At 42.6% G+C, this 116,264-nt stretch overlaps 5 protein-coding genes across 5 annotated transcripts in view; 1 reads left to right on the top strand and 4 right to left on the bottom strand.

Moving 5' to 3' along the window:
* The first annotated feature begins 38,842 nt into the window (after window positions 1–38,842).
* Window positions 38,843–63,078, top strand: WRNIP1 (WRN helicase interacting protein 1). The gene is made up of 7 exons (XM_086608963.1): window positions 38,843–39,376; window positions 48,063–48,254; window positions 49,293–49,537; window positions 56,124–56,353; window positions 61,191–61,346; window positions 62,242–62,321; window positions 62,803–63,078. The coding sequence occupies exons 1-7, from the start codon at window positions 38,843–38,845 to the stop codon at window positions 63,076–63,078; spliced, it is 1,713 nt and encodes a 570-aa protein (XP_086465089.1).
* A 10,543-nt stretch (window positions 63,079–73,621) lies between these two features.
* On the bottom strand, window positions 73,622–80,495 carry LOC104372965 (leukocyte elastase inhibitor). The gene is made up of 7 exons (XM_009978766.2): window positions 80,483–80,495; window positions 79,827–80,002; window positions 77,447–77,584; window positions 76,494–76,611; window positions 75,735–75,877; window positions 74,771–74,938; window positions 73,622–74,023 (listed from the first exon to the last, which is right to left on the bottom strand). The coding sequence occupies exons 1-7, from the start codon at window positions 80,493–80,495 to the stop codon at window positions 73,622–73,624; spliced, it is 1,158 nt and encodes a 385-aa protein (XP_009977068.2).
* A 3,564-nt stretch (window positions 80,496–84,059) lies between these two features.
* On the bottom strand, window positions 84,060–91,601 carry LOC147528944 (serpin B6-like). The gene is made up of 6 exons (XM_009978764.2): window positions 91,434–91,601; window positions 90,164–90,301; window positions 87,785–87,902; window positions 87,411–87,553; window positions 85,630–85,797; window positions 84,060–84,464 (listed from the first exon to the last, which is right to left on the bottom strand). Exons 1-6 carry the CDS (start codon window positions 91,599–91,601, stop codon window positions 84,060–84,062), a joined length of 1,140 nt encoding a protein of 379 aa, XP_009977066.1.
* Window positions 91,602–95,562: 3,961 nt separating this feature from the next.
* Window positions 95,563–107,056, bottom strand: LOC104372963 (heterochromatin-associated protein MENT). The gene is made up of 8 exons (XM_009978762.2): window positions 107,010–107,056; window positions 104,987–105,163; window positions 103,831–103,917; window positions 102,074–102,211; window positions 100,008–100,125; window positions 99,383–99,525; window positions 96,845–97,012; window positions 95,563–96,109 (listed from the first exon to the last, which is right to left on the bottom strand). Exons 2-8 carry the CDS (start codon window positions 105,152–105,154, stop codon window positions 95,708–95,710), a joined length of 1,224 nt encoding a protein of 407 aa, XP_009977064.2. The 5' UTR covers window positions 105,155–105,163; window positions 107,010–107,056; the 3' UTR covers window positions 95,563–95,707.
* A 5,237-nt stretch (window positions 107,057–112,293) lies between these two features.
* The window catches only part of LOC104372962 (heterochromatin-associated protein MENT), a 7,550-nt gene continuing 3,579 nt past the window's right edge, over window positions 112,294–116,264 (bottom strand). Inside the window, exons 5-8 of the mRNA XM_009978761.2 lie at window positions 116,053–116,170; window positions 115,222–115,364; window positions 113,935–114,102; window positions 112,294–113,188 (exon numbers count right to left, since the gene is read on the bottom strand). Of these exons, the coding sequence (XP_009977063.1) occupies window positions 112,781–113,188; window positions 113,935–114,102; window positions 115,222–115,364; window positions 116,053–116,170 (837 nt within the window). The 3' untranslated portion in view covers window positions 112,294–112,780. The remainder of the gene's footprint in view (window positions 113,189–113,934; window positions 114,103–115,221; window positions 115,365–116,052; window positions 116,171–116,264) is intronic.

Genomic DNA, 116,264 nt, shown 5'->3' with positions numbered 1-116,264 from the left:
GGGACCTTAAATGTGGCTGCTTGAAATTACTACATCTTCAGGTGAGCTTTTCAGACAAAAACCTCTATTGCTCGAAAAGCCTGTTATGCCAGGCAGGAAGTTGATAGAGTTGAAAAAAAAAAACAAACACTAAAGAAAATAAAAGAAAGAGACAATGGAAAGCAGATATTTGAAAAAAATCAGAGTCCCTTTTTCTACCCTATATTTCAGCTACCACACATCTAACTCCTTATACACAAGCAGTTCTCTTCATAGCCAATATTTTCATTTAGTTCTGTATTTATTGAGACTGTACTAGTGTGCCATAAATGAAGAGGCTCTTATGTTTTACTATGATCTGGTCATACAAATTCCTAAATACAAAGTTTGATAGAGAGACTCAGGTCTCTGCTTTGTTTGCCTGCCAGTAAAAGTCTCAAAACCAATGATTACTACTCATAACTCAAACAGTTTGAGTTTTGCTTTTGCAAAAGATCTTCATTTCTTTCAGAAAGACGACATTGGACAAAGAAGAAACGTCATGACCAGGAACAGGATTCCCCTAGACGTACATCTGAATTGTTGAATGTTTGTCATGTTGGTTACAAAAAGAAAAACATAGTTAGAAAGAAAGAATAAAACCAAAACTTCTCAAGTCAACTACATTCCACATGAGCAAGAAGCGAAACAGTACGGATAACCTTGATGGAGAAAAGGCTGCCTCTGAAATACAAGGAAAAGGCTACTTTGGACCAATGTCTGTGTCATGGTTTAATCCCAGTCGGCAACTAAGCACCACTCAGCCGCTCGCTCACTCCCCCCTTGCAGCAGAATGGAGAAGAAAATCCAAGGAGTAAAAGTGAGAAAACTTGTGGGCTGAGATAAAGACAGTTTAATAGGGAAAGCAAGAGCCACACACGCCAGCGAAGCAAAACAAGGAATTCATTCACCACTTCCCATCAGCAGGCACACTGTCATAGATGGACCATGCAGAGGTCAGTCTGCACTTGTGCCCTACCTCTTATAGAAATCAAGAAGTAACATCAGTCAGCTGGTTGGAAAACAGCCAGACTGCTGCTCTACTCAAGGATCAAGAGCTTCTTTTGTGATCCCGATGAAATATTTTTTTTGCCAACCTCTGTTCTCTGTCCTTTAAATGGGGACCATGAGCAATAGTGATTTCTGAGTATCTAACCTTTCAGAATTGCACCTGTTCACTAAACAAAGAAGATGAAAGGTCTTTGCTTTATTTTTAGGTGCCAAAGATGTCTTTTAGAGTCAATCACAGCTGAAGTTCGTAAAAGTTTCTAAAGGCATTCTCCCACAGTCATTTATGAATGAACACGTAGTCAATGTTGATAAGCAAATTCAGGAGCTTATTCTCTGGTTAGCACAGGTTAATAAAGGAAAAAGGTTCCTAGTTATATTTGTCACCTTCTGAGAGCAGCGTGTTACTGTGAGTGAAAGGTGAACGGTGACCATGCATGACCCTAAAACACAGATTGGAATCTCTTCTTCACATTACCAAGAGGTGACCACCATGTGTTATTGTGCATCGCATATTCACTGAGCAGATTGAGAAGGCTAAATGATTTTAAAATAGGAAACAGCATAGGAAGGAAAAAAAATGAGATGGAGAGTTTAGGGATCCCTATTTCATGGAAAGAACAATATATAGGACAGCAGTTAAAAAAAAATAAAATAGCAAAGCAAAGAATATCATGCCAGTTCCAGCAGAGAGCAGTTATGTTTGAACCTCTTTGCTTTCTTTTGTTCATCTCTGTTAGAAACATAAACTAAACCCTCCTGACACTTTCACATCTGCAGAAGCCCCTGTTAGACACAAACTTCCAGGAGAGGTGTTTGCATGTCTGTAAAACAGCCAGGTTTGAAGAGCCATTTATCTCGGATGAAACATCCCTACAGGAGTTCACAGTGAGCTTCTCCCCTGTCCCCCACACCCCCTGCACAAAAAAAGGTGAAAAGTTTATTAGACCTTGCCACCCATCCAGCTAGGACTCCTGCTCTGGGGGATTCCACAGGCAAAGCCTGTCAGCCACAAGGATCCTCTCCACCAGGAACATTATTTTGTAAAAGCAAAGAAATTATTTAAAACATTAAAAAAAAAGAGGACATACAGATAGTAATGGTAAAATCATGTGTTATATTAGTGCACACAGTCACATATGTTAAACATTTAAATCTCTCCTAACAGTTGCCCAGGGAAACGTTATATGAAATACCTCAAACCCATACTATAAACACTAATAAAAATTTTAAGCTCTGTGAGGTAAGATCCTATTATCAAGTATCATCTGTAAAGTCCTATTGATTTAATATTATGCCATAACATACAAAAACACCAGACACTTTTAAACTGTAGAAAGCAAACTATAAAAACGCTCATTAAAACCTCACCAGCATGTGTTAGCAGTTCTATCTGAAGCTGAAGTGAACTGGAAGAGAGAACTGCTGTGTGGTGGCTAGAAAAGAGGAATAAATGAAAGAAAACCAACATCAGCTTGCTTTCTGGGCTCAGAAAGCTCTTGCCAGTAACTTCTTCGCAGCTAGGAATCTGTGGTCCCTGACTCTTGTTCTGGAAACTGGAAATAGTCTTACATATTCGGATACCTTTCAAGAGTTCCATGAGAATGAATTACTTAAAAGAAAGTCTTCTGTAAAAAATAGCATTATTTAAATTATTTGAAAATTTCTTTCTTTGTGGGGTGGATTATTACTGCAGCTACTTTCTGAAATTCAGTAATATTATATGGAAATAATTTGAGACATTTTTAATAGCCAAATACCTGAATGCACTTTTCCTACTCACTGCATCTCTTAGCAATTGTACCTATCACGAACGCACAAAATAAACCCATGTAACAGCTTTCTTATTTTCATCTCGCAAATGTTAGTGATGACTGGTCATTGGATTTGCCCAGCACCAAAAGTACTAAAAAGTTTGTTGGAGATTGCTGCAGCTCATGTGCTCAATACCTTACCTTATCTTCTTCTACTGGATGCATGTCAAAAGGAGTTCTCCTCCCCCTCCCCACTTTTCTAGCCTGAGTCTTTTCAATTTAGTTCAGTTTAGTTCTTCATATTTCCTGACCAGTAAAAGCTCAGACAGTGCACCTCGTAAATTTATGGCTGCTGGCATCAGACTTTACAAACAAGAAAGCAAGTGGAAACATTTGAGTTGTAGAGTCTTATTCCAACTTTCTTGAGCTGTAAGCTGTGTACTGGAAGATGCTGCATTTTGTGGGAAAATGCTATCCTTGAACCTTATCTGGAGAGCACAGTACCATGTTCATCAGTCTTGAGTTGTTCTAGACAAGGTATCCTCAAAACTCCCAAGTCCAGTTTGCTATTTTACTCTCGTGGAGGCCTGGGGTGTTGTTCCCCTAGAAGTAACACAGGGCCACCTGCCATGCACCAGCTTGGGGCACATGTGTGATGCATGCTCCACATTCCAGCCACTGCTCACTCATGCTCTCCTGACATTTCCATACCTACGTCCTGACAAGGATCAGGTTTGCATACGGTGTCTATTAAGGGCAGGGAGGGGAGTGTGAACAATTAGCTCTGACTTACAAGAGGTAATTTAGACAAGGCCACTGCGACCTCCACCTTTGGAAAAAAAAAAAAGATGTTATAAAACAACCTCCCTCCATCACTCAGAGATGCATTATACAAAATTTTATGCAATCTAGGTAAGAGCAGATAGGGCACGATGCATTTCAAGTTATATCCATACTGAATCCTCCTGTGCATTCATTACTAAAATAGTGGCAAGATCTGGAGGAAAGTCAGCTATCTTTACACAGCTAAGAGACAATGTGGAGCAAATAGAGCTCTTGAACTTGTATGAGAGTTTGTCCGAGACATTGAGCTTATTCTTCAAAACTCCCAGTGCTGGAGATTCCATAACTTCTCTAATTAACCTGGTACAGTGCTGACAATTTTCTCTGTTAGAGTTTTCCTAAAGCATAATCTAAGTTTCCCTTGGTGCAACTGAAGTTGATTTCTTCTTGTCCTACCTGTGGATGACAAGAGCAGTTTATTCTTTTCTCCTCTGCAGATACCTTTATGTACTTGAAGCTTATTATTGCATCTCCCTCTCAGTATTGTCTCAAGTATGTAGTTACATCGCACGCAAAAATATACTACAATTTTCTAGAAATTACCTGTATTGAGAAAAAAGGGGAAAATTTTTCTTGAATATTTTTCTGAAGAAGTTGCCTTCCTATATGAAAAGAAATTGAAGATACTCTCTGAATGTCTGTGGACATACAATAAATTCCTTTGTGAAAATAGTATAAGTCAAGACATTACACTGTATCTCCCAGAAAACAACGTAAGATTTGACTTCCCTTTGAACATATTTATTTCCTTTTGTATTATAAAAATTGCCCAAATCCCTAAAATAAAATCTCAGGACAGATAACAGAAAAACATCAATTCATAAACATAAAGCAGGAGCCAACTTTTCAGAAGCTCAGACAAAAAAATTATCCACTGGTTTATATTTTTATTACTTAAATTAAGACCTTTGTAAGGTTATCCTTACCTACCACTCTCCTGTTTTTCTGCTGACTTTTCATTCATTTTTATTCCTTTCAGTGTCTATTTCACAGCTTATAGATCCCTGTTCTATACCTCTGGAACTTCCATGTTCCTCTTCCTTCTTTAAAACATAATTCTTTTTTGCAATCTTGACTACCTTCTTGTCTTCAGTTTTTATGCCATGGTTGATCTGTATTCATCCTCTAAATGAAAACTCAGTCATAAACTAAGAAAGGGCAGGGAATATATGTTAGCCTACTTCTACATAGTTCAAATTTTTTTCTTCTAATGCTGTATCTTTTACAAATGAGAAAAAAAATCTTTTTCTCAAACTGATCAAGAGAGATGCAGATTTAGTTCTCTGATTGGCCTCAGAGAAGCACATTTTGTGGCTGGACTAGCCACAGGACATAGCAGAGAAGTTCCAGTAATATCTTTTATATCTGAACCATCCATTGTGCTTTACAGATGAATCATGGCTTTGTAATTTTCCTCGTTGTGATAGTGGTCATAAACTGTCGATATCCCTAGCAAAGAGGGCTGCCTCCTTTAATCACTTGCAAATAAGGTGTTTTGAAGACAACCTTTATAGCATTTACAGAATATTTCCGTAAAAATCCAGTAAGATTCAAATCTCAGTAAGCCTCAAAGAAGAAACAACTTTAGACTTCAGGGGACAGGAGAGCTACTATCCAAAATATTAAAGAATTGCTATATGCTAGCCACGAAGCAGAGAAGTACGGCAGATGGTAGTGCACAAGTGAGAGCTAAAGCATGTCTGCTCTTTCTCTGGTGCACAACAGCTCCCCGAGAAACGATATAAACTTACAGCTGCTCAACTCTGAAACACATTAGAGAGCAAGCATGAAAGCTATGAACCAGATGAAGAAAGTCATGCTGTTTACTGAAAAGTTCATGGATGTCCATGATGGTAGAACAGAAAAAAACATTCTTTTCCCCCTCCCCTCCTCCCCAAAAAAGATACATCATCATGGATCAGGGAATTTATCCAAAACGACACATTTCTACAATCAGCAATCAATGACTCCTTCACCATGGGGGCTGAAATAACTGTATGCCCAAGATTAAGTGACATACTGTGCCATAAGTGATATACCTTTGTGGGTCCCCGGGGGTCTGCCCAACACACTAGGCTGGAACTCTGCTTAAGGTCAGGAAAGGAAACAGCTTTATGCAGGGCAGGAGCATACAGCAGGAAAAGTCTGGCACTGAACTTCATGAGGTAGGACTAGGGAATTTACTGCTCCACAGGGCTCTCCGCATACAACTACTCTATGACCTGTTAATTAATTATGAATTCTGACTTCCTTTACAATAATGACCCCAGTAACTAAGTATCCTGGAGACACCCTAGTGATAAATGATGAGAGCAAGTCCCTGAAACAAACTACAGAGAGATCCTGGTCACAGTTCAGTGATCAGTCTGCAGATGTCAGGTAGTGGCCTTTTAGATATACTACCACCTTCAAACTTTGAGCCTCTCTGGAAGTGTGCATGTGACTATTTTTTTCAGAAAAAAAATTGTTAATTGAGCTGGACATGTCTGTAGAAAACATCTAGATCCTTGAAGATGAAAATTATAATGGAAGACTCTACCCACGTTCTGGGGGTGATACTCTCGTACTCTGGAGCTCTGCAGATCTCTCTCATGTGGAAAAGCATTTGTACAGGACAGGTGACCAACTGCAAGTTGCACGGTGCAGCATTTATCCAGGTCAAGCACAACTCACTCACACATGGCATTCTTTCTTTCATGGGTTTCTTTGGGTGAATAAGAACTGCACAGCATATAAAAAAGCCACCACAACCAGCATCTGTCCGCTTAACAGCTGAAGTTCAAAGCACTTCACCAAAGTGCATGATGTTCTTTCACTGAGGGTCAGTCTCCACCATCATCATCTCCTCCTTTCAAGATATCACATCAAGAGTCTCACCTCTGCTTAGCTGTCCCCAATTTACTACACTAAAAACAAAACAAACCTCAAAACCCAAAGTTTCTTAAGGCTGAAAAATACTGCGTGATAAATTACCCATTAATAGCCTAAAACTTTATTTCCAGGAAGGCTGTTTAAAGGAAAATTCCTGACATTCTGAGGCTAAAGCAGAGGTGTCATAACTCTGAAACAGAGCAATGAAAGAAGTACTGTCTCCAGGTGCAGCAGGAGCTGTACCTCATTTCATCTGCTGGGTAGACTGGTTAAAATCTTTGGTTGCAATCCAAAGCCTTCTGGCAGCTAGCATCCTGTATTAAAATTTATAAACCACGAAAGGCCTTTTCTTACAAAAAAGTTAATTCAGGATGGATAGGCTGAAAAGACTTGAAAGGGACAGTCATCAGAAGTGGTTATATGGAAAATTGGATGTAAGTAACACCTTTCGCTCCGTCAGAACATACTAAAAATACAGTAAATGTGATTTCAGTGAGAAAGGGAAACTGTATTGATTAAAAGATCTTTAAAAGAGCTGTGGAGAAGAGCCCCAAAGCTGCCTGGCCTGTTTGGAGGTAGAAGTTTTACAAAGGATGTATTATCTTCTGCAGGAGAAACATACTGGTAACTCAGCTTCCTTTAAGCTGCCAAAAAATACCTCCTCTCCAGCCCACGATATCAGAGCCCTTGTCAGGAACAGCAGACGTCCCTTGTGGTGGCTGCCCACTCAACAGGCAGTACCAACAGAAAGAGCAGCCGAGACCCAGGCATGTCGTGGGCTGTCACCCTGCCATCAGCTAGCTTTAGGAAACTAACCTTTAAAAAGCAAAGGCAATTATCTTCATAGTCATTATGAGTTAACCTATTTTCTCTGCTGTGAGAATGCTGCAAAGATAACATCATCCAGGCTAGCGAAGGTCACAGCGTGGCAACGAGGGGGATGTAAGTGCTCTTCTGCTGAATTACTATGGATTCATTTTCACTGGTGGTTTGTTCCCTGCTGCCTTCTACTGTGAGACCAGCTATGGGAGTGCAGAAGTGGGAAGGAGGGTGTAGGGATTTTTGCTCGTTTGTTTTCTTAAAATACTAGTAAACACTCTCCACAACTACTATTAGCCTATTTCTGCATCATATACTCACTAAGAAATTATTTCACCCTGCTCCGCTGCTAAGGCACTGCACCAAACCCAGGAATCTACTCATTCTGCAGGTGAGCCAGGGCATTTATTATTTATCCAGGCAGGCTCTCCCGAAGCAAACATTTTTTCACCAGTATGATGGTAGCCAGAGTTGGAATTAAACAGACTTTAACTAAGTAAATCAACACAAAGCTGCGTGCAGAAGATACCTAGACCCATCTCCTCTTCTTCTTGAAAGTCTCGTGTCAAAAAAGTGAAATAAATGGCACATTCATATTCAGCATGAATGTCAGAATCCAGGACTGTGTAGAAGGGAAAGCACCACGAGATGCATACACTGGAGACCAGTGTTTTTGAGGAAGGGGTAATTTGAGCTGATTTTATTTCTAGGGTTGGCTAATTCTGGTGAATATTTGTTGGTATTTTAATAGATTGTAACTTGCATCTGGCAAGTTTCCACAGCACACCTTTATGCTTTAGGGATAAAGAATTCAAAGGAAGGGTGTTACATAGAATTTAACTTCTGAGCCATATTAAAAAGCCCTAAAATCCAGGAAGTTGAGTATCACAGTTTTTCTCCCCTTTGATCCGTTTGTTTTATACCAATACAAAAAGCCCATTCTGCTCAATTTCATATGACAGAAGGAATGAACATGAGGTGAATAAAGGCCACAGAAATCTTCATCTTCCTGCCCTGCCCAGGGTGCACGTGCTAATACCTCTGTGTTGGTGGATATTCTCAGTGACAGAAATGCCTTTTAGCTACGTCTTTTTTGCAGCTATTTCATTCCAAGACAAAACATTGCAAGTTCTCAGCCTTATAGCTGAACTTTGAAAGCCATCACAATCACCACCTATTCTTGTCTCCTTTAACCTCCACATATTCCAACTAAATGATCATTCCAGATGCCCGGCCACCTGGCTGTAAAGGTTAGCCACATTCAGCACCCAAGCAGAGATGTTTGGCAAATGAACCGTACCAACAGCCACTATAAAGATCCTGTGTGGCACTTCTTCAATTTTTAATTACCCAGTGAGATCTAAAAGGTGACATGGTAGCTGGCAGGATACTAATATATCAAACAAGCTGAGATTCACCAAGTATCTTCTATAATAAAGCCTTTTGGTTTTAATTTGTCAAACTTTAACAGTTCAACTTGAAACTTCCAAAAAGGAACATCAGTCTTGGCTTTAGTGTTGTGAGAAATTTCAAAATAAATTATTTCCAAGAAAAACGAAACTTCAATAGATGCTTTGTGTGTGCTAAATATATTATCACCACTTACACAAAATCTGGGGAGAGGACTCCTGCTGACAGTCACCTGCCTTTGCAAACTGAATACAAAAATGCTCAGACTCATCAAGTTCTAAAGCTCTTTTCACAGATTCTTTTTGTAGGTACATGCAAGCTGCATGGAGCTTGCCTTCTTGGAGGCCATTGAGTCAAAGGAGGACTTTCCTTGCAGATGTTCTTCTGGCCTTCAAGAGCCTGCAGTGGCACTGGCAGATGCACCCCTGCACACTGATATCTCCCATGCTTTCACTTCCCTCTACAGCACCCTTCAGGCAGTCTAGAATCAGTAAATAACCTGTTTAACTGGAGCAGAGTGAGTACTGCAGGAAGGATGCGCTCAATGGGAACAAACAAAAGTCCTGAGAATCAAGTTGTTGAAAACAGCCTCCTGTTTATCATCCAGGAGTGTCCCCAAAAAAGTAGCATGTGACCAGATGTTTACACAGTCCATAAGAACTGGGAGAGAAACTCTGAGGCTGCACATTTGCCAGTTTTCAACTTCTCGGTGCTTTTTTTGGGAAGCAATGTTCCTTAAGGCAGGCCAGGAGTAAAACAACAGCTGCATCGTTCAGTGAAGAAGATGAGCTAAGTTTTTATTTCATAGAAATGCTGCAGGGAAACTGCTTTCAAAGGTCAGTTTGGGCATCTGCTGAGCACAATGACCCAAAAGACACACAGCTGGATTATAGCACCTATAAATGAAACAGTATTTCCCTACCTTAACATGCAGGCTAAGTAAAATCATGTAAGATTTAAAGTGCTTGGCCTCTGGGCCAACTGGCTAAGCAAAAAGAGCGCTTCCTTTGGCCAGCAGTAGCTTTTCCCAGACAGAAGCTTCTTTTCATCGAAATTTTATCAACATGTAACACTGGATAAGTCTACAGTTTGAATAAACAATAAAGTACACCAGTGTTACAGAAGTTGGCTAAATAAAACAGTCTGGCATTACCGATTCATTAATATTCCACTGCTGAAACACTGTATTTCAGTCTGTAAATACTGAGGAATTACTTTTTTTTCTTTTTAGGAAAAAAAATTTTATGAGTGCTATGCTGCCTGCTGAGAAGTCTCATGTCCCCACCGCACTGTATTATTTACACAATTACAGTTCTACCTCTTAAACCCCTGGTTTCATGCAACTACCAGATTTCTCTTTTTTCTTCCAGAAAGCATGAGGCAGTCTTTCATCAGACTTTGAAGAACTCTAGTAGTCCGCATTATTAAACTAGAGTCCAGAATCAAAGTCTTGTGTTAGCAGAATGGCTTAAGAATAGCTTGAACTAGCTCACAAGTGTCTAAAGTCAGATATTTTTTCCCAGCAAATACAGAAAAACCAAACCAATGGACTCAACCTGCTTACTCGAGCTTAACAGTTGTATTACCACTTTGCCAAAAATGCACATGTTGTGCTTTCCTGTTGTCACCTTGTCCTGGGTTTGGTAACACACACCTGCCACAAATTACAATTCAGTTCCAGTGCACACCTGCAGGCTACTGAAGCTTTTAGCCTTCGCTAAGTCCATGCTGCAGGATTCAGGGTTAGTTTTATGAGGAGGATTTTAAGCTAAAGACACCAGAACTGAAGTATTATCCATTTAGGAAGGAACTTCCATGCAGGCAGCCAGAACAGGCGCAAGGCAGCCTTTGCTGAGAGTAGTCATGTTTCAGTGGGCTTCACCATCTGATAGCATCATGTGCATCCAGAGGCGTTTCCCACTAGTCTTTGAAAAGTCTTTGGGGAAAAGTTTTGCCCGATGTTTGTGCTTATTTGTGAACTTCTGAAGTGCCTGCTTGAACTTTCAGGTGAAAACAACTGCACTGCTAAGTTATAGGAGTGGGAACCCTTCAGAAGCCAGAGGGAAGAGTGGGCATCCTCTGAACAAGTCATGCAGGACACCAGCTGCATGCACTTGTAAACAGGAGTGGTTTCTTAGTGAAGCAGGTGGTCAGAGCAAGCACTTGCCCTCAGGAGAGCCTCAGTGCTCTCCCAGAAACTTGTCCAACAAAAAGGAAGACCCTTACCTTTCCCACTTGCCCCATGCAGTTGGCCCAACCGCTAACTGGATTTCTTATCCTATCTGAGAACAGGAAAGAGGGTGATGATGTTTAGCCAGCGTGGTCTGCTTGCACTGTGCTTCTGCGTAAGGGGGACTAGGGGCCATCTCTAACTTTGCATTGTTAAAACGCAAAACAGAAATGTTAGGACTCTTGCTGCACTGTGCAGCTGACCAGAGTGAACATCTTATGTTATGCAGTAGTAGAACATTTAATAAAGCCTCGTAAATAGGAAACTCTGACTTGAAAAAAAAACAGCAGGATTAAGAAACACGATAGCTATGCAATGGAAGAAAACGAACATTCCCTAGGAGCCAGATCTTTTGCCTTTCTTCATGTGTTTCAGGCTAAATTGTTAACTAGTTTTTGTATTTTTACAAAAGCAAACAGAACACTGTTTAGAATAAGTTTGTTGTATTTATGTTAATGAAAGATCAGATCTGGATACCTGAGTGTCTAGTGACTCTGCTTCTGGGACAGGGAAACACGAGAAGAGCAGTCTTGTTATGAAACAAACTCTCCTCTTACCTCAAAGGCCCTCTCCTCTCTTCCCCTGACCTATCCTCATCTGCTCACTTCTTCTATTTTCAGAACTCCATTAATGTTACTCGCTCTAATTTGATCACAAGTTTTTGGGCTCCATACAGAAACCACCTGGCTGACTTCCATGGCCTCTGCCCTGTGGAAGGGCAGAGCGGAGGATCAAAACGGTCCCTTCTCACTTCATGCAGCTGATGGCAGCTTATGTTATAGGTCTTTTTTTCTTTTGAACTCGGCAATATCTTTGGGATCACAGATACAAGTTACACCCTTTTTTCTTTCCTATTTGAAGGAAAAGCATAGGTAGATAAAGCCCTACTGATACTCCTGTTTGGCTTTCCTCTGCTCCTCAGCAGGACAGCCAGCAATTAGTACTGTTACACTATTAAGCTGGACACAAACACAAGGAGAATGAAGTTAGAGAACCTCTAAAACCCATAAATCTAACTCTAGTCATCTGAAAGATGTTTAGCCTAAGGCAGGCATCCTTTATAGTCAAGGGAGAGAAAAAGTGAGCGATGTCTACAGCACAGTTCCACCCCATGTTACAATGGAAGACAAATGGAAAGAAGCATCCCTGGTAGTACTGCTCTCCCTCCTGACTATAGAGGATGAGACCAGCTTCAATTAGACACCTAGCTTTCTGCTATGGGCAGAAAAGACTAATCTCACCTTTCACCCCCACTTTGAAAGTGGCTTAGGGAACAGTCCATCATCATCACAGAAACTTGAATTACAGCTTTCAGCATCATCTAAATTATGTCTGCCCTTGTCCTGGGCAAGGGCCAGTCCTGTGACCCTGCCCCTTCTGCACTGTCAGGGTAGGCTCTAATGAGAGAGAACAATAAAACAGCCTATTCTCATTTCAAAACATTCAGTAGTGAGTCTTTGATTTTGTGAGAAGACACAGTGGACAGTATTTTCATCATGACTCCCATCAATGCATCTCTCATGAATGTTACTTGGAGAAATGGCATCAGCAGGCATCATAGATTAGACCTTGTCCTAAAGGTATGAAATACATGAGGACTGATCAGACACCCTAAATTACTTCCTCACTCTGCCTGCACAACACAGATGAGCATTGCAAAAGGGATTAGTCCTCTCTAGAAAAATCAGATTTTTTTCCTCCTGAAAATATCTGACTTTCACTCTTTAGAAAGGCAATTTTCACAAGCTGGAAAAAGTCCACGCTTTTTGGAAAGGTAGGGCAATTTCACAGAGCAATCTCACTTTGCAATTAGGCCATGCCATTCAACTTGTTTGTCTGCTAGTTATGGTCTCATAAACCAGTTCATTTCTCTCTCAGTGGCTCTTTTATCTTTTTGTATTTTCTAAAGAAACATGCTGTTTCTAACTAGTGCCTTTCCCTTAATCTTAGTACTCACTGAAAAGTCATACATCCACCTGTAAGCAGATTCATGGCTCTAGAAAACCACGATTGCTGTGACAAGATGAATGGGGAAAGACTGACTGCCATTTCTCCCAGTGCAGGAGGATGGAGACACTCAACACAAGTATTGCACATGGATTTCAAATGAGAAACAAGACATTCTCACACTAATTACTTGTTGTGGAGCTTAATGTCACAGGATATTGTGGGGGTGATGGGGTAAATGGACAAAAAGTCACCAAACAGAATTACAAAGGATAACTTCATTATCTGTAATAGTGAAGATACAACTTCAAGCCGTGGGCTGCTGTCTGGCTATCCGAAGCTAGGAGGGTCTCACCAGGAAAGAATCTCACCTCATGTTCCCCAATTTTAGATACTCCTACTAGCCACCTGCAGCTGACATGCTGGCTGATCTCTAAATCCAGAATATTCATCTGAAAACCCTTGCTTAATCGCTTGTAATCCTTTCTTTCTGCCACTAGAACAGAGCGGAGATATTCATTACTTCTAGGTCTGTCCTACCTAACAGCATGGAAGATTTCCAGGCTCTTTGGCTTCTCTCCCATCCTGCTTGCACCTGGAAACATTTGGAAGCCTTGCCATGACCTCAGTCAGCTTTCTGCCTGTGGGATTCAATTTCATGACTGCTGCATTTTTTTTTTACCTAAATTTTTCACCTGACACCATGGAAAATGAATTGTGATTACCAGGAGCGCAAGTCTCTATTCCCTTACCAATTCATACGATCCAGCGCGAGAATGAAAAATAGTTGTCACTGGAGCTAACCAAAGAGTTTTGAAACAAAACACTGGAATGTGTTGGAAAACGATGGCTCATGAAAACAGAAGACCTTGATGGACACATGAGGATGTGCTACTTTCAAACAAAATTAACTGGGGAAGAAGGCAAAGCAATGCTTGCAACCCTAGTGGAACAAAGCTTGTCTATTTTTCGTTTCAGTGCAGTTTTGCTTACTGCAGCCCTCTCTTCAGAGGCACAAAACGATTGCAAAGAAACTGAAAACCTGCTGGAATGAGCCAGATTATACATTTCTTTGCAAACTAAACTCAAACAGCTCGCTTAGTCAAGGGCTTTGTTAGTTTCTAGAAACCTACTGACTGCATCAAAGTACACTTAATTTGAAACAGCATCAACTAAATTTGACATAAAAAGACTATTTTACATGAAGTTGGAAGTAGCTATTTTTGGTTTTGTTTTAAACTCTAGTCTGTGTTGAACACAGAATACAGAGTTAAGGCAGAGCATGAAGCTCTGACAACAGCTATAACTGTTGGGATCTGCATAGATCTTTTTGACTCTTTCTTTTCTCCTTTTTTCCCCCTGCAGTACTACTTCATGCCATTTTCCTTAAAAGATATGGCTTCTTAACATCATGTTTCAGCCACAGTGTCCACATAGTACAGCCAAATCCTTCGATTCTTCAGTTTTGCTGTACTAGCTGTTTCAAATTTACTTTCAGTGGTAAACATGCCACAATGGGGAACATCCTCATATATCAAGTAGCTGTGATCAGGCAGATCAGGTATCAGTAACTTTCCTAATGGAGATACAGAGTCAGAGATCAAGCACGAAGGATCAGATGTCTTCACTGCCACTGTCTGGAATCAAGTGTCATGGATCAGCACTGTAACTGCAAGGAATGAAGTGTCACGTGTGGCAGAGCGGGCAGCAGATACTGCCCTGGACCTCAGTGGGGGGACAGTGTCTCTGGAGCTTCACCACTGGGCATGGAGGATGAACGCAGCAATGGCAAAGGTGGTTAAATGATTGTTCTTTTAGGTGAGCCCAGTGCCTCTTCACCAAACATCGATTTGGTCATACAGGTGTCTCTGGGCAAGCACTACCTGCAATATTGCGTGTGCGGTCAATCGTTTTAGACACTGCTAGTCAAGTATTTGACTTGCTGCTCAATAGAGAAATACTTGTATGTTTTTCAAGGAACACACTCTGAATGCCTGTAGCAGCAACGGAACAACCCAAACGTGCATAGCATTGCTCCTGAATGGAAGTTGAAGAGGCATGATGTCTTGAAATGAGCCAATTTGAATCACTATACCCAGTGCTTTCAGAGTTGGCTGAAACCGGGAACTGAAGCGGAACATGAAGAAAAAGAATCAGAAGAAAAAATTCAACTATGCTTTTTTAATACTAAAAAAAATTAGAAGATATCTTCTCATTCGGCTCATGTTTCAGGTTTTTGAAATCAAGGGAAAATATCAAGGATCTAAAGTCAGGCCTCTGTTCAGTACCTACTTGCTGTGCATCCCCTTAAGCAAGTTGCATGATACTTTTGTGACTCGGTTTCTCCATTTTTCAAACAAGGATAATAATACAGCAGTATCATTCAGAGGAGTTATGTTTTGAGAGCTTTGAGATTGGAAGGAGGCATCAGGCCACGAAAATGCAAAGAACCATTATGTCAAAAGCTGTCCACAGGAGCATTTGTAACTCACAGATGTAATCAGAGCTGGAGCGGAGTGGATATGCGCCATACTAAAAGAAAGAACAGTTATGCCTCTTGAGTAATGATAGTTCAAGTAAGCAATCTATTTTAACCTTTCCACTTTCTGAAGGAATGCTCATATGATTCCTTAGTGCTATAGGAAAAATAATCCATAGACACAAAGCCATGAGTAACAGCTGAAGGGACATGATTTCTTGAAATGGTCCAATTTGAATATCAAGAGCCTCTTAGCCCTTTGCTCCTCTGGAACACATTATCACTGTTCTCAGGTCACTGTTTGGAAGCATTTGGGGCAAAGCTGTTGATTTCTGTAAGCTGGGTGTTTAGATGTGACAGAACACTCCACACCAGCACACTCCCTGCCTCACGCAGCATCTCTTAGGACCTCAAAGTATGAAAAACCTCCAAAGAAGAATCGTTGACTTAATCCATAAGCTAATACTGTATACGTGAAGATTAAGTAGGGAGCTGCTGGTAGGCTCTAAATTCACACCATTTCAGTGCACTAACATGCATTCACCTGCTTGAACACACTAATCCTGATCAAGGAAAAATTTCACTGGACAGGGGACAGTGAGGGAGCATTACACACAACAATTTACATGAACATTTAATACCTTATTCTATTATGAGGTGCAATAATTTACACATCCCAAATGCAGACTTAGGGATGTGCTTTAATACAAATAAACAATGCAATTTAGGGGTTTTTTGAGGTTTCTCAGGCTTTCAGGGCTTGTTATAATTTGCAGAGACGGAGTTAAACCTGATTGGAAACTAAAAGGTTTCTGTTTGCTTCATTAGTGCTGCAGCCCCCCTCACAGCACTACAAGTTAGTCTGATCAAGTGCAGGACAGGCTCTGAGCACGACTGTTCTAAAACTTAGTTTGGTTTTTAAATACTCAACAGAAGAACCTGAGCCAACGAAATACAAAGAAGAAAGAGACAGGTAGATGGAAAGAAAAATAAATTAAAAAATAAATTCAGCTCTTCCACTCTCCCTTTTCTTCCCACCTTACCTCCCCAATCTATAAGTGGATGTAATAATAATTCAAAATATGAAACCCTCCAAAAGCCTTTAAACTGGAAAGTGTTTCAGTGGCTTTCATCCTGGCAGATCATCCAAGGTGGGATAAAGGAAAGTCTCTAAGGAAGGGAACAGAAGTGCCTTGTACAGTGAGATTGTTCACTCTTTATCTAGACACTGATTATCTGAAGGCAAAATCTTGTTTCTGCCCTGCTTCATACAGAGCTGAGAAATAATGCTGGTGGATGCAAGAAGCTTCAATTTTTCTTTACGTTAATACAGATCTACAGATTTTAGGATAGGATGAGCAGTTTATACTCATGTTTTCCAATTAGCTTGCATTAATTCCTAAAGATTATCTTGTGATTTTTCAAGAGTCCCTCAGAAAACAGCTCATTGTCAAGATGCGTAAGCTGCTAAACCAAAAAAGGAAACACCATTGTCCTCAGGAAGCACTCCTGGAAAGTTCTGACACAAGCAGGTTCATGTAGAACATCTAAAACTATGGGCTGAAGCTATGACACATTTTGATCGTGCTTGGTATTAAGTCCTTGGTATATGAGCCATCTGTAAATCCCATCTATTATTAGCAGGGATAAAGGAACAGGCCTGGAGCCATTTAAGGAGCAGAAACAATTGGAGAGAGGTGGACTTGTTAGAGTTAACATTAATATCACTGAACACCATGTTTAGGAAGTCTCCTAAGCTCACAAGACTCCTCACCATCTGCAGGTACCTCAGTTCCCAGCTAGCTTTGATACAGGCATTTTATAAGCCAGAAGAGTCAGCTACAGCCGTTGCACCATTACGTTCCATGTCATAGTCTGAACCTTTGTCACTCCAACACCTGCTGTGCTGCTGACAACCACAGTCTTCTAACTTTTCAAGCTGCTCTGACACGATCAGCATCTCTTCAGAGGTCCACAGCCTCTCAGAGGGGCATGAAACCTGATGTCTGTGTTTCACTGCCCAGAGATTACTGGTGAAACCCTACAGGGTGAGCAGCACACGCCTGTTACTGCAGAACCAGCCATGGCTGCGTCTATCAACAGATCTTCACCTCAACTCCAGTGTGTGCCCTGGGTGTTTTTTTTTTTGTCAGCCTGGAAAATCAAACGAATGGGCTATTCTTATACATGTTTATTCCACAGACATTAGAAATATGCACTCGATTTCCAGAGTTCACAAGGAGCTGGCTACCAAGAGATTCCTGGGAGGTTAACTGGCTCCTTGCCAGCATGGCACCCAACCTCCCTATCTTGTAGGACTTCAATATTCCCATTTACAGGCGTAGTTGCCCCCTTGCAGCTCAGAGTAAGGAAAGCAGAAATGTGGTCAAGAACAGCAACGCCCTCTTTTTTTGATAAGTACAACAGGGTTTTTCACTCCCAGGCACTGTGGCCATGGCAAAGGTACCGAGAGCCTCTCTAAAGGAAATTCAACAGCATCCAATTGATCTCTTTGGAAAAGATTCATGACAGAACCAGTCCAAGCACAGTTTGAAGAATAAAGCTTCATGTTTTATCTTCCAGTGGGCTGCTCTACTGTGTTGTTTAATTGCTTAGTTTATTTCTTAAATTCTAGCCCGTCTCAAGCAAAATAAGGTACTCCTTTCCAACAATCTCTCAAATACCATCCCAAAGAAAGCCCATGGGAATTAAAGACCCATTATAATCAGGAAAACCTGGTTCAGAAAGTCAGCAAACAAGACAATTCTGAAACTTGATCTTCGTATCTGTTTTTTTTTTTCTCCTGTTTCTTCATCTAGATATCCCCAGGAAAAGACAATTCACACTATAAGCTCGTTGGCAACTCGGAATATATCCACTTAAGTCACACACACATGAATTTACATTCACAGCAGCTGGCTGAAGTCTGATGAGTTCTGATCCCTTGCATGTCTACCACAGAGCACGTTTATTTGGTATACAATGTGTAAAAGAATGAAAATCATCTGGGAAAGACAAGTGATTCCTGTATCATATTAACCCCCCAAGATTTCCCCCCCATCCCTATAAAACCACAAATGACCTGACATTGACTGCTCTTTGTATAATCCAGCTCAATTTTCATTCCTGAAGATAGCTCTCTTTTCTACAGGGAAAGGTCAGTAATACTAAGCAATGGAAGTAAGGAACACCAACCACTTGACAGCAATCAGGCTAACCTGTGCTGCCCACACTACAGAAGTCAGCATCAGCAAAGACAATTCTTCTAATAAACTGAATAAATAAATATTATTCTTCTAATAAAAATTGCTACAAAAGACTTTCAAGCATAAAGGTATATTCTGCCTTGTAGAACACAAATATCTTCCCTCCACCCCTAATGCCATATTCCAGCATCAATAATTTCAAAAATCTACTCTTTCATACCAGTTGTGGGATCTGGGCTAGCCAGATGGCTAAACCATTGCAGAATCAACCCTTAACATAGACCAGTGAAGAAGCCAGTTCAAGTGAAATGGAAAAAGTCCTCAGTGAACAACATATGAAAGATTTTGTAAATATATGGGAAAGCCAGAAAGGCAGATGTGGAAGGAGCTGAAAGAACTTGTGAGGACTGAGGAGACTACAGAAAATAAGACTTCTGAAGGGAAGACCACCAGAACTGATCTCACACTATTATACCAGGAAACATATAATCAGCAAAGCCTCATAGAGCTCATATAAAATATGGCTCCAGTATGACTATTGTCAACCCAAAAATCAAGAAGATCCTGAGAGGAGAAAGAGCAGAAAGAAGAAAAATCCAAGATTTTTTTAAAAAGCAACAACAGAAACAAGACTCAAAACATGATAAATAAGTCTGAATGTAATATGCTTTATGGGACTGAAAGCTGCATTGCCTAAACCCTCTGAGGAATGACTTTCAGACAAAATTGGGATATGAGCAGTCATTCTTCCAGAAAGGTTTTCCACCACTGGAGGTCACTGTAAACTGTAGTTGCTCTTTATCAGTCCCTCAAAAGAAAAAATACACTGTACACAAGGTATGTAGGATCCACGTTTTGGGGGGAAATAGAACTGAAATATTACTTGCAGAGTATTTGAAAAATACCTGTAGCTCATCAGTGATGACTTCTCTTTGCAGAGGACAGGCTTATTCTTGGTCCAACTTGTTTCAAGTAGAGCAACTGGCAGACTGCTGAGAGTTCAGACATGTGCCTGCACATGCACAGGGACCAGTTTTGCATCTGTCAGCCTGCCTTCCTGACCGGTCCTGCAAGACACACTTCCTGAACACCAGCAAGCTCCCAACAGGTAAGGTGATGGGGACACAATGGGAGACCTACTATTGCAGCTCATAAAAATCACAGGGTGTTTTTTAGAAAACAAATGTAGGATTATCTGCACTAGGATCTCTAAAAAAAAGACAAATGTTTGGCAACAGTTCCTAATAAAAACATAAGCCTGCTACATTTGAAGGTTTACATCCTACATGATGCATGGATCACAGTTCATCTGAATGCAACTTGCTTCTCTCTTTTCATTGAATTCAGCTGACCATTCCTGGGAACAATCTTTCAAACAATTCCTAGCCCACCCCATGCAATCAGATAACAGTGCATGTATGTTATATACATTACAGATTTTAAACTGATGCTCAGACAGTAAAGGGATGTTAGTCTAAATTCCTGTCTCCCATATTGTAGCATCGCTCAAAACAGACGTGCTGGGTCACTTTCAAGGAAAGTAAGTATGAAAGCACTGGAAAAGAATAAAGAGAAATGAGCCTGGTTAGTTCTCAATGGCTTAAAAAAACTCCAATAAATCCAGCTTCATAAACCAAAGAATTTACATTTCAGGGATATAACCAAAATTCCCATTTGACCACAATTCTTACAATAAATCAGTGGCAGCTGGGAAAGTTTATCTGAAATGCACATTTTATTTACTGAAATTCCACATTTTGGTGGAGAGAGGGAATCATACTAATGCAAGTTTTATTTTCTGCTCAGTGAAACACAGCAGACCAATTCTTGGCTTGTGTCAATCAGAATAACTCCAAAGCAGATTGGCCTGGTTTGATCTAAATGGAGAACTTGTATAAAAGACAAGCAATCTTCTGGGTTTCTGACAATTTCAAAATAAATTAAAAAAGGGCCAGCTTTTCTTTGCTCCTCCGATTTGCCTTTTAGCTTTCCCTTTATTCTTTTGCACTTTAACCTATTCCAAGGAACCAGCACCAGAAGGCTTATCACACAATCCATGGCACAGCAAAATCCTAAGAAAAAACAAATCCTGCAGAATGAAGCCTGAAAAAATCCTCTGATGTGATTAAAGCATTATACTGGTTAAACAAAGGCTAGCTACAAAGACAAGTACACTGCACAGTAACTTCACTGCTTTGTTGTGTCATTCTCCTTTTGTTGGTTTTTGTTTGTGGGGTTTTGGGGGGGGTTTTTTTTACACATAGAATATGAGCTCCTTGAAAGAGTAATTGCCTTTTTGCTGGATACATGCTCAGATAACCTCAATGTAAATAAATGTATAATACCTAACGACCCTGATTTAACAAAGCATTTCAGCACATGCTTAACTTCAAGCATGTGAATAGACTCGCTGTAAATAGTGTGTAATCCAAGACCACCCACATGGCAAAGCATCTCCAGCCGTATCCTTTAGCATGTCATTTTAACTCACTGAAAGATAGAAAAAGATAGAAAAATCTCAGCTTTCCATTGCAACAAACAATATTTGCTTGTTCACAATTATAATTGACCAACAGATAGTAGTCCTTTAAATGTCTTATGCAGTTCAGAAAGCTACACTTTAGTTTCATCTAGTTCTTTCTAATACTGAATGAGCCTCTTGGACTAGAGTGGAGTACCACAAAGACCAAAGGAAGCATGCCTTTATATGCTGAGAAGAAAAAAAAACAGGACAGATACTGACTAAAGGATAAACAGATGCTCCAAATCAATGTTCTGGTTTTTTCCTACAAAATGTTTATTGGCATAAACTTCAGTGACACTCAAATTAATTCCCATTCCAAATTCATGCTGATAAAACTGTATATAACACTACAGATGTGCACTTTTCTTCTTGACCCTGCTTGCATTGATAGGTCCCTATAAATTATGATGATTTCCAAGCTGAAACACAAAATGCAGTTTCTAAAGTCAAATGTAAGTAAAAGATAATGTGTGGAGTTTTATTTTTCAGAGTCCAATTTGTTCTTTGGTGTCTGCTGAAGAATTTGCAAACCCATTCATAGTTCCAGACACTGCATACATTAAAAGTATGATTCCAGATGCAGAAGATCCTGGGAACTACAGGAGACTTGGCAGATCTGGAAATAGAGCTTAAATCATTATTGCCCACCCATACTCTTCCAATTAAGCATTCTACTGATTTTGGAACCCGGAGATAGCTAAGAAGCCAATTTTCTCTACCACAGTCACATGATGCTGAAAGGGAGATGACTAAAGAATTTGTGAGGGAAAAAAAAGATCTCCCACACACTTAGCAAATGCTAGCTAATAACACCAAGGGTTTCATACAATGTGTGTCACAGAATACAATTCCAGATATAAGAAACAGGTGTGACAAGGAAGACATTTCTTTCACTGCAAAAGGGTCATGCTGCAGTAGCCATATGCCTCAGGCCCTGGCCTGGAAGTCAGAAAGTCTGGCTTGCAGCCCTACTTCTGTCACAGACCTGCTGGGTGACCTTGGGTGCTTCTTTCCATCCCTTTGAGCCCCAGCTTCCCCATACAGGTCTGTAACAGCCTCCCTACTTAGACTGTCAAGTTCCTGATGTGACAACCATCACTCACTTACAGTGTCCATAAATAATCCCTAATGCAGTGGAACTTTGTACTGCCCAAGGATATAAGGAGCACATGCTCATCCTGAGCTGGCCTCCTGAACTATCTAATCATGCATGAAATAACTGCTAACGAAGCAGAAGGACCACACACAGCACAGGCGTGAGCCAGGAATAGTGCAAAGAAGCATCACACAAGCTTTCTTTACAAGTCCCATCCTAGCCCTCACAAACATTTTGAATCATTCTGTTGGCAATTGGTGGGACCCAGAAAACATTTCGTAGGGATTCTTTAAGAAGATCATTAAATAAAATCTGTTTGACTTGTTAGAGATTCCAACCATGAATTCCTAGCTAAAAATGTTCATGCTTGTTCTCTGGAGCAGCTGCCTGATACACGTAAACAATTTTTAATAAAGTAACTTAAAGTTGAATTTACAATTTATATTTGTTGTACAACTATTATAAAAATTTGTAATAATACCCATTTTATTACACAGCATTAGGTGTACAAGGTGTTCTCCTTACAGGAAGGAACACGCTGTAGATACCAGGTTTGTTGAACACAGGATTTAACACAACAGGAGAGGCAGCAGCTGTACGTGGAATCAGGACAACAACAAGAAAATACCTTCAAAAACCCGGGCAATTTAAGTATTTGGAGAAATCCATACCTTTGCACGTGTCTCTATTTTAACAGACAGTGAGTTATTCTACAACTAAAAATGAAGCATGTACACAACAGAAGTTCAAGATACAGACGTTGGATGTAGTGCTGGAAAGCTGGAACAAGGAGACAGATCTGCCTTTTAGTAGCTAGAATATTGTCTTGAAAGAAGGACAGCTTAGAGGATTAGAAGCAACTAAAGTAAAAATACCTCTTTATAGAAACTTAAGTTAATAGTCTTAGTCAATTGGTCTGATTCATTTGTCCTCATCTTCTGAATTTTGTTCATTCTTCTATTTTAGTGGTGCTATATGGACTTACGTTTAGACTCTCCAACTCTTTAGATGCCCTCACCAGCAAGCTACGTTTCCATACTGCACGTCTCTATTCTTATAGAATAGGTTTCTTATGAAACCATAGTAAAGCCCTATTAACATATGAGTTCAAAGAAATACATAGGGTAGGTACAAATAAGACACCTAGAATGCCTCTGGGATGGTCTAAAACATGCAGGACCAAGAGGTTTTAGGCAATTTCTCCAGATTTAGAAACATCAAACATGGCTCTACTGCAAATTTCAGAAAGCTAGCAGAAAGTGTTTGGTTTGACAACAGCAAAAATTCTCTCGGTGAACATGTCCTTTAAAATGTAGTTATGATATTAATGGCTGTGGTATCATCAAATCATCCTGCACCTCGTTGTCTCACTGCCAATAGTGAGGACAAAAGGATGGAGTTTTCTCCTATCATCTTCAACTGCAGTCACTACTCAAGATGTGAGGTCGACAAGACAGGCTCATAACTAGAAAGAGTCATAGCTGAAATTAAACCTATCTGCTCACGTACCTGCTCCACAACTGCTTAGTTTAAGCATGGAGTTAGGGAGATCTTGTGTAGCAGTAAGTCTGCTTAGCCTCCAAGACAGGGAACTATGGAAAAACACTATCAATAAATTCCTTTATGTGTATTTTAACAACATCCTGGGTGCTTTCTTTAGCATAAGGTCATATTTTAGAGCCCCATTTTCATCTCTCTCAGGAATTTCATTTGTAACTGTCAATCTAAGTACTTAAAAGTACTTGACTAGATAGCACTTCAAAAAATCCTCCCTTATATACTACACAATGTATGCTTAACAGTTATGTTTTCAATATAATTAAGGGATTTAACTTGAAAGTGAAAAATAAACTAAAACACAGAAGGACCAAACACCAGGAATTACGTTGGATTATCCATATAAGGGGAAAAATTAAGATTCACACGTGATGTTTCCGTTCGAGGAGACGGAAATGTGACCTCTCCCATGCAAAGGCCCTTGTTTGGGATCCTCACACTGCCCTCAGCACTGGAAAGTCACTTTTACTGCACCGTGACTTCTGCTAAACGTGTCCACTAGACATTGCACAAGGGTGCCAGAAGAGAAAGGTCACAGGGACAGTCTGGCTGTATCTCCCTGCACCTCCATGTGTATTACAAATTAGCTGGGTAGGTGACCTGTAATGAGACACCTTTCAATGATGGTGGCCAAAGGAATTCTTTGCTAAGCCATGCATCTAAGGTCAAAGAGGAGTTTTTAAGGGAAGGAGCTATCTTCCCAAACAGGCAAAATTCGACTTTTTTTTTTTTGCACCGAAATAAATATCTACGCCTTTGCTGTATCAAAAAACAATCTGATTTTCGTACATTTTAACAGTCACATTTTCCAAAGGTTATGACAAACCACTCACCATGGTATCCATAGGATCTAAATAAAAATCAAGGAGAACGAAATGGGAGAGAAAGGAGTGAATTGCATGTAAATGAGCACCAGAAAAATAAAGAAAACATCTGGAAGCTGCTACAGATTTTTGAAATTTTAGCTCCTGGAGTAAATGCTGTGCAGGACCTTTGCAAAGCAACAAGCATCCATGAAATGGCTGGGATGCAGTAGGCTGAGGGTTCGGAGGCGTGCCTCCCCTTAGATCTCGGCATATAGTTATGTAATGAGGACACTAGACAGAGTCAGCAATTCCATTTCCATATCACAGATGTCCCTGTACAGATGTCACCAGCTGAGAGCACAACCTGAGGAGTCTCTTCATCCACCTCTGTAGCTATTTCTCATTTTACTTCTCCCTTACCCAGCTGTTCAGACCATGAATTCTGTGGACTGGATCCAACCTGCATTGTGCCTCCCATAATCTCAGTTAGGGTCTCTGCTTGCTCACAATAACACATATAATTATTACCAAAGGCCCTTTACAACCCACTGAACAGACACAGGCTTACCAAAAGTACTGCCACTGGCAGTAGTATTCTGATGTAGTATCACATACAGGGAGAAAATGGATGTACTGAAAGTTACATGTTACAGTTCCACATTTTCTTTCTTGATTAACGCCGCTTTGAGGAAGGAGCATCATGACCAAACTGTAGCACTGTTCCCTCGTACTCTCTTTAGGAAGCCAAACTTACATTTTCTCCAGAATCACAGAAAAGTGAGCAAGACCCGTAGAGCTCTTTAGATCCTATCCCCTTTCTCTCCTCACCTAGGGAGTTCAAGGAGGGTACCATTCTCAAACATGAACTCTGGTAGAGATCACCAGCCTTTCTGATCACACCAGCCATGTGTCCAAACCTTCACAGGTCTGAGAGCCACCAGACACGGAGGAACAAGGAAGGTCTAGGAACAGTTTACTTCCAGTTGACAACAATACTTCTCTAGAACGAGAGGGGGAAGGAGGAGCCTGGAATGGACATGCCACAGGGTCCTGAGATGACACAGCAATCTTGATCTCATGCTACTGTTGGCTCATTTGCTCCCAAAGCTAAGGATTCACATTATCCAGGAGTCCCTGCACAAGTGCAGCCCTGGCAAGGATGCTTGCCTTGCTCTTGAAATACTTCTGAGTCCATGCCACCTTTCTGTGTATGAGGACTTATGAGATAGCCTGGGAAACTTGCACTTGATGAGAGACCTTTTAACTCAAAAGAACAAACGCAACTTATATGCAGAAAAATAAAAACCCCAAATGTCTGACAGATGTCACCACTGTGAATTTCAAAAGCAGGTTCACAATGTGTGCAACAAAACTGGCAAAGAGCTCTGACAGTCATTGATTAATGCAAAATTTAGGAAAAAATACTTTAGTGCACGTAAGGACTAGAAAGCAATCTTTGATAGTCTTAGAGTATTTTAAAATCTGTTTTCTTTGCAATGCAATGGACATAGTTCTCTTGCTAACAAATACCACTTAATGGACCGGCCTTAGGTCTTAAAAACCGGAAAATAAATTGACAGTAGTGAAATAGTAGAAATGCAATAAAAACAGGACAGTGGAAAGAAATTATTTTCTTTTTCCTTACAAACTACAATTCATTCAAGAAAAAAAAACATGAAATCTTAGTGAGCCAGGCATAAACAAAAAAGTGGATCTTTTTTCAAGTTCATCTATGAGTGCTGTAACAGCTTCAGACTGCAGAGACAAAAGGCAAACCATCAACCACAGACTTGTTTTTTTATTTGCCAGTGAATCTACAGAAACCACTTTCTATAAAGAACAGAGTGCTAGTATTTTTTTTTTTACATACCTATTAATCATCATCTCTTTACCACTCTCGTTTGACTGTCTTGCATGAAACACACAATCCTACACTGTTAGTGGTTTCAGTGACTGAACTTTAGATTCAACAAAGCTGCTTATCAGGGACAACATTCTCCTTGACAGTATGGTACTGAACAGCCATTTCTTCTATCAAGTCGGTTACATAACAGACTTAAAGTGAATTTTATTTAAAAAAAATCATTCAAGAACTGACACTACCAAATTAATTAACAACATGGAAAAAGACATTTCTAACATGTTTTTACTTTGGGAGTGCCCCCTTAGTTTTTCCTTTCTCTCTATTTATCCATGCACGTGTATCACAGAAGCAGAATCAGTATAAATGGAAATAGCATCAAAAACTTAATAAAATCTGGTTGGTTTGCTTTTACTGAGAACAATATTAGTACAGACTTCTGAAAGAACAATTTTTCTGATGGATTAGAGGACATCCATATGATGAGCTTCTTAAGTCATCATAGAATATACTGAGAATGCCACACTTTTTTCCTTTCTTCAGTTTCTTTATGAATTTTATTAATCTTGATTGCTGATGTGTGTAGTAATATTTCAATTATTCTCCTTATCACTGTCCTGCAAGCTCCTCACACAACACATGAAAAATTCTGTTTCATACTCGCACTAGGTCATGGCTCTTTTAGCCAATAGTACTAGAAGAATATGCAAGTGTGAGGTTGCAGACTTCTCAGATCTCAAACCTTTGCCAAAAAAATCAGTTGAGATTCTGCAGGTGGATCTCTTCACAGAAAGAAAGAAAAATTTAATTTGCAGCAAACTAATTACAATCCTAAGTGTTCTGGCAATCCACATCCTTGGAGCAACTTCTGAACAAGTGTCTTCCTTTTTGCCTTTCTAAACTCACACATTTCTTTTGTTAAAGCAATGTTTCCTGTTAAGAATTCTCCTAAAAGCTCTTGAATTAAAAAATGATGGGTCCTCACAGCACTGTACTACTTCCAGGGAAATCACAGCAAACATACACACTGTCTTTGACTGCAACATCTAGTGATGTAATAACTAGGGATGACTTCTCTGGGGAGATAGTGCTATGTTCACTTGACAACAACAGGAAAATAACGGGCACGAACCTTGCTGGGGATGTCCGAGTCCCACCACAAGACGGGCTGGCAACCTTGCTGCCACCGTGGCCAAAGAGGGTAACCTTGAGGCAGTCCCTTGTCCCGCACCCAGCAGAGGTCACTAGAGGATGCATCGTGGGAATACAAACTGGGAAGACAAAGCACTCCGACAGCCAGGGGAGACACACACCCTCCTGAAAAGCCCATCAGCTGTCTAGGATTTTCTGCCAGAGAGACCCTTGTAAAAGAGAGGAATACATACCACTCCGTGAAAGAACACAGATGTTTAACTGGCTACATCTGAACACAAGCAGCATTCATCCAGTTAAACCATATCAATACCAATTAGTGAAACATATCTAACATTAAAAGTATATCTACTACCTGAGCATTTCCAGATGCAGGGATCTCTTTCTTTCTTCCACAGCTTAACACGGTCCACAAAGTGTGCCAGAGATACGAAGCCAAAAGGCAGAAGCCACCTGCAATCCAGGCAGCGTTTCTTTGCAGGGGTAGCTCCATCCCTTTATTTTTAATCGACTGATTAACTTGGTTCTCTTGCTCTAGCAGATGCAATTTGGCAGGCACTGACAAAACCCTCCCCAGCTCTGTAAGTACCACCTAGCTAGACGAGGCTCAGACACGCAGCAGGATCCCTTCTCACGCTTCAACACATTCCCTGGACCTATAAGGAAAAGACACGATGGCCTACTGACAAGCATGAAACAGGTGCAGGAATCTACACGAGATGCTTATTGCACAGACTTCAAAGGCAATTACTCTGACATCCCAGAACTTCTGAAAGGAAAGCAAATGGATAGTGCTATCCCTTTGCAGTTAGCAGTTCAGGCTTGCTCTTCATCTTTTTCTCCCTTTTAATAAGCAAGAAATGGAAAAAAATTAAAGGCAATCACTTAAAATTTGTGACGGTGCACACGCATGGGAAGGTCAGTTAGAAATGCCATGGTTTTATTGTCTGCAGCCCTTTCTGTTCCTGTGCCTGCAGTTTATCTACATTGCTCCCATATCCAAGCCACCATGGTGCAGAAAGTGGGTCCTAGCTGTCTCCCCATCTCACATCCAGCATCGGCTCACCTGTCAACCATCAAGTCCCTGATCCAACAGATGGAGGTGCCTGATCATTTCAACCACATGGATGGGAGACTTTAAGTATCATCAAGCAAACTTCTTTCCCCCAAAAATTTCCAGAAACAGACAACTGCTTCAGCTGAATTTTCTCAAGCAATTCAATGCGATGCAGATTCTGCATGGAAAATTTTGGCTTCAGCAGACAAAACAACTGGAAACAGGGTCTTACTATTGGAAATGGCAACAACTTTCACAAAAAAACCTGCTACCAACTCCATTATGAGCCCAGGGAAGCTGTTTTACTTCTAGAGATAGAAAACTAAAAATCTGAGAAACAAAGTGTGTCACGGTTTGTTGTCTTATATATAAGGATTGTGAAGGATGACTACATAAGGTCTTAGGTCTATATATAAGGAAGGAATCCTTATATATAAATAAAGATTATACAACTTCTGTGCAACAGGTGCCCATAATTGCAAAGCACTCTCAGTAATTGTGGAAGATGAAGCAGTAAGAAGGAACAGTGCCATTTCTGCTCCACTGTGTATTTATCTGATCAGAGGTGAAGAAGCAAAAAATTTAACATACTACCTCTGGCTGTGGAGAAGTACGAGTACCAGAAATCTCAAGTATTAAAAATTCACATAGCACACCACAAAAATCATGACATCATATGAAATAAAAAGTCAAGAGATTAAAAAATTTTAATGACTTGTCCCTTCCTTAGTCAACTTCTGGCTTCTGAGACTTCAGAGGACTCTCAGGTCACATTTTGCATTGCCATGCAGTTGCTATGTTGTGGAGGGAGGGTCTAGTTGTGGGTTTTGTTTTTTTTTCAACTGGGAAACCTTGATAGTCCTCTCTGAGACAGACATATTCTCACAAGCATGGGAACTGGGAGCATTCAGTAAAACAAAGCTGCCTGAAATCACAGAAGCACACACATTGCCCCATGACAGAGTATTGCGAACTTGGGACCTGGGAAGGGTGCATCACAGAAAGGACATCGTGTAAAGCTGCACCAGGCTGAGGTTGGAAACACGATGCTTGATGAAAACATTTTAAGAAAGCTGAAAAGGAGGTTGGTAAAAGAAACTGGGCCAAAACTTGGCGAAGTCCACTTCCACTTTTCTGACCATATCAAGCCAAGCTTTAGACACGATGCTTTGAATTCAAGGCTCAAGAATGCCTTGAGGGTTTCAATCTCTTCCTTACTTAAGAAGTCTCACTGCAAATGCACAAAATCCCTTGCAAGATTTTGTTAAAGAGTCATTCTTGATTAAAATTGTAATACAAGAAATAAGTTCCTATCCAAATATTTAGATCAATATCTCAGGCAGTGTTTGGGGGCAGAGGAAAAGTCATTTTGGGTTAAAGTATGCAACAGTGATCAATGTTGCCTGTTCAAAATACTGCCATGACTCTGGCCTCCCCTGGAAAGAGGAACATGCAAAGGTACTGTTACCACCATGGTCATTTCCAACACAGAGGCTGCAGTGAAAGAAACTGCTAGAGAAATTGTGGTGGTGGTGAAGAGGGAGGAAGAAGGCTCAAAGGAGACAAGGCTGATCACATTCTGACTGAAGACAAGGAAGCAGAGGACCATTAGCCATCCCCAGGCCTAGCTTAACTGAACACCAAATATTGAATATATCCAACAGTTCCAGCTGGGCTAAATATTTAACAGTCCTTAAACTATTTTCAGAATATCAAAGGGATACTTTTGCATGGAAAATTGTATTGCCAACTCAAGAAAAGAAATACCATTAAGAAGTATTTTTTCCACCTTTGTAAATAAAAAAAATAAAGAAAACAAACACTTGTACTGAACAGAAAGTACTCCAAATGTCTCCAGAACTCCAAAATGAACTGGCATAGCAACTATCTATTCAAATAAAACTAGCTAGTAGTAGGTTTAATCCTTATTAAATTATTGTTTCCTTAAAAGAGCAGGACTAAGGCGGCCTGAAATATGGCAGTAAGGAAAGAACAGTTCTGCTTCTTGCCACTTCTACCCTTTCCAGGAGGACAGCAAGGGCAGGAGAGCTACTAGAGGTTATCACTTAAACAACAGGAAGTTGCAAATGACAAAGTCGTATTTTTTAGCAAATGTTACGATTAGCATTTATGTTTACTAATAATGAGAGAAATTCTATTCTGGTACGTAAGACTGTGGTTTAACTAATTTAAAACATTTTGGCTTATGAACCAAACTGCAGTAAATGACTAGGCTACAACTCTGCAAACACAAAGTAAAATCACAGTAAAAGGAAAATTTAAATCAATGAATTTTACCAAAGCCTTTTCTTTCCATTCTGCAGCAGACTGCAAGTGTGCAAACAATCAGTGGTCACCACCCAGTGCACAGCAAGTAACAGAACCCATGCTAATTCAGCTGTACCTGAGCTCTAGCTTAAAGGTCCTTCACAATGCCTATGCCTCCTAGGGAAAGCCTGCTCATGGACACGCACAGGGAACATCTCTCCTGTCACAGCATGGTCCCCAAATTAACGTATTGGCACCACATAGCAAATTAAGACATGGATGGTAAGTCAAGATAACAGACAAGCCTTGCAGATGCAAACTGGTAAGATCCAGAAACCCTGCAGTTACACCATCCACTTGTAATAGCTTCAACCACAGGCACTGCAGTTGCAGCTGTAGCTCCCTCGGTTGCATGAACTTTAACAGCAGCATTATGCTTGCAGAGAGACCCTGAATTTCAAATCTCTTTCTCTGGGTGGTCTGCCAGAGTTCAGAAAGCTTTGAAGCTTTGCTTAGGAGTAGATTTAGGTTTCATTGAATGTTTATTTAATATTTTTCTCCTGAAACAGCGGTCACATCACTCTTCCCCAACATGGGTGGGTTACTTTTGTTATTAACTCAGTAAACACAAGCCTAGGAGCTTCTATAGTTCTGCAAGTTACTAACACAAAAGAATCAAGCTGCATGGATCTGAATCACGGAGCTAGGGTTTAAAAACAAGCCAGTGACTGTGACAAAGATAATTTTGCAGTATTTAAAATTCAACAGTCATTGGGAAGAGGGAGGTAGTACCCTAATTTCAGATAACCATTCAAAAAACTAACAATCTGAATCGTATTCTCACACCCATCATTTACCAGGTAAGAGCCAGGTGGTCTGTGCCACCCTCTCCCTTGGACCAGCACAACCCCTTGGTGTGGTTGTTCAGTGCAATGGGTCAAGGACAGCTCTGAATTTTTTTCTATTTTTTTATAATCTAGTTCTCACACAAGAAAACAAAACACCTTTCACTTCACAACATATCACCTGAAACAAAACTTAGCCAAGACACAAAGCCACATGCTGCCAACTGCCCAAACAGGGGGCAGGAGAACATTCTGAACAAAACACACATAAACCAGGGAAAGAGCAGTTTTGCTACGAGAGACTTCAGGTCATCCCCTCACCAAGCACAGGGGCATGGCAATGAGCCACACCACAGCTCCCTCACCACACCAACATCACACTGTGAAGCCACCATTCACAACCAATAGTCAACAATTGCTGGGTTTGCTTGCCATAGTTGTATTTTAATGGCTCTGAAAACTACTTTTTTTCATTTTTTAGAAGAGGGAGGGATTTTTTGCAAGAATACACTGAACCAAAGATGAAAATTGCATTTGCTTATTTGTTGCTCACCAACACAGGTTGCAGCTCCACAGCAGGTTGTTGCATCTCACACAGCCAGAAGGAAGTGGCCCACCTTTTGTAGGAAGAACCTAAACTTAATTAATTACAAATTCATACCAGCTGAATACATATCCATAATTTCCCCTTTTTGTTTGCCAGTTTTTTTAAGGTTTTAAGGTGAACAGAGACCCAACTAAATAGCTTCAAAGATTTTAACGTTCTGACTCCACAAATTCTCACTTCCCTCTTTCTGTCAGGGTAGCAGCTTTACCTTCTTTGTCAAAGGAATTCTCACTCTGGCTCAGTTCTTCTAGCTCAGGCGAGGAGTCACAGTCTCTTTATTCTACAGTCACACCAGGGTCACCAGATGCTGCTCACCAACACAGGCTGCAGCTCCACAATAAGTTGTTGCATCTCCCACAGCCAGGATGAAATGGCCCACCTTTTGTGGGAAAGGTCTAAACCTTAATTAATTACGTAATTACAAATTCATACCAGCTGGACATAATTACAAATTCATACCAGCTGGATGCATATCCATACTTATTTCACAAAAAAACATATCTAGAAAAATAGTTGGCTTGAGGAAGAGGATCATTTTCTTCTGTAATTATAATCAGTTAGTCTCAGAATAATTATTTCTTCCAGCAAGCACAGTTAGGCCACTCTCTTCTAGATGGTCTCTTGAGTTGTAACCCCCTTCCACTGAAGCAAATAGCTGTTTTGTCACTGCTTTCAAAGTGAGCAGGACTTCACCCACTGAAATTGTGTACATATGCCCACAAGCATACATATGTAAATGCATACATCTGAGCAAAGTTTACTGTATTTCCTGCCAGCACAATCTTCCTTCATTCCTTTCCTGATCAGTACAATAAAATTGTTCATCAGGCAAACAGACCCAAGCTAAGACCTTTCAAAGGAAGGTCTTGGTTTTCCTTTCACCAACATGAAAAGCACATCTAGGGCCTGATTCTGTATCTCATTGAGAAATTCTCCCAAAATCTGTGCCAAAGTTAAGTTTTGCAATTAACTTCTAAGCTCCAAAAAGCTTAGGAGAAATATAACTAATGTTTATATATCTGGAAACCTCACTCCAGTGAGGTGTATCACCAGAGTTCAATTGGGCTGCCTTCCACCTTTGAAGTCTTGTCCCCAGAAGACTGATGAGCTAAAACGGGATTACAGACCTATTTCTCCAGCTTGCAACTAGCCACCGGTTGTTTGCCTTCTAAACCTAGTCCTTTCCGTCCTGCTGCACCTCCAAACTCTCCCTGCCTTTTCTTAACAGCATTCCTAACAAAGTGCCAGTTCCAACCATTGGATTGAAGAAGCAAATATCAAGAGTTTTTACAGCAAAAAGTGGTGGAAAATCCCCGTACCTCAGCCAGTACCTGCAATTCGTCATCCAACTGAGATACATTAACATGGGCAAAGCAGCTCACGTAGCCTTTTACTTGACCGTAAAGGGACAAACCTTAAAGGAAAAGCTAACAGCAGTTTTTACTTTCTCACCTGTTCAAGTTTTGATTTTCATGCTGGAAGAAACCTTTCTTAAAAGAGCTAATAACATCCTCCAAACCCCAACCAGCCAGATTTATTTCTTTTAACTCTCAATGTTCACCATAACACTAAACGAAACTCTCTAAAATAAACACATCCTACTTATGTGACACACGCTTTGTTTGTTTTAATATACAGGTCATTTTCTTTCTCTACAAAGTAAATATTGTAGTAGCTTACTGAGGACTGGAATAATTTTGTACAAAAGTGACTCGGCAGATTAAGAAAGACAAAAAAATCAGCTTCTTGAGTTGTGAATACAAATGGAAACATCACGAAATTCACTTTACACCAATGCTCCAGTGTATCGTCTGAAGAAAAAAATATTCAGAATACTTGAAAAACTGCTCTACCATATCAGCACAATCAGCACACAGCCAGCCACAGCACAAATTTTTCGAGTCTTTTCACAAACTGCTGTGTAAAATTATTTTCTCATTGCCCTCTCGCAAGCACACTTTTTTAGTTCTTGTCTAAATGACGCATCAATAAAAATACTGGTTCCTCTAGACTCTCCCATAGAAAATGCATAATGCAAGGAAAAAAAATGCATAATCTATTTCTAAACACATTTTGGCTGATGACAGAGTCATTTTCCTGCCAGGGACCCTACACTATGATGCCCAGCACCATTCTTACTGGAGACAAGCGCAGCACAGAGATACACTGGATAACAATCAACCCCGAAGCACAGCATGCAGTGTGTAACCATGCCCTGCTTCCCCAGTGTTAATGGGGAGTAGAGGACAAAGCTGCCGTAGTTCCTCTGGGAAATCTGCTCTTTGCATGGGATTCATTCAGCCCCCACTAACTTCAGAGCTGTTAGATTGGAAAAACGCTTTCAAAACTGCATCAGGGGAAGTTGAGATTGGACAGTAGGAAAAGGTTCTTCTCTGAGAGGGTGGTCGGTCACTGGAACAGGCTCCCCAGGGATGTGGTCACGGCACCAAGCCTGTCAGAGTTCAAGGAGTTCATCATCTGGATGATGCTGTTAGTTATATGGTTTAGTTTTAGGTAGTTCTGCAAGAAGCAGAGAGTTGGACATGATGATCTTTATGGGTCCCTTCAAACACGAGATATTGTATGATTCTATAAAACACCAATTCAACAAAATCCATGTTTACCTTCCGATTTTGAAGAGCTGCAGAACCACACAACTTCTTTACAACTTCTAAATGTAAATCCAGCTGTAAATAAACCCCAGAATAAAAACACATGTGCTTGCTTCTGTGAATCTAAGAGATTAAAACGTGCTGACCAGTCTCTCACAGCTGCAATACTTTTTCACAGATGATAATGAAAAAATCAACTCTGCTGGGAAACACACATAGTAAACTCTTTAACTAGCTGAAAGAAGAAAGAGACAGTGCTTTGGGAGGACAAAATTAATTAAGCAGTTAGTTAGTTACCTTTTCATCTTCTGTTCCAGGATCTGATTCACTGAATTTTTCTTCCTGATAGCTTCTAGTCCTCTCCATTTTTTCCATGCTTTGAAAAAAGGCTGTTTTTTCCAGTCTGTTGCTGTTGTATCGCTTATTGATCTCTTCCAGCCTGTTAATCTTAACTACCTTCATACTGTGCCCAGTTAATTTGCTGTCTGTTTTCCTCTCCACCTTAGATTCATAAATCAGTGAGCACTCGTAACTTCTGATTTCTCCTCCTTCTTGGCTGTACAAAAGGCAGACAGATAAGAAGCATCAGTGTTATTCATGCATTTTAGCTTACAGAACCGCCTTTGTTGCAGTATATTTCGTAATATAAAGTATTATATAATTTAATATATAAATATTAATATAAAAGATCTATAGTATAATATAAAATATACCTAGTTTATATTTTCTGAACCAACACACAAATACAAAGTTAACAGCACTAGCTGTTCGCAGATGCCACCCTACGTACTCATCTCCACTCAACACCAGTTAAGTCAAGCAGGCTACAAGACCAATGAAATTTAATTTGTTCATAGGAACCATTTAGCTCTATCAAATCGATGCATATTGCTGTTGCTTGCAGACCGTGCTTATGGGTCACTCTCCATTTTTTAACCACTTCAGTGGTTCCCTGTTGCTCAATGTGTTCTCCATCTCTCTGTTGCAGTCCCAGCAATTTGACAAGTGAGGACTCTGTTATCAAGTCCATTGAGATTTTAGACATTAAACAAAGTGGTTTAGGCCTGAACACAGTCCTTCCCTCTCTTCCCACTATGCTATACCACAGAAATACGTAACTGCCAAACTGTTGGTGATTTCAGGCCCTCTGTTGAAGGCTGCAGAAGCACATAGTCCTCGGCTGGGTTCTTTCCCACTGCAGGCCCTCACTATGTCTCTAGTACTTACATGACATAGGATCATCAAGGCTTGTGTAATGTCCTTGCAAAGGACAGTGCAAGCTTGCAGCCTGCAAATGAGCCTTCCAGAGAGATCCCTGCTACGACGTTATTGCAGCCCTAGAGCACGCTGTTAATACGGGAGATGCAGGGACACCAGCATGGGACTGTGAGACATCCATCATCTGAACAAGTCATGCACCCAGTATGTAAAAATGCCAGGTCTGCTGATTGTGGCCTCCATCACCAGCTTTTATGGCCTGGCATCCCTTTCCGTCCCCTTCAGGTGAAACAACACTTCAAGAGATTTTCTTCCCCTGTTTCTCAAGAGCAAGGTTTTTGAGTTTTCCTAAACGCACTGAAAATTGCAGGTGACACATCACAATGGCTGAGTCTAACCTTTGAGCCATTATTCTACAGATTCTTTGATCTACTCCACACCAAAAGGTGATGCATCATGCTCTAAAGCTGACATTAAAAACAGATGAAGTTTCCAGACATCCTCCCACTGCCTCCACGTCTCCAGCTACTCAAATCTCACAGTATTTTGGAGCGACCTGGCTGTGAAGACTACTTCTGGCCTGACAGGACTGCAATCAAGGAAAGTTGATTCAGGCTCTCCATAGCTCTTCAAAGAGCACATCATCCTCTAGGTTATGATCACCAAATGTGGCCATCCATCTAAGGAGAATGACATGGCCTACTGAAAGGACATGTTGTTCCTTCAAGCTGACCAATGGGTCAGTTATCTGGGAAAATATTAATGGGATGGCAAGCCTGAAGGTTTTACTGGGCTCTGTTACCAAGCAGAGACTAGGATTTAACCTGAACATGACTGCCCTCTCCCACATTATTACCTTAATATATCCCTGAAACAGTAAGCTAAACAGAAAGTTTCTGAGGTGCACACAGCGAAATTTGTTTGCAAATGCCTCTTCTACAGCCCCAGAGAAGCAATCTCACCCTGGTCACGTGCCACTGAGCAAAGGGAGGATATGACCTTCCACCTCATTAAAAGGAAAAAGAAAGAAAGAGATCCAAATGGGTGTTGAGCTCCATTTCCCCTGAAGGAGGGTGAAAACATTCTCCCCATCATTTACATTTCCCAACTTTGGCCTGGGAGATGCTTTCTTCTGGGTTGTCTTCAGCAAGCCAATCTCTCACTTTAAACAAAATAGCTTATGAACCACATCTTCACTTGCACGCTCAGAAACCACACACAGGTCACAGAAACAAAGAAACTTGCCTAGCTGTCCTACAGACTTACTGCTTTTTCTGCCCAACAGCAGAAAATAGATATATTTGCACAATAAAAATTTAAACAATAAACTAACAAAACTTGCACAATAAAAATATAAACAATACAGTAGATGTTTATAAAACTGGCCAGAAATAGAAATGGGCAGGCAAACAGGTAGCAGCCAAGAACTCCCAAACAACCCCTTTTTCTTTTGCCATTGTTTTAGATCTTCAGCCAGAACTAGGTTTACTTGGCTCAAAACTCAGTCCTTTGGTCTCCATCTTCAGTTCAAAATAAAAACTTGTATTTCTGATCCATTGGCTGTTCGTAAACCAGCAATTTGCAAAATTTAAGCCTGGGAACAGGTACTGTGAGCCAGACTTGTTTACCTCCTAACACATCTTGACATTAGACTGACCTGAATTTTACAAGCTGGGGATGATTATGTAATGGTATATAATTAAACCTGAATATATAATTTAAGAAAGAAAACAAGATGTAATGTGGAAAGAATTACCAGTGGGTCGAGTTCGGGTGGTAAATTAGGATGTGAATGGTACCGCTTACTATGCTTTTCTTTGAAACACAACCATTATGCATTCTCCGTAACACAGACGATGCATTTTATTAAAAATAAATAAATTTACTAGCTTTTCAGCTGAGAATGACGTTTTCTCATATTCCAACGAATGACCAGCTGGACACCCAAACACACAGCCCTTGGCAATCCCGATCCGCCGGCCCCCGAGGCAGCTCTGCAGCGCTCCGGGCCGTTCCAACGGGGCCCGGCTCTTCTTCTTCTCTTGCCCAGACAAGTTGTGGCTGCCCCATCCCTGGAAGTGTTCAAGGCCAGGTTGGATGAGGCTTTGGGCAACCTGGTGTAGTGGAGGGTGTCCCTGCCCATGGCAGGGGGGTTGGAACTAGATGATCTTTAAGGTCCCTTCCAACCCAAACCATTCTATGATTATATGATTCTCCCACCGCTTCCCGGGGCTCGGCGGCGTGCCAGCGGGATGGAAACCCGCGCACCACCGCGGCGCTGGCAGCTCCGAGCTGCCCTGGAATGGCGGCCTGTGAGACCGCACAGCTGCGGCGCATCCCCAGTAGATTTTTCACCCCCTTATCTCAGGGTAGAAAAGCAGCAGCGCTGAGGAGCTTACCCCGCAGTGCCCGGGGAGCGCGGGGGCAGAGAGGGCGATCCCGGCCCCGGCGCCATGTCGGAGGCCTCCGCGCCGCGGGGGGCGCTGGGGACGCTGTCCCCTTCCTCCCTCCGCAGCCAGCGAGGCTTCCTGCGGGGCGGGAAAATGGCGCCTTCCGCCACGCGCTGCTAAAGGCGAGGAGCGGGGCCGCGCGGGCTGCAGCTCCCCGAGGTCCGCGGGTGCCAAGGGCCGCCGAGCCATCCGCGGCGGGAAGCGATGGAGGGCGCCGAGGAGGAGCCGCTGGTGCAGTGCCCCGTGTGCCTGCGGGAGCTGCCGGGCGCGCACATCAACGCGCACCTGGACCGGTGCTTGCAGGCCGGGGAGGGTGAGGCGGAGCCGGGCTCGTCCACCCCCTGCAAGCGGCCGCGCCTCGCCGTTGCCCCGCCGGCAAACCAGGCGCAGGGGGAGCCGGAGGCGGCCCGTCCAGCCGCCGCCGCTCCCCCCGTCTTCTCCCTCTTCCACAAGGGCCGCGGCGGCGGGCAGAGCCCGGGAGCGCCCGGCAGGAGGAGCGCGGCGGAGCGGGAAGAGGCCGCCGTGAAGCCGGAGGATGGCGGCTCGGCGGCGGGCGGCGGGGCGAGCCTGGCGCAGAAGCTGGAGGGGAAGCCCTTGGCCGAGCGGCTGCGGCCGGACACCCTGGGGGACTACGTGGGGCAGGAGCGGGTGCTGGGGGCGCAGACGCTGCTGCGGTCCCTGCTGGAATCCCACGAAATTCCTTCCCTCATCCTCTGGGGGCCGCCGGGCTGCGGCAAGGTGAGTGGCCGGCCGGAGGGTCGGGCCCTGCTGTGTTTCGTGCGGCTTTCGAGGCTGGTGAACTTCAAGGCTGGTCATTTTTTCCGAACTCTCTTTTTTTTTCCCCTGTCTTCTTGGTTGCTTCCGTGATGGCTGATGCCTGCCGGTTTTCACTTGGGTTACAAACACACACCTGCCTCCGGAATAAAATAGAAGCAGCTCGCTCCCACCGGCCCCGCTCCCTGCAGCTCGTGCTTTGAGTGCTTACGCCCGTGTCAGTTCCACCCAGTTTAGATTTGGTAAACTCCAAAGCCCTTAGTGAAAACACGGGAGCCGAGAAGCGTAGGGACAGCAACAAAACAGAAACGGTAAAAATGTCCAGGAAATGAGATGAAATACTAGAGGATTACTAGTGTAGGGTTTGCTTTAGCTTACAAATTCTGGCCCCTGACACAAGGCTGCTCAGGTGTGGAAGGGAGCTGACATTTTGGCCAGGCTCTCTTCCACCTATACGCAAACTCTGTTTGGGCTTTGCAGGATCTGGCTGCTGTACGCTCTTCTTCTGCCTCTTTCAAGACACTAGTGACCATGGTGAATCCCGAAAGGGACTGTAATTACAGCACAGCAGTGAGGGGATCCGCAGCTGTAGTGAGGGAAGGACCAGATGAATGCTTCTGGTGTGGTCAGGAAGGAGCACTCAAACATCTCTCCTTCATTTTGTCCTTTTTCTCTCTGTTGCGGATTTGGGGGGTGGTGGCAAAGTTAAGCGAAATATTTTATCTCGGTCATTCTGATGTGTGCACAGCGCTAAGTTTTGCATGTTATGTGTATAGATAGATGTCTTGGTTATGTGTGGGAAATCTGGGATAGAGAATGACTTATGAATTAATGCTAGCAGAGGAGTTAAATACAGAGCAGCAGCTTGTTCTTCTCACTATTCTTAGTTGAGCATAAAAAGAGACTTGATATGTATGGTATTTCAATAATAATGACAGCTAATCACAGTTAATAAGGAGCAGGTATGACAATAATTGATAGATGAAGACTGATTGATAGATGAAACAATGATGCAAACAGATTGTTTAGGCTAGATAACATACATCTGAAAAGAACCAGCTGGTAAACTTAAATAATTGCCACTTTCTTCAAATTACAAGGTAATATCAGAGAGAGATCCAAGGAGATGAGGTAAAGAAGGGCTGTTTCTAAAAAAAAACTCATTAAAGGGGAGGTGGATTGACTGAAGCAAGATGGCTGGAGGAAGAAGTGGAATTGAATTCTTCAACAAATAAGAATCCACCTTATTCAATGAGTAAGCATGTTCAGGGGTCTGCTTCTGAATTTATTCATACTCTTCTGCCTTTGATTTCTTGTTATCTGTCAAGAGTGTCTGCTTGCTCTTGAAGCCCTTTTTCCTTAGAAATAAATGCTGTCACAAGTACAGTGGTAACAAAGCAAAGGCTGCATACGGTCTCGGGAAATTAGAACTGAATTCAGTGTCTTTTGAGTTGTGATCTGATGAACCTATCTTTTTTGGCTGTGAAAATGCTTTTTCATGAGCCTGTGATAGCTTACACTTGTGTTTCAGGTCTTCTGTGGGAACCTTCTGTGGTACTGAGACCGTCTTTGAATAACGAGTGGTCTGTTTCATGCCTGTAATAATGCAGCTTTCACTCTCCTTTCTTCACTCTCCTTTCTCATGACCCATCTTGCTCACCTACATGCCTTATGTGGAGTTGTGCTTAGTAAGCTTGCTTCTCATAGAGTTTAAGTCCTATTGCTCATCAGTCATCTGACCTGCCTCCAGACTGTGCCTTTTGCCCTATCAAGGCACAATTCCACGATTTATCTGTTACATTTTCTTACTCTTAAGTACTTAAGCTGTTGAGTAGCTCATCTCTGTTCTAGGTTACTCCCTCTCAACAAGCAGTTTTAAGGCTAGATGCTTTCAGCTGGCTCTTGATGGACCATCCATTCCTGGCTGAACCAGAAATTCCTGCTGCACAAAATTGAACTTTTTCCTTTCACCCATGCTTATCAATGTTTCTAGGATGGTGCTAGAGTATAGTTTCAGGTCGTTTTCCCCATAAATCATATTGTCTGTCTCAGGTAAATGGCTAAAAGTTCTGTCCTTTACTTGAATATTTTTAATTAAATTCCTGCCCTTGCAGATTTAGCATGCAAGGCAAAATAGCCTCCCTAAAGATGGAAAAATAAGTCTGTGGTTGCCTGCCTTATTCACTTAATGTTCGGGTTGTATGAATATAACATATCTAAGAACATTTCATGAGCAAGTAACCTGAAACAGGTGGAGACAGTTGAAAAGAAAGCCTGTTTCTCTGAAGAATCACACAACTTAGTGCTTGAAACTTGAAAGATCTTGTGAAGAAGAAGTAATTATTCTTACTGCCTCAGGACCTGGTTGGACCAATAATCAAACACTTCTGTTAAGTACTGTGTTTTTCAGTGAGAAAAATACTGAATAATGGCATGTTAGGTAGCATCTGATGTTACAAGCCCATGTACTAAGCTCTGCCCATCAAAGAAAATAGCCTTACATTAGAGGGTAGGTGCTAAAACAGGAGTATAATTAGATATGTTGGTCTAAATTCAGAAGTGCTGTGTAAGATGGTCATAGACTCCTTAAACCTCTTCACAGTTCTGCTACTCATGGAATCTGGTTATTGCAGCCCATCTATGCTTTCTTCCATTTCTGCAGCCAAATGCCATGCTAACTGATACTTCTTTTGAAAAGGGTAGAGCAGGACTAAGTAAAAAATAACTGGAGATGGAATTAATCCTTGGGGCCGAATTTCAAATTTATTCATGTATTATTTATCAGTCTGGACCTTTTTGAGTAGTAGTAGTTCAACAAACTTTTTCTAAGCAAGGAGAGAATAATCTTGGCTGTTGATCTACTATAAATGCAGTATTTCATATCGTAGGTTGAATACTTTTGGAGAATTTTTATCATGGAAGTAATAAAGCTAGGTACCTGAGTAAAAATACATGTGCTTTGTACTGCTCTGAGTTGTTTTCAGCCTCAGCTGCATATGAATATTCAAGGAAGCACAATGAAAATTGGAAAAAAACAAAATCAAGGTACTGCTGTTGTGAGTTGTTTGGGGTTTTTTGAGTTTCCATCTGTATTGAGCCTTCTTATTTTGAGGGAACGCGATCCTTATACTTTTAATTTGTCATCCGAATTTCTTAGGAAACCAAGGTGCTCTAGGTGGAAAGACTTTGACTTTTTGTTTTTACTTTTGTCACTATTAAGTCTTGAACAGAAGAAGGTATTTTCTGCTTTTAAAAAGCTGGCCAGACGCAGGCCAGTAGAAGAGACACTGCCTCAAAGAGATGCCGTGGTTATTAACTTGGGAATGGTTAGCTTGTTCATCCTGACTATGCAAATTTTTAAAAGCCTGTATGAATCCTAGTGTAATCCGAGTAAGCTGTACTGTGATTTATGACACCTTAATGCAGGGATTTAGATTTTTGCCTGTCTGCCATGGGGCACCAATTTTAGTAAAGAGCTAGCGGAGGGGCACAGTGTAACTTGAGCACTGAAAAACATTGCTGCCACGGATATGATTTAAGCCTTATAAACCTGAACATGCTGTATTTAAATACATTCCTTCTTAGGTTTGCTGTTTAACAAGAAAAAATGTAGGTAGCAAGTGTCTGGAACCCACTCCCTACAAAAGATAAGACAGAATATTCACGTGTGGTTTTTGTGAGGTCCGTATCTGCAATCTGGTGCTAAGGTAAAATATGCTGTGTTGATATGAGTGCAAAGCATGAAAACCTCAGTAAGTGATCTTTGAGGTTTCTACCAAATCTCCACTGAGTTTGTTTTATTTCTAGGACTCCCTTGTATTTCTTTCCTTTGTTTTTATTCAAGACTTTGCCACATGGCACAGTGAAACACAGACAGCAAGTCCAACTTGCCTGTTTTGCTCCCCGCATATTTATTGTCCCTTCTCTCCAGCGTTTTCCGTTTTGCTAATGGAAGTGATTCCCTAAATGGCTGTTTGATTACTTGAGTGTATTTCATCTTCTTTGGTTCATGCTGATTGGGGCCTGATTTGAACTGCTTGAAGTTGAGTTCTTTTGATTGATTACCATGAGAAAAATGAGTTTGTCTTTGCAGTTGCCTTCGAACACAAGTGTGCTTGATTTCACTTATGCCAATCTAAATCAGGAATAACTTAGGGTAGCTCTCTAGGAAGAGAAAACTGGAAGAGAAGATACAATTCTGTTTGTAAAGCAGATGGAACATGAGGAGGCAAATCTGGATGCAGCAAATGGAGGCACAGCTCCATTTCAGTAAACATTATGCAATGACCTTGCCTCTGTTTATGCTTGGTCTGACTTGGGTTCTGGAAGTGCTGTAAACCACATGCTGTGGCTGTTGTTCAGTGACACCTTACTCCTCCAGTAGCCTCACAGTGGGTTATTTGGGGTGCGAGGAACCAAACAAGATGGGTAAGAATAGCATCTGCCCTTATATAAATGCCAACTGCTGCCACTTTTGATTGTGTTTATCTCTATAATAGACAGTGTCCCTGGGCCATGCTCATCTGTTATCCTGCCCGTTTCTTTTCAATGCTGCCTGCTCATCTCCTGTGATGCAGTGTGGTAGCTTGGGGTCAGCTCAGCAGTGCTGGGTAGGACAGACCCCAGGTTTTTAAGCTGCATCCCAGGGAACCGCTCACCTGGCTGGCATCCAAGGATGCTGGCACTGCTGATGTCTCACTCAGGGCAGTGAAGCAGAGCATGGCTTTTCCTGACTGCCTGTCAACCACGATATGGCCCTGCTGCCCTCAAAGGGAGAACTGAGGTGAGGAGAGGCTGTTGATGGCAACACCATGTAAGCCAAGATATGGAAATCCTGGCAGAATAAAGGGAGAGCCAAAAATAGGAGGAAGGTCTTAGTCAGAGGGCAGCAGGAAAAAGTAGGATGCCAGTTCAGAACTCTGATTATGTTGTTTAGACCCTACAAGTCTATAGGTGTAGCTGGTCTCTCAGGCTTGTGTTTTGCAGTAGGCTGTCAGTCTCTTGTCACCCCTGCCATAAACATAATTCACGCTGTGGTTTGCTCTGGAACAAACCAGCAAAGTCACTTGGTGGGAAAGCCTAGATGCCAGCTAGATTATCCCTGCTCAGGAATAATGCATGCTGTGCTGTGGTCTATGTACGAGTGCAGATCTGTGCCAGCTGTGCTTTGGTCACCTGAAGATGGCCCAGCAGACTATGCAACCTTCCAGACTTGTTGGGAGAAGCATGATATGTTGGAAGGGCCCATCCAGGTGCAAGAAGAGCTCCTGCACTACTGCGCTCCCATAAAGCGTAGTACGAGTGTCAAGTCTCCATGAAAAGGCTGTGAGAGGTGAAAAGGGTTGTGAGGCTGGAAGATAACGACTGTGAGCTGTTCTGCACACCTTGTGAGAGCTCTCTGACCTGGCTGCTGAACACAGCATAGATGTAAGCTGAGAGACCGTATGTTTTCTGCGACTGACATCTACAGTGGCTGTTTTGCTAAATTTATGCAATTTAAGAATTAATAAGGAAAGTCTCTATGAACAGGCAACCATAGGCAGATCCCTAAACAAAATCTACCTGATTTTTCACAAGAGTGAGGTAAGAATCACCTTAGATTTCACAGTCACCTTCTTGACTGGAGTCTTCTTGACTATGATCTGACCATATACACTAATCTCTTCCCGATTTTTTTCAATTCCATTTTCTGAAGAGAGGTGGGCAGTATCACTATTCCTGGAAGGGGCATTGGTGTGCCGGTACTGTGGGCTTAGTTTAATGGCCTGGTGAAGAACTGAAAAAAAATGAGAAGACCGCCTTACTTTTAAGCAGGTAATGCTAGCCATTGAACGTCAGCATCGGTAGGACAGGCTTAATTAGGACTTGGTTTTTAGTGTGTTCTTCCAGCCATGGGTGCGAGGTTGCAATGACCAGTGGCTGTGCAGAGAATAGGGAAAGAGATGACACTTGGAGAGAGTTGCCTAGTCAAGGAAACTTGTGGATTTACAGAAAATTCTTGTCTCCTAGTACAAATGTCCAACTAACCAAACCAGCACATCTGATCTGAGGTGCGTGGAGCCAAGCACGTTTTGTGGGTTACTTTTATTTCATCCGTAACCCGTATCAAAGCCTGGAAGAACTGGAGGCGTAGTTGCTGAGAGTGGGCTTGTTTGGCTACTTTTTTGTTTGATTGATGGCTTTTTGTAAATCTTGGATGGTTGCAGCCCTTGGGAAAGAATATTCTCATTTGGGCTGACGTGAAGAAATTTGCAGGATGGTGGAGGAGAGTTTTGGAAGTTAAGTGTTTGTTCCGTGTGTAATGGATCTGGAAATAAGTGACCGCAGGCTCAAGTTGAAAGTGTTATTCATTGGTGAGTAATGGTTCATGAGTTTCTTGGTGGATATGTTTTGATGTTTCAGAATGGCTCCTTATGGTGGCACTTCTTCAGCCTGTCTAAACAGACAAGTCAGTAAGGTCTTCCAATTTTCAGCATAAAATTTGAGATGATAGATGTGTGAGTTTGGATGGTTTGGTGGGATAATGGAAGAGAACTGAGAATGATTTCTGGAAGGGCCAAGGCTATTACACCGTGAGCTTTGTAAGCTGTAATTTTTGGTGAAGTTAGGAAAAGGTTAGTTTGCAGGATCACTCCTTTTCTCATTTATATAAATAACCACTTAATTTACATAAAACAATACTTCTGTTCCTCCCCATAAGGAAAAACATGATCTAAAGAAGAAATACCTGTATAGCAGAATATCAGCTTGTTTAGGTTTCCTCTTTCTGCATGTTACGCTGGTTCTGATGCAGATGTATTTATCCATATTAAATTGCAGCATCAGTGTCACTATTTTAAAAGACTTTTTTCTAATGTAACAATCAAACCTACTTCAAAATTTATTTTAGGTAATGAAGGATATTCAGTGTGTTTTCTTCTACCTTAACTCTGTATAGAATTTTTAATTTTCTTCTTATCCCTCAGATAGATTGCCCCTGAGTTTAGTGAGAGAAACTAGGGATTTAGCGCACTAGTTGCAGTTCTTCTGTACTAGTGCCTTCATGCTTAGACTACTCTTCTTAAGATAAGTCTCCGCTGGGTTGTGTGTTCCCTAGGTTGTTGCCTGGTAGTAATGAGGTGGAGAAAGACTGTAGCATGTTACTGACTTTTGCTTGAGATGGTAGGAGAAAAAGCAGCAAGGAAACACGACCTTTGGTTTTATTTTGTTAGCTTAGTTTCAAAAGATATTTTCACTTCTCTTTTTTGATTTTTCCAGATCTTCCTGATATCTGTAGGCTTTTGCTGCAAGCACTTTCCAGTGTGTCTGTCTGGTCTTGTCTTCTGCAGCGATACAAAGAGGGATCTGACTCGGGATGCGAGTCTTGTGTAAGGTTGTGAAATGACACCTCTTCTGAAAACAATCAGGAAGCCCTTACTAAAACTGAAGCAAGAATAAATAGTGGTATGTCGTCCCCATTAGCCTTCCCTTTCACATCTTGGGCTGGTTGCCATTTCAGAGACGAGGAGACCAACTGGAGAGAGCAGTGCTGCATAACCACTGGTAGGTGGTTGCTCCTGCAGCTTCCCTGCAAGAGGATCTTAAAGCACCTGCTGTTTTAACCTCAGTACTTGGAACACTTTCCGAAGCGGTTTTGTTGGCACCTGTCCCACTCCTCATCTGCTGAGGCTCTCCTGTCTTCAGTCCCCTTGGGCTCCTTCTTTAAGAGAAGAGTGTGCTCGATGGAAGAATCACCTGTTTTTCTCAAGCAGTACTTTCAAATGGAGATAGACTCTGCTTGGGACATGCAGATATACCTGCCTTTACTAAGGGATGTGAAGGAAAGTCTAAAAATTGCCTGTGATGTGTTCAGGTGTAGTAAATCTGCCTGGAAGATGTAGTAGAAGTTGTTTTGGTGCTTTGGTAGGCTCAGTGAAATTCCCTGTAAATAAATTCTGATTTGAAAGAGTTGTCTGTGAGGAAAGAAAAACAACATAGCAGCTCACTAGGACCAGCCAACAGTTTGTTCAGTCAGCTGCCTTTTACTTCCATGGGCCAGCATTTGATTGCTGTTGACTATTCAGGTTTAAAGAGTTACATTTTCTTAAATATATATATAACTTTTCAGTGTTAACATTCTCATGCTTTTATACAGAACTGCTTTCTGTTAATTTCATGTGCAGTGGAAATAGAAGAGACTTTAACAGCACTGTAGCTTTTTATTTCTTCCATGTGGTCACACTGTAAACTCTTCTGCAGGTGTCTTGGCATCGTCCAGCTCTTTATCCCTTAATATGCTCTACGAAATAACTGCACAGCAAATTGCAGTCAGCCTGTCTTCTGTGACAGAAATATATTTGGCGAAGAGTTCTTCTTCCATGGTAAAGGAGCCAGCTGTCATTGCTGGCCTTTTCAGTGTTAGACAGAATAGGTCTGGTACGTAAAAGCGCAGGCATTACAAATGCAGCGGTGGAATTGGCAGCCACCTCTAGCAGGAAGTTTTCAAGTCTTCTGTGTGCTAGAATACCATGAATTAAAATACCCTGCTCTCTAAACTGTCAACACTATCCCTATGTCCATAATATATAGCTTTGTTCTTTACGTATTTCCTTCAAATGAGTACTTTGTGTCCAAACTGATTTTTTGCAAAGCTTCCCCGTTTCTGTTTCAGACTACGCTGGCACACATCATAGCCAACAGCAGCAAAAAGAACGGCACGAGGTTTGTGACACTGTCGGCCACAAGTGCCAAGACAAACGATGTTCGAGATGTCATCAGCCAGGCCCAGAATGAGAAAAGACTCTTCAAGAGAAAAACCATACTCTTTATTGACGAGATCCATCGTTTCAATAAATCTCAGCAGGTATTGTATTACACTTTTTGAAAAAAGCCTCTGGCAGCACTTCTGTAAAATTTCCCACTTTGCCTTAAGGTGATAGCTTACTCTGGACTTTTGATTTTAATGTTTTTAGTGGATGAATTGGGGAGAAACATAAAAATTAAATTCCATAACTAGCTTCTAATCAATGTTTAATTATCGTGATTCAAAGATTTAAATAAAATCCTGAACTATACTTATAGATGACTTACATGCTGGGCTTTATATAACATTTTCCTGAGATTTTATTTCTGCAAAGTCATGTTAGTAATGCCTGCTGCACACATCTTCATTTCAGCCTCCACCCTGGGGGTAGCATTCTGCATTACCTTTAAAAAGATCTGGAATGTGAATATGCCTAGGGTGGGTGTGTGTTTTGATGTTGTCCCCCTCTTTTCTGTGAGAGAAGAGAAGAATAAGGCATAGCATGGTACCTTGGGATAAGACATTGCCACAGCCATCACTTGGGTGTTTTTTTTCTTTTTTCTTTCCTGGGTATAAGTTTTCTTTAGTCATACCATGGAAAGCTTGAATTCTGTAGTACAAGTTACAGGTTTTTATATTGAACCATATTGCAATCTTCCTGTACCTTTCTGAGCTATCCTGTAGAATTGTGTAGGGAATTGTAGCCCTAAAGTTTGATTCAAAGAGTATTTAGAAGTCCCCTCACTATTTGTTGGGTTTGATGAGGCAATTTCATGATACGTTTGCCAAGCAATGAAGCAAAGTTGCATAAATAAACTAAAAATTTGCAGATTTTTGACATTGTTTCTTTTCAGCTGATAGGGTCATTTTCAGTGCAAGCATGAGTTATTAAGGTGAACAGCCTGTAACGTGCTGTGTGCATGAAATTAAATCATGTAGGTAGCTGAGCAGATGAGCTGCCTTGTCAGTGAGGTTATTTGTCATATCAACAGGAAACCCAAAGACTCGCAAGACGCAAAAAATATAGCCTACTCACATGGGATGTTTCAGGTTGTCATTGATGGAGATGAGCTTTTTCTGCTTCCCTCCCATCCTCAGGATACTTTCCTTCCTCACGTTGAGTGTGGGACAGTGACCCTGATAGGAGCGACCACGGAAAACCCTTCCTTCCAAGTCAATGCTGCTCTTCTGAGCCGATGCCGGGTGATCGTCCTGGAGAAGCTCTCGGTTGAAGCGATGGAGGCGATTCTGATGCGGGCCGTCAGGTCCTTAGGGGTCCAGGTTTTGGGCCAGGGCAACCAGCACAGCAGCTCTGCGACTGGCAGCAGCAGCGAGAGCTCCGAGTGAGTACTTTATGGGCTGCAGGGTGTTAATGCACCCAGCCTGAGGAATTGACTGCCTGCCAGGGAGAGAATGAAGCAGTTGGGGGGTGGGAAGAGAAACCCTAGCCACTTCTGATAGTAAAGAAAAGAAGTGGCAGCATATGGCAGGGGCGGGGGGTGACAGGAGAGAGAGAATTCAAAGCACTGACTCTCTCCATCCAAAACATAATCTCACCGTCTGGATTAGGAGAGAGTTTTATACTTGGATCTGTAGCTCCTGACTCACCCTCCCAGGATATTTAAATGTGTTCTGCTGCTGAGGATTTGCTGTGGAAGCCTGTAACTGGGTCTTTGTCATGTCCGAATGTGTGTGTCTTTTTGCTACTGGTTGTAGAAGCATCATGTTACTGTTAAGTGGTGGATGGGGCATCCGCTCTTAAAATAATTTGGAAGTGCCCAACAAAAGTTTGCTGTTTGAGATTTGTTTTGGGATCAGAGAGGATACTGCTGTTCTTTAGTTGCAGGATAAATGCTGTGGTACATTTTATGGTATGCTGTGGGGAGAGGGGGCTGTTGCTGTGGAGTGTTAATGGATTGCTAAGAGAGACACTGTTTTTCTCTGCTCTTTGTTGTCCAAGCCAGATAGTCTTGTTAGACATTTGGGAGAGTTTTGGAACAAACAAGGTCCGGATTTGTCCATAAGGGATGTTATCTGCCTCCTGAAATGGCTAGTTGGCAGCTAAGAATAATGCCTGGTACTGCGCTAGTATCATGTGAGTTATTACATCCTTCATGTTGATGCTCATCTGTACTCTTAGTAGTTGACATTGTAACTGGGCAGGCACTCCGTATGAAATAAATGGGAGGAAATCCACTTTGTCCTTTAGCTTTCTCAGAGACTAAGAATCACTAACCTGAATGTCGAGGTCAGGGGAGGGAAGGAAAGCTGTTCCCTTTTTATTTTTCGGGTGCCTTGCCTCATGGTTTACTCGTTTGTAGCTTTTACATATTGTAGTAATGTGAATTTTAGAGGAGAGCAGTGCTGCCTGTCAGCCTTAATGTAATGGCACAGCTGTGGTTGTGGCTGCACCCTGACTGGGGTTCGGAGACTTTCCTTTCTGTACGGGATTAAAGTACAAGGCATAGTTTCAGCTGCAGTTGTTTAGGTTTGGGTTTCGCCAGACTCTCCGTATCTGTAACGTTCCGTTAGCTAGGGATGATTTAAACAGCCCGGTGTGGTGCTTCATCAAACTGAAAGAAGTCTGGCAGGCAGACTGTCAGACTAGCACACTTTCAGAAATCTCTCCATGGAGAGAGAGGGCTCTGCTCTGATGGCTAACATGGGAGCCAAGCATTTAAAAATTAAAAGGAGTTTCAGAATTTTGGAGCATTTGTGGCAGTAGTGTGTTAAGTCTTTCTTGTCTTTCCTGACGCTGGTACATACTGTTGCTGATGAGTTTGGCTTTTTATAAGCTGTCCTGTCCCTTACCGTGGTTCCAGTTTTGGTCTCCTTGTTAATTCCTTCTTCTTGCTTTCCTTTCCATACTGTTTCTGCTCCTTCCTTTCCCCTCTGCCTACTATGCAGGAGAAGTTGTCTTTTTACCTCTTCCCCTCCCTGCCTCTAAGCAGCACAATTGTCATTAAATGCAGGCAGGTAACAGTGTTCATGCTGTCCTGAGGAGCAAAGGAAAGTCACCAATTATAGCTGAATTGGTTATTCACTGTGCTCACCTTTGTTCCAGAGTTAGAAAAGGAGCTGTAAAGCACCGTGTCCCCAAATGTAGGGCATGCCCACATGGAAGATGCTGCAGAGATCTAGCCAGAAGGCACAAGAGATGTGTACATTTAATTTTGAATTTCATTTCCTGTGTTAGTCTCTGTTCCCAGACCATGGAAGTGTAGCTACGAGGTCCTGCGTGTGCTGCTTGGCCTCAGTTTATCAGATGGTCTTGGTATCGCATCACTTGTCTGACATGATGGCTGATCTAGATGAGATTTTGAAGAGGAGGATGATTTTTTATTGTCTCTCCTATTACTGTGAGGAAGAAGGTGAGTGTGAATCTTCCTTAGTCTCTACGGGCATCTTCTGTGCTCAGCAAGAGTTGAGTGATTCAGTAGGTTTCATCGTTTCTGCGCTCCCTGCACATGCAGCAGTTATCAAAAGGAAAGTGTGCTCCACCAAAATCTGTTTCCTTAAATTTTCTCAGTGGCTTTTTCTTATCTTGCTTCCACTGTTGCTGCAGGTTTCTGATAAGGCTGGGTCACCTGGCTTCTCTTTGTCCTGCTGTGGCCTTTTCTTGTTGTAAAGCTGAAATAGAACTAGCAGGAGATGTTGCCTGCTTTGGTATGTCATCATGCTCATAAAACTTTGACTTTTTTTGTATTAGTTACTGGATTTCTTTAGGATAAGATGTGCTTTGTGTTGTATTTTCATCAACTTTACCGCCATCAAATTGTGCCTCTTAAAGCCTGCAGTAAATTAAGCCGAAAGATGGGGAATATGAAAGGAAGAAGCATATTCATGAAGAAAAGTAAGGAGAAGTCAATGTTAAAGACACTTTATATTTCTCAAACTTTGCTTGTGCTTTCTGCAGTTTACACTCTCAGGAATAGCACAAACTGCTCCAGGTGTACACTGATACACTGCGCATGAACTGTGTCAGTGATGGAGGAAATAAAATTCCTCTTTTCTTGGCTTTTTATTTTGATCATTCAAGTGCTGCCCTCAGTGGTATCTGGGATTGAAGTCAGACAGTAAGGTGAATGGTGGGTTAATGTGTGTGACGCACAGCTGAAGGGAATGAAAGGACCCCAGTTTCCTGTTGGCAAGCCCAGACCTTGTGCAGCTCAGCTTGTTAGTGGCTGTATTACAAGTACTGCCAGGTTTTGAATTCGCTGGTTTGTAAACAATGGTGCTGAAGATTGGCTTCCCTTGGATCATCAGTGTTCAATACCTTTTTGAAAATTATTCCCTGTTGGGAACATCCATCCAGTTTCTGTTGCTGGGATGAGAGGGGACATTCAAAGACAGTGCTGTAAGACAGTGAGCAATGCATATCACCCTGCAGTTTTTCAGATGAAGAACTGTATTTGCCTGTAAAAGTGTTGCAGTCAGTCAAGGAGGGAGTGAAGTGAGAATAATTGCACTGAGAAAGTAAGAAAGTACTGATCTACATGTGAAAGAAGCAGGAGGTGCTTCATCTTGTGTTCTGCTCAGTTATTTTTAAATCTGTCATCATACAGGCTCTCCTTGCTTGGACTTCCTTATATTTTCTCTCTGATACTGCTTCCACCCTCTTGTCACTGGATCAAATGCTGTGATGTTGTGCAGGTTTTGTGGGTGGTTCGTTGTATCTTTCATGTTGATTCTTGGCACAAACTATCTTGAGGCTATGGAGATAAGGAAGAATTGGAAGAGGTATTTATGATCCTGTAGCAGTAGTTTTCCATTCCTTAAGCTGGTGTATCACCTTCAGCTCAGTGAGCAACGGATCCCAGGGCATCCTGTGTGGCTTGTTTATGTTTTTGTCTCCAAGTATCATCAGTTACAAGGTACCAACATTGAGCATTGGCATCCAGTGGGTGTTCAGTGTTAATTTTGGAGAGTGAAAAAAAACCAAAACAAAAACATGAGACTGCCCATCTGCAAGAGGATCAGGAGCTTGGGACAAGGTTGGAAAGCATGGGAATTATTCTGCCTTGCAGTTCTAGGGTGTGCAGAAGTCACTTAAAGTGGAAGGGTGTAGGGCACTTCAGCTTCTGACAACAGGATGGGCTTAAAAATGTTAAATACAGCAAGTGTCTTTTTGAAGCCAAGGTTTGAAATAATTGTCATCCTGATTTGGAAATTAGACTCCTGCCTAGTGAAGTTAAATATTTTGTTCATTACTTATGAAATAAATAAAATAAAATAACTGAATTCAGTTATTCTGAGTATAAAATGTTATTTGGAAATACGGAGTGTGAATGGAGCTGAGATTCTGGAACGGGGAAGCATGATGTTATTTCTGATCAGTGATTCTCATCAATATGCTGTGCAAACAGCTTGTATGTGGAAACTTTCTCTCTTTATTCTTGTTCTTCATCATGTCCTGTATGTCATGCTATTGTTGTAGACATGGACTAGATCAGCCTAATACATAATACCTTATTTGCAGTGGAATTTCTGTTACCAATATGTTGTAACTTGGATTTCATGATGGAAGTGGACAAGACCTTTGTGTGTAATCAGACTTTCCATACTTCCTTATGCATATTTGTCTCGATTCCTGTAGTACTAATCACTTGTGTTGAGTCAACAGGGTGCTTAGAAGAAATATAGTGAAACTGAGGAGACAGGAATACAACTCAGATTTCTTACCCAGCTTCTAATTACCAAATAAGTGGCAAAAGTGCTCTGAAGCCTCAACTTCGTTTGGGACAGGCTGTTCTTAGCTTCCTGCAAGAGCAGTACCTGCCTTTTGGTGCTCTCAGCAATGTCCCTCCACGTGCAGTTGCTGGGTGCAGTTGTGGATATCGGTGTGAGGAGGTCTCACGTGTATAGTGTTCTTCTCTGCAGACAGCAGGCAAGGAGCTTAGTCCTTGCAGGTGGAACCCTCTCTTCAATCTGCCCTGCTGGTTCATTCAAAGTGTTTGCTCAGTGTGGAGCATATTTGGTTTTAATCCCTGTTGATGGAGGTATTAGCAGCAGGATGTCTGCGTGTGGCGCCTGCTGGGTTTTTAAAAATAGCCCTTGCTTTTTTTGTTGGCTTCTTTCATTGCATGTAGAAAAATGTGGTGCCCATCTGTAGTGCTGAGGGGTGAACGTTGCTCCCTGCTTTTCAAGGAAGTTGGTGCACGAGATAATTGACTGAATAAGTCCCTGTGCTGTTACATTCTTCTGTTTTCCTGTTCCAATACAAAGATGCTGTTTGAAACACCATGGAGGAAGCAGTTATTTTGGAGTGCCACTATGTGTGCATGTTGATATTTTTTCTAGCTTTATCAAATACGTGAGAAATAAGGCGATGGAAATAAAAATATGATGAGATGCATATGTGTATATAGATTTATTTTTCCTGCAGGATGAGATTCCTGCTGCCTGCTCTCTGTAGCATGGATCATGGCCCTAAAAGACATTTGTTGGCCTTCACTTGCAGTGGTGTGGATTAAGACTGCAGCTCTACAAGTTTTCCCCTCTTATGTATGGGCATGAGAGGGCTCAAATACGGACTGTTGAAGTTTTTCCAGTACCTACTGTTTTTTTCTTTTGTGTGACAAGTACAAAGTGGGTTTACAAGGAGGAAGAGGAGGCAAATAATGAGAATTAGTTGATATATGTGTGTGTGGGAACCCTGGTGTTGCCTTTTTGTACGCTGCTGGTAAGAACAGTAATAAATCTTCCTGGTGAATGAAGTGCAGGGCTGTTGTGAATCCTTAATTATTTGGCACACAAGAGCTTCATATGAAATGGCTTCTCATGCCAAGCTCTGTGCATTAATCCCTGCTGACATATGTCACTCTTGATTTTCTGTCCAGTTACTGGAAATGACTAAGTTAGGGCCACTGCTTAATGCTGTGCTTTAACTCCACTAGCTGCTGTTTTCAAATCAAACCAGTAGTACCCTCTGCCTGGCGAACACCTTCGTCATTACCTGATCTACATAATAAAAGTTTGAGGGTCAAATGCTCAGCAGTATCCATCTGAAATGTGGAGAGATGAGTTGGTTTGCCCATGCCCTGACAGAGGGAACTGAAGTCCAGCAGATGAAGACCTTGAGAAAGAGCTCGAGGACTGTTAATTTCCCAGATTTTCCATAGACTTGCTATTGACATCTTGGGAGATCCTTCACCTGCTGCTGCATTTCTCAGCTCTTTGTCTTGTTCATTTAGATTGTGTGTTCACTGGAATTTGGAGCTTTTTCATGTTTTGTGTAGTCCTGGCACACTTATGAGTAGCAGATGACAAGAACAGCAACTGGCATGCACTGGGATGCCTTTTCTTTCTAGTAAGATGCGCTTTGTACCCCAGTTACTAAGTTGAAATACCTGTTAACCATTTTAAAAAAAATCGAGGATGCAGGTATGCTTTACAATGTAAACAGTCCTTCTAGTTGTTGCTTTTTAAAGAACATCTGATAGCAGCCCTTGCTGTTGGTAGTTAGTAATTAGCGTAAGGTTTTGAACTTTATACCTCACTATATTCTCTCGTGTGCGTTTGGATAGCTTCCTGCCTTTTCACTGTCCCTCCAACGAGGAATTTGAAGTACTAGCTATGAAAGATGCTGATGGAGTAATACCTTGTGAAGTTTAAGTGGCTGTGCCAAAATTGTGCTCTGGCAAAACCCTAACACTAGTTTCCAATAGACTTAATGAGAGGAGAAAAGTAAGAGATGATAAGATACATAGATGAGAGCTCCTGCCCTACCTTTTTCATGTGAAACTGTTGAGCATGCAGTGGGGCAGGAGGAAGAGGGGTTGGGTCTGCAATGCTTAACCTTGACAGAATGAGTTAAGAACAAAACTTAAACCCGGCTCAACAAACTTGGTAAAGAAATGCCACCTCCAGCATAACATGCAAGGAGAGGAGCGTGGCGGGGGCTGACGGTGTGTGGTTGTTCTGTTGCAGGTTACCAGTGTATGTAGAAGAGAAAGCCCTGAACACCCTGGCCTACCTCTGCGATGGCGATGCAAGGACTGCACTGAACGGGCTCCAGTTAGCAGTTCAGGCCAGGCTAGCAGTGGGGAAGACCACTCCTTTGAGTGTTAGCCAGGGTGGTTCTGCAGAGGGCATTCTGATAACAGAAGACCACGTAAAGGAAGGGCTACAGCGGTCTCACATCCTGTATGACCGAGCAGGTGAGTACCTGATACAGTTTCTGAGATACACAGTGTTCTCAAGCACTGATAACCTCTCTAAATTCTGTTTCTTCTCCCCCTTTCAAACCAGCTGCTCTGGTCAAACAGTGGTTGTACTGAAATTTGGCCTAAAAATCACCGTGCAGTGTAGTAGCAAATGTTTATGCCAGTCTCCATTTGGAGAACTGGTTGATTTTTTTGCTTTACCCCTGTACCTGGTATGCCCAGTTAACTGACACTAATCAAAACCTGTGATGACAGATTTCTCAAAGTTGTTTGTAACATATCTGCCTGCTTGCAGCCTTCTTGCTACCAAGAGGAAACGATAGCTTGTTGTCAGGAGAAGGTCAGCTGGGCAGATACTGATATGTCAGAGGGAGGGAGAAGAAAAATCTTATGGGGTCTGTGGCAGGAAGAAGTCATGATTAGGAGGAAGTGGAAAATCTGACCAGCTTACTGACATGAGTCTCTTGGACCGTGTAGGTCCCTTGTGAGTTTGCTGTTGCCTTGTGGCCACCGTCACACAGACCTCTTGGCTGTGTCTGTTGCTCCCAGCCCTGCTACGCTTCTTTGCTCTGTTAGAGATGGCACAGAGTGCCCCTTGCTGAGGCTTTCCTCAAGTCTAGGTAGCATGTGTCAGCCCCTTCTCTGTGACAGAAATCCTTTGAGCTGTGTGTCTTGTTTTGTTGTTTGGTTGGGGTTTTTTTGGCAAGAGATTTTCAGAGAGGGGTGAGAGTGGTGAAAATTCTGTTTTTCTTGATTGTGTGAATGCCAGAGAGCCTGCCACGGGTATTGTCCGAGTAGCAGGTTGCCTGAGTACATGCCTTTACAAAATTTCTCTCTTCTGTGGAGTGGTCTGTGCCTCTATTGACCACTTTTGTCCATAGTAAAGATAGCTGTTTGTCTTCTTCTGTACAAAGGGCTTCTGGATAGAGGCTACTGTATAAATAAAAAATATTTTTGTAGTGTGTTTTAGCTAATGCGTTTTGAATCACAGTTGTCATGGTGGAATCTACCTTATAAAGTGCAGGGACATGGTGCTGTCTAATCATGATAGCAACAGCATACTTCTGAATGTAAGCAGCAAATAATTGATTAATCTTCAGAGTTATGTAAATGTGGAATTCTGATTTTACGTGATTTTATTTTTGGTCACCTTCCACAAAATTTGCCAAATATATGTAGTTTGGCATTCTTGTGTGTATTTTCACAAAGTAGTCTAGGAAGGAAATTGCTTGTAATCCAGTCATTAGATTATCGTTCTGATCTGTGTGCAGACTTGTAAAGACAAGATCTTTGTGCAGATAATCTGGGCATTTTAGCTGAAGAACAAACAGCTCTAGTCAAATTTCACTGCCAGCAGCCACCTGCAGCCCTTTCAGTGTGACAGGAAACAAGCTATTTAGTCATATTTCAGTTTTTAATTGCAGTTTTCAGAATTTTTACTTTTGGAGAAAATGATGCAGCAAGCAAATTAAAGTTTGACTGCAGATGGACAGCAAATAGATTTTTAAGATACAGTTGTGTTGTCTCTTCTTCCTCTTATGTATTGTGTTTCTCTGTTAACACTGATTTAATAGCAAATACCGAAGATAAATACCAGATTAATTGAAGGATTTTTGTCTTGCTGCCCATGTGGTAACATAACTTCAGTTATGGGAAAGACTGTGAATGTGTTTAGCTGAAATCAATTTATTTGGTAATCTGGAACATGGTAGGTCATTCTTCTATGGAGGAGGAGAGAGAATGTGTCTCATGCCCTCATGTTTTTGCCAGCTTTTTGTTTTCTGCTGAGCCAGAATGACAAGTCTTTTTATCCATGTTGTTGCTCTAGTCTTTCTTCCAAGACTTTCTTCTGTCCTTTATCAATGAACAGTTGATGTTTATCTTTGGCTAAGACAGAAATTAATGTGAGATGAGGACTATGATTTTACTTTTGCCTGCTGCTTTACAAATAGGGATTGCTTAAGTCCAGATATTAATTATGGTCAGTAATGAGGTCTTTTCCCTGTCTTCTGCCAATAAGACTTTAAAGCATTGTCTTAAGATAGCTGGAAAACTTTTCAGGAGCACATAAAGCAATTTAGGGGCATAAACCAACAAGATGTATGCATCTGTATACATTAGACACTAGAAAATCCTATCCTTCACAAAGCCTCATGTGCAGTATCTTGTTTCTCTTCGTAAAGGTATTTGCCTTTGTGGGAACTGCTTAGAGCACATGTATTTTGATTCCAAAAACTCTTTAGAGGTTTGGATTTCAAGAGGCATCCAGGATCCAGAACAGCAGTGGTAGATAAGTTGGCATATGTGTGTCTCAGCTGAACTGGTAAAGCCAAAATCTGTATGTTGGCTAAACAGCCTGAGAGACAGAGCTAGTAATATTTTTTTAAACTGCTTCTGGTGTATCACACAGAATATATATAAATTGTACTTTTTAAAAAGAAACATCAAACTTCTTTGTCCAACGCATGAGATCGTATTTTGCCTTTAATTGGAACTGCATTTAAAGTACAGCTACACAGTTTTTCCGACGAGGTCCAAGTCTGATGTATGGGTATTGTCATTATGTTGATGACTTGGTCACCAACATTAACTTTGTGAGGAAAGAGATAAAAGGAGAGAACTATTCCCTTTCTCAGCCTGCGTTCTCTGAAGTCCCCTGCAGGTGTGTCTCTAGTCCCAACCTATCTGCTGGCTTCCTTCTGCTTCTCTGACTGGTATCCTCAAGTATGACTGTGTATAAGAGCACTCCAGCAAAAAAATCTGGGTGAGTGCAACCTCTGGAGATATTTAAAGGTCATTTTCCTTACTTTTAAGAGACCAAGACATGCCTCTTCTGGCAGGATGATGTGAGTTCAGCTGCTGGGGTTTGTTGCCACAAACTCAAGTGTTGTGACGGAGGACGGACGTGCTGTTTGTGTTGGCAGGAGTGATGACTGCATACCACAGGGCTCTTTGTGTGGAGTCCCAGCAAAAATAGCTGTCTGCCGGCCCTCGCGCACCAGCAGCGCACACGTTGAATTCCCCACTGAACCACACTGCTGAGTGAGCAGTGACACAGGAAGATGGACCCAGTTCCCCACCTGGGTGGTGGAATCATAGAATCATAGAATGGTTTGGGTTGGAAGGGACCTCAAAGATCATCTAGTTCCAACCCCCCTGCCATGGGCAGGGACACCCTCCACTACACTGGGTTGCCCAAAGCCTCATCCAACCTGACCTTGAACACCTCCAGGGATGGGACAGCCACAGCTTCTCTGGGAAACCTGTTCCAGTGCCTCCCCACCCTCAGAGTGAAGACTTTTTTCCTTATATGTAATCTAGATCTGCCCTCTTTCAGTTTAAATCCATTTCCCCTTGTTCTATCACTACACACCCTTGTAAAAAGTCCCTCTCCAGCTTTCCTGTAGGCCCCCTTTAAGTACTGGAAGGCTGCTAGAAGATCACCCTGGAGCCTTCTCTGCTCCAGGCTGAACAGCCCCAACTCTACCAGGCTGTACGAGCAACCTGCAGAGGTCTTGCTGGCTTTGAAGGGAGCAGTTGCAGCAGTGTGATGCTTTTGGTGGTCAAACTCACGTGTGTGCCCTTTTATTTTGCAGGGCCTACAAGCTACGGTGATGTGTTCTGTTACAGCCCTCAGGCTGTAAATCCTTTTAGCTGTAGGAAGAAGAGAAATATTAACAGATGGCTGTACATGCAGCCAGCTGCCTTTATAACACATAGTTAGCTGTGAGCCAAGGAATGCCAGGCACTTCAAAAAATAAAAAAGGCAGATTATGTGAAAAGTTTCACAAAAATGTCACTGCAAAATGCTCTTACAAGTTTGATTAAAAGAAATGTATAAGAATCAAAACCAGCTGCATGGAGAAAAATTGCAAGCAGGAAGGGTCTCATTCAGTGTTTATCATGTTGATCCTCTATTTTTAACTGTAGCCCTAAAAGATCTGTCAAATGGCTTTGTTTCTCCTTGGAGTCTGTATCTAATCTTATATTGAATTTTAATATTAAAAAAATTTCCTTGTAAATAATTCAGTCTTCCCACCTGTTCCTGAAATGCCAGACTGCTAAGTTGGTTGGCTTTTTTGTTTCGTTTTGCTCATGGTGAGCTGCATAGTTTCCAGGACCCTTCCAGTAGTGCACGTGTCTACAGTTTGATCCAGCATTTCCTAGGGGTTTGCCAGGGTTGTGTGCTGTGATCCTGTTTCCTCCAGGTTGTGTAAAGTGCCATCATTGTGTCTCCACAGCAACACTTCCCTTGTTTCCCTGTGTAGTACAGCAAACACGTGTCTGATGTACTGCACTTTTCAAGTTTTAGTTGATGTGAAGTTTCTTTTTTTGTAGAATATCACTAGCTGTCGTGTACAGAACTGGATTTCTGTGATTCATCCGTTGCCCTGTCAGAGCTGTGTGCATGTCCAAAAGCAGCAGTCAGTGCTTTATATGTGCTCATACTTTACTCATTGTTAATTAGGAGATACTTTATATAGTCGTCTTCTGAACTACTTAAAATACTGGTGTTTTTTACTTTCGAAGGAAAGGTCCTTAGGTTACCAAAACCTAATTGTTTGCCTTGTGATATTTAAAAAACACTGTCCTTTTCATCTGCTGTTGCTCTGTTATTCCACTTACATAGTTAGTGGAAGGATCTGTGTGGCAAAACATGAAGGTGCTGAAAACATTAATGAACACCATATTCACATATATATAAAAAAAACTTGAAAAAGCAGGTTATGTTTACCTGCTGTGATGTAGTGAAATATATTCTGTTCCCTTACATGTTTTTCACTTCATTTCCTTCAAACAGCTTTATTTGTCTCTTCTCCATTCTGAATAGGAGAAGAACACTACAATTGCATCTCTGCCCTGCATAAGTCTATGAGAGGCTCCGATGAAAACGCTTCCCTTTACTGGCTTGCTCGAATGCTTGAAGGTGGTGAGGATCCACTCTACGTGGCAAGGAGGCTGGTGAGGTTCGCAAGTGAAGATATAGGTCAGTATTTGTATTGTTTCATGTTGGAATGTTGTGTTGAATGAAGATCTGCCAGGCTTCTGGTTTCCAAAAATGGGTGTTGAGGAAAAAAATATGCAAAACAGGTACAAAATACTGAAATGTTCCATGTCCAACAAAAACTTGGAACTTGCAGAGACCTACACATGGCGTCATTGTGATGATTACCTATTGCAGGAGAAACAGGTTTGGCAGTGTATTAATATAAATTCTTTTAAAGTCTGGTGATTGTAGGTCACCAGTAAAATTGTGTGACCAAGAATGTGTATTTCAGGGATGTCTGTTTTTCTAATGACTGTGGAAGATGAATGCCTACCCTGACTTGCAAACCTCAGATTTGATATCTGGCTTCCTAGTTGTAAGACATCTTAATTGATCTAGATGTTACTCTAGATCAATTGATCTAGATCTGTTACTCTAATTATCTAGAGTAACAAATGCAGCAACACTTTTGGCACATATGTGGTGGGTGAGGAGTTAGATCTGGGGAAGCTATGTCTGCATAGCAATATTTCCCTGTTTCTTTCTCACTTCCAAACAGTAAGCAAATCATACATTGGCAGCTACTGCTCAGGCTGCCACTGTGTGGCAGCAGATTCAGACTGTAAATCATACCCATGATTTAGAACTTTCTTTTTTGGAGGGGAAACAGGAGGAGGAAGGCTGTGGATGGAGGGAGTACATCTTTCTTACAGCAAAGTATTGTACCAGAAGTTCCAACATTTGACAAAGCAACTTGGAAATGTGCATAGATAACCTCCTCTCTCACAGGAGGGGGGAAAAAAAAGAAAGAGGGAAAAAGAAAACACCACCAAAACCCAACCAATGACTAGAGTAAACTAACTTTAACCTGCTTTTATCTGATCCCTCTTTGTAGGGCTGGCAGATCCTCTGGCTTTAACACAAGCAGTTGCTGCTTATCAAGGTTGTCACTTCATTGGAATGCCAGAATGCGAGGTAAAGGCTTTGTTAATTCACTGATTTAAAAGTACTGCAAATTGCAAAACCTAGTTGTGATTAGAAAAAGAAACAGATTGCAAGGACAAGACAAATCCAGGTACTTGTTTGTTTGGCACGCCTCTTCTCTGACAAGTGAGAGACCATCACAGCTCTTAAAAGGGATGTTGTAGTTTGAATTAAAATTCAGTGTATATTTGTTGTTAAAATGTGGTATGTGAACTAAGATCACTTGGCTCTGTCCATTTTTTCCCCCTGTTATAAATAAAATAATATATTCTGGTGTTCTAAATTAGCTGTGATTTTCTACTAGCCAAAATGGCGAAGAACTGTGTTGTTAAATAATATTATTTGTATTGTAGCAGTAGGCAGAGGTTAAAAACATAATCCCTGTCATACTACACAATCCACCTGAATAAAAGACCTCTTCCCAAAGAGCTTCAAAGAAGCCATTTACCATTCTCCCTTTTCTCCTTTCCAGGTCATTCTAGCACAGTGTGTCGTGTATTTTGCCAGAGCACCGAAGTCCATCGAAGTTTACAGGGCGTATGGCAACGTCAAAGAATGTCTGAGAATGCACACGGGGCCTCTGCCTCCTGTCCCACTGCACCTTAGGAATGCCCCAACGAGGCTCATGAAGAACTTGGGCTATGGTAAAGGCTATAAGTATAACCCTATGTACAAGGAGCCTGTAGAGCAGGACTATCTGCCAGAAGAGTTGAAAGGAACAGACTTCTTCAAGGAAGGGAAAACGTGACAGCGTTGCTCAGAATGGGGTTTGATTTTGTGACTGCTGTGTTTGGACTGGGGTGGAAATTCCCCTTATGGTTTCAGCCATCTGTTAACTGTGGTTGAAAATTGTAAGCTGCTGAGCCTTCCAGATACTTTCTTATTCTTCAGATTTTACTACTGTTATTCCAAAGGTGTTTTTTAAAGAGTACCAATTAAGCAGTGTAGAAATGCAAAAATAAGCTTGATCAGTATAGTGGTGTTGCCCTCTGGTTCAAATGAAGTGGAGAAAAAGTGAGACACTTGGATTTCTGACTCTTGCCGTGAGACAAGGAATATTATTATGCTGCCTTTTAAAATGAATATGTTTCAGATTTTGAGGTTTATTTCCCAGAAAAATAGTAAATTGTACCCACCCTGCTAATATATGCTAAACAAATTATAATTACAGTGTAATTCTTGCTCTTACAATGTTGCAGAGTAATTTTGTACAACAACATTTATTAAACCAATAAAGTTGTTAAAAATAGTGTCTATGCAGTGTGGTTTGGAAGTTTGAGGTTCCTTTAACTTTATCATCCCTTCTTTCCAGAGCCAGTTTACATCATTTTGGAAGTAGAGCAGTCATGATAATAGCTGAATTATGTTCGGTTTTGAAGTTGTATCACTTACAATTTTGATTGTGTGATGACTTTTTGGGAAGTGGAAGGGAGATTCCTGGTAACAAAACGTGCTCATATATTTCCAGTTGTGCTTCAGGGATTCCAGTAGCTTTGAATTACAAAGCTGAGTGACACAAATTGACTTACTGCTGTTAACGATGGTGAGCCTGGCTTCCTCTTCCTGCTGCAAACATATCCACATCCAAGATTGCTGTCAGCTGAACAGTTCAGTAAGTGGAACGTACGGTCATGGCGCTGTCCCTGATGTTGACAACATTCCTTCACTTAAGTGCTGATTATTTTTCTTCTCGACCCTCCTTAAGCATGCAGTGGTCCAGTGTGCTGAAAAGCCAGCAGCTGCTAAAGCAGCCTGTGACTGTGCTAACTAGCAGTTGACTAGCAAAAGAGGACAGTGGTTGGCTAGAATTACAGCAGATAATTAGCAAAGAAGATTTTGGTTACTGAAATGCTGAGGAGCCACTTGTCAAAGTGTTGTGGAGTCAACTGACCACCAGTGATGAGTATGTGTGTCTTGGCTGATTTTTACCTCCTACACAGCTGGATTTGCACAGTACTTGTGCAGGACTTGCTTGCTACATACCCCATGTACCTTTGTTAGTGGTTACCTGATGGGCTTCAAGGGTTCCCATCCTGATCTTGCTTGGTTTATGAAATGTGAGGAAATCAAAGCTTACAATGCTTTATGTATAGCCTGTGATCTTCTTTTGCTGTTCAACTAGGAATGTTGTGACCCTGTTACAAGGAGGAGGCAGCTCTGCTGACTTCCCTGAGAGCTTTACTAACTCTCTTTCAAAAGGACTATGTACCACAGTTGTTGTTTTTTTTAATAATATTAAATAATTTATTTTTTTCTGATGTATTGTGTTGGCTGAAAAATTAACTGGTGCTTCACTTCATGTTTACAATATTGCATTTAACAATTTTTTAAAACTTGCATTCAGCTACCTAATTCATTATGCAAATAAATATTTCATTTTTGGGGCAAAGCAAGAAAACTGTTCTGCATTGGAGCCATACCTTGCTCTTGGCACCTCTCTTGAGCTGTGTGTGTGATGCAAGCCAGCTGCTTGGTGGTGTATGCAAATTGCAGGCAGGTGCTTCTTGACAGCAGAGCCATTTGGTGCTGTGTGGAGCTTAGATGAGAGGGGATGCCACAACTCTCTGTCTGGAGTTTTTTTGCAGACCAGGAGGTCTGTGGGAGGATGAGGTTCAAGTCAGGAAGTCAACTTTTACTTTTCCTGCAGTGGGAAATTCTTCTGATTACTCTATTTATGTTTCAAGATACGTTGCTGGACCTTGGCCTTGATCAAAGGGTTTCAAATATACTACCTGCATCATCTGTGCTAGCAGTCCATGCAGAAGCTTTGATTATTGTCTTCTCTTGACCAAAGGGTATTTGTATTGGAGGTTAATTTTGCTGGGAGGCTCCCAGCTTGGTGTGCTTCATATTAAGTTCTTCTACATGACAAGAACATAAGACACTATGAATCCTTGGCTTAACTGAAATGTTTCAGAAACTAAACAGATTGCATAACTGTGGACTGTTAGAGGATTTGAGTCAGACTCTTCAAATGTTTCCATGTGTTCTCCTTTCTCAAATAAGTACCCATATTCTTCACAGCAGGATGGTTTAGCAAGGTAGGAGCTATTTCTCCGAGTTTGTGTCTGCCCTTTCAAGATACATAGAAAAATGAGAACACAGGTGAAAACATGGATTATGTTCATCCAAAATACTCATGGCAAAACAAAAAAATGTTTATTTTAATTCTTAAGACACAGAAGGGTGATGTAAATATTTCTTTAAATAGCTCATGATTTGTAAGCTGACCGCCAGCTTGCAAAACAAATCAAATCAGTGGATTGGAAAACTTAAAGATGTTTTTTCTTACAGGTGTACAAGAGGTTGGTGTGCTTCATTTGACCCAAATGGCAGTTAGAGGTATTGGGCTAATGCAGTCTGAGGTATTTTTCCATTCTTATTTTATTCTGTTAGCAAAAAGAATGGGATTACCTCACCAGATTTCCTTAACTTTGCCAGTACCTGCTAATGCTCAAATCTAATTCACTGTTAAGTTTTACCCAAGGGAAACCCCAGAGTCCAGTTTCTTGCCTGCAGTTGACAGAAATCTTTACTCAAAGCCTTAACTTTCTACTTACAGCTCTTCTTTTAGTTATTTAAGACTTGGTCAAGCTTCCTTTGATACTTCCCAGATGTGACAGCGAAAGTTGTGCAGAAGTTTTGCAGAATAATCGTGTGGTGATGCCCTGTATGTCCCTCTAGTGCCCCCTGTTCTCGAGCAGCCTGGTTGATTTGATGGAAATCCTCTGTGGTGGTCTGCATGCAGCAAAGACTTGGTGGAGTTCAGCTGATAGAGTCTCTACCAGCCAAAAAAGTCTGGGGCTGTTTAGGCTACAGCCAGTCCAGCTGCACAGAGATTATTATTTTCTCTGCAGCATCTCCTCTGAGTTGCTTGCAGGCCACTGCAAAACTGCAGAGACAGTCTCTCCTGTGTTTTTAGTGATCCTGTGATGGTCCCACCTCTGTCCTGCAGTGAAAGTGCAGAGGAAGAAAATTGGCTTTGCTGAGTTTGTGGCTGAAATTAGGAAAATTTAACATATGCTGCTGCATGGAGAGAGTGGAAGTGAGACGCTAAGAAAGGCTGCAGGTAAGACAAAGTAATTTTAAAGCAGTTATTGACTGTAGCTGTTGGTACCTTTAAATGTGGCCTAAAAATTTCTGCATCGATGGAAGCAAGATCTGGAGGTGACAGGAAACTGCAACAATGCTGTATAGTCTGTGCAACAAACGCCTTGTGTTTCCAGGGGAGGACAGTCTAGGGGAGATACCACACATTCTCTGTAATCAATAGGAATTGTGGGTCGAGCAAATACAGATTTTTCTGCACTGATCCGAATAGACTGTGGTTCTCCTTTTGTAAATACTTAGTCCATGAACCCTTCTCCTGCCATCAGCCTCTAAGCACTCGTGCATTATCCATACAGTGCTATACTGGAAGCTTTCTCTGACTTGGCAGTCCTCCTCCTGTTGTTTGGAAGGAAACAAAGACCCACAGCCCTGTGCAGAGCCTGGGTCTCTTCCTCATCTACAGCCTCACACCTGCATCTACAACTTGTGACATGATACATCAATAGTGTTTTATAATAATGTTGTGATGTTAAGGAAAAAGGATAAGGGATCTATTTTCCACACTCTCCTACTGATGATGAGGCTATGTCTGTTCATGGACCAAGTTGCAAATTCTCTAAAAACTGCAGAGAAAAAAACAAAAAAAATCAACCAAAAAAAAATCGTTTAGATGAGATATATCATGAAGGCAATAAATGAAGTATAGATAAGGTATGGCTTCAAGGGGTATGTGGAGATGGAGATGTAGGCATTGTCTTTCCTGTAATTTTACAGACAAGTTATGCAACAATAGAAGTTGCAGAATATTAGGTACCCACAAAGGATCATTCCTTATTCCTGGTATTACAGAGAAAATACCGTAACTGTAAGCCATAATCTGTAAACTGTTAAGTGTCTCAGCTGTCTAGCCAAGGGTATTGTGTTTTATCTGCTGAAAAACAACTGAGATGGGTGAAATCATAATACGACTAATTTTTTTTCTAATTAATAATTACGATGTCTGTCCCATAATAAAGATTAGTTTACTTTTGAAAAAAAAAAGTAGATGACCTTCAGGGTGGTATTAGAATCATAAAATATGACACCAAAAATTGTACTTGAAGGGGAAGAATTCCTCACACCTTTTGTAAAACTTTTCCACAACCCTTCAGGATACGGTGTATGATAGCCAGAAGGTGATAATTCATGGAGCTCTGAGATTAAATGCAACGTGACTGACCAGGGTCATACATGCACTAATGCAAGAAGCAGGGCTTTCCAGATCTGTGAGGGCTTCGATATAACCATTTACATTTTGTGACATGCATGTGAGAAGTCGTTGCCTGGAACAGAAGATACACTGGTTAGTTAGAACCAGTTAGTGCGGTGCAATTATTTTTTCAAGACAAGTATAACTCAATATTTACTTATTAACAAAGTAACAAACATGGGTTTGTTTTGCTTTACTGGGCTAGTATTTGGAGGAGATGGTGTTGCTATTTGGGTCAGATATTAGAGGACATTCCTGGTGCGTGCTTATGGAGTATGCTAGGCAGGGGATTTAGGGATGAAGAATACCAGCAAAGTGTGAAGTCGGGTTTAGAATTACTCGCGAGACATTTCAGACTCTTCTTGGTAATGTTAGCTTTTATATATTGCAAGAAATTGAAACTACCAGGATAATTCAGCTGTAAAATAGATCACAACTATTCTCTCCTGGGGTTGGATACCCATTGCCAAAGGTTTTGGTCAACAGCTGCCCTGTCTTGTCTAAGGAGCAGGTTATAAAACTGGCAGCAGGCTTGGTGTCTGTCTGCAGCATCTCATGAGGTCCAGAAGCTGGTGCTACTGATAGTTTTTGAAAGCTTTGAGCAACATGTCTTTCTAAAGATGAGCAAGTCTTTCGACAAGCTTCATTTCTGTAAATTTACATGTTTTTCTCTTTAACCCATTAATTCACTTGGTTTTGTTGTCTGGTTGGAACTTTCTTGTTGCTTAAATTACTGCAGTAGTGAATTAGGTTAGTATTATCCTGCTAGTCCTCTGAAAGGTACATGGAGAAAAAGGCAAGATGTGGTCATGGTAGGGTCACCCTGAAAAGTTGATGGACTTTGATTCTATACAAGTCCAGGTTAGGGAAATTTTCATAACCTGTAGATTTGAGCCGAGGGCCTTGCCTTGTGCTCGCTTGAGAGCTTTTGAGCGCTGTATGGATGAGCATGTGGGCCAGGGTGGAAGTAGGACTACAGGACTCCTGATGGCATAAACATACCTGAACTTACACAGAGGAGTAATAGAGTGGGGAGGCACTCCTGAAACTCTGGTTCAGAATAATCCAAGCTGCTAGGACTGCTGTGATCAGCACCGGCCGTGAGGCTGAAACCACTGAATCAAGATGGGAGCTTTGGGGCAGGTCCCCCCACAAAGCAGCTCTTTCAGGACTGGAGCAGAACAGCGGAGTGAGTCTTACTCCCCGATCCCCATGTCTACCACTGAGACAAGCTCAGCTTGCAAGAAGGGAGCTGAATAGTTGTAGCATGGGGTGAGACAGAGTCCTGGGTTTCCATAAACTATATGTTGTCTAGTTGATGTGGAAGAGGGGAAGGAGATTTGATCAAGCTGCTCCTGCATTGGTCACAATTGCTTTTTCCCTGTATGTAGTGAGTTTCCCATCATTCTTTGTACTGTTTCTCATTTTTCCCCACCAAAATACAATAAAAAAATACTAAGGAGAAGCTGCTGACCTTACTATGGAGACTTCATTAATAATTTCCCAGTGGCAAAAAATAGTCTGGCTAGGAAGCTGGGCCAGTTTTAGTCATCGTGCAGACAAACTTCCCAGTGGACCCTGGTCTCTCCCGTCACCAGGAGGTCACGCAGGATGGCTGGGGCTCTGCAGGTTTTCTGCCACAGTGCAGAAAAAGAGTGAAAGTGCTAAAGGGATTTCACTAAGTGCTTGTGGGGTGGCTAATAGGCAGGACGTGGGAGTCTGCAAGTGCCCTTGGCCAGGGGATACTGCCAACAGTTGAGCCAGTAGCTCACCTGTCGTATTAGGTGGATGCACACAAAGAGTTTTCCTTATATCTGAGTTTGCTGTATACGATGCCTCATACTCATCTCCTTCCCCTACTCCTCCCTTCCCTTGGAAGCTACCAGTTGTCTCCTCGCACGCCCTAATTTCAGAGCAGTGTTGATCAGGAGATCTTCACCAGCGCTGGAGTAAATCTAAGCAGCGTGCGCTTGCCTTCAGGGGGCAGCACAGCTTGGGGAAACTTTCAGAGCTGCTTTTTCATTCCTCAGCCCCCAGTGGGTTTTTCTATCTGTGGGTCCTGTGAGTTGTGCCCCTCAGAACAGCTCCGTCAGGCAGCACAGTCTAATGGGCCACTGAAATGTTGGCGACAAGTTAAAGTTTCAAAGCCATCGTGCCTCGTGGCCTCTTTCCAAGCAAAGTACTGTTTACCTGTTCCCTTCCTCCCTATTTTAGTTAGCAAGATGCTACACTGGAAACAGGGTGGCTGCTCCCTGCTGTCTCCCTCCCACTAATGTGCATCTCTTTTATATTCTCTCTAAAGAGAGTCATCGAGTCTGTTCAAAGAACTCCGTGCTCCATGAAGAAAACCCATCAAGACTAGATGTGCTCACAAATGGACATTTGACCCCGCACTGTTTCCTGTCCCTCTGAAACAGATCCAAGGTAAAAATGTCCATTTCCTTTCAGGATGATTTGTAGAGGCTCCGCGTAGGATTGGTGACGCTGCTTTCAGCGAGCAGGAGCCAATCTGCTAGTGAAATTGCTTCAAAAGCACAAGATGAAAGAATGAAATTAAAAAACAGCGAAGTATATTTTTTTGGTTTTCTGGCTTTGGAGTCCCTGCAGCTCGTGTTTGAAGCTCGCTCAAGGGCACACGTGACTGCCTATAATTTTCCGTGATATGACTGAAAATAAAAGTGATTATGCAAGTTGACTGGTTGAAGTTCTGTTTAACTGGAAGATACATTTTCTGGCTGATGTGATGAATTCATCCTCTGAATTGCCAGCAGCCACTGCACGTGTTCACAGTGTTTCCACACAGGCTGCACTCCCCAGGATTTTGGCTGTGTTTTTTGTCTTTTATTGTTGTTAAGTAGTCAGGGATTGCATTGGCCCTATAATGAAAATGGATAAGAATATGTATTTAGTTGATACTATAAGATGACATGACAGGGCTAGACAGGTTTGCAACAGTAAAAACCAACCAAACAAAAAAAACCAACAAAAGCCAGTTTCTCATTTCTATTGCACCTTTTTATCTCAGTAGGTTCAAGTGAATTGCACTGATCTTATTCCAGTCTAATAAAACCATAATGAAAAATCAAGACAAATACCTGTCTCGAGGACATCTGGGGACTTGATCAGGTTTATTTACTTCACCAGGATTTTGGTCATATATATAAATACATAAAAATATTCAACAGTGAAAATATGACTAAACATGCTCTGAGTTAACTCATATACGTAGATTTCTCTCTAGGATAAAGTGACTTAAAAGCCAGAGATAACTGTCCTCCTTATCCACACTATGGTATTTACTTTCTAGGAAGAGCAACTTAAAACTGTGTGAGTGAGATAGAAAGCAGCCAAAGGGTGGTGGTATTTTTTCTTTTTAAATTACTGAAACTAAAGGGCTATTATAAAGAGTCTATGTGAGGAGTAGTACAAAGTCTGGCTTACTCATCATATCCCAGGAAGCAAATCTGCCCGAGCTTTGCATTGTTGTAAAGCCTGGTCTGCTTAGGAGAGGCAAAGACTGAGAGTGAACTCCATCTGTTGTAATCCTCTCTTCCCCTGGAAGAAACTCATGTATTGCTCTCTCAAACCAGCAGCCTGTTGCAAATTGAACTGGGGAAGTTTGTGCTTAGGTACTTATCAGTCCCCTCCGAAGAAACTTAACCACAGTCAGTCTGACACTTCAATCTTGCAGCATCCTAGGTTGATATAAACAAAAGATTTTATATATGGAAAGTATTTTTTTTCTATTGTGTATGGATTTATGACTGCTGCTTAGCTGAGACTAAGGCTAGGCTCATGATTTTATATTGAGACTTCTGATGTGACGTTGTCATCTTGTATGTTGCCTCTTTAACTCATTAAAATTACAGTTTCTTCCTTGGTCTTCAGCTAAAGCATCTCTTAATGAAAAATTACCAAGCTTTAGATGCAGTGAGACCTGTGTTCATTCAGTAGGTCTAAATACAAAGTCCTTCACATGAGCTAGTTGAAGCAGCGTTTTATTTTTTAGACATGTAAAATAGTTGATGCTCTGCTTTTCCCTGTTGGAGTCAGCCCTTGTCAGTCACTTATTCTGACAGGAGCATAGAAAAAAAAATATTAAGGAAAAGCACCCACCATGGTCTTATTATGGGACGTGGATTATGAGAGTGGAGTGTTTGCCAGGAGGTTTGCTGTTTTTTTTTTTTTAAATCATTAAACGTGAAGCAAGTAAGGCTGACGGGAGTCTTATAGCTGAGGTTTTATTTTGTGCATTCTGCCTGTGGAGAACCAAATTTATCTCAGTGTAATAGTTCAGTTTCTCAATACCAAGCCCAAAGTAATAAAGAAATACACGAGTCTCCTCATAAAGCTAATGCTGATGAGTACTCTTATTGAAGGGTTTATCTTTCTTCTAATCTCCTGGTAATTACAGCCCTAAAAGCCTTCATGTGTCACACATTTTGCATATATTCAGAGAGTTTAAGCACATAAAGCTAAGGATGTAATTACAGTGGAGGTTCTGAGCCTGGCTTAGGCAAAACCCATCTATGGCAGCAGCTTTATTTGCCAACAGGCTGACCCAGAAGCCCAGAACTAATGCAACGTCCAACCGTTCCACGTCTTTACAGGGGTTTTGTGCTGCACTACGCTTGCAGGGGAAGCTGATGGGTCACACAATCATCTCTTCTACTGAGTAATTTGCTTTCCAGTATTTTCCACTTACTCTGAACAGGCCAAGGATTTCAGACAACTGATGGCACCAGTGGTTTTCTTTGGAGCTAGCCTTCAGGTAGACAGCTGGTTTTGCACTCTGAAATACCACATTGTGTGCAGAAATCTCCATTTTGAGCACAAGTTTAAGACTTTTATTTGTTGCTGAAAGACATAATTAATGTACAGTTTGCAATTACAGAACTCATTGTGCCCCACTCAGAACTGAAGCTGTACAGGTAAACGTTCCAGGACAAGCAAACAACCTCCAGAAATAAACACAGAACACTAACAGAGTGTAATTACAGTGGCACCCAGGCATAAGGCTGTTGTGCAGAAGGGTTGTGTATAAAGAGGTAGTGGAAGTCAGCTCAGTAAATGTTGAATCCTTGTACATAAAGAGACGTGTCAAATATTTGTTGCAGATTACACAGTCATCCTCTGGGAAGCTGAAGTAGTTTTTGAGGATCGCAGAGGTTCTGGCCAGAATCTAATGTCATACAAAAAGCTTCTGAACTTGCAGAAAGGCACCTGTTAGCTCCAAGCACCTAAAACCTCTAAGCCTGACACATTTTCAGTAACTAAAACAGCACCAGACTATAAATTTTAAAAAAATCTTCTATATAAAAATCCTCCTATGAAGCTGTTACTCATTTCTTCTCGTCCTCCATCCAGAAGCTGTATTGCAAGTTTTTTAGTTAATGACTGGAAGGGGTTACTTTTGTTTAAATAGCTTAATCCTTTCTTTATTAATACGTGTCTCTACACAAACGTTATCTGACCTTCTGTTTCATGACAGAACTGGGTAAACTCAGCTGTTCAGGAACGTGCCTTTTGGTGCCTAGAAGTATTTTATTAAGGTATCTTTGAAAAGCAAGACTTTAGAGGAGGAATAGCTTTGCAAGAACATCCTAGTATATGTGCATAAGGAATGACTGGATTATTTTATCACAACAAGGGGCTGTCAACACTGAGAAACCCATGCAAGGATGCATATACAGGGTGATCCCGTGCTTTAAAAGACACAAGTTTCTTCCAAGAGTATTTCTAGTCCAATTTCAAAAGGTTTCTTCTGCCTAGAGTTAAGATTTTCCTAGTTGTTAAAGATGATCTCAGTCTTAAAGAAAAATAAATTACTCCTCAGTTTCTCTGGGATTGTTTTAATGGGAAAGGCAGAATCTCAAAGTTACTAGGAACTCGAGACCGGAGCGTTAACCTTCTACATCCAAATCTAAGCCATTCAGGAGGAAAGCTTTTGCTGACTACAGCAGGAACTGGTCTGCAAATGCTAATTTCTTTTTTACGGAGAAGCATACCTGCCCAAGAAAAGGATGCTTTGCGTTGGGTTGTGGCGAATAAAGAAAAGGAAAGGATGGTCAGCGTTGAAATCCTCTTCCATAAGAAGGCAGAGCATAGCAAGGCCAGCAGTGGCAGCTGCAGCTTCCGTGCCCTCCTCGTTCACTTCTACAAAGGACTTGTGGACAATTTTAGAGAGAAAGAGGTCACGTGCCCCTGACATTCCCGACAAGTCAGCCTTGCCACTGTCAAATACATCCGACAGGCCCATAGCAGCTAAATCTGGTTTAAGGTCGTAGCTTTCCTCTAGCTTAAACTTTGGCAAATGCACGTGAACGTCAGTGGAATACAGATGCGCTGGACACGTCCATTCCTGGAGCTTCTCTAAGGTAAGCTGCGCTTCCAGCTGGAATTCAAAAGACAGAGATCATTACTGCATCAGCCCTGCAGAAATATTTCATTTTCAGTAACACTTACAAGGCTTTATAGAGCACTACACAATATAAAGCAACCGTACAAAAATGATCATACCCATATCTATCTTTGATAGCTCCATATAGATCAAACAAACGCTATTAAAATTAAGTGGAGTCAGTGCATATTTACTTTACCAACTAATGCAGGCGTTTGCTTCTTGCTGCAGTGTACAGAAGGGAAAAACATGCACTGATGGCAACTAAACCCAGTCATTCTTACTGTTTAATCTAACTAAATGGAGTTACATAATTAAAAACAAGTAACAAAAGTAATTGTCAGAGAGCTCGAAGGAGCTGTGTGTCCCTGGTCCTTTAACAGACAACAGTCTAACTAAGTCTAAGAAAAGAAAGACTTTCAAAGGAAATGAAAGAGAAGTTCTGTCATTAAAAAACAATAAGTGAGGCAAGTTAATTCTCATAGTTAACTTTGTTCTCGCGGTGTCCCTGGTGGTCCAGTTCAGCAAGCCGCAGGACACGGGAACACAAGCTACAAAACCAGAACACAGCTTCTCTTCCTGACGCAGCACGTGCACATATTTTTACTGCAGTGCTCGTAGAGCACTGCCTAAAAACATGCCTGATGGGTACGGGGCTCTGAGAACGTGGGTTCATTACAGCTTTAATTTTGAACGGCTGAACTTGGCCGTTAAGCGACTGCATTAGCTCAGGTGGGTCACCTTCTGCAGTCCAGTGGAGTCATCTTCGACATCATCAGGTAACAGGATGAGCATACTAAGTTCTCTTCCATCGTAAGGCAGCTCTAAAACACGGATCTTTACTTCAGGGATATACCCGAAACAAAATTTGTTTTTCTGATACATCATTTTCACTGTCCGTCTTTCGTTCTGGATAGATAAAAAGGTACCGAAAGTAACAGTTAAGAAAATGATAATTTAAAGAACTGATAGAAAACAAGTAAGTTAAAAATTGCTTTCTTGCAAAAACTCTTCCTCCATTTTATCAGCTGATTATAAAACTGCCTTCATCAGACCACCTTTTAATAACAGTTTCTTCTGAAGAAATAACAAGTTTGTGTTGTATTTGGTTCTCATTTGGCTTCTATAGCATAGTCCTTGCAGGAACCGAAACAATTTCTTCGAGTTGCTGCACCTTTACATCGCTTTAGCCTCCAAAATGACGTTAGAAGTCAAGAAAGATACAATAATTCAATACAGAACAAGAAAACGGGGCTTAAGCAAAACGTGCAATCATTTTAATACTGTTTACCCACCATCCCAAACAGGCACAGTTCACAGCAGGTGAAACTGCCAGCGGACAGAAACTCTGCTAGGCACAGGCAAGGTCCTCATCCATGTGAGAACTCTCTCTGATACTGTTCCAGTAAGTGAGAGAACAAATAGCTTGCTGAATACAGAAAAATACTAAAAATCAACAAAACCCCCTTCAAGTGAATTGAAAACATTCATGCAAGACTTTCTATTTATATATTTTTATTCTTTTATCTATTATTTATTATTATATCTATCATTTATTATTATATCTATCATTTATTATTATATCTATCATTTATTATTATATCTATTCATATATTTTATTATTTTATTGATTTTATTCAGTTTAGCACCTATATTGTTTGAGCTTTTCGTTAAGATATACACTACCAAGACGTATCTCTATTACCTTATTTAACCGAAATGGCATGTCGGTGGTGTTGGCTGCGTTAAATTTCTCTGCCCAGTTCCCTTTGAAATAAATAGCGTTCACCAGTACGAGCTTGGTCATGTTATCAACTGAGCCTTCGGACAGTAAATGAGGGATTTTACCTTCAGAGAGGGCAGGAAAAAAAAGTCACAACAAAATCTTGTAGTAAGTTAATGGTGCATAAAGCACATGTGAAGAAACTGATGGCACAGAAATACTACAAATCCAACACTCTAGCCCATCCCTGTAATAAAGTGTGTTTCAGGACCTGTCTCTTTACTTCACCATACTTTTTCATAGTACACACTACCATAACTTTTGATATACAGTCACTTGATGAAAATGTTCAGCTTAAACTGTCACGTGTGAATCATCATACAAGAACCAGAAACCCCCCACATTTCAGATTACTGGATTTAGAAATATATATACAATATGGACGGGGACTGTCTAAAGCAAATCCTCCAACTCACTGATATAAATCTACGTTTGCATCTCATTGGCCTGCACACACAAAAATGGAAAAGTCTCAGGACTTAGGGAACTGTTTAAATGTCTTGCCCAGACAAGACATTTAAATGTCTTCTAACCAGAATGATATTTTCTGGTTCTGTCAACGGATCAAGTGAATATCCCAGGGCAAAATCAAACTGTTCTAAGGGTGGTACAAAATAAAGCCTATTCCTGCTCCCAAAGTATGAAACACTACCAATTACTCCATCAACCAAAGTAGTTTACCTTCAGTTTTTTCCTCTACCCACTGGTTAATTTCTTTCCTAGCTTCATCACAAGCCTGAAGAAAATCAACTGTAGCCAAATCAGCTCCATATAATTTCTGAGTATTAGTCAGGAAATCCTAGATTTTGGAACGATAAGAATAGCTTTCATTGAATGCAGATAAGAAAACATCTCGTTATGATGTAGATAAGGTGCATGTCAAACAGATGATCACCCGCCCTGAGGTGGGGTTTCTGGGGTTGGGTTGTTTGGGGTTTTTTCACCTCTCAGAGTAAGCCCCACAGTACATCTGCCACGTATACAGCTGATAGGGTGCTTACTGCAGGTGTTGCAATATTCACCTGTCATTCTCTTGAAACAGGCTTAAGCACAGCAAGGATAAAACAATACTCTCCAAAAGAGACGAAGAGGGATAAAAATAGCAACCTAGGTACACACAAAGGTATAACTGACTGATGAAGAGGCATGTTGTTTAGGCATGTTGGGCATCCTCTCCCAAATAAACATGCTGTTTTCAAAAATATTTAAGTAATGTGGTACTAGACCAATGAAACTCCTAAAAAAGGTGATTGCAACAGACACAGAGCTGGTTGCATCCTAAAAGGCTGGTTGCAACAGACACAGAGCTGCTTGCATCCTAAAAGGCTGGTTGCAACAGAGTGGGATGTTGTGATAGTTACTGTAAACTAAGAACCTAGACAAGTGATTTTTCTCTTGAGCCCAAGAGCAGCAGAACTGAACAAGCAACGAAAAGGGTTTGCTGTGGAACGTCCTTTAGGCGGGATGCACAGATGCCTACAGATATGGAAATGCACACGCAGGTATGCACCCCTTTTTTGACTGCCCAGTAACATTTAGAAATATGCCTAGAAATAGTTCTACTCCATAAATACTCAAATAGCTGCATTTTCCCAGCAGGCTCCACCACACCATCACAACCTGCACCAGCGTACCGGCAAAAAGCTGTAGGACTTCTCTCCGAAAAGCCGACTGGCAAGCCGTAAGAGATAGGGAGCATTGCTTCTGTTTATATCCATAGCCAGAGTCTGAAATCTTGAATGAATATTTTCAACTTTGTCAAAATGAAGCGTCTGAAATAACAGAAGAGAACTGGCTGCTGCCAATACTGTCTCAAAAGAACATGCAGTATATCTGTAGGGTGGGTCTGATCCAGCAGGTAGGTAGGTTGAAGAAAGAAAAGAAAAGAAGAGGCTGGAGAGACTTCTGTAAACCTCAAAGAATGAATTAAACTGTTTCTTGGTGCTACACCACCTCTGTCAGCTACTTGTATTAAGCTCCTGGCTGACACGTAGTCACAGCTGAAGCTGTTGATCATAACCCCGAGTCCTGCCCGCAGGACATCTGCGTGCCTCCCCTCTGTGGACCACTGGGCACTAGGACTCATTCCCAGGTGGGGAACAGAAAAGAGGGACAATGCCACAGAGACACTTGAGCTTGCTTTCTTCCCCCTTTGGCCCAAGGGAACCTGGGGGTTTGTTTTTCAGAGCAGACATTGAAAACTAGCACAGGTGAGGTCTTGGGAAAACTTTGAACAATTACCTTTTATCGTTTTATGAAAATATAACTGCTTTTATATAGCTATATATATATATTAAAAAAAAAAACCAAAGCTGTATCATCTTAAAAATCAATGCATCACTGCAGTTTCTCTGTACCAGCACCTCCTTTCCCAGGGGCTAGCCACAGATACCACAGTGGGCGCTGCCAGACCTCATTGACAGGGAAGACTAGACCATGGCAGGGATGTTGACATTCAATATTCAATCATGTATTTCTTAGTAGAGAAGACTACTGTGAAACAGCCACTGGACTCAAAGGAGAGCCTTCATTTTATCTCACTGGGGTTTTGGTCAGTGCCACCCACGTTAACGTGAGCTGCGTTGTATATGAACAGCTGAGAAAAAACATCACAGAGGCAATTTACAATAGGATTATGATCACAAATTTCTCTATGCTTACAAACAGCCCTTGACAGTTATCAATCCCTAATTAGCCACGTTTTCATAAGTAGCCTTCCAGTACTTAAAGGGGGCCTACAGGAAAGCTGGGGAGGGACTTTTTACAAGGGTGTGTAGGGATAGGACAAGGGGCAATGGCTTTAAATTGAAAGAGGGGAGATTTAGATTAGATCTAAGGAAGAAATTCTTCACTCTAAGGGTGGTGAGGCACTGGAACAGGTTGCCTAGAGAAGTTGTGGCTGCCCCATCCCTGGAAGTGTTCAAGGCCAGGTTGGATGAGGCTTTGGGCAACCTGGTGTAGTGGAGGGTGTCCCTGCCCATGGCAGGGGGGTTGGAACTGGATGATCTTTGAGGTCCCTTCCAACCCAAACCGTTCTATGATTCTACAATAAGTAAAGCACTGTGGTACAGGCGCATGCATCACTGAAGGTGACTGTGCTGAAACATGGTTTTTCCCTCCCCTGAGTTCCTTTTGCATGATTTCTGCTATCAGTAGGTTTATCCTAGGCGGGGCTGTCAGCTTGATTACATGGCATCTGTGTTCAAAGTCTGCTTGTACAAGTAGTGAGAAAATAATTTTATTGTCTTACTCAGTAAGCACAGCACCACTCAACAGTACAAAACAGCTCCTCCCCAAGTCCAGAATACAAAGGTGAAATTATTCATAGGCAGGTGGGTGACGATGACTGCAATGAGAAGCCTCACACGCCCTGCTGCACTAGCTGGCATTAGCCTAACAAAGGGGAAAAATCACACTGACTGAGTCCCTTCCATGCAGGAGGCCTCAGGGGAAACTCCTACATACATCATTTCTGCAATTTATAGTGAGGTTTTTTAAACCATCCTACCTAACCTAAGGCTATGGTAAGAATAAGCACATGGGCTCAGCTCCTCCGAGGTACCCGAGTTCCTAGCTGTTACCAAGATACACAAGAACACTTCCCTGGAAGTGTTCAAGGCCAGGCTGGATGAGGCTTTGAGCAACCTGGTGTAGTGGAGGGTGTCCCTGCCCATGGCAGGGGGGTTGGAACTAGATGATCTTTGAGGTCCCTTCCAACCCAAACCATTCTATGATTCTATACTGATAACAATTAAGGGAAATTAAGTGAGAAACAAGGGCCATGGCAAATATGGAAAGAGGGCTCTGGAGCAGGGCAGGTAGAAGGTAACTGCAGAAAGGAGCCTGAGGAAGACTCGGTGAGCATGACAGATATCGTCCTGAGCACATACAAATAGTATTCTCATTTTCAATAATTTCATTTTCAATAATTCCTTCCTCTAAAACACAACAGTTTTTAATGTAAACACAATATAAAGCATTGATATGGTTTGCAGTTTTATATGGTTTACTAACCTTCAGCACCTGTGCTGCTGTATTACCTTTGGCCCCTAAAAGGACCATGGCCAGAGCAGCAGAGATGCTGACGGGAGAGAAGAAGACATTTTCTGTTGGGTTGGTCTCATTGAACCTTCTGAGCAGATCAAGTGCAAATCTGCTGTTGGCGTTATGCAGGTTCTCCATGGTTAGAGCTGAAAAATAAAACAGTCAGTATGGGCTCTGGGAAACACTGCAAACACCTAACCCAACCTTGTGTGACTCACGGAGTAAAGACTGGATTAATCTAGTTGCATCTGTGTATAGAAACAGCAAGAATTTCATTGTCCGTGCATCATCATCATCTTCAAAAAAAAAATAAAATCAGTCACATCAAAAAAGCATGGGTTTTTCCACTTAAATTGTATATCCCAACCTTCCCTATGACACTAACCTTAAAGACATTATTTAAAAAAATCCCAAAATGGCACAACCCATGCCACAAAAAGGTGCCAATGCTGCCAAAGGCTTAGGTGCACGCTTACCTTCAGCGGTGTAGAGCACTGCTACGGTCACCAGCGTGCTCTGCTGAGAACAAGGGAGCCACCTGCACCCTGCATCCAGGTGCCAACACACCAACAAGGGAGCCACCTGCACGCTTCATCCAGGTGCCAACACACCAACAAGGGAGCCACCTGCACGCTGCATCCAGGTGCCAACACACCAACAAGGGAGCCACCTGCACGCTGCATCCAGGTGCCAACACACCAACAAGGGAGCTACCTGCACGCTGCATCCAGGTGCCAACACACCAACGAGGGAGCTACTTGCACGCTGCATCCAGGTGCCAACACACCAACAAGGGAGCCACCTGCACGCTGCATCCAGGTGCCAACACACCAACAAGGGAGCTACCTGCACGCTGCATCCAGGTGCCAACACACCAACGAGGGAGCTACTTGCACGCTGCATCCAGGTGCCAACACACCAACCAACAAGGGAGCTACCTGCACACTGCATCCAGGTGCCAACACACCAACCAACAAGGGAGCCACCTGCACGCTGCATCCAGGTGCCAACACACCAACGAGGGAGCCACCTGCACGCTGCATCCAGGTTCCAACACACCAACGAGGGAGCCACCTGCACGCTGCATCCAGGTGCCAACACACCAACAAGGGAGCCACCTGCACGCTGCATCCAGGTGCCAACACACCAACCAACAAGGGAGCTACCTGCACGCTGCATCCAGGTTCCAACACACCAACGAGGGAGCCACCTGCACGCTGCATCCAGGTGCCAACACACCAACAAGGGAGCTACTTGCCCACTGCCTCCAGGTACCAACACACCCCAGCCCCAACAGGGCTGAGCGGCCCCAAGCAGAGGGCAGAGAGCCCCGGGGTTTGGCCACCTGAAGGTGACGTACCGGCTAGCGAAGGCAGAAGCAAAGTGCAGCCCAGACAGAGCTTCAGGGCCGATAAGGCGCAGCTGGAGCAGCGATTCATGTCGGTGAGATGCTCCCTAGGAGGCCCTTGGAGTGGGTGCAAGGTGTGAGGGCTGGGTCAGGTGCCAAAAAACCTACTCACAGACTACTGGCAGGATCACTTGATGCTGCAAAGCCTTCCTAGCTCAAATTCCTGCTTCTCTTTGCTTGCTTGTGGCAGGGCTTTTGGAGTTAGCTTTTTCTAGCTGATTTCCTCAAGGAGTTTCATTTAGAATTTGGGCACCTGTCCCCAGCAGCGAGAGCAGCAACCCAGTAATGCTTTTACAAGTACTGCCCAGACTCAACTCCAGGGAGGAGCGTGCACTGGAATTTGGGTCTTTCCAGCACAGTCTTTCTAGAGGATTAGCAAAAGAACACTATCTGCTTCCCCTGCCAGACGGATAAACATCCTGCATCTTTGCGATGTTCTCTTACCCAGCTGTATGCTAAAAAAACCACAACAAAACCGACCAAACAAAAAATCACGCACAAAAAAAAAAAACCACACACACAAAAAACCCTAAAAAACAAACAAACAACACCACACAAATCCAAAAGCGTACTTTTACTTTCCTTTACTTACACCACCTCACTGTACAAGCGTTTGACTGGAACCAGCCGTTTTCCAGCCCCCACCCCCAAGCTGCCCGGGAGGCGCTCACCGCCCCGCGCAGACTCCGCGGCCGCGGGGGAAGAGACAGGGAAAAGGGCGGAAAAAATCCCGCTTTTCATCCCATCACGGCCCCATTCCCGCAGAAAGCATCCTGGGGCGGGGGGGGGGAAGCTGCCCTGATCCCTTCCCGCCCCGCGGAGCGCCCGAGCCGCCCGCCCCCCTACCTGCGCTCCCGGCGCGGAACTGCAGGAACCGCGGAGCATCCGGCGGGGAGGAGCGACGGGCCTGGATTTCCCGGCGAAGCGGGGGGGTGTGATTAAAAACCGAACCCCTCCTGTACGGCCCATAAAGGACTGGGTTGGTTGGCTTTTTTCCTCGTGGGACGAGCGCCCAGGGTAGCACATCTCTGTCCTCCCATCGTGCTGCTGTTTAAGCTCACAAGCAGCTTTAATTTTCTTTTTTTTTTTAACGTAAAGGTAACAGCAGGGAGGGCTCTCTGGGGTTTAACCCAGTGGTTTTCATCCATCAGCCCTCCATCTGGCCACCAAGAACACACCCACCCCACACCTCTTCCCATTACTGCCCATTCTGGCTGTGGGTGCAGAGCACCAGCCCCTTAACTGGGGCACACAACACCCGTGCTGGTGGTTACACTGTTGGGCTCCCCCCACCTTCATTAACACTTATTTGCTTCACCTGAGTTGCTGCACACTGAGTTGAGCACAGGCCAGTCTAGCAGCACCTGGATGATGACCACCAAGCCTTGACTTGGATTAAGTTGGCAAAACTGACTCCCTAAAACTCATTTTGGAGTTTTAGAAAGCAAACATTCTTTACCCACACTGCCAGATGTGCCAGATGCACAGGGATAGTTCCTCCTAACATGCCCACACAGTCCCAGGACACGATCTTAGTTGAGGGCAGGTGGTCAATGAGCCAGTGGGCACCATCTCCCCCTGCCAGAATTCCCTTTCCCCCCCGTCACTGCTGTACCTGCTGCCAATCCCAAACAGGGTGACCAAGTTTATCCATTTTCTGGGATGTTCCCCCTTTCAAGGATGGCAAACGCTTGGAAGTTTTCCAATGAGTCACTCTTTGTGACTTTGAGGATGGTTATCCTGTTCTCAGCCCTTGTGTGCTTGTCGGTCACAGCCTGTGAAACCCTTCCTTCCATTCTTTCACAAAATTTAACTCCTTCCTTGTTGTGCAACAGTGGCACTGCAATTCCGCCCAGAAAAAAAAGGGTTGGCTCAGGTCCCCTCTGCTGCAACCCCTTCCAAGGCCCACCCCAAACTTCATGGCACCCCAAGTAAGCACCTCAGGTTTGCAGTGTTCCAAAAATCTCACGTTTAACAAAAATCCCAAACAAGCTATATAGAAGCTGGTTGTACTCTATCAAGAAACAATTATTTTCTTCACACTACAGATAAAAATCTACATAATTTATGGTTAAAAAAAGAAGAAACAGAGTCCTACAGCACTTAAAGTTCTTTTATTGTTTCAAGAACAAAACCAGCGAAACAGATGGCTGTATTAGGAAAGCTATTTCAGCTCTGTCTTTGGTATCACACAGTTAAACTGTTTCAGAAACTATGAACAGGAAAAATATGTAACAACAGCAAAAAAATAAAAGTTTTGTCACTTCAACATTGCGTAGGCACCCCGTGCTTTTTCATTACACTCTTTGTTAAAGGACTAATAAACTAGGTGTTAGGTAACAAACCAGGTGTCCTGTGGTGACAAAATGATCCTCACCCCCCCGAACACCCTGTGAGGACATTCGGTACAAAGACATACTTTTACTCCCCTCCCTGTCCAAGTGCCTGTCCAGTTATTAAACAAAAAAAAAAACAAACAAAACTGTCTAGTCAAGATGCTCAGCAACACTTGGAACAGGCTGCCAAGGACTCCTTTCATCTCTAGGGAATGTATCAAGGCATTAAATGGATGAGTATGGAAGAACAAAAAAAAAAAAAAAGAGGGGGATAGGAGGATAAAGGGGGACGGGAGCTCAAGGTGTGCTCCAGCCTTGTCAAACAAAATCAACTTCTTCCTTTCCTAGGAGGTGAAGACCACAGAAGTGGATTCAGGCACAGCTGGAAGCCAGTTAGTGCAAAAAGAGCAGCCTTATTCCAGAGAAACAGAACATTCTATAACAAGACATCTCCTTTTTTTAGGGAGAGCAAAATCTGCCACAGAACAGAATGCTGGAAGTCTTGTTGTGCCGGATGAAGAAGAGGAAGGGATGATCAGCAGTGAATTCTGCCACGATCAGCGCACAGCGCAGCATCATCACGCCCGCCGTGGCAGCTGCCGCCTCAGTGCCTTCTTCGTTGACTTCCACAAAGGACTTGTGAACCACTTCGGAGAGCACCAGCTCATTGCCAGCGGAGATTCCCGAGAAATCTGCCTTCCCTAAGTGAAACGCGTCAGGCATTCCCATGCTGCTCAGAAGGGGTTTCAGATTATAATCTTCTTCGAGTTTAAATCTGGGTAAAGACACCCTCACCTCTGTACTATCCATCATTTCGGGATTGATCCAATCCATCAGCTTCTCATACGTAAGTTCTCTTTCCAGCTGAAGGAAAACCCAAAAGTCATATCATTAAAACGAGAAGAGAGTCAGCATTGCACAGCCAAAAGTAGTGATTACTACTCACTAGTAGTGAGTTCTTTTACATAGTGCTTAAAATCCATCTTTTTTCCAGGGTTTCGAGTGTCCCAAGCCCAAAGTGCAAGGGGTACTTCTCACTAGAGGCTACAGCCCCAGCTGAGATCCATCTCATACACTTTCTGGTAGCTACAAGAAGGATCAGTCTTCTTTCACGTAAAGTTTACTTTTATAAAACACGTTAGATTGGGGTTATTTACATTTTTACATGCAGGAGAGTAAAGGCACAGAAGAACTGATGACAAGGTCCAAAAGAAACCGAACCTGGTCCTTCTGTCTCTTAACCAGAGGGTCCTCCTTCAAGTTGACAAGCTGATGAAAGTCTGCTCACAACGCCCTTGCAGTCAGTGTCAGAAAACCTATTTAATAAATTCCTTGCCCAGAGCATGAAATTGCCCAAACTTAGAATCATGGAATGGTTTGGGTTGGAAGGGACCTCAAAAATCATCCAGTTCCAACCCCCCTGCCATGGGCAGGGACACCTTCCACTACACCAGGTTGCTCAAAGCCTCATCCAACCTGGCCTTGAACACTTCCAGGGATGGGGCATCTACAACTTCTCTGGGCAACCTGTTCCAGTGCCTCACCACCCTCTGAGTGAAAAATTTCTCCCTTATATCTAATCTTGAATCGTATCTCCACAACAGAAGAGCTCCTACACTTCCCTGTGAGCCGGCTTCCAGGTGGTGGGCCAGAGACCACCTGCCAGCTGTTCAGAATGGAAGATCCTATGGGACAAGCTATAGGGCTTCCCCAGAGCTCCCCTAAATCCTCTCTCATCACATATGACACTCACCATACCAAGCCTTCACCAAAACCACAGCTAACCTCTGCTCCTGAGGAGGGTCAGGTCTTCTTCTAGAGACTCTGGCTAAGGGGGCAGCACACAGCTTGACCAGTAGTGATAAAAGGCATGACAATCAATCTGGGGGCAGGGAGATGTGGGACATGTCAGCTGGTGCTGAGCACTAATGACAATAGTTTTGGAACTGAACTGCAGGCCTAGACGCAATATCAAACCTTCTTCCCTGGAAGGACACAGACTGTCTTTCCATTTAGCTCAACAACTTACACTTTCCAAGCCAGTGGATCCATCCTGAATTGCATCAGGGAGCAGGATGATCATGCTGAGTTCTTTACCAACATAAGGGAGCTCAAGGATTTTGGTCTGGACGTCGCCAATATAGGTCATGTTAAATGTGGCCTTCTTGAACATCATCTGCACAGGTTTGGTCTCTTTCTAAAAACACATGCCAACAGTTAGTACTGAGCTAGTATGCTGGTCTCAAAATACAAAGCAGGCATCTAGTCACTCAGAGCTTTTTAGAATTGGGCTCGAGAGAACTAAACAAACCACAGAGCACAGCCCCACCGCTGTCTTTTGTAAAGCAAGAAGTAAGGATGCCTGAGATTTAATGTTTAATGACGAATGTGGCCATGTCTGCGCAGTTCCCTTTAAGGCAAAGGGGCAAGAACACATATTTGCTCACTCCAGAACCAGTGACGAGCACTAAGCAGAGTAAGAAGTGGGTAAGAAGCAGGGCATGAAGTAATTTCCACGTAGGTACTTCCATTTTTAGTCCAAGTGGCTCTAAGTGCTATAACAGAGGAATTAAAATATCTTAAAATGATGGTAGAAATGCTCAGAAAGCGTGAGCATTATTTTGAATTCTTAGAAGTCACATGGATAGTAAGGAGGAGAGAGATTTTTCCTCTCAATTTCATTCTCTGCTATCTCCTTCCATTTTCACATGGAGCATTGAGCTCCCATTGTTTACATCGTGACTTTCCTCCTTTTCAGTTAAGGGTTCCATTGCTTTCTCCCTTATTTTCAGGAGATAACCATGTAAGTAGATTTTTCTTTTTAAAGTAAAGCTCATTGAAACAACACCCACACAGAATATGGCAGAATTTATTTTGCAGCAGCAATGACTCATGAAAAGAATGGATAAGCAAAGAAAAGGCCACACAGCCTGCAAAAATCATCCAGTGAGTCATAAGGGCAAGAGTCACAGAAATAACATCACAGGATGCTGGAAAGGCTCCTGGGATGGTAAAAGTGAATCTTTGCTACTGGAGAGATCGTAAAATAACTAGTTTAAAACTTCAGGTTGCACCTGGGATTTCCAACTGCTTATTTGAGCCTACTCAGAGCTCTGCAGCTCAGCAGTGGCTAGCCATTAAGTAGGACGAAAACACAAACTCAAGCCATTTAGTTTCACAGGGAAAGAGATGTGCAGTTGTCTGCAGATGTAAAAGGAAGTTCCTTGGGTGGGCCAAGGCAGCATTCCCCAACCTTGTATCCTATAACTTTCTCCAAGTTACCCAGATCCCAAAGACTCTGCTCTTAAAACAATAATTGACTGAAGACTTAAGACAACTTATATTCAGAATTTCCACACATGTAGAAGTGCTCTTTTCTGCCCACAACCTCAAGGAACATTTCTTTTCTTATCCACACCAGTTTCAGGCTAAAATAACCCATTTTACTGACTTCTGTGAAAATGTTCACGACTCTCAAATAGCCTGTGAACTTCACTTAATCGTTTTCTTCTCCTTAGTTCCGTTCTAGGTTCTGTAACTATGCAGAGGGCTACCTCTCTCAAACAAAAAAAAACAGTAAAGGAAAAAAGAAGAGACAGAATGAAAGAAATACTTAATCGTTATCTTAAAGTTTCTAGTAATTATGTCAACCTTAACAGAAACTAAACAAAAAGAGTATTCACATTAAAGGGAGGGGTTATAAGGACTTTCACTTAGCTTACCCAAGGGAACCACTGAATGTTTTTTTATTTTTTTCCAGAGTTAAATGTATTCGTTTCAGAGTACTGTCAGTATTTCAGCACATCGTACCTTGTTAATTTGGAATGGCATTTCTGCTGTTTTCTCTTTGTCAAACTTCTTTTCCCAGTTGCCTTTGAAATAGATCGCGTTCACCAACACAAGTCTGGTCAGTGAATTGAGGATCCCCTCCACCAACAGGTTCTGAATTTTACCTTTGTGATACATAGGAAAAAAAAAAAAGTAACAGTTTGACATGTATTTAATTATTACCTAATATAGCATCTACTCTAATGAATAGACTATAGATAAGAGAATCATGTACCAATCAGAGCAAGAGCTCAATGTCTGGGTTTATTTAATTTATAATATTGTATCTTGAAATAGCTGTTTACCCAAGCCATGGCTGCCATTAAATACAACAGAGCATTTTGCAAAACACTCACCTTCCGTCTTTTCCTCTACCCAGCCATTTATTTGTTTTCTGGAATCCTCCCAAGCATGCATGAAGTCCATCTGTTCCAGTCCAGCATGGTAGAGTTTCTGACTTGACTCTATAAATGACTAACACAGACATTCAGAACAGCTTTTCAGCAGTGTATTTCACTCTCATTCAGCCATAAATGATTCTTAAATTTACCAAGAAAACCTGCCTCTTTTCTCCCAGCTTCATATAAAGCCGTTGAAGTTTTGTCTGACACGTTCCTGTTAGGTTTTATATCATTTATTTGAAATAGAAATTGTCCATGGTATGTTACTAAGTCAAATGGCTCGCTTGCTGTGCTAAAAGTTCTACACAACTTCATTGAGGAATAATGTGGCTGGTTTTGGAGGTTTTTTGCTTCAGTGAAAGCACATATGATTTTGTAAGCTTCTCTACATAAATTCCATTGCTAAACCTCAAAGACTAGTAAAAAACCTTTAGATCAGAGGGGAAATTAATTTTTTTCTTCAGAGAAGAAAAAAAATACCTTCTCTCTGATTTAATATAGCTAGTTCTTTATAACACAGATGGAAAGTTTTAGAGTGCAATCCACGTAATGTTTATCTTTTAGATAAATGAAACACTAGCATTCTTCACAAAAAGAACCACTGTAAATCACTCCAATACTCAAAAAGTATTCCCAAACTTACACCAAAATGTACCAGTAAGGTGCCAGCAACTCAGTATAAGCTGTTCCACGTAAGAAATTTTTCACTCTGAGGGTGGTGAGGCACTGCAACAGGTTGCCCAGAGAAGTCGTAGATGCCCCATCCCTGGAAGTGTTCAAGGCCAGGTTGGATGAGGCTTTGGGCAACCTGGTGTAGTGGAGGGTGTCCCTGCCCATGGCAGGGGTGGTGGAACTAGATCATCTTTGAGGTCCCTTCCAACCCTAACCATTCTATGACTCTATGAAGATCTGTTTATGAACAGCTTCCAAACAGCCAGGCCCCCAAAATGATTTAAAGAATACCTTTATTCAGATGGTCCTTGTCTGCTCCCACAGTGATCCAATTGAGGTGAGGAGTCCCTCTGGAAAAGTTTCCAGGGGCATCCAAGGGAGTCCTTTTTCTCAATGGGTCCTGCGGCTGAGCAGAGAGGGTCCCATCTGGGGTGCCAAAACTGATACCCAAAGAGTCAGTGCAATTCAACTTTCCGAGACTCATTTTGGAGTTTTGGAAAGCGGCATTCTTTCTTGTGGCACTGGGTGCATGGGAGATATGTCCTCCCAGTGTGCACACCCATCGCCTGGACAGAAACTGAGTTATCCACTGCAACCAGGCGTATTCAGAACATGTTTGGCAACTTGGTGTAGTGAAGGGTAATGGAGAGTTTCCCTGCCCATGGCAGGGGGGTTGGAACTAGATGGTCTTTGAGGTCCCTTCCAACCCAAATCATTCTATGATTCTATATTCATTGTTATTCTCTTAAACAATTTGTTAATTTTCTCTCAGTTTACACCTAAATTACTTCCCTCTCCCAGTTCTCTTCCTCTGCCCCTTTCTTTTGTATCTGGGGTATGTTTAAGGGTAGGTGGTCACAATATCCCCCTGTCGGAATTCCCTTTTCCCCATGTCACTGCTGCACACATTCACAATGCAGAAAAACAGGAGAACAAAGTTTATACATTTTATGGGATGTTCCCTTCAAGGGTAGACAGTTCTGGATAAAGAGTGTCCCCTCTAATCACTTCTGGCAGCTTCAAGGATGGTCATCTTGTTATGTTCTTTAGGAGGTCACCTTTAATAGGTTCTTTAACCACCTATTAAACCCTTCATGAAATTCTTACACAGAAATTTTAACCTCTCCATTGTTGGATAACAACTCCCAGGGGGAAGGAAAAAAGCACCTTACATCATCTTGCTTCTAGGGAAACATCTAAAGCAATGTGTATAACAATACCTCTTCTCCTGTTCAGATCTTTTGATAAGGAAAGTCTTAAAAGTCATGCACTTCATTCAGTATGTTCTCTGCATGCCTAAAAAAAACCTACAAAATACCACCCAAACTGAAGAACAATATCAATTTTTTATCGTATTTACACATGATCAAGGGAAACGAGATATGCCAACCATTTGTCCCACAGCCAAAAACATGAATGGATCATAGAACCCTGAATATTTAGAGTTTGATGGATTTTTAGTGCTTTGCATCAGTTATGCCTTCAGATCACACGCAGCTTCTCCACCAAGTTCAGATACGGGGCTTTGGCACAATCTATCACATTGGTAGGTCTCAGCCTAGAAAATTTGGAAAGTAAAACCCAAAGCCTGGCTTTGACCACCAAAGGAAACAGGCAGCAAGTACGTTATGCTTAAACATCACAAATTTAATGATTACTTACCGAGAGAAACTCAAATGTCTTCTCTCCATAAAGTCGGTTCGCAGTTCTCAGTATGTACTTGGTGTTTGGATCATTAATTTCAGAGAGAAGGGATCGATATCCATTGTGAGCATCCTTGGCTTTGCTCAGAGAAAGCACCTGTAGAAAGACAAACACCCTCAGCAGAGTCCCTGCCTTCTCTACACACACTTACTCAGGACAATTTTATTCTTTTTTTAATGACTTTTAGGTTTAAAAACTGACTTGAAGCCAAAAGATTTTTCATCACACCTCCCATCTGGAGCTCATTAGGCAATTCACATACGATGTACCCAGCCAGATGCTGTACAAGTAATAAATTAGGGAGCAGAAGAGCCAGCAGTATCGAGTTTCCTTCACTCAAGTCAAACAGAGGATCACAGCACAGCTGAGGCTGGAAGGGACCTCTGGAGGTCACCTGGTACTACCCCCCTGCTCAAGCAGGGCCATCTACAGCTGGTAGCCCAAGACTATGTGTCCCAACAGCTTTTAAACATCTCCAAGTACCGCAAGAATAGAATATAATTTTGGATAAACTTTCATAGATTTAAATGAAAACAAAATATGTGTTTAAACTCCTCTTCCGCTTTGCAAGAGAGGCAAAAAGAGTAACAAAAATGACTGACATCTTCATTGTCCTTGGTATCTGCACGGCTGTTTCTCTCAGGTCTCAGTCCTCTTGACAAACCTCAGCAGTCCCAGCAAGACAAACTCCCAGCGGTTGTCCCAGAAGCAGGTGCTTTGGAGCTCTCCAAGCCATGCCACTGCAGCCACCTCCAGTCTGGTAGTGGTGGCGCAGCAGTAGTTGCTCACCAGGGAGGCAGGGGGGCCAGCTTCCTGCCTCCCAGCTTTCTTCAGTGTAGGTCCAGGCTCCATATGAGCTCCTTTGTCCCCATCTTAATCAGAGGCACTGATTGGCTCTGCCCTGGCCTGAGGGGACGGGGAAGGTCTCACGATCAGTTTTGGAGCCAAGGAAGCTTTTCACAGCTACTTACATGGGGCATTTCCGCAGCCCCTCCCACGCTACTGAACCCCATCACATAAAGCCAACAGATTAAGCTCTTTCACAGCTACATTTCTGCATCCCCTCTCATAAACCCAGCACAACTGCTTACACATACACCAAAGGAAGACCTCTCTCTGAGACCAGAATGACAATACTAGTTTAGCACCAGTACAGACCACAGACTGTAACACAGTTTTGTTGTTCGTGTGACACTATCAAATTCAATATATTTTCATTTAGATATACCTTTGCTATTTGGGCTTCCGTGCTACCTTTTGAACCCAGCAAAATCATAGACAAAGCAGAAGAAATACTGAAAGGAGAAAAGAACAGATTCTGCCCGCTTTTGTGCTCGCTCAGCTTTCTTAAGAGGTCGAGTGCAAAAGTAGTGTTTGCTGCACAGAGGCTATCCATGGTTCAGAGCCTGGAAGACAAATTAGAAAAAAAAAAGGGTCAAGTTTATTTGAATACAAACTGGTAAGTTATCTCTGTCTTCCACATTTCCCAGCATAAACTATGCAACAAACATCATAATTAGGTTGGAAAACTACTGACTCACTGAAAAACTGATTTGGTGAAACAAGCACCTTAAATCCCCTACTAGTTATTTCAAGGATTTATTGTTTTGCTTTTGTATTTCAATCCCATACCTGTAACTGAGACAGCAGTTCCCACTGGTGTCATTAGACTCTTCACTGGGTAAATAATATTACACCTTTTGAGATGATGAGGTAAAACAGTATTTTGTTTAGGATTTATTAAAACAAGTCTCTTTTGACTTCACAAAGACAATTATTTGCCTTTATAGGAAAATCAGAGAAAAAAAAGTTGGGCATCAGAATGGCAGAATTACAAACTTTTACCTTCTCCAAGTCTATATCTTCAGTAATAGCTTCAGCTTACTTATACGCGTGCACACTCTGTTTTAAACCTAACAGCCAGTCTGGCAGAAGTCAGCAGAATGACTTCAGCTACAAGATTAAAAAATAAAATTAAAAAAAAAAGAGTTATTTGGTCAGCATGACAGATTACTGTAATTTCCTGCTGTAGTACAAAAAAAAAAATATTAAAGTCCATTTCAGTTCCTTTTTATTGCCCGCAACATGGAAACACATACAATAAAAAAAACTGCTGATAGATAACACAGACATCGTAAGATACCAGCTGGTAGTGAAAGTTTCTATGTTTTGTTCTTCCCTTAAGGCAGTGCCTAGTGTTGATACCTTACCACAAAATACAAACCCAACACCTAATTCATACTGATTCACTGTCTCAAATAAATAAGTGGAAAAAACAAGTTTCTACATGCATGATTTTCCACCTGAGAAAATTCCTTGCTAGTAGCTTTGCTATAAACTGTAGCAGCTTTTCTCCTGTTTCTCTTCTCATGTAATTGGGGATAAAAAAAAAAAAAAACAAAACACAAAAACACCACAACAAGCTTAGATGGAAACAATTCTCTAATTCTGTCTGAAACAAGTAATTTAACTGCATAAGTAGGAAGCACTTAGCGTTTTCAGTTCGTGTTGGTTACAGTGAAAACCAGAATTTTCCTACTGGCCTAGCACCTGCAGATTGCAATAAGGGTTTTTTTTCCCCCCTAGATGTCAAAATACACAGCAGTAGTGACAGCAGCAAGAAGCAGTTATTCCCTGGAAAGTTTTTGCAGCGCTTCCATGACAGGCAAGAATTTACAGACAAAAGGACATACCTCACGCTATCTGCCCACCTGAAAAATCAGCACATTGAACCAAATAAGTAATATTTCGCTATCCGCCCACCTGAAAATCAGGGCATTTAACCAAATAAGCAATATTTCCACAACTGGGACACAAGGCTTGGAGCTCTACCTGTCGGGTTATCCGTGCTTTCTCTGCAGCTCAAGAACAGCACTGCGACTACGGATGCACTTATCGGAGCAGTTTTGGAGACGCCGTTTTGTTTGGATACACAGCAACTGCACTTGAAGGAACAAAAAAACAGATTTGTCAGTCGGTTGCAAACCCCTCCATGACCAGAGGCTTTACTGACAGCGGCTCGTTCCTCAGTCTCCCCGTGGGCTCCGCAGGCCCACAGGGAAGCTCCCGTGTGGAGGTTTCGGGATGTCCTGACCCTGTGTGCTCCTACCACTATGAATCCAGAGGATATATTCCCAGCTGTAAACGGATATATGCTGTAAGGCCGTCTTCATGGACGCCAGAGCGGGAACTCAGGGTGACGAACGTCGGGCAGCGTCCCCCTCCACAGAGAAGGCCGCCCCTTCTCCCACCCTCCGAACCAAAGCAAGCTTTCCCGAGGGAAGAGGGCTTCGTTTAGGATTTGGGAAGCCGGGAGCAACGTTGAAACGCTTGCGTGGTTAACGCCCGGTCACATCGCGCCTCTCCAGTGCCCGGCGGCGGGACGCGGGGGGTGACACCGGCCCCGGGTGCCTCAGCAGGAGCGGAGAGGGGCCGGGAGCACCCCCGGGGATCCCAGTGGATCCCAGCGGAGCGGTGTGCCGCTCCCCAGGGCGCAGAGACCTTCCTCCGCCCCCGCCCTGGCACCGGCACCACAAACGACGCCAAAACTGAAGGCTTCCGCGGCGCCCGACGCACTAACAGCGGTCCCTGCGCACCGCTGCGATGCTAGCGGACGAGAAGCAGAAACCACAGCGCGAAAGAGGAAAAAAAAAAAAAACAAAACAAAACAAAAGCAACGCCGCGCAGCCTCTGCTTCTTTTAAAAACCACAAGCGCGAGCTTCCCGTAGAAAACGGCATCTCCGGGATGGCGCAGCCGCGGCACTCACCCTCCCGAGCGCCGCGCTCCGCTCCGCTCCTCCCGCGGCTCGGCCCTGTCCCCGGAAGCGCTGCCGAGCCGGGGCAAAGGGCGGGAGCTCGGCTCCTCCTCGGCGGCTTTCAGAGGCCGTACGGCGGCCGCGCCGTGCCGCCGTCCCCGCCGGATAGAGCAGCCGCCCGCCATCACCGCCCGTCTTTATGCCCCCTCGCCGCAAGGTTTTCTGCCTCCCTCCCGCTGACAGAAAGCGCCACCGGTCCGTGCGGGGCGGTTGTTATTTTTGAAGCGTTTTGAGTAAAAGCGAGGTGTTGGTGTAACCGGAGATTGTAGGTGCTTGGCCCCCCCCTCGCCTACCTGAGGGTCTAGTTAAGGCAAACGGCCCTCGCAGGTGTATTTTTTTATTATTTTTATTTTTTTTTAAGCGATCAATAGTGCGACGTGAAGCGAATTGAGGTGGAATTAGGAGCTGATGAAGGCTTGTAACCGGGATGAGGAAGGTAGGCAAGGGAATGGCCGCGGGCCTTGGGTCGGAGGTGTGAGAAGTAAGGAAGGGGTTAAAAAAAATAAAATTTTGCTTTAGCCTAGAGTTGATTAAGAAGGCATGACAAGGCCACTTATGGTTAAAAATATATACGTAATCCCCGAGAGCGGTGGAAAGTACATCGTAAATCTTTGAGTGTGGTAAACTCCCTGCTCGAGATAAGAAACTGACGGACTGAAGCCAGCTGGAAGCGGGGGGGTGCGGGTGGAGTTCATGCTGATGAAGACTCCTGACTTCATCCATGGTGAAAAGTTCACACTGATGAAGACTCCTGACTTCATCCACATCGACCCCCGGGATGACCACCAGGACAAACTGTGCGTGATCGGTGGGAGGGGGGAGTAAGATAGAATCATAGAGTCATGGAATGGTTTGGGTTGGAAGGGACCTTAAAGATCATCTAATTCCAACCCCCCTGCCATGGGCGGGGACACCCTCCACTACACCAGGTTGCCCAAAGCCTCATCCAACCTGGCCTTGAACACTTCCAGGGATGGGGCAGCCACAACTTCTCTGGGTTATGTAAATACTAATTGTAATATCTCCTCCCTGTCCTCCGAGATAATAATGAATATGTAAAAACATTTATGAGTATGTAACGAATTACAGTCTAAATCACCCACTGACAATTGTGTTGGCGCGCTTCTGGCTACGGCCATGCACCCAGCGCTGGGATCTTTGCTCCACTTGACTTTGTCCCTGAATAAACTACGTGAAAACTTTTTACTCGTTCCTTACAGGGGCGTCTCTCTCCATTTGCAACGCACGGGCCTCATGGAGGGCTGAGCAGGAGCAGGGTCCGGCTGCTGCGGCGGGAGTCAGGGCTAAGGCCACGTCTGAGTCGGGCTCTAGTCTTGAGGGCGAGGAGAGGGACCATGTCAGCGCACGTTTGCGTGTGCCAATGCGAGGGGAAGGGACAGACACGCCATAGCTGACAGTGGTCAGAGCTGTCTTTGATGGCCTGGTCCGAACGGCAGCCGGGATTGCTCTGCAGGTGTAAGGCACCGAGCTCTGCCCACTGCCGTCATTGTCCCTTTGGAGTAGGAGAGAAGCACAGAGCTACTGAGGCCCTGGGGTGTGTGGTCTGATGGAGAAAGGGTTCAGGTTGCACTCCCCTCAGTTGCAGCACGAGTTTCAGATTTTCGTATTTGCCTCCGAGTTGGTAAGCAAGCGTCCCCTGCTCTGCAGGGCAAGGAGAAACTCTGGCTAGGGTGAGCAGAGTCTGCCAAAGAAGAGGATGGTTTGGGATTTGTTGTGTTTGATGAAGAAGAGGAAAGGGTGGTCAGCTTTAAAAGTTACTGTTGGTACTTTTGATCTTGCCACCAGGACACCTGTGGCAGCTGCTGCCTCAGTACCTTCTTCATTGACCTCCACAAAAGCTTTGTGAATAACTTTCGAGATGAAAAGATCCTTCTTAGCTGACATCCCTGTGAAATCAGCCTGAGCAGGGTCGAAGGCATGTCGTATCCCCATGCTGCTCAACGTGGATTTAAGGTCATAATTCTCTTCCAGCTTCAACTTGGGCAGGTACAGATTCACTTCAGCTTTCATCATGCTGGCTGATGCGGTCCATTCAGCCAGTTTCTCACAGGTCAGCTCTCTTTCAACCTGCAGTGAGTGAGATCAGGCTGTCAGTGACTTACAATCTGTTTCCCTAAAGGTGGTGAGGTGTAGAGCTGAACTGTCAGAGTAATTATTTTTTTTTTTTCTGATGTGAAGAGTATTACTTTTTTGCAATATGTGACCCATAGTGATGTTAATAGGCACTTGCTATGTGTGTATATGGATGACTTTTCTCTTAGTACTGGTAAATAAGTGGAATGCATGGGACCTCGGGTACAAATAAAAAGATATTTGCCCTGATCTGTTTAGAGTCTGAAACTGGTCCCGGTGTGGTCATGAGCGGCTGTTGATAACTTCTGGATCAGGGATGTCAGCACTTAGTTTGAGAAACCTCACCGCAAAATATCAGGCGCAAATCCAGACTGCAAATGACATAAAAATGAATTAATACAGCCCTCAGAAGAATATGACTCTGGGGCACGGTGATTGAGATTTGGTCCTTGCTTTCCTTGTGCTATTCTAGCAACAGAAAAGAGGACACAAAATAGGCTAAGATGGTTGTGTGGACATACTTTTTAGTATCCCTAAGTAATATACTATGTTTGCAATGTTATCAGATGCCCTGATTCTTAAGCTGAGAAATCATGGTGTTAGTTTATGAAACAGAGTATGCACACATTGGAATCTATTCTATCATGATTTTGAAGCTCTCCTCAATCTTTTAATCTGTCCCTCTTACTGTCTTATAGTGTATGGGATGCACCAGTAGGTCAGTTTTACCAGCTCCAGACCAGTGGTGTTATCATTGATGTCGTCTGGCAGGAGAACGAACATGCTGAGTTCATTTTCCACATATGGCAGCTCAATGATTTTGAATTTCATGGTTTTTTGATGGAGTATCAAAAATTTATCTCTCAGAAACATCATCTGTACTGGTTTAGTCTTGGTCTGCGAAAAGATTCAGACATAAAAACCGGTGTTACTTCATTCCTTAAAATGGATAATAAAGGTTACTTGCTTCATTGAACTGAAAGCAAAACTTTGTAAACAAGTACACGACTCAGCAGGGTTTGCATACTCAGTACCCTTTCCTTTGGACAGTGTCACATACACATACAAGTCATTAGGATCTTTAAAAAAAAAAAGAATAGACTCATACGGTATCTGCCTGCTAACTGAACCACATGGAATATATTTCTCATTTTAAAATAAAGGAGTGAGCTTAAAAAAAAAAAACCTTTGACTTTCTTCCCCTGGATGCCATAAACTCTTTTGCCAATTTTATGCTTTCAAGCACTACTGTCTCTTTGCCTCTGAACCGTATTTTCTGTGGCATGTGCTGGCTTTTCCTCTTTCCCAGACCATAGAGGACCCACTTACCAAATGAGATTTGATTACCCAATAGTCTTCTGAACTCCTGTGCTCTACTGTGTTCACAGAGCTTTTACTAATATATGCACTGCTTTACACGTGAGTTACATCTGAGTGCAAAATCAAATGTAAAAAAATCAAAATCAAATCAAAGCCTCTGTTTGCAGGCTTTGTGTCAGGTACGCCGTGAATTAAACCCTCTCTGTGCACCAGTGTATTGAGTTTATGTGGCAAGTTTTGGTAGCGGGGAGGCTGCAGGGATGAATTCCGTGAGGAGGCATCAAAAGCTGCCTCCATATCAGGCAGAGCCAGTTCCAACCAGCTCCAAGACAGACCCATCACTGGCCTAAGCTGAGCAGGTCGGCAACGTTGGTAACATATTTAAGAAAGGGTAGAAAATGCTGTGCAACAGCAACTGGGAGAGAGGGGTGAGAAAATGTGAAAGAAACAACTCTGCAGACACCAAGGTCAGGGAGGACGGAGCGGGAGGAGATGCTCCAGGCGCTGGAGCAGAGATTCCCCTGTGTGGTGAAGATCATGGTGGTACAGATATCCACTCTGCAACCCGTGGAGGATCCCACGCTGGAACAGGTGGATGTGTCCTGAAGGACACTGCAACCCATGGAGAGCCCATGCTGGAGCATGCTTCTGGCCAGACCTGTGACCCTGTGGAGAGGAGCCCACTCAAGAGCAGGTTTACTGGCAGGACCTGTGACCCTGCAAGGGGCCCATGCTGGCGCTGCCCGTTCCTGAAGGACTGCAGCTCATGGAAAGGACCCATGCTGGAGCAATTCTTGAAGAACTGCAGCCTGTGGAAAGGACCCATGTTGGACGTGAAGGACTGTATCCTGTAAGTGGGACCTCACACTGGAGCAGGGAAAAGTGTGAGGGGGAAGGAGTAGTAGAGACAACGTGACCACAACCCCCATTCCCCATCTCCCTGCTCTGCTTTGGGGGATAGGTAGAAGAGTTGGCAGTGAAGTTGAGCCTGGGAAGAAGGGAGGGGTGGAGGGGAGGTGTTTTATATTTGGTCTAATTTCTCATTGTTCTACTGTGATTAATTGGCAATAAATTAAGTTAATTTCCCTAAGTCGAGTCTGTTTTGCCTGTGAGGGCAATTGGTAAACCATCTCCCTGTCCTTATCTCAACCTGTGAGCTTTTTGTTCTATTTTTCTCCCCATCCTGTTGAGAAAGGGGAGTGACAGAGCGGCTTGGTGGGCACCTGGCAGCCAGCCGAGGCCAGCCCACCACAACCATGTACCAGGAGGGACCTCAAAACCACACACGTGTAGTGTAGTAGGTTTCAGATACGCGGTCACGTCATCGACGCAACCGCTTCACGTTGTCTACCCGTACAAAAGATGTTTGCACTCGAAATCGCCAGCGTGTGATCGTTTAAATATTGTCAGCTCAGTGCCATGCCCGCAGTGTGTACTGAACACATTGTCCTCACGCGTGCGGCTAACGTGAGGAACCCCCATGAGCATTCCCTCGGAGGTCTTACGCAACACCCGGGATGTGTGAGGAAGGAACGGTTGGTTCAGTTTGCTTGAACTCGGAGTTAGGACTGTGTCTCAAAAGTGGAAAAGGGACGTAGGTGTTTAAGCACTGCTCTCAAAAACAACCCAGTCCCTTTTGAAAATGGGACCTTGGTACTTGCAGGAATGTCTTCTTGTCCTTAAGCTACTTAACCACGGTGTTCCGAAGTGTTTTGATACTGAAGAACTATTAATTAAAGTGAAAATCATGTTCTCGTGGGTATGAGTAAATAAGATAATACTGACTTATTTTCACAGTTGCCGTTCTCACTGAGTGAAAACCATATGCCTGGCTGTTACTAGCGTTGTAGTGGCACACGAAACTCAGGTGAAGCATCTAGAGGTTTCTTGCTCTTCAGTAATAGACATGTTGACACAGGACAACAGGCATATAGACAAGGAATTTACCTTGCTCAGTCTGAAGGGCATCTCTGAAGTATTTTTCTCCAGAAATTTCTTTTCCCAGTTTCCTTTGAAATAAATGGCGTTTACTAAGACCAATACAGTGCGAGAACTGAGAGATCCAGCAGGCAGCAGATCCTGGATTTTCCCTTCAGGATCAAACAAATAGGACTGTTATTCCAGTGTGACTGTGTAACTCATCAGTTTTAATTGTGCCTTCTTTGTGCCTACCTATCTAGCAAAAATGATTGCATTTGCGAGATTTTTTTACCATACATTTTTCATGGTATACATATGGTAAAATGGCTTTTCAACTATCTCTGTATCTTTTTTTAAAAAATATATTTTTTGTGAAGTAAATGGCATTGGAAAGTGGGTAAAGTGGAATAGCTTGGCTTGGTTGCAAACAGATGAAAAATGCAGAAGCAAAACCCTCACTGGTGAGAGTGGAGCCACTCAGTATCTACCTGCCTGAGCAACACCTAGGTCTGGAGAGAGGCATTCGTCACTTTGCTCGTCACCCCCCCTAAGTTTCCATCTTTTCTGAATCCATGGCTGCAAGAGCAATAAATGCGGAAATACAAATGGTTTGAAAGGGAGACAAGAGAAGAGCCATCAGGGTGGTACTTACTCTCGGTTTCATTTTCAACCCAGGAGTTGATCAGTGCTCTGGCTTGTTCTGCAGCTGTCTTAAAGTTTACAGCCTGTGGCTTTGCGTTGTAATAGCTTGCAGTGAGCTGCAAGAATTTCTGAAAGATAGAATTGGAAAATGTATCCGTATTTAGTTTAATCGGAGTTGTAAAAATGTTAGAAATAGTAATTTCAACAGATTGTACAATCTGCTAATACATAATCAAAGAACGTATAATTTGGTTTAAATGGTATAACCCTTCAAGTAAGGTTTGATACATTCTATGCTGAATATTAAGTATGGACTGATCCAACTTCAGTCCCAAGAAATCTGAAAGTGCAAATTTGTAATTTTGAAATATCCCATGAGACAAACATGCTATACTTTTTTTTTTTTTTTAATTTCTCAGAATGACATTTATGTCATTTAAATACTTTTTTCCTTCTTTATGGTGTAGAGTTCAGTACAAGAGGGAAGAATAGTCTCATATAAAGTTGCAACAAGGCTTTTAGTTTGCTTCAGAGGCGAGGAACCTGCCGAGAGTTTGTGAGGACAACAGAGGATCATGTATAAAAGGAATGTTCTGATGGAATAAAGTCATGGCAGAAAAGCAGAATTAACGTTTGCATTCTTGCCTACTGTGAAATAGTTCATGGAGATTCCCATCAGGAAATTCTCTAGATACATGAGATTATTCTCTAGGTACATGAGATTATGGAGGAAATGAGCAATAAGCGTTCAGAAAGACAAATTACTTAATACTCAAAGCAAACTCCAAGATCAAAGAACAGCAATCTCATTTAAAACCACCTTCCAGAAATTGTAAGATGATTAATACGATGTCAGTTTTTCAGAAGATTTCCGAGATACAGGTAATTCCAAACTCATGAGTCTGTATGGGGCGAATGAATAGAGCAGGTCTGGTGGGCGTAAGGATAAACATGACATATTGGAGGAGTGTCAAAAGCGTTTTGTAACAGTAAGTCCCAAATCACAAATCTGTTGGAGTTTTTTGAAGGTGTCAGGAAGCGTGTGAGTAAGAACGTTGAGCCATTGCAGTCTGTTTGGATTGCCAGAAGGCATTTTGTTAATACTTCTCAACAAAGGCTGAGGATCCACGACACTGCAGATAGATCTTGTTTGTTTAAACGACTGGAAACTAGGAGTAGGAGGAAATAGTGTGCACTGTGAAGGGTTATGACTACTGGACTACCACATATGTGCTAAAATATTTGTTCTGTAATATACAAGTCTAAATATTTACATTTAGAAATACATATTAAAACATTTATGTATGACCCAGTGAAGGGTATGCTACAGAGAGTGATTATTACTGCTCAGGAATGAGGTGTCGAAGCTCTAATGGACAGCTGGATGGAAAAAACCTGCCCAATAGCAGCCAAAAAAGCAATTAAAATTTTAAGAGTTACAAAGAAAGGAGTAGGGAACAAAAGAAAGAATATTAGAATGCCACTGTATAAAGGTATGGTGTGTGCCCATTGTCTGAGTTCTCTGTGCAGGTCTGGCCTCACCAGTCTCAGAAATGCTAGAGTATAGAAGACACAGAGACAGGGGACGAGGATGACCAGAGATAAGGAGAAGTGTTTTTTAGAGGAAAACCAAACCAATAATGATGCCAACAGGCAGTAGGCTCAGAAAACACAGGCTCTTCCTACAGCGTGTAGTTCAGCTGTGGACGTCCTGGTGCTGAGGGCTGTGGTAGATTTGAAAGGCAAGTCTGCAAATTCATGAAAGAACAGCTCATTAAGGGCTAATGAGTAGACTTGCCCTCTGGTTCAGGAGGTCTCTGAGCTGCAGATTGCTTGGTGACCAGAGCAGATTCTGGAGAAGCATCACTACACAGCCTAGGTTGTTCCCATACTCTTCCTAAACTGTTGACTGCTGTTGAAGACAAACGGACCTCTTGTCTGCAGAAGGCTAGCCCCATATGTCTGTCTTCATGTTCCCACTGAAACCACAGTGCTATCATTTGGAAAATTTTTATCATCTCTGTTGACAATTCCTCTTAATGTCAAAGTCATTTGAAGTAAAAATGTTCAACTCACGGGCAGTAACGGGTACGTCTTTTCCTCATACAGCCGGTTGGCACTCTTCAGCAAGTAGGTGCTTCTGGGTTTGTTGATGGCAGACAGGAGCTCTTTGAAGGCAGAGTGGATATTTTCAGCTTGCTTGTGCTCAGGGTCCTTGGAAAGAGAAAGCAATTAATATGGAATGTTGGTTTTTTTTTTTTCTGTCTGAAGTGTTGCACATGCGGTCGTTATGTAAAATGCCCAAGATGTTTTAATTAAAAAGGAATTTCAGGGGATGGAGCTCTTTTTTTGAGTACGTTGCATGTTTGCAGCACTGTGTATAACTGGACAAATTATTTTCTGTCTATAGGATGGTGATCTGTTTCTGCATTGCTGTGCAGGCCTTTGGGAACATCAGCTGATAGTAAACCAGGGAGCTGAATCTCCTCATTTCAGTCATGGTCAGGACTAATTTTCAGTGTCACAAGGACCCACCAGAGCAGCCTTGCGGCTTTTGAGGATGTGCTCAGTTCTGACAGACACTAATGGCAAGCCATGGGCGTACCAACTGTTCAGACTTTCTCTGTTTCACATGAATTTTACTGTTGCTGTTTGGATTTTGGAGGGAGCTTGTCCTGGATATCAATGTAGATGGTTTTAGGGAGCGTGAGCTTGCTCGCCAGCTGTTGCCAGCTGTTGCTTTGCTAATGAAAGAATAAACTGCTACTGGACAGCTGCTCCCCTCCAGCTGCTTGGGTGCAGTCTCCTCCATGGAATAGACCATGTCCTGCGTGTGAGACACTGAGAGTCTGTGCCACCGACTTATGGTGACTTATCGTAAGGTTGGTCAGGTGGCGTTCCTTGCTCTGGTCTTTTCTGTCTCATGCTGAGACGTGGGCTGCTAGGAAGGACAGCTGGGAAAGAATTTGGTAGCCAGAGGACACAGGATAGGAGGGGTTGGGTTTTGCAAGGGGGTGGGAGCAGACTGAAGAGGTAACGGAGGGAAATGTCTGAAGCACTACATTAGGCAGACTTCGCTACAACTCAGAAACTCAGTGAGTTGCTAAAATGAATGTGGATGTAATGATTCATCTTGAAGATTCATCTCCCATCACCCAGGGAGAGAATGAAATAACCTCCTCCCCCCTTTTCTTTCTACTTTGTCTAATCTGGTTTCTTTGAGCTTTCTTTCGTTTCTGTGCTAAAGAAACATGGCTCGTTTGAGTTTACAAGCCTTTCAGTGCCTAGGGAGTTCATCTGATGAAAAAGATCTCAGCGGTTCCTCCTGGTGGCAAGTCTCTGAGGAGCTGATGAACCAGGGTGAATTAGCATGCGTTAGTTTAAGAGGGAATTTTGTTTGCCTGAGGTGTCCATGCATGAAAAAGGTGGAAGGGACTTTATTGGGTAAGGCTGGAGTCAGATGTGAATGCAGTAGTTGTTTTTCACTACAGAAAAAAAAACCCAAACCTGAGGCTGATAAGAGAAAGAATTGTCCTAAGCACATTAGGGCAATTGGTTTGTTGATATTGCCAGGGACCAGCTAAAACCACACAACACAGTATTAGGGCCAAGCAAACCCCTGTTAGTGTCTCAGTTCTGCTTTTGAAGGCCTGAGTTCATGAGTTTTATGGTAAGATCTGCTTTTTTACTTTTTCTATGCATAGTTCTTGCGGAAATGAAACAGTAGATACAGACTGAAGACAAGCAATTTTAGAAGGCTAAAGCATTACTTGTGACCAACTATCCCTTTCTCAGAGATTTTTTTTCTCTGAGTCTTTCATTGTAATAAATACCATCTTTCTTTTCTTTGGTCTCCCCGGAGAAGGCCTTGTTGTCTCAGATGAACCTTCTTTTCCTGCAGTCTGGTTAAAATGAAGAACCTGTGGTAATGATAAATGTCCATAAAGACAGCTTGGTTTTGGAGAGAAATGCGCCCGAGGGTTATGTAATTATGTTAATTTTCTATGGTAATTCACCAGTCATGCCCAATGACAATTAGTCTATTAAAAGTTACTGAGGACAAGACCTTACTCTTGATTTAGTCTCTATAACTGTATCATTATTGTATAGGTTTTATCCACATTTACTGCTTAATAATACATCAGTGTTACGGCTCAAATACGAATTTATGTAGATAAATCATCAGTTCATGCTTAGCTACATGGAATTTTATTTTCAGATCATGACCAAGCACAACAAAGAGCATAGTGCACTTCAGAGTCTTACTACTGGGACAGAAATGTAAAATTATATGTTTAATATGTTTCAGTAAATGCATAGAACCTAAAAGAGTGCAAGACTGAAAAGTTCTGCTAAAGCAGGCATAAAGGAAATAGTATTTTCAGTCCTAGTATTATTCATGCTATGTCACAAGCAAAGGTATTTGTACTGCCCCTGTGCAGCCCCACACGAGTTCAGGAGAGCTTACTAACTTTGATATGCGGTATTCCAGCACCAGCTGGGCTCTTGAAGTGGTGATTTTATCTCTAATGCTCTTTTTTTTTCTAGATTATCTTAGCTCCATATTAATTTTGCTAGTAAAGCTGTCTCTTTATTGCCATTTGAGCACTATTTTGGATGAATTACTCTGTTCAAAAGGCAATTGAAACAGAAGGTGGGTTTCAGAAACCTCAGAAGGGTTCTGAGCAAGACCAGCAGTAGTCTCTAATGTCAATAACTCCCCTCTGGCAGACACTTGCAACACTCTGGAACTGTAAGTGTAAGCTAAAGGCAGGGATAGAGCAGAGCTAGGAGATGTTGGAAATAAAGTGGAAGAACAGTGACCTGCAGGACTGCTGGCAGCGTGAGTGGGGTTATTTCCTGAACCAGACATCATGGCAGGTCACTGTTCTCCCATGTTCTTCCTTTCTGTTTCCCATAGGCAGAAAAATAATGCAATTAATGTGGGGACCACCTGTAAACTGATGTCCTGCTGCTTTCAGAGCTTACCTCAGCCATCTGGGTTGCAGTGTCACCTTTTGCACCCAGGTAGACCATGGCGAGAGCAGTTGCAATGCTCCAAGGAGAAAAGAAAATGTTTTTGCCATTGGAAGTTTCATTCAGCTTTTTGTAAAGGTCCAGAGTGAAGCTGTTGGTTGTCGCTGAGAGAGACTCCATTGATGCAGCCTGAGACAAATAAGTGTCAGAGAGAGGTGATGACTGCTGCTTCCCTTCTTTTAAAAAATACAAAGCTGCTAGTGGGAGATCCCAAATACACTGTGGGATGTCCCTGTAATGGGTAAAGCACCCCTCAGAGACCAAGCACAGTCAGCTAGTAGGTCTCTTTTTAAGACCTGTATTATTTCTCCCTTCCCCATCACTCCTGAATGTCCTCAGCTTTTTTATTTATTCTTCATCAGACGAGCACGATTTTAGCTAGAAATGTTTTCACACACCAAACTTGTTTCAAAGCCCGTTTGCTTAAGGTTCATGGAATTATTCTTTGATCCTGAGGAAGTGAAACAGAGTCATTTCTCTCTGTGCTGCTTTGAGCTTTCTTCTCTTTCTTTGAACTTCCTGTGCTATTATTTTCTGCTGAAAAAAGCATGGTGAATTCATGCAATTCGCTACATATATCTTGGAGGCTACTAGACATCCGTAGATTTTTATGTGTTGTTAGTGTAGGTAAACCCACATTTGGAAGCTGCAGCTGGATTTGTTAATTACTGTTTTTCAGGTAAACTCTTGTATCTTACATACAGCCCCAAATAGTTCCTGTTTTAAACAACAACGAATTTTCCCTGTTTTTCTGCTGGCTTATCAGAACCTGCAGATTTTCCATCATTGTTCTGCTTATTTTTCTAAGTATGTTTTTACAGGACAAAACCAAAGTAAATAAAAAAAAAACAACCCCAGGATTAAACTGATTTTCCATATGTGGATCTAGAACAAACTTGTGCTTCTTATTAGCTTATTTTAGATCCATCTAATACTAGTGACAAATATTAGAATAAATTCAGAAATTTCCATTGTCTTCACCAGTAAAGGACTATTGAAACATGTTCTAAGTCAGTGTAAGATGGCATCAAGTGAAAAGTTAAGCATTAGATCAACAAAAGCAACTGGACATTTAAATCTTCACCCACAATTTACATGCTTAAATCAAACCCTGCGGTCCTCAAAGCCAGCTGCCATGCAGTGTTAGAGATGCCCGGAGCCTCTGGCATCCTCGAGTTTTGATTTCAAAGCTTCTCAGGGCTCCACAACTGCTTTGAAGCATTCTCAGGAGTGCTTCAGAGGTGAATGCCCTGCAGCCTACCTCATACAGAAGCATTTTTAGGACCTTCAAATCAGGTACCTCTTACTGCTGTGCCTGGAGATGCTGATACTCCAGAGCATATCTAGGGAACAGGGCTGAGCTGAACATTTTTGCCTGAAGATTTTCAAACCGACATCTCCATCTGCTGTTCCCAGAGAGCACCTGAACTGAATCTGCATGGAGCAATCAAGCATTTCTCAGGCTTGAGAGAGAGAACACGTGTGCATTTCTGTGAGGTTCGCTGGTCCACTAGCCACTCTGGGCATCTGGGAAAGGAAAAGTTTAGTTGCCTGATACGGTAGTTATTTGATATTAATGAAGCAGAGGCTTGAACCAATACACCCCATGCTGAGCATCCAAAACACTGGGCTACAGACTCGTGCGGTCTTTGTGTTCACTCCCAGGATCAGTAGGAGGGTATTCTCTTCTGCAGCCTGTTCTCTGGCCTCTGATCCCAAATCAACTGGTAGCCCGGCACCCTTCCTACAGGTGAGGAGACTTTCCACCCTCCCAGGCTGTGTAGGTTTTGCCCAACCTTGCATTCTGACCACTGTGCCTTGGCACAGGGTTTTCCTAAGGGCTACACTTCACACTCCCTTCCCCTATGTGACTTGTGCACCATCATTTAACTGCTCAGTTCCAAACAATTTAACGTGATTTTTTTTAAGACTTCCAAAATAAAGCTAGTTATTTTGATATGAATAGTTACACTACCTGAAATCCTGAGGGAGAGAAGAGTTAAGATGAGTCTTCAGTCAGGATCTGTGGCAGTCTGTGAGGCAATGAATACTTATGAAAACATAGAAGTGTTTGCACCTCCCTTTTCTCTACGTCCTCTTCTTGTATTAATGTGCATGTTTCCTCATTTGTTCCTACTTCTCCTCTATCACCTGCTTTCAGAACTTAGAGAGAGACACCTCCTCAATTCAAGGCCACGGTTAGTGGATGTATGTCCTGAAATGTGATGGCCAGTATGCCTTTCTCCCGCAGGTGTCCTCCACAACCTTGGCATTTGGCCTGCAAAAACATAGGGGATGCAGAAAAGAACTCAACCGTCCTGTGTCGACAGGGACATGTTGAAATAATTTTACGGCTTCCTTTTCTTTTTACTCTACAAACTGTGGAAATGAATAGAAACTAATCTCAAAGATAGAGCTGAAAGGGAATATTGAAATAGGCTGTCAGTCTCATTCATCTTGTGGTTAAATTTAAGAGGAGAAGGATTTGAATACTTGTTGCCCTCAGATCACATAAAGCCCTTATTTTGTGTTATTGCACATTTTTGCTCTTCTATTTCAGAAAGCAGATCACAAAGGAAGCTCAGAAAGTATTTGTGCAATCATCTAAAATAAGTAATAAAATAAGAGTGAACACTGGACTCATTTGAGCTGGTGGATGTTGCTTTGAGGCTGCTGCTCCTAGCAGAGATGAAAGCGCTTTAGATACTCTACACTGTACTGAGCTGATAATTCCTCTGTGGTGGACTGAGGGAGTTTGGATCATCCACCAAAAGCTGCAAAACTGCTTGGAAGCTCTCCTTGCAATGATTTCTTTTACTCAAAGTGTTGTATCGAAGTAGAGAGCCGAAACAGTAGAAGGTGTAAAACTAGATATCAGCAAAGGTGTAATACAAAACGGTTATGTGTACACAAATGTTTTACTTTAAATCAGTGTAATTAGAAATTCTGCTGGTCTACTCTGCTCTGATTTGCGTGACTTAGATTACACTGCATTGGTAAGTTTCCTTTGTAATCTCTGTATCTTGGCTGCTACATTTGTGGTTAGTTAGGAATGACCTCTGTCCACCAGTATGACACATACAGAGTAAACCAATTACCAGTATGCTGTCAACCTATACAGAAAAAACATCAGTATAAAGTGTGCAAGTCCATATTTTGAAATAGAATTACATTTTTGTGCTTCACTTCGAATCTGATTGATCCGTATGCCATACAAGGTTTCAAGAGTGAAATATGTGCCTCTCTTTTTTTCACACATTTCATTTTTAAGTGTGTGCAGTTTTTATGCCTGGAATATCCGTCTTATTTTCTTGCCTCAGAAATGTGTTAGGCACTATTATGTTTGGTTCTGTGCTTAAGAAAGGTTTCTGCTATGTATCTGAAACTGCTGTTGTCTATTTTTTAGCTAAGTGAGTAGGAGAATTAAAAAAAAACCCAACACAACAGTTAAGGGTACTACAAGCTACAAAGATTGGCTAAAAATACCGGAAAATGAAGAAAGGGTACACAAACTGTGTAGACACTCTTTGTGGTGTATGCCAGCTGCTGCAAGATCCTGTTTAGTAAGAGACAGTGGAGTTTCAAAGGGGAGCAAATTGGCCAAAGAAGAGATGCTCTTGGTTTTGCTGTGTGTCATGGTTTAACCCCAGCCAGCAACTAAGCCCCACATAGCTGCTCCCTCCCTCCTTCCCAGTGGGATGGGGGAGAGAATCGGAAGAGCAAAAGTGAGAAAACTCGTGGGTTCAGCTAAAGACAGTTTAATAGGGAAAGCAAAAGCCACGTGCACAAGCAAAGCAGAACAAGGAATTCCTTCACCACTTCCCATGGGCAGGCAGGTGTTCAGCCATCTCCAGGAAAGCAGGGCTCCATCACGCATCACGCGTAACGGTGACTTGGGAAGACAAATGCCATCACTCCGAACGCCCCCTGCCCCTTCCCTCTTCTTCCCCCAGCTTTACATGCTGAGCATGACGTCAAACGGTGTGGAATATCCCTTTGCTCAGCTGGGGTCAGCTGTCCCAGCTGTGCCCCCTCCCAGCTTCTTGTGCCCCCCAGCCTACTGCTGGTGGGGTGGGGTGAGAAGCAGAAAAGGCCCTGATGCTGTTTGAGCGCAGCTCAGCCATAACGAGAACATCCCAGTGTTATCAACACCATTTCCAGCACAAATCCAAAACACGACCTCGTACTAGCTGCTGTGAAGAAAATTAACTCTACCCCAGCCAAAACCAGCACACTATTCCAGAAATAGTGAGAGGAAATAGTAAATTGCTGCAACCAGAATGGTAGAAACAAGGTTTCACAGCATCACAGTGCCTGACCTGGCCTGAAGTGGGTTGACCTCTGACAAATGGTCATGAAAAGTCTTTTGATAAAACCAGTCTTTTTCCAGTGGTACACTGATGAAGTAATTTTGGCTTTTTTTAAAGCCATCTTTCATCCTCATCTTGCTCAGCGTGGATGTGAGGTTGTATCTTTCTGCCCATTTGATTGTCGTACTCCCATACCTGTAGTCCGTAAATGGTCCCCTCTGCGTGGACCGTTTGGGCATTTCTTGAAGATCAGTTCTCTTTCAATTACATCTGGTGAAAAGCAGCACAATTTAAAATCAGTGCTAAACTAAGTCCAATTATGGATTTTTGCTCTGCAGGAAATCCCATTCAGCTCTGTCCCCCAGGAAGAAAATAAGAGCGAGTATCGCATCTGTTGCAATAGAACTAGAGGATTGAACTATAAATAACATTTTAAAAGGGATTTTATTGTGCTCGTTGCTGATGGCAGAATAAAACCTTAAAAACTGTGGATGCATTTGCATTTCAGTTCTACACCAGGGTGTTTTTCTATTGTCTTGAATACCAACAATACACCAGCACAGCAGTTTTTATTATTGTGTGCTGGGTCTGCCATTTCTGCTTGTCATGAGGTCAGTCTACCACAGAGGTGCCAGGAATTATTTCATGATGCTGATATTTGCACTGGGAGACAAAAACCCCATCTTTCATTCTAGGATAAACTGAAAGCATGTTAATCTGCTGTGTTTTGACAGGCATGGAATCACTAAGTAACAAGCAGTCCGTGCTCACAACGTGTTTATATTGAGGCTTATCGCAGCGCTTTCCTGTAGATACTTGTTCCTCTAGTTCTCAAAGTCCCGGGACTTTTCAAGATGGAGTTCACAAACCTGAAATTTTGATAATACAGAAGAAACCCAGGGTTGCTTGAAAGCACTTATTTGGAAATGCAGTCATGGCTACCTTGCAGTATTTTAGAAAGATGATTAAATAGCATTTTCCTCAGTATGGAAGAATAAATGGAACTGTCTTTCAAAAGCATCAGGCCACCCTTTGTGGCAGATGAGAGAAAGGACAGTGCTTGGGAGAGCCCTTGCTGAGAGGAGCATTGGAACACCATGACCTGTTCATGATGTAGGAACTGCTCTGCCCCGAATCTGTCTTCCCTTCCCTTCCCTTCCCTTCCCTTCCCTTCCCTTCCTTCCCTTCCCTTCCCTTCCCTTCCCTTCCCTTCCCTTCCCTTCCCTTCCTTCCCTTCCCTTCCCTTCCCTTCCCTTCCCTTCCCTTCCCTTCCCTTCCCTTCCCTTCCCTTCCCTTCCCTTCCCTTCCCTTCCCTTCCCTTCCCTTCCCTTCCCTTCCCTTCCCTTCCTTCCCTTCCTTCCCTTCCCTTCCCTTCCCTTCCCTTCCCTTCCCTTCCCTTCCCTTCCCTTCCCTTCCCTTCCCTTCCCTTCCCTTCCCTTCCCTTCCCTTCCCTTCCCTTCCCTTCCCTTCCCTTCCCTTCCCTTCCCTTCCCTTCCCTTCCCTTCCCTTCCCTTCCCTTCCCTTCCCTTCCCTTCCCTTCCCTTCCCTTCCCTTCCCTTCCCTTCCCACAAACAGGCCTGTTGCCAGCCAGCCTGTCACCTCCAGGAGCCCCCAGGCCTCCTTGACCAACGACAGCAAGCATGGCTAGCACACCACACTGGAAATTCCCATTCCCAGGACTGCCTCCCTTGCTATATCCAAGTGTGGCATCCCGACCTAACAACGGGAAATAATTGTGAAATCGTGGAAACTAAAAGACTTGTAGCTCTTCTTAACTTCCAGCACTGGGCAGATGCACCTTCCAGATCTCAAAGGCCATTATAACTATGCTGGCTGTTCTATCCTGAAAATAACTTTCCTGTTTGTGTTTTTATTTTTCTTATTTGGCATGGCCTTCACTTGTGTGCTATTCCACATCTAAGCAACAAACTTCTTACTAAAGGTGAGTCAATAGCACACAACTGGGCTGCCCCAAGGTAGGTCCTGGATGACAGTCAGCTGAATCCTGAGCTGAGGGTTACAGGCAAGGGAGGGCACTGATTTTAGAAGCAGCACTTTGTACAAGGAAGAAGATGCAGGTGCACTTTGTTGGGTGGAGATACATGTCCAAATAGAAGACCTGTTGTGAAGGTGGAGTGAGTTGTAGTTACAGGTAGAATTTTGCTGAGAGATGTTTTTACAGTGCCTCCCTCCTGCATTCAAATCTTCTTGCTTTAGATAATGTCCTCTGACATGTGGTCACTGAGTACCACGATGGCTGCAAAACTTTGTGCCATTCCTCATGGCCACAGGAAACTGCTGCCCTCCCAAGCCAACAGGGGGGAACGGATGGTGGCAGCGCGGCATTGCTTGTTCACTGGTGTACATGGGGCAAAGGGGCTGTTTGGAAGCTTCTTTTCTGGGCTGTAGACTCTAGTTAGACTTTTGATTTCTAGTGTGTTGTGACAGGAAAACAAGCCTCTTGAGTAGGTTCAGGGGGGGCTAGTGGTCAAAAATGGGAAACCGAGTGCTTAAAAAGGAAAGTTTAAATGCCTTGACTCAGTGAGCAAAAAACTTGCTCATCAGGGAGTTTGATTTGAGTCGGTGTGTTTAGCAAATGCCTAGGATAACATGCTGGATAACAGGGGGCTTGGGGCTGTTTGAAGCCTAGTGGAAATAAGGCACCAAGTGGGTCAGCCTTGTTGATCGAGGTGATGTGGTGGTTGATTTGAAACGGCAAGAACGGAAGTGTGCTCCAGCCGTACACCTTACGTGTGTGCTGTAAGAGAACCAGTTAAGTCAGTGTCTCAAATAACACAAACACAACTCCGAATCCATTTATTGGATTAAATGCAGGTCATGGTAAATTATGAAGTAAAGCATCAGTCAAAGTCTCACTGGTGTTTCTGTCAATTCCATTACTATCTTTGCTGAGATGCATTCGTAAGTTACATAATTATCATAATTCGTAAGTTACATAGATCATTACACAAATCATACAATGATAAATGATATAGGTAGCAAGGAAACCGTGCGGAGATTAGCTGGGAAACAGGTAAAATTAGGTTAAAATAAAAAGAAACAGATTTGAATTCTGGAGGCTTCAGATTGCATATCAAGAAGAGGTAGCAAGAAGCATGTTGCTCATAGTTTTCTTAGCATTTTTGCCGATTGGAAATCTCAGCAATCTTAACCTACAAAGTTTAGAAAAATAAGGAAAAAATACAAGGTGGTTAGAAGCCAATGATTAAATGTTGAGGGCTGGACTGTTTTCCCTCGCTGCCTTTGAGGGACAGGGTGGTCTCTGGGTGCTGCCTTACTTGAGGGGGGGAAGAAAAAGGACATACACTTATAGTATGTATGGCTACATGGCTTAAGGTTGAGCTTTTGACCCTGCAGTTCACATTTTTCCATTGAACAGTGAACCTTGGGTGGTGTCTGGGAAGCAAGTAACTACTTATTCCAGGGGAGAGCAGAATCTGCCAAAAAAGAGGATGGTCTTAGCCTTGTTGTGTCTAATGAAAAAGTGGAAAGGGTGGTCAACCTTAAATTTCAGAGCATTGACAGCAGGTGAACTTGTTAGGACTGTAATTACAGTAGCAGCAGCTGCCTCTGTGCCTTTCTCATCAACTGCAATGAAAGACTTGTGAAGAACTTTGGAGATCAGCACACCACCCTTCTCGGCCATGCCACTGAAATCAGCGTTGCTGCGGAAGGCACTGTGCATTCCCATGTTGTCCAGAGTATCGCTCATGTCATATCTCTCCTCCAGTGTGAACTTGGGTAGGTACAGGTCCACAAGAGTTTCGGTCATCTTGGAATCGGCCCATTTGGATAGCTTCTCATACGTCAGTTCTCTTTCCAGCTATTGTTTAAGAAAGAGAAGGAATTTAATGTTTGCGAGGAGAAACCAATTAACGATGAATTAATCAGTTAGTTGTGGCAATTTAATGAATCAAGCTGTTTTTAAATGGCAAATTCAACATTTAGCTGAAAGCATTGGTTTTGCTGGTTATCAGAGGCCGAGTGTGCAACAAACACTTGAGACTTAATGCTGCAAAGTTTTGAGCACCACCCCTGCCAAATTCGTTGCAGGACAGGGCACTCGACACCTGCAGCTGCCATCCCCTGAGGTAATTCCTTCCTCTCTTTTAATTCAGCCTTGATGTGAAGGAAATTGCTGGGAGATTGGCAGCTGTGCAGCATGTGGTGTGGTCCAGTTCCATGGATGGTGGTGGATAAAATTCCGGGTGTCTGTTATCTCAGGGAGAGACTGTGACTACCTGTGCAGTACTGTCCCTCCTGAAAGTGCAGTAAAGGAGGGTTTAACCCTTACAGATTGGGTAGGGTTGGGTGTCAGTCATGGGGCTGCTGAGGAGCCAAGCATCTGGTTGTAGACAGTGTTGACTGTCCTCAGTTCTTGCCAGACTAAGGGCCCCCAGTGTGGAGGAGCTGTCTTGAGATTAGATAGGTATTAAAGGAAATTCATTCAGCTAGTGGAGGAGATCAAACAGCATGTCCTCAGAGGGGGAGATATGGTCACCAAGCTGTCCTTTTTTTTTTTTTAATAACTGGATGGTGGTACAAAATGGATGTAGCATGCTTTTTTACCTGTTCGAGACCTGTAGTATTGTCTTTGATGTCATCGGGAAGGAGGATGAACATACTGAGCTCGCGTTTCACGTACGGCAACTCGATCATTTTGAAATTCATTTTTTCCATGATCAGAACTGGAAATGTATGTCTCATGCACATCATCTTCACAGGCTTGGTCTTGTTCTGTAAAGTATTGACTTGTAAGTAAGAAATCATTCCTTGAAAGGAAGGATGACAATGACTCAGTGCAGTGAAGGGAGAGGAAACTTTTTTAAGCAGCTTTTATAACAGTGATTTGTGATTTATTTTCCAAAGCTTTTCTTGACTAGACAATATTGCTTATCTTGGTGTTTTTCCTCGAACATTTTATTGGGGGCTGAAGTGACTGATTTTTCCTCTTCTCCCAAAAACACGCACAGCAGCCCACAGAGGAAGGAGGAAGAGAGTTAGAAATATCTGCAAGGATTAGGGGGATGAAGCAGGTATGGGATATAGCCTCACGACACTACGGCAGAGAAACAGCTATGGTTTAGGCAGATGAGTGTTGGGCAGGTTTTCTGGGGTGTCCTCCTTCTGGCAATGAAAAGTGACTCACTGATTGCTCTTTCTGTCAAAACCCTTCGCAGAAGATAACACCAATATCTGAGCAAAGGGGGTCGTGATGAGGGGAGCTGCTGGCAAGCAGTCACCTTTGCTGGAGTATTTAAACTTAAGAAAGTTTATTTGTAACACCTGTGTCCCTTCATTCAGGGAGGCAGCTGATGTATAAGTGCTAATTAGAAGGCAGAAACTTACAGTTCGTGGAAATTGCACAGAGCTCTTGTCTTTTGATGTGTATTCATTGACACCTCTTCTGGATACAGGCCATTAACGTTTCTTCTGGTCTTGTCCAACCATTCAGGGTACCCTGCTGCAGCTGTATTTGAGCAGGCGTGTTTGCACCTAGCTAGACTGCACAGCACGAAGGCCCGGGAACCACACTTACCCGTGACATGGCATGTAGCTTCTATCCATGAAGCCTGGACTCTCAAAAGCATGTTTTCACAATCTAGCCCTTTTAGCACTGTTTTACAAAAAGGTCTTAAGTGACTCTAGTGCTTTTGGAAACAGTAGCTGTTATCTGGAGCTGAGCAGCATCTTAATGCTGCAGTGAGATGAGCACTGATACATTTTGCTGTAAACAGCTTTTCACAGAGTCTAGTTACCACAAAGATACCTAAAAGGCTTACGAAATAGGAAGATTTCAGCAGTAGCTGTTGTCACCAGGCTGTTTACAGTAAGTAGGTTACTGGAGGTGCTTACCTTGCTCAGTCGGAAGGGTTGCACCTCTGTATCTTCTGCCCGAAATTTTGCTTCCCATTCTGCCTTGAAGTAAATGGCATTTACCAGGACCAGCTTGGTGGCGGGTGTCACATCTTGTGAATTCAGTAAATTCTTGATTTTGCCTTTTGAAATCAGAAGAGTCAGGTTTCATTCCAGCGTGGCACAGTGAGGATGTGATTTGATTGGTTTTTCTCTCAGTTCAACTCCTTAGTGAATAAGTCCATGCCTCAGTGCCCTAATCCCTAAAATACTCCCCTGACATAAATCAGTTAGTTTGTTTACAGTTCCCAAAGCTGTTTGCTGCCTAGCTCTCCTGGCTAGCTGACAGGGATTGACTCCTTTCCCAAAAAACATCACAGCTTCATGACAAGCAGCTAGAAGCAGAAAGCCATACACTGCCTCAGCAGCTGGTTATGCCAAGTAGAAGGAGGCCAGCACCTCTGGCCAGTACAGGGTGGTACGACTAGGTAGGCATCCCCACCCACCTTGGTGCACACTGGTAGTAGACACTACATGGGTGTAGTGCCAGGGCAGCAGTTGTGCTGGAGGACCAGCTGATGCAGCCAGAGGACAGCAGGGTCGATGGGAGTCTTCCCAAGGACCTCACTTGGGTCTGGATCAGGTATTTGAAGCTGCTTAGGTATGCCACTCTTTCTCTGTCCTCCCATCACATCTCTGCTCACTGCCCACATTGGAAGGCATGGCCTGGCTGCTGCAGTAGCACGTGGGGCAGCAAGGGCACCTGCCCGAAGGCAACGGGCAGGCTGACTTCATAGGAGAGGAAAGATGTTGGGGTTGGTCCCAGCTTACCCTCAGTTTGTGTTTCAGTCCAAGCATTGATTTCCTTTCTGGATTGTTCCGGTGCTGTCTTAAAGTTCATCTTGTGTGGCTCAGCTTTGTAGTAGTTCTTACTGAGCTGTATGTACCTCTGAAAAATGAAAAAAAAAAAAAAAAAGAAATAAGTCCTGTATGATACTGGATTTTTCAGTCCAAAGGTAAGTTGTTAGCTTTTGGACTTTTTC

The sequence above is a fragment of the Tauraco erythrolophus genome, chromosome 3 (assembly GCF_009769465.1).
Source record: "Tauraco erythrolophus isolate bTauEry1 chromosome 3, bTauEry1.pri, whole genome shotgun sequence".
Classification (NCBI taxonomy): Eukaryota; Metazoa; Chordata; class Aves; order Musophagiformes; family Musophagidae; genus Tauraco; species Tauraco erythrolophus.
This window is presented reverse-complemented; position numbering and strand designations above follow the sequence as displayed.

What these genes read in the sequence shown, in the direction of transcription:
- WRNIP1 (XM_086608963.1), top strand. Translation starts at nt 38,843, where the DNA reads ATGGAGGGCGCCGAGGAGGAGCCGCTGGTGCAGTGCCCCGTGTGCCTG. An exon ending in GTTCGCAAGTGAAGATATAG is followed by an intron (nt 61,347 to 62,241) that starts GTCAGTATTTGT and finishes CCCTCTTTGTAG; the next exon opens with GGCTGGCAGATCCTCTGGCT. An exon ending in TTGGAATGCCAGAATGCGAG is followed by an intron (nt 62,322 to 62,802) that starts GTAAAGGCTTTG and finishes TCTCCTTTCCAG; the next exon opens with GTCATTCTAGCACAGTGTGT.
- LOC104372963 (XM_009978762.2), bottom strand. Translation starts at nt 105,154, where the DNA reads ATGGAGTCTCTCTCAGCGACAACCAACAGCTTCACTCTGGACCTTTAC. An exon ending in GACCAAAGAAAAGAAAGATG is followed by an intron (nt 102,212 to 103,830) that starts GTATTTATTACA and finishes TCTCTTTCCAAG; the next exon opens with GACCCTGAGCACAAGCAAGC. An exon ending in GGTTGAAAATGAAACCGAGA is followed by an intron (nt 99,526 to 100,007) that starts GTAAGTACCACC and finishes TTGATCCTGAAG; the next exon opens with GGAAAATCCAGGATCTGCTG.
- LOC104372965 (XM_009978766.2), bottom strand. An exon ending in GGTAGAGGAAAAAACTGAAG is followed by an intron (nt 75,878 to 76,493) that starts GTAAACTACTTT and finishes CCCTCTCTGAAG; the next exon opens with GTAAAATCCCTCATTTACTG. An exon ending in TGCCATTTCGGTTAAATAAG is followed by an intron (nt 74,939 to 75,734) that starts GTAATAGAGATA and finishes TTATCTATCCAG; the next exon opens with AACGAAAGACGGACAGTGAA.
- LOC147528944 (XM_009978764.2), bottom strand. Translation starts at nt 91,601, where the DNA reads ATGGATAGCCTCTGTGCAGCAAACACTACTTTTGCACTCGACCTCTTA. An exon ending in CGGAAGCCCAAATAGCAAAG is followed by an intron (nt 90,302 to 91,433) that starts GTATATCTAAAT and finishes GTCTTTCTACAG; the next exon opens with GTGCTTTCTCTGAGCAAAGC. An exon ending in GATCCACTGGCTTGGAAAGT is followed by an intron (nt 84,465 to 85,629) that starts GTAAGTTGTTGA and finishes GTTTTCCTTCAG; the next exon opens with CTGGAAAGAGAACTTACGTA.